General features: G+C 41.3%; 8 protein-coding genes and 1 long non-coding RNA gene across 10 annotated transcripts; 6 read left to right on the top strand and 3 right to left on the bottom strand.

The window, feature by feature from the left end:
* The first annotated feature begins 368 nt into the window (after window positions 1-368).
* On the top strand, window positions 369-45,417 carry notch2 (notch receptor 2). The gene is given in 36 exon segments (XM_063890434.1): window positions 369-697; window positions 12,062-12,143; window positions 25,596-25,870; window positions 26,644-26,851; window positions 26,969-27,102; window positions 27,671-27,733; window positions 27,736-27,792; window positions 28,564-28,797; window positions 29,840-29,995; window positions 30,084-30,269; window positions 30,414-30,527; window positions 30,643-30,756; window positions 30,933-31,166; window positions 32,573-32,683; window positions 33,452-33,644; window positions 34,074-34,219; window positions 34,334-34,447; window positions 34,549-34,668; window positions 34,801-34,953; window positions 35,363-35,591; window positions 35,716-35,917; window positions 36,115-36,268; window positions 36,498-36,682; window positions 37,135-37,267; window positions 37,396-37,647; window positions 37,787-37,899; window positions 38,531-39,063; window positions 39,268-39,603; window positions 39,805-39,947; window positions 40,046-40,250; window positions 40,483-40,570; window positions 40,852-41,005; window positions 41,090-41,409; window positions 41,507-41,654; window positions 41,789-41,886; window positions 41,990-45,417. Coding segments are annotated over 36 exon segments (7,500 nt in total). The 5' UTR covers window positions 369-624; the 3' UTR covers window positions 43,430-45,417.
* An 802-nt stretch (window positions 45,418-46,219) lies between these two features.
* On the top strand, window positions 46,220-54,464 carry slc35a3a (solute carrier family 35 member A3a). Its single transcript, XM_063890435.1, has 8 exons — window positions 46,220-46,627; window positions 46,754-46,963; window positions 47,692-47,846; window positions 48,012-48,134; window positions 50,443-50,617; window positions 52,465-52,583; window positions 52,744-52,877; window positions 53,185-54,464. The coding sequence occupies exons 2-8, from the start codon at window positions 46,774-46,776 to the stop codon at window positions 53,273-53,275; spliced, it is 987 nt and encodes a 328-aa protein (XP_063746505.1). The 5' UTR covers window positions 46,220-46,627; window positions 46,754-46,773; the 3' UTR covers window positions 53,276-54,464.
* A 3,370-nt stretch (window positions 54,465-57,834) lies between these two features.
* Window positions 57,835-62,115, bottom strand: fam78bb (family with sequence similarity 78 member Bb). The gene is made up of 2 exons (XM_063891735.1): window positions 60,964-62,115; window positions 57,835-58,875 (listed from the first exon to the last, which is right to left on the bottom strand). Exons 1-2 carry the CDS (start codon window positions 61,341-61,343, stop codon window positions 58,353-58,355), a joined length of 903 nt encoding a protein of 300 aa, XP_063747805.1. The 5' UTR covers window positions 61,344-62,115; the 3' UTR covers window positions 57,835-58,352.
* Window positions 62,116-63,054: 939 nt separating this feature from the next.
* LOC134869162 (required for excision 1-B domain-containing protein-like) lies at window positions 63,055-64,716 on the top strand. The gene is made up of 4 exons (XM_063890612.1): window positions 63,055-63,215; window positions 64,265-64,347; window positions 64,449-64,653; window positions 64,711-64,716. The coding sequence occupies exons 1-4, from the start codon at window positions 63,213-63,215 to the stop codon at window positions 64,714-64,716; spliced, it is 297 nt and encodes a 98-aa protein (XP_063746682.1). The 5' UTR covers window positions 63,055-63,212.
* A 668-nt stretch (window positions 64,717-65,384) lies between these two features.
* On the bottom strand, window positions 65,385-66,561 carry LOC134869161 (protein FAM78B-like). The gene has a single exon (XM_063890611.1). It carries the CDS (start codon window positions 65,787-65,789, stop codon window positions 65,385-65,387), a length of 405 nt encoding a protein of 134 aa, XP_063746681.1. The 5' UTR covers window positions 65,790-66,561.
* Window positions 66,562-67,501: 940 nt separating this feature from the next.
* Window positions 67,502-71,887, top strand: rex1bd (required for excision 1-B domain containing). The gene is made up of 5 exons (XM_063891992.1): window positions 67,502-67,661; window positions 68,705-68,787; window positions 68,890-69,094; window positions 70,347-70,435; window positions 71,509-71,887. Exons 1-5 carry the CDS (start codon window positions 67,659-67,661, stop codon window positions 71,579-71,581), a joined length of 453 nt encoding a protein of 150 aa, XP_063748062.1. The 5' UTR covers window positions 67,502-67,658; the 3' UTR covers window positions 71,582-71,887.
* A 6-nt stretch (window positions 71,888-71,893) lies between these two features.
* Window positions 71,894-83,822, bottom strand: crlf1b (cytokine receptor-like factor 1b). 2 transcript variants are annotated; one of them, XM_063891989.1, is made up of 8 exons: window positions 83,587-83,822; window positions 80,800-81,078; window positions 79,757-79,886; window positions 79,368-79,540; window positions 77,610-77,767; window positions 76,521-76,689; window positions 73,938-74,123; window positions 71,894-72,870 (listed from the first exon to the last, which is right to left on the bottom strand). In XM_063891989.1, the coding sequence occupies exons 1-8, from the start codon at window positions 83,642-83,644 to the stop codon at window positions 72,854-72,856; spliced, it is 1,170 nt and encodes a 389-aa protein (XP_063748059.1). In that variant the 5' UTR covers window positions 83,645-83,822; the 3' UTR covers window positions 71,894-72,853. The 2 variants fall into 2 exon arrangements, with proteins under 2 accessions (XP_063748059.1, XP_063748058.1); XM_063891988.1 differs by having other exon boundaries at window positions 73,942-74,123.
* Window positions 83,581-98,706, top strand: tmem59l (transmembrane protein 59-like). Its single transcript, XM_063891991.1, has 9 exons — window positions 83,581-83,780; window positions 84,850-85,022; window positions 86,281-86,386; window positions 87,417-87,511; window positions 87,771-87,923; window positions 94,859-94,964; window positions 95,227-95,341; window positions 96,561-96,678; window positions 97,123-98,706. The coding sequence occupies exons 1-9, from the start codon at window positions 83,747-83,749 to the stop codon at window positions 97,279-97,281; spliced, it is 1,059 nt and encodes a 352-aa protein (XP_063748061.1). The 5' UTR covers window positions 83,581-83,746; the 3' UTR covers window positions 97,282-98,706.
* Window positions 98,707-101,098: 2,392 nt separating this feature from the next.
* LOC134870033 (uncharacterized) lies at window positions 101,099-103,492 on the top strand. The gene is made up of 3 exons (XR_010166489.1): window positions 101,099-101,590; window positions 102,614-102,710; window positions 102,800-103,492. It is a non-coding gene; the product is annotated as an uncharacterized LOC134870033 (long non-coding RNA).
* The last annotated feature ends 18,404 nt before the right edge of the window (window positions 103,493-121,896 follow it).

Raw genomic sequence — 121,896 nt, 5'->3', positions numbered from 1 at the left:
TTCAAAGACATATCGGGGAAAAAGCGTGCAGTTCATGGGAGGAGAAAAAAAGACAATCATTGAACGGGTTAATTTTGAGTCATACCAGGCTCCGAGAAGTAGAAAAATGAGAAAAAAAATTCCTCCGCCGCGGCGACACAGAGAAAGAAAACGTTAATGTCTAGTGTGTTTTTCCTGTTGTGTCCGGTATACCCTTAAAGATTATATCGATTATTAAAAAACGTGTTAATCCGTATCAATCACTCCAATGAAGATATAACGTTTTTAAGTTGTCAACCATCTTTTCAAACAAAAAATAGATCCGCTTGACTTCAGCGGAAGGATACGTGTGTTTCTTCACTCTCAGTGACTTCAGTGATTGGCGAGCGTAGAGAGGTGGAAGACTTTTCGACTCCGTGTGTGACTTCCACGAGTTACATTTTGTATTTTAAACCGGTTTTAAACGTGACGACTCGCTGAACACATATAAAAAAATATACGGACATGTGTTAATTTAGCGCTACTGGCAGTTTTTCCCCCCGTAATTGCGTGTGAGTCATTTTTTAACGAGCGTTTTTGAGAACTAACGTCCCGGGAGACAGCTCAACTGTGGGCTGGCGACCTTATGTGGATTTTACAGAAAATATGGAGCAGCTTCCCGGTGTCTCCTCGGTGAAATCCCTAGTCGTGGTCTTCTGTTTCATTCACCTCTCTCTGGGTAAGTCTTTGATTTTGTAAAACCTGTAGAAAAATGTCTAATATCTCATAACTGGTCACGTTTTGTTGCCTCTGCATCTGCGATACACGGCGCAGACATACCATCACTACACTGTGACGTTACAGAGGTGGGAGAAGTACTCAGATTGTGTATTTAAGTTCTTAAAAAAAGAAAAAAGGAACTAAAAGTACAATTCCAGGATAGAGACATTTTGATGTACTTCAAAGCTGATAGTATGGATGCATATTTTGTTTATTTTCTGCTGTTAATTTTATTTTTAGGGACATTTCATATCCATAAAAAGATATGGGCTGACTGCAAACCCAATTAAACAAATATATACCAAGGACTAAAACCTTATATTAGTACTCTTAAAACATTATGACTTTTTATTAATTAATTTACTTTATTTGATTTTCTGTTGCTTGTTTGTCTGCCCCTGATGTGGACATTTTTGTATGCAGAGTTTGAGATGCTCATGTATGATCTTGAATAGATGAGAGAAAATACATCAAAAAAAATATATATATATCTTGTACTTGAGTAAAAGTAGAAGTACCAGACTGTAAGAATACTCTGTTACAAGTAAAAGTCCTGAAATCAAGTACAAAAGTATTAGCATCAAAATATACTTAAAGCACCAAAAGTAAAAGTACTAATTATGCAGATTGGCCCATTCAGAATACTATTTATCATATGTTTTGATCATAATCATTCATGCATTAAAGCTGGTAAAGGTGCAGCAAATTAATATCACTTTGTATACTGCAGGGTAACATGTGAATTTCCTCCAAAACATACATTTTTTACATTATTAATCGAAATCTGCTACTAAAGGTATACAATAAATGTAGTGGAGTAAAAGTACCTCACATTTGAACCATTGCTCATGTTTCTATAAAGGCACTTAACTGTTATACTCCCCTTTATTCTAAAACAAATATAACAACACCAAGTTACAAATAAAGATAAGGAAATGAAAGGTGTTTAAGGGGAAATCTGAGTGGAGTTTAAAGCTGGATGGGATGGGTGGGTGGATGGATGGGTGGGTGGGTGGGTGGGTGGATGGATGGTCATCTTTCTATAAAGGCACTTAACTGTTATACTCCCCTTTATTCTAAATGATCACTTCTATTAAATTGTGTCCTGGAGCTTTTTCACAGAGTTTAAAAACAACTATTATTAGTTAAACTTTTCCATACTTCGCCCTTTGTCTAATTTGAAAGGTTAAGGTCTGGTTAATATCGTCACTATGACCCATTACTACTAAGTGTTCAAAGTTGCACTGCTGCCCAGATGTTGAACAGCGAGAGCAAGAGAAAGAATTCAAAATGGACACTTTACCATGTTTAGACTGCCCTGCTGAATTAAGAGATCTGACAGTGATAGAGGAGAGGCAAAAATGTGGGTTTTACAAGGCAAATATTCCCCAATGTTTTTCCTTTTACAAGACTATGTTTAAAACTATGCCAGTTAAAAGTGTTTGGACCACCCTGCAGTGCAGCGTTTTGGGTCAGTTCTCTTCCTTTTACAATGTGAAAGCAATGTGTGGGAAAGTAAAGAAATATTTGTGATAATCTTTGAGATGTAATTACTCCTAATCCTTAAAATCCTGTTCATTTGTCATAGCATTGCTAGCAGTGTCTACGCACTCACAGCACATACTGGGATAACTGGTTTACTTTCTACTGCAGCATTAACTAAGTACTAACTTAGCATATGCAGGGCTACTGGTTTCCTTTCTAGTGCAGTCTTTTTGGTGAGTCCTAATTAGTGTCCACTAATTGGAGCCCAATAGCATATTTAAGATACTTAGGCCCACACTCGCTGTAGATCAGGATTAACTCTAATTATATTGAAAGTGTACATTATCTTAAACCCACAATTACAGTCGAGCTGTTCTGCAAATAAAAAAGTGCAAGGAAAATGTAAAGAAATTCTGAACAAGACAGCACTAACTTCTCAATTTATTGGGGACCAGTTTAATTCCCAATGATAGAGTAATGCTATTTCCCTTCCTATGTGTGTTCTGCTTTGGGAAATGCTCAATAGGAAAAGCCCCTTCTTGTTGCCTTTCCATGTGGTTGCAGGCAATGAAACTGATTTCATCTTAAATGTTTTTCTTTTTTTTTATCTTTATCTCAGAGCTGAAGCATGCATGCGGCCTTGCTCTTCTTTCTCACGTGTTTTTTCATGGACGCTAGGTGACTTGTGAACAGAGAAGTCACACAAAAGGGGAAAAGACAATGTAGACGTGCTGCAGGCAGTGCAAGGAGAGGCAGTGGAATGTTGTTGGTGTTTGACATACCTCTCTCCCTCCCTCTCTGTTCAGCCTGACACACACACACACACACACACACACACACACACACACACACACACACACACACACACACACATTTTGTTCACCATGATTTCCTCAACTATAATTTTCCCGCTAAAGCTTAACATCCATATAGTTTGCTCACTGAGCTATAACGTCCTTGAGATGGAAGGTGGTGGTTTTCCATATGACAGGATGACATGGTGTTTACCTGAAAGGGTTTGAGGCTAACCCATACTGCAATGCCCGCCTGCAGCTTGCAGCATTTTAGTTAACCAGTTGGGTTTACCGTTACTTGTCTTCTAAATGAGTCACCAACACAACAGATTAAAATTGTCTTTATCTTACTGCATAGACCAGTATTTATCAAACACTATAAGAAGTAGGGAGTCCTCTGCTAACAGCTGGGATGAATACAGCTGCAGCTTCTTCTCAATAAAAGCATGTCAGATGTTTGCCAGATGAAAACTTGCAATGTAGAGCAGCATTCGTAGCATCATACCCTCCAATAACAGCTCCAATATGGTGCATGATCTTCAATCTGCTAAACATTACACATTATAAATATGCTTTGTGCCTCCTCTCCCTCCTGATACGACACTTGTTAAGCCAATCAATTCATTACATCCCAGCTCTGTGGGGAATAACATTTGACCTGACTCCTGAGCAGGACCACAACAATGATCCCATGCTGTGAAGTGGTTCTGTGGAAATGCTTATTATAACCGCAACTTTGCACGAAACGGCAGCAGCTGAAACATGTTATTCTATCCTGAGACACAGTGGAAGTGGAGCTTTTATTGGCAGAAGTAAATGGCAGTGTTTGTATTTTCAGTTTTTGCTTTGTGTTACTCAGACTGCAAAACTCTGATATGTGACTCATTCCGGTCGCACTGACATTTGCAGATAAGTTCCTGTAGTTTACTTTACTTATTGCACAGAAAACATTCTTAAAAACGTAGTTGAAATGCTTTTTGACTTTTTAATGATAGGGCGTGTAAAGGACAATGAAACCCCTCTGGTGATGCTGGAGCTAATCTGATTCTCGAGGAAGCGTAGGAGCCGTCTTTGTGGCACACGACATAGTGTTACTTTGATGGTGTGGGCATGTGGATGGTTGCATATTTTTGCCTATTGCTAACCGCACACAGCTGACATGCGTGAGTGTATCTATTTGCGTGTGTTGCATCGAGGATACAAACTGACAAAGGCCAACTATTGTGCCGCCCATGGTTTACTTGCATCTGACCCAAGCTGGAGCCTGGTGTGAAATGTGATTTATCTGCACCATGCTTCGCCATGTGCTCTGAAGACAAAGCTATTTATTGAGATGCCCACAACACTGCATTATTTAATGACCCCCAGCCCTTCCCACATGGCTCTTTTTATTAATGTGGCTTAAAAAACATCTTCTCTGCAACACCCTCGAAACGTTCCCAGTGGTTCCTTCCTTATCTCTTCTGGTGATCTTCCTGAATTCTCAGTAAGGTCACTTTGTTAACCATTGCTTCTACGGGCTCATGTTTCAGGTTGTATTCAGTTCAGGCCCGCCCCACCCTTTTGATTAGTAGTGTAGTTAAAATGCCAGGCATCCATATATGTTTCGGTTCTGTACTTGTTGGTTGAAGTGGATGAGCGAGTAGTAAATAATGTGGGGAACTGTGTGAGTCAGTACTCAGCTCCAGAGGCATGTGTACAAGAGTGTAGGATTACTCTGTTACAATTCTGCAATCAATATGTTACTCAAGTAAAAGAAGAGAAGTTTGAGCATCAAAATCTACTTGAAGAACCAGAAGTAAAAGTACTCATTATGCAGAATGGCCAATTTCCGAATAATAGATGATCTGTTATCAGTGTTATCAAAGCTGGTAAAGGTGCAGCTAATTTGAATGAAGTGTTGATCATACTTTTGTATCATTAATCCATATTTGCAAAGTAACTAACGGTATTAAATAAAAGTAGTGTCGTAAAAGTACACCATTTATCTCTGAATTGTTGTGGGGTAAAAGTTCAAAGTAGTTAGAAAAGGAAAATACTCAAGTCCCTCAATGTTGTAGTAAATGTACTTTACACCACTGACCACTATGCACAAAAACATGCGTGTGCGTGTTCCTCTGTAGCCATGGTGTCCTAGAATAGATGGAAATGTAAAGACCTGCTTTGATCAAGATCTGTAGGTTAAAATGCAGATGACACAGAGTGGAAGTGATAGTAATGGGCCTGTTAGCATGTTCCTTTACAATGCCAACGCGGCCGCAGCGCATGCTCAACCACTTTGCTCTTTGATCCACATGCATGGAATAAATACCAGTCAAAATGTGAATGAAGCTCGGTGCATGCCCCACATGCACAGCTAGGAGGTGGTGGTCGTGGCTGTGAAGGTCGAGGGGATTACAGAGCGTTGTGTCTGCACTGTTGAACAGGTTAGCAAATTAACAGGGAATTACTGCGGCCTGCATTCCTCGGCCAACACAGCCCCGTAATCCTGGAGACAGGCAGGCAGGGCGCATGGAGGAGTGAACCGAGCAGAGCACTCCAGGTAGGAGGAGGAGGGAAACTACTTTGTAATGGGTCACATTATTAGTTTGGGCCTGTTTTACAACCAGGGGAAGGTTGTGGCATACAATCAGCATCATCTTAGTACTTGGATGTGGATATAAGAAATGTCTAGAGAGAGGTTTTCAAGTTGGAGTGAGTTGAAGTAAAAAAACGTTATATTACATTTTAAAAGAAGATTAGCTCAAAATAGCCAGTGGGTGATTTGGTTAGACACACAGTAATTATGGAGATTTATAGTGTTGTTCCCCCTCTTTAACAGTCGACGACTAATAAAAACCTTAGGACAAAACGTTTGTATGTATTTGGTGTCATGTAAAGTTATTTCAAACAATAATGTGAGATTACTTTAGTAAAGTAAAGGATTAAAAACATAATCCCAATCCAATAGGCATCCAGGAATGGAGGGAAACTAAGCAATTAAACTGAGGCGTGGAGAACCTTTGTCTGAAAGTTGTCTGACAGTCCTGATCTAGACCGGTTTATTTTGGAAGATATTATACATTTGAAAATAACTTTTCCTTTGCAGTGAGGCAAGCAGTGTTGCTGAATGAATTAGCATGGGAGAAGGGGTCTTGTGGTTAAAATGGAGTATAGCAATAAAAAACCTAGCAGTGCATGGAAAAAACATCGACTATGGTCTGGCAATGTTACTAAATCTTTGTGCTGATAAAGGCTGTTTATTTAACCTCAGCATCTAAAGAAAGAACAAGTAAGGGAGAGGAGAAAGAAAAGAGGTTTGTTTTGACTCAAAAGGATGAAAGGGAGTTTGGCTTTGCACCGTGATGTCCTGAATTCATAATATCAAAGCATATAAATACTGAGACTGACCTGTTTACTCTGCTGTGGTCCGTGATTAGAATATTCTGCAGACACGGTCTCATTACAAGAAGTGTTTGTCATTTAGAGGTGCATGAGCCACCTGTGTGTTGTTTCAGTATCAAGTGGCAGGTATAATATCAAAGCCGTACTTCTTTGTGACAGCATTTCAAGCTGGACATGTTGGCGCAGTAGTCCTCATGATTTAGTTTTTTTATCATAACAACTGAACAAAGTTAGGGTATGAATGAGCGAGGGAAAGTCCCTACAAGTGCCTTGTCTGGTCTGCTCCCCTACTTCTCTCTGTCTCTTTTTTTCTTTGTCCAACACACACACACACACACACACACACACACACACACACACACACACACACACACACACACACACACACACACACTGAGGCAGCAGCATTTTCAGATGAGACTCTCCCAAATTTTCCAAGTGATTACAACAGCATGGCGACCGTCTCACTTGGGAGGTTGGGAGGGTAATTACTGGGGCCGTCCCAGTGAAGAATTTTGTCCTCCATCTTAATTTGACTTTCATTAACCTCTATTATGCTAGTCTGTGGTTTACTCCTGAAGGCCTGTGTAAATAGCTTTTCCATCATGCGTGTTTGACAGCCGGTGTTCCCAGAGTGAAACGGGTTGCATTAAACAAAGGATCGGAAATGGATCAGGTTTAAAAACGCAGCTTATGTTGCGTTTAAAAAGGTCCCGATCCGCCCCGATAAAGATCCAGGAGATGAATTTGAGACATCCCTTTTTTAATCACACCCTTCTGCTGTTTCTGTTGGCACTGTCTCTGTTTCATATAATATGTCACAACCCTCTAAATTGAATCTGACCTGGGAGACTAAACCCTTAAAGCCTCGGCTCGGTGCGTCGGCTGTTTGTGTGGGCCTGCAAAGCTTCCCTCAGGGTAACAGTGTTTAGTTTGAGCCTCATCTCCCTCCTCGCATGCTGAGCTCAGGGTATTTTATTGCAAGTTACCATGACGACTATTTGGCCCTGCTGGATATAGAGGCTTGTACAGCAATTCCAGGAAATGGGGTTACTTCCTCACTCAGTGCGAACAACTTCCTGCCCTCCGCTGTATGGATGTGTGCCAGGACTCAGGGACACCCGTTCGTGTGTAGTCTTTGTCTGTAGGTTCGTAATTACTTCCACATCTCAATCCTCAGCTATTAGCTCCAAAGCCCGTCTATCTCCCTCCCTCACCCCTCCTCTTCTCTACCTCTTTTTTTATTCTCCTCTCATGACATGGCTGGATCCCTTTAGGGACCTGCAGTGGTGTCGGTGACAAAGCAGTGGCAAGTGCTGAGGGAGGAACCAGCGTGATGCCAGCTGACCACAACAACCTGACTCTTTCTTTTTTTTCTGTCTCGGCTATTAAGCGCTGTGTTTTTTTTCAATTTCGATTGGGTCACGCTAAAGGTTTTGAGTTTTTCTCAGAAAAAAAACCCCGTTGTAAAAAGAGAGGAATAGTAACTTATTTTTACCTGGAAATGACGTCACCAACTCCAAAAGTAGTTGTGGTTGCTGCTGTTCACCGCAGTTCACAATAACTAAGGGTTCCTCTTGCAACAGCGACATCTCAGTATATGCTTCTAGTAATAGAAAGGTATATCAAGGAAAATTAAAGGTTTTAGATTAAATAACAAGCACCTGTAGCACTACTTGGAAACAGTGCTACTTAAAATAAATAACAACTAATGTTTATAGGCTCACGTGATAATGCTGTTTAGTCCAAACATCATCAGGTTTGCATGTACTTTCTCATAAACTACAGTACTTAACAAACAGACATTTTGACCATGCATTAAGATGATTCTGCCTTGACTCATTACTCTTCAAACTACAAAGTGTTTCCTGTTTTGATCCCTGGGGCTGGGTTACTTTATGCCAGGTAAACGTTAGATTGCTTTACTGATAGGAAGCCAGGTTTTACATCATCATCAACCTTTGCTTAATTAACTCATCACTCTTTTTTGAGATAGAGTGCCAAGGAAAACAAGCCACTGTTGTCTTTTTGTTTCAAGTTTTTCAAGCGCTACACGGCTTATCGTTGCATTTGGTTTGTGCTTCTTAAATAAGCAGGCAACACTTTTTTTTTATTTGAGAAATCCCCCATGATCCTTTTAGTGCTACTGTCAAGTATGCTGATAGAGAGGGGACCGACATACAACAAGGGCCCCCGCCTGGAATCAAATGGGGCTTTGTGGTCACGTTCACCTTTCTGCTTTCGTTCAGCTTGCCTTTTTTAATTTACATAACACCAGGTGGATGGAAACATAGCTAAAGCGTGTGCAACCTCTCTGATTTTCCATGCGGAAACACAGTGAAGCACTTTTCTTTGACAAATCTACATACTGAAACTCACAGCAGATCTCTTTACGGTTTAGTATTCGCTGAAAAGAAACTTAAAAATAGAGTTTACATTATGTCTAAGAAAAGGGCTAGATGTTTCATAATGGCATTTTAACGGCTCCCATCAGCAGGGATCACACACAGATCTGCTCCCTGTCCCAACACACTGCAGACATTGGTAATCTCCTGCTTTTGTTTCCACTTAAACCTCCCCCCCTCCCCATTACCTTTACCCAGACACAAAGCTAGAAGATGCGGTGGTGGTGAGGGAAAAGCGGAATGTAGACTCATCAACAGGAAAGACATAGTAATCACTTGGTCACGTAACCATGTGCTCTTACTAAGCCGCCCCTATGGATCCATAAATTAACAAACAGTTAACATGATATGCGATTTAGTATGCCGTAGGGCTGGACGATATGGACCAAATCTGATATCCCGGTATTTTTTAGTCTGAATGGCGATATACGATATATATCGGGATTTTAAACAAACCGTTTTTTAGTGTTTAGTTTTAACTCATTGCCACAAGTAATCATCATAAACTTGTTTTATGTAGACTATCAAAGTCAAAACCTTCCAGGTTTTCTTTTTCTGCTCAAATAACAGATAGAAAACAGGTGGCTTGGTCACAGCAGCACGTAGTTTAATACTCCCTTCATACAGCAGTTGGTGGTTCTGCTTTTAGATGGTGGAAGATATTTGAGGTGCTTCCACCTTTTAGACGCGATCTGTTTTCGACATGATTTGCAAAACACGTCAAGTTGCTCGACATCTGCAATACGAAAGCCGAAATATCTTCAAATGACAGAGCCATTCTTTTTATTCTTGGGCACTAACTGTTTGCAGCTATCCACCTGCACCGTGTCCGCCATGTTTTCTTTTGAAAGTTTGTTGTGATGCGTCGTTGCGCGCGTGGGAGAAGGCTACGTAGCCTACTACACGTGCAAGGGGCGGGGTTGAGCAGCCGAGTGTGTTGCTGGCACAGAGGAGCAAACTGCATTACATCAAACCAACATCAAAACATATTAAATATCGGTATGGCGGTATTGTCTCAACTACATATCTCTTTCTAAAATATATTGGTATTTAACGACCCTGTCCGTCAAAAGGCCAGACAAAGAGAAAGTCTAACGAAACCCCTGGTTTCACTGTTGACTTTGTCGATTGGGTCTTATCAAGGCTCTCATTCCTGGGAAATGTTCCTGTCCGTGGTCCATTGATAATGAAGTGTGAGAACAGACATGTAGAGAGGATACAATGTCGGGGATATGTGTCTGCATCCCAGTCAGTCGGGTGTGTGTGAACATGTTGTTTGTTTTACTTTAGAGAGATTGCATAACCTTTTTTTTCGAACTTCTAGTCAGGGAATTTGTGACCTTTTTAAATCATGGGGTAATTGGCTTGTGTGTGTGCGTGTTTTTAAAATGGCGTAATAGCGGGCAGGCTGTCCCAAATCTGGTAAGATCATTGCGTCTGGCATGATGACAGCGTGCATGGGAAGCTCGTCAAACCAGTCGGGGAATGAGAGCAACTTGTTCCGGTGTGTGCTCTTGGTTCCATTTTTCACTCCCTCTGCCTCATGCATTAGTCTATCCAGCCGTTCCTCTTCCCCTCGGCATAACTCCTTTTTCTTTAGCTGTTTTTGAAATGTTTGGCTTGCTTCTAGATTAATCAAATCCTGTCATGCTCAAGAGTGCCAAAATGTTTCGTAATCACATTTTCTGTCCTCTATGATTTTTTTCAAAAGTCGGTTTTGCATGACATTTAGACTAAGATATGATCAAAAACAAAAGTGAAAGTGTCTCTGTGTCATGGGTCTAACGACATATGGAGTGTCTGCTGTCTGCATTTTGTTGTCATGTGCACATGATTTTCATATGTTGACTAGGGAGCGTGCATACCGTGTGTCTGCTCGCTACAGAAATAGTCCCAAAATAGCACAGTAACTTCTGTGGTGTCTTGCACTGCAGCAGAAGCCTAATATCAACTCGTACTTTATTACAGTGGATGTCTGTGCAGTGCACATAGACGCATGCGTTGTTGTGCGTGCTTGTAGGATTATGAATTTCACAGTGCTTTATGTATGGTATCCCCATGTCTAATGAGCTATGTCTGTCCGCCTGGCTCCAATAGTCTTCCCTCGCTCTCCCTCACACACACTGCACCCTGAAAAAGCTCCATAAAATCACATCAAGTAGGATTCATGATGGTTAAAGTGTCTTCACAGAGGCTCCTCAACTTGAGAGACTCTGTGATTAATCTAGGCGCAGGAAATAACACAATTTCTGAGCACACTTCCTGTAATGCAATGACTGTCTTGTGAAGACATTGTTGGTGTTTCTTGGAAATCAGCTGACCTGCCCTCATATATTTTCTACAAAGGGCTCTTTTTTGCTGAGTGGGCATTCATATATATGTGTGACTATGTATGGATGGAAATGTTAAAATAGCAACATTTAAACCATTGCTAATTATTAATAGAGGTTTTCCTTAATTAATCACACCCTTAACAGTCGCTCCTTTATCTGCCTACCATACCACATAGAGACCAAGAACACCAGGCACTTCATTGTTGGGTCTGGAATGGTGTGCGTGAAGATTTCTCCAGCCATGTGTCTCCAGCAGGCCGCACAATAGCGGGAGTGTCTGGCTGTGAGTGTTTCTTTGGCGGGGAGATAGATTGGCTTTGTTGTTGTCGTCTTGCTCATGTCTGACTGCCCATCCGGCCGCTCTGTGTCTACAGGCTGATCTCAGGCTGGTTGGTCAGATAGGTGGCGGGGCCTCTGCTTTATCTCTGTGAGGATGAGGTGATGGAGAAAAGAACTTGTAGACTATGTAGGAGGTTTCCCTCAGTTGGACTGGAAGTGTGTGTTTTTTTTTATTTAAAAAGGCAGTTTTTGATTAAACATCAGTCATTTTTTGGCCGATGCTTTTAGGCGTTCATCCTCATCATGATCTCTCTGTGTCTATACAACCTAACACCCAATATCAAGACATAAAGTAACCTGCAAACTGTTAAGCCATGCACAGCAGACAGCTGACAGTGTATAAATCACTGCAGCAAGCAGAATTTTCTAGTACTACTCCAACTTCTTCTGTTTAATGGTGGCAATATAGTCACGACATATGTGAAGGCAGATATTTCTATGAACGTGACATGACGTCACCATGTCTCTTTATTTACCTGCAGTCAAATTGTCACACTAAAGTATTTTCCAATGTTTTAATTGTTAAGCTGATAAATGCCTCTCTGATTGTCCACTCTCTAACTCGTCTCTTGTCTTCTTACAGCGCTGCAGTGTTTGAACGATAAGGAACCTTGTGTGAACAACGCTACATGTCTGACCTTCAGAAATGGAACCGAATACTGCAGGTAAGATCCACTATCTAGGTCACGAAGGCTCTTTAGTTTAATACATGCTGGGATCCCAACACAAAGGTGATCACTGGAATAGAATCCCCGCATACAGAGATAGTTGGATGTGAAAGCCAGAACAAAAAAAGGGTTTTCAGATCGACCCTGGCCTGTCCATGGGACCTTGAGGTTTTGCTCAGACACGAAAGAGGCAATAAAAGACTGCTCTGTCTGACAAAGTACAGCAGGACTGGGAACAATACCAACACACACATTTCCACCTCCAAGATGTTATGTAGGACAGATCCGGGGTTTTGTAACTTGCCTTCTTGGGTTACAAACACATTTTACTGCCCACTGATTTGTTATAGCTTAGGGAGATGAGATGACTTCATGAGAGAATAACCTCAGTATCATTTATAAGAAAAACAATCCAAAATGTGGTTGGGTGATTCAAAATGACAAGCAGCCTAATCATGTCGGTGTGTTGGCACACAGCATGATGTTGTGGAAACTTGAAATTACCTGCAAGGAAGGCAAATCTACTACCGGTGGTGCAATCAGGTCATGAAGGGAGAAGTGTGGTAGTGTAAAGGAGAGCAGTGGCCTGTTTGATCTGTGCCTTCCACTTTCTGACAGCTTAGCCTAGTTAGTAATTAAGATGGAGCTATCTTTATAATTGCATTGCCACTCCCAAGCCAAATTCCCTACGAAAACACACCATAGCTGGTTCATGAACCTGCTCATATTTCATTAAAAGTGCTGTGAATCGCACCGTGTGTCTGTTCCCAGAGCTTTTGGAATTTCAACACTGCTGTTTCTGTAAAAAAAAAAAAAGTGATGGAGAATGCACATTCCTTAATCAGTTGTGTGACATCCCCCTGTTTAATTGAAGGTCGGGTTGCCCTGCAGGTGCAAAGCAGGCTATTGTCTCTGCATGTGTGTGAGAGAACGTAGACTCATTACGTCAACTTCATCCTGCTGCATTTGGACTAGTGTGTGTGCAGGTTAATGAGTAAGTGATGAAACACAGGCTAGGAGGACATGTTAAAGGACGGCTCACTTTAGCCTGTCTTAATGTTGGAAATGTTTAGGAAGGATGAAAAATAATTAGATTTTCTAGGATAAATTACTTTCAAATAACAGGTCTTCATAAAAAAACGAGACTTAAATCCACAGATGTGTTCCTACCACGGGGAGACAGACCTACAGTATCGTAGAGATTTGGCTTCATGCCTGCTAGCATGCGTCTCTGAAACAACATTCAAATCATTTTATGATCAAGCTTTTATCACATCCTCTAAGGTTTCATTTGTGTGCTGTTTGTTCTACTTTTACCTCTGTTTGATTGCAAATTTAAATAAAAAAATGACGCATTTGTTTTTTTGTGCTAGGTAAATGAGTCATTTTTCATTTTGAGGAAGTGTGAGACTACCGGCTGTGTTTACTCATATTTGTGCCCAGCCAAACTGTCTCCATTCCTGAAGTCAGTGGGTGTGTTTCCTCAATGTATTAAATGATGATATTGAAGATAAAACAAACACAGCAGAGTCCTGAAGACACACAAAGAAGAGTCTCTCAGTTTGGAAGAATCAGCTGACAGAGCGCAGGCCTACTGTTAGACCAATTAAGGCGTCAGTCTTTTTTTTTTCTCCTCACATGCAAACATGTACAACTACACAAACGCACGCACTTGCCTCTGTCTGCTCCCATCTGCAGCGTGCTGCTGGTCAAAAGGCTCATTGTGTAAAAATCAAATTATGTGTTTATTCGTCTGCTCGGTTTATTAAATGCGGCCGATTGTAAGTAAACAGTCGCTCTGGCCTTTTGGCCCTGACCAGCCTAATAGAGTACACATGGGGTCGGACTGCAGGGAACTGTGTAATGAAACATTTAATATGGGGACGGTTACATCTGTTTATAAGGCTTTGCTAATGAACAATTAGCCAGACTGTTTATAATGCTGAGACACATTTAACCGTTTGACTTTTTTTCAGTTGATCTAAAAACAGTACAAAAAATAACGTCTGTTCAACAGTTGTTGTTTTTGATGTTCGAAATGAAACCGCTGCACACACTGGAGAAGAGGCCCTGTTTTGGTTGGCAACAGGATGAGCTTCCGTGCAAATTGGCTCCCCTGCCTTTTCTGAGTTCCCATACATCTTGGAAACTCTGGAAAATAGAACATTATTCTAGTGCGGGCGTGTCCAAACTTACAGGGCCACATACAGAAAACCATACGAAGGACTGTGCCCGTCACTAGAGGTGAGGTATGTTGCCTCATAAGTTAAGTTTTAAGTTGATAAAATCAATCAAATGTAGGCAAATTATGCTTTATACTTGAACATGCTTTAAGCAGCTTTCATCACAGCTCTCCATAGGGGTTCATTTACCCTAAAGTGTGTTCACAGGACCCCTGCTCTAGTGTGTAGGTCTCTGTTTTACATCTTTGAATTCATTTTAGAGACTTTTTCTATTTTAGGCTTTGAAACTTTTTTCATTTAAGAAAACATTTTTAAGATGTGTGCATACAAATCAGTATCATGGACTCAGGCAATGACACATATTTAAAAAGTGTGTGTTTGCACAGGAAGCTCAGGTGTCTCTTTTTGACATGAAACATGTGGGTGACTTTAAAGTGCATGGGAGAGGTCGACTAGCTGACTAGCAGGGCAGGGTGGAGGAAAAGCTGTCTAACCGGTGACACAGCAAGCCATCAGCTCCTGTGAGTGTGAGAGTGTGTTTCTGTGGGAAGTTCTGCCTGTTTCAAGTTTGCCAAATATGTGTGTTTGTTACTCAATACTAAAAAGCCTTCTGAATCATTTCTAATGAAGTCTTGGCTCTGATAATAGAAACAGTGCTCTTGTTTTTGAGCCACGGAGGATTACTGACACTAACATGAAGTCTGAGTCACTGACTGAATACCTGAGCAGTCAGAGCTACAGTGAAGCTGTGCACATGGCGTTCTCCAAACCCTATTTATCTCCAGAACAAGATCTCTTTGTCTGCTTTTGGGCCATGGTGCAAACTGATTAACTCCCTTCCTCTCGATGCCTTTTTTCCCCCTCCCTACCTTTTTCTCTTGCAGTCCCTGTCATGCCTTTTTACATTTGTTGAAAAAAAAAGAAGGTTTTCTTGAGAATAAAGGGAAGAGAGTCCCTGTGTTGTGTGGACATGCTGTCTGTTTGATCTGACAGATAGAATTTGCCTGCAGGGTAGACAGAGGAAGAGAAAGGGCCAAAAGAAAAGAGGATGTCTCTTTTCAGGTAACTCGAGAAGGAATGCCTCGGAGCACAACTCCTTACTAATGATGAGAGAGCAGCCAGGGGGGGGTCGACGAGGGAGAAGCAGAGCAGAAAGAGGATTGTAATTTCCGTCTTGCTACGCCTCCTTCATCAATCTGTCACTCATCCATCCATGCCTCTGTCCCTCCCTGTGCTTCAGAGATTTAGAAGCCTATGGACAACTCACCAGGCCTCTTAATCCATCTCCCACAACCCCATTATTGTCAAGATCCTTTCTTTAAAAACATTTTTATAGTCGTACCTGATCCATCTCTCATTCATCTGTGTGTTTGCAGAGCTTTGTCTAACAGTCCAAGTCCCCTTTTCGTCACCTTGTGCCTCAGAGAAAACATACTCTTATTTCCAGAGGGGGAAGAAGTACTTGTAGTAGATCTTGTACCTAAGTAAAGTAAAGTACCACAGTGTAGGAATACTCTGTTACACTATAAAGTTCAGTATTTCAAATGTTACTCAAGTAAAAAGTATTGGCATCTAAACATACTTAAAGTCCAATCGTATTTATGATATGTTTTGATTGTAGTTATTGATGCGTTTATCTAGCTAGGAATTGATTTTAGATATGTTATCATGTTGTCAATTTAATCGAGGTGTATCTAAAGTGTTGATACATTTTTTGTATTTTTACTATTATTAATCTCTATCGCTAAAGTAACTGAAGGTATTTCATGAATTGTAGTGGAGTAGAAGTACAAAGTAACTTAAAATGGGACCTCAAAATCAAACTTAAGTAATGTACTTAGCTACTCAACACCACTGGTAATTTAACGTCCACATACTCACAGTGGTGGGATGACACACCATGAAAGAAGGATGGGAGAAAGTTATTCAAACCAGCCTCTCCTCTCCGCTCCACACCTCCTTTTTCTTAAATGGGTTAGGCACAAGATCCGAACTAAAGTGAACAACCACCTGAGTGGGAGATTTGTAGCACCGGCAGTGATTTCCCACTCTAACTCTCCGAACACTTATCTCCTTCCCACAGCCTGGCTAACAGCCCTGTACGTGTGGTTTGGACAGGAACCACAGTGATAAGAGATCCTGTGTGTGTGTGTGTGTGTGTGTGTGTGTGTGTGTGTGTGTGTGTGTGTGTGTGTGTGTGTGTGTGTGTGTGTGTGTGTGTGTGTGTGTGTGTGTGTGTGTGTGTGTGTGTGTGTGTGTGTGTGTGTGTGTGTGTGTGTGTGTGTGTGTGTGTGTGTGTGTGTGTGTGTGTGTGTGTGTGTGTGTGTGTGTGTGTGTGTGTGTGTGTGTGTGTGTGTGTGTGTGTGTCAGAGGCACCTTGAGCTCTGGGCGAGTTCACATGCTGGCACAGAGAGGTCTGAAGTTCAGAGATGTCGTGTCATGTACAGTTTAAATACGGTGGTCATGGAAAAGTCACATGTGTCTCTCGAGTGTGTGTCTAAGGGCCCAGATGATAAGACCCCAGGGCTTTCCCTTTATATATTTAAAAAAGTGAACGTGCAACACCAGAGCTCTTCTAGGCACCACCTGAGGGTCAATGTGTAGAGCATCAAAAAGAACCAATTGGCTTTTTCTAGATCGCATGGTTTTTTGTTAGTTTGGGGGGCAAAGTTCTTAAGCAAAGTTTCTGATGTGTTTTTTATTTGTAGTCTGCCGTAGCTTTCAACTATTTCGTACAGAGCTATAGTTATAATAATAATAATGGTACAAAATGATTTAAAATCACATGTCTAAATGTACAGCGTTATGGGAGGACTGCTTTTCAGTGCCAACCACGCCTGCAAATACGTTGATTCTTCACGGATCATTAAATAAATCTTTAGATGAATCAGTTGTTGTTTTAAAAAATGGTGATCCGAGTTCCTCAGACCCTGGGGATTTTTGAGTTTGTCCAACAGACTAAACACAAAGACATTTAATTTCCAGTTTTTAAATAAACAAACTAGAAAATCTGCGAGTCCAGTCATGCCCTGACATGTTAGAAGCTCTTACTAGCTTCTTTGTTTTGATGACTTACCTAAAAACAATAAACTAATTAATCAAGTACCTCCATAATTATCATTTAATTACCTGTCATTTCATTAATGGACTGATCCTTTCAGCACCAGTAATAACAGGGTTCGCTGTCAAGGGTCGCTGGTTTTTGACCCTCTCTTTTGAGGATCAACGCAACAAAAGACGGGGTCAGATCAACAAACAAAAGGTTAAAACAAACAAACATGCAGATGCACATCAGGCTGCTTGGAGAGTCAAACCCATTCTCTGAAAGAGGAAGCCTGACAAAAGGGTGTGGAATGTGGCAACCAGACCATAAACCCACATACAGTAGGGTGACAAGTGGCTACCTGTCACACACTGACGATGACACCATGGGGGCAAAAGCACATCAGGTCTGTCACCAGGTCACGTGTTCTCCATACATCCACCCTCGTGTCCGAGCAGTGTGAGGTTTTATCCTCAGTCAGATCAGGCAACAGCGTAAAGCAACTGTTACCACTTGTGTTTAATCAGGTTCGAGTTGAGGTTTTATCAGTCATAAAAGACACTCCTGTCATTTCCCGTGGGGTCATGTGCGAGTGGGAAGTTCCTTTATTGAACATTTTTGGTCTCGAATAAACATGCTCAATCTTTTATGCTATACAGTTCTATAAAAAAAGAAGTAGCTGACAGAGCATCTGTTGGAGATTCCACATTAAACGACCGAAAAAGCGGATAATGACAGAACAAGATAGCGAGGCAGGCAGATGGAGTGCTCGGAGAGAAAATGGGTCCTCTGCTGCGCACCACAGCCGCTGTGATGAGTCTTTTTGATCATGTTTCTAAACACAGCCTGAGATTTTACCACATGTCCCTCATTTGGACTCCACCCTGCCCTGCATGCCTTTTATTCTGCCTACACTGATGCTTTTCACTCACTCACTCTATCATTACTTTTCTGTTTTTTTGCATGCCACCTTCCTTTTTCCTTTCAGTTTGACTGTTGTTTTGACTTTATTTCTTTACATTTTCAGTCTCACACTTCCTTCTGCACGCTTCCTCTCTGAAGTGATTCCTGATGCCTCTGCTTTACTGCTAAAGAAGAAGAAAAAAACTATGCTGGGGAGACTGTGCCACAAGCCTCCTTCCACCTAAAACGGCAATGACTTTTTAAGTAACACATTCATAATCTGGCGTCCACCATAGTTTGACTTCTATGTTTAGGTGTATTTCAATTTTCTCTACTGCGGCACTATAGCTGATGTATGGGTCTCTCTGGTTCCCCCGCTGCCAGAACACCATTCACAGAGCTAACGACACACTACTCTGCGACAGTAGAGAGGGATTTCTTTGTGTGATATCTGTTTTTCTTGTGCTCTTCCTGGATGTAGTGCTTCGGTTAAGGCAGTAGCATTTTTGAGGAGCCTATTTTGCATTTCGGTCAGGCTTTTGCATATATTCCTCTTAGGTTGGCCACTTATGACTGTTAATGTTTAAAAATGGCAATGGAGAGAGTAATTGAGATTGAAAGGAGATTCACATAATCCCACACATGTGGCGCTCTTGATCTCGTTATGTCCTCTGCCTTACTTTATGCTTCAGGTCAAATTTCAATACTTTCAGCATCAATGCCTCTGTAAATCACCTGGCTAGTCATCACTGTTAGCTTAAGCCTATGGTATTTTACACTGCATGAAAGCCTAGCGGTGAGCAGACTTTTCTTTACTCACAGCTCTTCTACTCTCACTTTGCGTCTCCAGCCTGGATGAATGTTTTTCCAGCCTTACATTGGCAAAACAGCAACTTCTCTTAGTAGCGAGATCAACCAGTGCTGTGTATTTGAGTGCCTCCTCTCTGCTCTGTCCATAGCCCGCCCTCAGTGAAACACAAGAGAGGAGATCATTTGACAGTAAAAGAAAACACACAAGCACACACACATTTCAGCTTTATTTTAGGGGTAGAGAGTCGAGGTAGAACAGATACCGGCACATGCTGGTGTAACTTGCTATCCAGATAAACTGTAGAACACTCACACTATTATTGTAAGCTCCTTCGTTCAAGTTTGAGGTAAAAAAACTCCAACTCCTGTCTGTGCTACTTCTGGTTCTGATATGACGGTAAACATTCATCTCCACCAGCCATGTCATACAACGTCTGAAGAAAGGTTTTGATCTTGAGTTTCACATCATTATGACTTGCTTTGAAGATCAGATTGATTATTTAGTTTGTGATTATGTATAGATTTATTGTACCGTGGGATCATATCAATATTTTAGGAAGATGTGAAATTGATTTCAAGCATATCGCCCAGCCCTGAACTGTTGTTTCAAAACAAAACCCATGTGTGTTTTTGATTATAATTTCTGGCTCTGATGGAGTGCTAGGGACTGTCTTCATGGCAGGTCTCCTGAAGTTATCTACCAGACATCGAGCAGCTACAATGTCTCTGGGAAGCAAAGGATTTCTTAGTCAGTAACGTGTTTTGCACTTGACTTGTGACGCCCACGCACGCACACACAGGACTCCAGTACAGTGAATAGGCCACCTATGCTCTTGCCAAGCCGGGGAATGATCCAGGGATTGAAATGTGAGCTGGTTCATGCTCTCCCACAACTCTCACACTGTGTCTGTGCGATGGCCGCAGGGGGAGAGCATGATGAAGTTATTAAGCGCTGCCGAGACTAGAATAGTTGGAGGAGGAGGAGGAGGCGGCGGTAGCGGCGGCAGGGTTGTTTTTGAGGAGAGGAAGGTGAAGAGGTAGGAGGCGAGAACTGGCACAAAAGAAAAGGGGAATTGGGGATTTGGAATGGGAGGAGAAAGTATGGAAGGTCCGGACATAATAATTAGGAATGAAGGAAGGGAGGGGAGACATTACACGAGTGAGTAAAAACCAACACACCCCTCTCTGCTCATTGAAGCCCCCACAACCAGCCAGGACAGGCAGAGGTCAGCATGAGGTAGAGGAGGAGGACGAAGGAGAGAAGTGGTGCAGAGAGAGGGAGAGAGAGCGAGTGAGGGAGGGGTGTGCGTGAGATGGGGGCGCTAATGTGAACCAGCTGTAGAAACCTGACACCTCCAGAGTTGGTTAGAAATGAGAGGTGGAGGAGTGAGAAAGAGAGGGAAAGAAGGGCTCCAGGAAATTGCACAGAGTAAGAGAAGGATGGGGTTCGGGGGGGTGGTAGAGGAGGGAAAAAGAACTCATGGAGCAAAACAAAGAATCCCATAGATGACTTTGGCTGCAGAAACCCTCTGCTGAGTTGCTCTTGAAAGTAGAGCTGTGTGTGTGTGTGTGTGTGTGTGTGTGTGTGTGTGTGTGTGTGTGTGTGTGTGTGTGTGTGTGTGTGTGTGTGTGTGTGTGTGTGTGTGTGTGTGTGTGTGTGTGTGTGTGTGTGTGTGTGTGTGTGTGTGTGTGTGTGTGTGTGTGTGTGTGTGTGTCAGACTATGTGTTGCGTTCAGTGACAGACTGGTGTTTCAGTGTGTTGGGTTATGGCTTCCTCAGTGAGACACTCCCTGACAGTAATGTGGATCATGCACAGCCTTGTCTGTCTGCCTCGGGCTCTATTGATACAGCCCGGGGCCGATAAAGAGCTCTCTATCTGCCAGTGAAACCTGAAGGACAGGGAGGTATCGCTTCCTGACGCCATGGCATTTGGTTTTGTCAACACCGGTTGGGTGGCAGCGATTTCATAAAGCTTACCTATGCATCTTCCCTGTCAGCACTTTGGGATTTGCGCAATGACGTCAAAGTTCGGAAACTGAAAAACAACTCCTTCATTTGTGCATTTAGTAACCTCCTAAAATAAGATTTACTTTATTAATCCCAAATAGGGAAAACAAATTCGTCACAGCAGCATGTTAAAACAAGGCATAGCAATGTGAAAATAAAGAGTGAATAATAAACAAACAAAATATATACATTTTGACCGTGAAAGATACAAATCTTTAGACATTTAAATAAAAAAATAATAATGTGAATGGCATTTATTTAAAGCTCAAAACACCTGTAATCAAGCTGAGCACAAAACTAACCCCAAGTTTCAGATGTCCTTTCTCGCTCTGAAAATGCCTCTCATGTTCCCCATATTTTTAACAGTGAAAATGTGTGAAATATTCCCAGTGAAACGCAAACCGTGTGTTAACCTGGACACGGAGTTCTTTGTGTGACAGTCCGCTAATGTGATGTATGTCGCGGGGCAGAGGGCCATGTCATTACTCTTTCAGACAGGGGGGGGGGGGGGCGGGGAGGATCTCCAGGAGGAGAAAGCTCTCCTAATTCCCACGACGGCCGTCTTGTTGTGATATCATGACCAAGCTGTGTTTGTGTTCCGAGTGGGGAGGGACATCTTTGTGTTTGTGTATTTATGTGAGTGTGGTGTGTATGTGTGTATGTTTGTGTAAAGGCATGTGTTGAGGGGTGTGTAGGGGGTTGCACTGCAGACATGCTGATACAGGGACGGAGACAGGGAAGAGGGAGGGTGGCCATGTCTAATCTGACAGAGTTAAGGTGAAGAGGCATAAGGTCTGTTTTTCTTTGAAGATCATACGTCACTAATCTGCCAACTTGTTTATCTGTTTACCAGCACCACGAGTGTCTGCAAATAGCGGATTTTTAGAGAACGTGTTAAGAAAATAAACTTTAAAAATGTTGTTTTAAAAAAAAGTTGGTTCTTGTTTTTTGCAAATGTCCAAAAAAATCCCAAGAAAAAAATCCCAACCAACAAAGTGCTAGTCTGTCTTTTAGGACTTTCCAACGAGTCTTTCCTGTCTCTTCCTCTCAGCCACTATTTCCTTCTTAAGCCGCACATGTTGAAAAACAAGTCAGCAGATGTATAGTTTCATATTAGAACAACAATAATGAAGCAACTTTTACTCAACTGGAGCAAATTGTGCACTTCATCAGTGGCATGGTATGTTGGGCTGTATTTCTGGCAGGCAAGCAGTGTATGTGGATTCAATTTAAAATAAACTGAAGAGCCTGTGGTGATCGTGTTATGTAACTCAATAATTAGTGTGTTTTTATTGTTTACTTTTGTACACTAATGTAGCTCTATGGAACAAGATCAGGCTTGGGCTACACTGACATCATAGTACATGATACAGTTATATTTGAACTGTACTATTTTATTGACTTGTACTTAATATGTTTAAATGTGTAAACGGACTTGCTCCTCAGTCTCTCTGCAAATACATCCAGAGATTACAGAGCTGCGGCAGATCCACCAGAGCAGCTTCTAGTGGCAACTGTAAGGTTCCATTCTGCAAATACAACTTTTGCTCAGACAGCTTTTTCTATGAAAGGAACAAAGTCCTGGAACTTGCTACCTGATCACTTGAAATCTGCTGCTAACTTAACCACTTTTAAGAGAGCTACCAAATCCTGGTTAATCCAACAACAAACATGTACCCATGTCTAGTTTTAACGTTTTGAATGTATGCATTATTCTATCTTGCTGTATTCTGTTTAACTCTATTTTACCTCACTGTTGTAATTTTCTAGTTCCATAAAAGCCCTTCTATGGACGAGTGTTGCAAACTAGCATTCGCTACAAACACTATGATACTTGCATTGGATAGCTGTTTTCAGTCTGTCAATGTAATTGTATCTGTCTCTACCAAATAAACGATAAATAAATAAAGTAATATTGTTTGTGTGATAGAGAGTATGAAATGTTTTAGTGTTTGTTATGTACCTGCCTAAGGAGTGCAGATGGATGTGTGCATGGTCCTTGTACAAAATAAATACATAAAATAAAAATCAACTATTTAGTTCACAATTAGTAAAGATAAAATATTGGTAAACTGAAAGGGGAATATGGTAAAGCCGTGTCTAATCAAATATAAAAACACACATTATTCCTTTAGATCCTCACCAGTGTTGCTTCTATGTTGAGTTTCTTGCTGTTTTGCATCAGATTAAGGGTAGATTTGTGCACCAAACATAAGGTTTGTGTGGGAATACGCTGTCACGTGTTGTTCATCGTACTTGAAGATTGGAGGACATTGTGTGACTCACTCGTCAGGCAGAAGTTTCACAGCCGTGATTGATCTGTTAGACTTCTGCCTGGCATGATTAAAGTGTTACTTTCCCATGCGCTCATAATATCTTAAAGCTGCTTTGGGGTGGGTTGAGCATTAATAATAATAAAAGCAAATAAGTGTGAGAGTAAATTTCACATAATTCCCCCTCCTCTGTTCTCTCTCTGTGGCTCATAACGCCGAGCTCAGATTCTCCTCTTTATGTTCTTACATGCCCGAAGTCTGCTTGTTTGTGAAAAAGGCATCTTTTTTTCATTTGGAATGGTTATTAAAGGAAGTATTCATCTGCTGTGTGTGTGTGTGTGTGTGTGTGTTTTAGTTACTGTGTTGTGTTTCTCTCCTATTATGTTACCTGAGCCCCTCGAGGGAGGCAGGTTTAGAGGCAGCAGGCTGCTCTGTCGCCCACAGTCCCCAAACAGCGTGTCTGACATGTGCCACACACACACACACACACACACAAACACACAGGCTCACGGTAGAACAGACAAAGTAGCATTCACGGGAAGTTACCTGATGCATAGCATATTCTGTGTAACTTAATAACACCTATCTGTCACACAAAGAGAAGTGGTGAGTGAAAGTGTGAGGGACCGAGGGAAACAGAGGAATAGAAAGTGACGAAGGGATCATCGCCTCTGACGAGATCTCCTAGTGAACATGTTGTGTAATATTGTAATTTCCTCCCCTCCACATGTCATGTGGCTGAATCACTTTAGTGAAAAAGTTTGAATAAGAGAAATGAAACAAAATGGCTGCTGAATAAGCCGAGGAAATAGGATTTGTTCACCAAACTTGATCGTATCTCAAAGGAAGAGTTGCCTTTTCTTTTATTCATAAACTCTACAGCTGTTGGTCAATAAATGCTCCTTAACTTTCGCTTTGGATCTATTAACGTTATATAGCGTCTTGATCTGTGGCATTGCTCAATGCAAATTCTTAGTTTCTACCAGGCTCTCAGTCAACTACTTCCAGATAACCCTACCTCACATCCTTCTACTTTTTAACTTCCTCTTTCTACCACTAACCCCATCTTAACCCTTTCAACAAGCTCAGCTTCCCCCTTTTCTCTTATAGGGTTTATGGGGCAAGAGAAGCGCTCAAAGAAAAAAAAGTACTTTTGTCACAACAGTGAAAAGTAGAGAAAAGCATCTGGGGAAACAGATAAGGTGCTGAGGAAACACATCATCAGAAATGAAATCATTACATTTATGCGTCATTTTTTCACGTGAGCCTACACACAAAATCAATGGTTAATTGACGCACATGATGGTGAGAAACACCTACGATCACAGAAATGCTGAGGTGGCTGGGACTCACTTGTTGTGGTTAAAAGCAAGGGAGCCCCCTGAGGAAAGCCACAGTGATGGCTAGAGTCGTGATGTCAGGGCAGGAAACAACTAGACAGACCAGTGAGTCAGTGAAGGGAGGCCGGTGGACTTGCATGGATAATAATAGTAAGTTGTAATAAAGAACTTTAATTTAAGACATTGGTTCGGTCTGGGACAGTTTCATGTAGAATGCGGGATTTTTATGTGACACTGAGGATAAAAGTTCATTTTGAGCCTTGGGCAACAGCTCAGAGCAGCTTCCTCAGTAATCCTAGTGCTTCACATCTTAAATGTAAAAAAGACACTTTTCTGGAACCAATATTTGTGTCAGTGCTTCAGTGTGTGTGACTCTTTTAGTACTGTAAACGGATTCATATCTGTCTTAAAGGCTTAAAATAAAAAGAGCCCGTTATCCATTCAATAGTAATGGAACTAGTTTCTCTTCGTGAAACACAAACACCTTGCTAATACTCCAACATATGGAAGTGGTTCCCCACACACTGTTGTTTAGATCACTGGTGACAATAGTGTGTGTGTTTACTTGCACTGGGTCTCGTGTGTCTTTGATCTGTATGTACTACAGACGTTACGCTTCACTATCAGTGCTGCTGTCTGATGTGGTGCGTCCCCTGCACCTGACCGAAACTCACTCCTTTGTTTTGTTTGTTTGCTTCACTTTCATTCACACACACACAGACACACACACACACACACACACACACACAGACACACACACACACACACACACACACACACACACACACAGACACACACACACCTCTTTGTTTACCTCACAATTATTGTCTGCATTTAGGGGTGAGTGTGTCTCTGAATTCTCTGTAATTATGTTCTATATGTGTGTGTAGGTGTGCAGCAGGGTATCTGGGGGAGTACTGCCATCATAAGGACCCCTGTCAACCTGGCTCCTGCCTGAATGGAGGGAACTGCTCTGTGTCCATGTCAGCCGGTGTTCCTGTCCCAAACAGCGCTACCTGCTCCTGCCCTCTCGGCTACACCGGATCACACTGCCAAACTCCCCAAAACTCCACATGTTACCCCAAAAACCCCTGTGCCAACAAGGGGGTCTGCACCCTGCTGTCCCTCGACAAATACAAGTGCGAGTGTGCCAGAGGATGGACAGGTGAGACTCTGCTTAATCACCTCTCAGTGTTTGCCATGAGGGCAGAAATATCTGACTTTTGTTTATCACCAGAACACACATTTAGATCCTTAATGCAACTTCTCTTACAGATTAATGTCAAATGGTATAAAATATTATGACTATTATCCAGATTTCTTTTTGCCAAACTGTTTCAAAGCAGCTCGTTTTAAAGAAATAGTTTGAAGATAAGGTAATTGTCACCTGAGCCTGTTATAAGCTCCACCAAGGGTTTCATTTTGGCCCTACTTGTTTGTCTGCCAGCAGGATATCTCAAAACATATACTGGATGTTAAAACATGCATTAATTTTAAACATGGCCTAATGTTGCATAATATCCTTAACATATTTAAGCAATGTTCTCTTGATTTATTCCCCTCACTGAAAAAAACAAATCTGGTGCATGGATCCCCTGATTGTTTACCAGTATTGGTATTTCATACGTAAATGGGTCCAATTTAAAACTGTCATAAATCATTTAAATAACAAATTAAGAGGTTTGTGCAACTGTGAGTGCAGTATGTTATAACTGCAAAACATTTTAATGGAGGCTTAACAGCCAGTTTGAATATTATTTGTACTAAAAACATCATAGGATAAAACATGAGTGATCATCAGGTGTTTTATCCGATCCGATCCGTCATAGCATACAGCTTTCTTTCCAGTATCCAAGCCAATCCTTCTCTTCGGTCACACACACTGATAAACAGCACATAGGATATCTAAGCACTCTTCTCCTTCCTCTTCCCTCCCAGGAGCGCAGTGCGAGCATGAGGACAGCTGTCTCTCCAGTCCCTGTGCCAACGGTGGACTGTGTAGCTCTCCGTCTGCTGGGAGCTACGCATGCTCCTGTCCTCCTGGCTACTCCGGTCCCCGCTGCCTCAACGACACAAACGAATGTGCAGCCACACCCTCTATATGCCAGAACGAAGGAGTATGCTTCAACATCCCTGGCTCCTACAAGTGAGAATCCAGTTTTACAACAAAAAAAAACTAGGTGTAGAGTAAAAGTCATTATCTGGAAGAGACGACTATAAAATAAAACGGCCTTGAGTGAAATGAACTCTTTCATTTTTACAGGTGTACCTGCACACCAGGGTTTACAGGCAGACACTGTGAGAGCTCCTACATCCCCTGCTCCCCCTCACCATGCCTGAATGGAGGCACCTGCCACCAGAACTCTGACATCAGCTACTCCTGCCACTGCCTTCCAGGTAAGAGGAGTCAAATACTGAAATGCCCATTGTTTTTTCAAAAGAGGATGACACTTATTGGAAATGGAAGTTAAGAGAGGAACATGTAATGTAGGAAGAGAGAAAGAGGAGCAGAGTTACTGGTGTTTATCTATACATAAATGTAGCGTCATACTGTTTGAAGTGAAAACAGTCTGATCCTGTTGGTGTTGTGTAACACACTTTACTGTCAGTCTGCTACAGTTACCATGTAGGTACAACAAACACACACACTTCAGAACATGCAATAATAAAACCAAAGGTGTTTTTGTCAATAGCATATACAAAGAACATTCACAAAAGGTCAAATTAATTAAAACTGAATATGCAAAAAGTACTATTGAGGGTCTACCACACCAGATTAGCTGAAGACACACAAACAAAACTCATTTAAATTAAACTAAACTGAGTTAAATAAAAAAAAGCTTCAAAGCATAAAGTCATTATCTTTTAAACAAAGTCTCATATCGATAAGAAAAGTAATATTATCATTATATCTTACTAGATTTTATGTATTTAAGTACACGTCTTCCCCAATCCTTTGTGGCAGGTTTCAACGGGACTAACTGTGAGAACAACATCGACGACTGCCCCGGTCATCAGTGTGCCAACGGAGGAACTGTATGGACGGGGTCAACACCTACAACTGCCAGTGCCCTCCAGAGTGGACCGGTCAGTGATTCCTGTTTATTTATTAGTTTAGTTAGTCATTAAACATGCATTTTTGGTGTGCTGTTAGCAGGCTTACAGGCTGAGAATAGCCCTGTGTTTATACAGCGGTAGACGGTAGAAATCAGCTGTTCACTTTTCAAAGTATTCTCCCAGGAATGTCCTCTTGCTCATATTTGATTGGTGTTTTTTGTTTTGTTTCCCCATGGGTCAGTGGCCTAGAACATGAGAATATTAAAAAGTCCTTAATACTACTTGAAATGCCCAAAAGAAAAAGCTATTGGATAAATATATTTTGCAGGGAATTCTACCCTATATTTTCTGGAAAGAATGAAAATCAACAGCACATTGTTTGTGTGTGTCCTTGTTTAAATTCTTAGCCATTATACCTATATTTTTCGACTTTTAGCTCTTTTCTTTGAGCAGTGAGACAGAATCAATGTTTGTGCAGTGAACCCTGATAATTCCCTCCTTTCATGCTGTGTGTTTTGATATTATACTTCCTACAGTCCTTCTGTACTCCCTCCACATCCTAAAAAGGCGCGTCCTTCACACAAGGCGTGTCTGTGCTAACACACTTGCTCAGGATAGACAAGCGCTCTATTTACAAAGCAAACATGCGTACACCAGCTTCCTTAAGCATATCTGAGTTTACATAGCACTAATCCAACCAGGAGGTTGTTGTTATGTTATAGCATCAAGTATTGACAAAGTATTGTTCATTTCTTTACATCTCCTCCTCTTCTTCATCTCCCCATCCCTGACTCAACACAGGTCAGCACTGCACAGAAGATGTGGATGAGTGTTGTCTGCAGCCAAACACTTGCCAGAACGGAGGAACCTGCAGCAACCTGTTTGGCAGCTACGTGTGTGTGTGTGTAAACGGCTGGAGTGGACCCGACTGCTCGGAAAACATCGACGACTGCGCTACAGCTTCGTGCACCCCGGGCTCCACGTGCATCGACCGCGTGGCGTCTTTCATCTGTCTCTGCCCCTACGGAAAGACAGGTGGGCCAGGAGTGAAACATTTTAGACCAAACGCCACAGGTCTTGGTCATAGTTTTATATTTCACATTAGATTTAGTTGTGTTTGAGTAAAGTAATGGACCTAACACTCAATCAGAATCAGAAATACTTAAATAATCCCAGTTAGATTAGAGTTTTTTCTTGACTGTTGTTCCATTTTAGAATGAATTACATAGAGAGAAATCAAACAATGTGCAATAAAAAGATAAAATAAGAGGTATAAACATAAGGAATGCAAGTAATATGTCCAATAAAGATAAATTAAATAATACCAATATGATATTTTATAATCGGAAGACGTCAAGTGGAAGTTTATTGACTTTACTGACTCTCTGAGGGAAACTGTATATTTCCTGTGGTTTTGATTAATAACTGTATAAAGTTTATTGAATTTTGGCATCCTGTGGAACACATTTGAACAGAACTGTTGTTTACCTTAGCCGAGTATTTATTATTATTTATTTAAATTAAAGGCTTTTACTTTGAGGAAAATGAATGTGATCCATATCAAACATGTACACACTAATTTAACCGCAGTATTTTAGTATTTAATTTAATGGGTAATCACACTGAAATCAGGATCCACTTTAAAAGATACTTGTGTACCAAAAAAAAGACACACATTTAACAGACACATTACTACTATCCCACAAGTGTGAATACAAATACACAAGTACGACTTTTAACATGTGAAAGTGAGATAACAGGATGCAGAACAGATTTGCATCTCCAGCCTGCTGGTTTGTAACGCATTCTGAATTTGTATTAAGCCTTAAAAAAAGAATTAATCGCCACTAGCAAATTTGAGTTTACTTTGTTTAACTCTGAACTGCAAGTGATGCAGTTACACTATTTATAAGTTGAGTTGCTTCCTATTGGCTGTTTTCAGTCCTCAAACTGCTGGAACATGCAGAAAAATGGGACGGATTAAGTTCCTCAAGTCTCTGACAATTCCAGCAAGGCTGTATTAGTGTACATGTCAGGGATGTTTACTAATTTCTTGCTGACATGGTGTTCTTTTCAGGTCTGCTTTGCCACAGAGATGACGCCTGCATCAGTAACCCGTGCCGAGAGGGATCTCAGTGTGACACCAACCCCATCAGTGGCATGTTCAACTGCAACTGTCCACCAGGATACGTTGGCAACACCTGCAACAGCGACCGTGACGAATGCAGCATCGGTGAGAAAGAGAAGCTCTAACCACAGAAACCCTGCACGTCTGCCAGCCTGTTCTCACCTAACCTTGTCTCCTTCTTGATCAACATCAGGCACCAACCCTTGTGAGCACGGTGGTCAATGTGTGAACACAGACGGCTCCTTCACATGTAATTGTGTTAGAGGCTACGCCGGGCCACGCTGTGAGCAAGATGTCAATGAGTGTGCTTCAAACCCCTGCCAGAACGACGGCACGTGTCTGGATCGAATTGGGGACTACTGCTGCATCTGCATGCCCGGTACATTTCTTGAGAAATTATAAATAACCTTAGTCATTCTTATTCAGATCATTTTTCAAAGATTAGCCAGTCAGTCAAATCCTTTGCTTCTGTAGCTCTTGAGAAAACTTGGAATCATGAACTTTTTTTGCCTAATTTTCACAGGATTTGAGGGGATCCACTGTGAGATTGAGGTGGATGAGTGCCTCAGCTCACCCTGTCTGAACCAGGGGAAATGTCTGGACCAGGTCAGCCGCTTCGTCTGCGAGTGCCCAGCAGGTTGGTTCCCATGTTGCTTTGTACACGTCATTTCAGATATCCATCCCCTCAAAGTGAAAATGAATGAATCTTGTTATGGGATTGTTAAAATTGTTAATCCTGTTCTTTATTTCAGGCTTCAGCGGTGAAATGTGCCAGATAGACATAGATGAGTGTTCCAGCACACCCTGTTTAAACGGAGCCAAGTGTATCGACAGACCCAACGGATATGATTGTGAATGTGCTGAAGGTAAAAGGGAATCACAATAGGAGAAGTTGCATTATTATTCTAACGTGGAGGCCCTGCTCTGCTATCACGCTAAACACTGAAATGGTTGACTGCATCACATTATAACCAATATCCTTTTGATCCGGCAAAATAATGTGCATTGGTCACTTGTTCTAAGAGTAAATGTCCTTCCTCAGGCTTCATGGGTCTACTGTGTGAGGAGAACATCAATGACTGCGTACCAGAGCCGTGCCACCATGGTGTGTGTAAAGACGGCATTGCCACCTTCTCCTGTGAGTGCGATCCCGGATACGTGGGCTCCATCTGTAACATCCAGGTCCAGGAGTGCCACAGCAACCCATGTCAGAACCGAGGGCGCTGCGTTGACCTGGTCAATGCGTACCAGTGTAACTGCTCACCGGGAACCACAGGTAGGGAGGACTCTTCGTATGTATATAAAGGAGATGTGGTACAGTAATGATGTAGTTGTGAAACTGGGATGAGATGTTTGGGGACGGCATTAATCAATGGGGAAAAAAACGTTTCACTGAACACGCCTCCATTGGACTCCTTTGTTTACTTCCGTAACACAATGACATCACTATGTAACACTTGTACTTCTATTGGCTAGCGCTCCAACACATTGTCTGTGATAGGCTAAGGGACAGGACATCTCTTAAGTGGTTGACCAATCACAGCAGCTAATCAGAGCAGACTGGGTTCTGGTTTCATACAGAGGGTGAAAAGAGGTGCTGCAGCACAGGCAGTATGAGAAGAATAAAGAGCTTTTTGAACATTAAAGCCTTGAGACATGTCACAGTAGAGACACGAGATACAAATATGGAACCAGGAAATGATCATAATAGGGCCGCTTTAATGTACAGACAAATATTATCATCATTGTATCTTCCATGGTGTGTGACGACTTCAATACAATTATTCCCTCAAATCGTGTGTGCAGCCACTTCTCTTTCAGGGTTTACTAAAAGCTTGATACGCCCAAAGTGACATATGGTTGTTATAATAGCTATACAGACTGAAATATGACCTCAAAACTTGTATGAGTTCTGCTTCCTCCAACACTTTTTCTGCTGAAGGGAAAGTTAGCAATAACAACTCATTTTTGAAAGAGCTTGAGCCTGGTAATATAAAGATGCTCCTTTGGGTTTTTTGTTATTAACTCTTGTGGAGCTGGTTTAAGGTAACAGCTTAATTTGAATGTAAAACCCCATCCCCCACGTCAAGGACTTCCTGAATAACTTTCGATGTATATGTAGAGCTCTATGTGTGAGTAGCAGCCACAAGTCTGTTCTGAGTGGTGCTACCCCCAGTGCTTTGGGGATTAATAGGCTCAGTTCAGGACGCTGTACCAGCCTGACGCCTGGTACTAAACTCTGGTTTCATGCCTTCACTTCCCCTCTGATGTGCCTTTTCTCTCTCTGTGTCGTGTTTTATTTTTATATGTCTCTCCCTCTTTCACTTTCTAATCCTTTTCAGTTGTCAAGATTCAGCCCAGCGTAATGAAAGTCTCAGGGCGGCTCCGATAATACAACATACATTATACTCTATAAAGGAGAAATAACTTAGTTTAAGACGAATCAGAACATGTTTGTTAATGGTGTACTACTCCCCCTGGTGGTGAATGAGTTAACTGTCACATTTTTTAACAACCACTTGTTGCTTTACCTGTTATGTAATGCCTTACTCGACACTACCAAAAGTGAGTGTTTTTCCTCTGCTACTTTCATATGTATTCAAAGATACGGTCAGATTAACTGATGAAGCATATCACTCTTGTTACCCCATATGAATGTGTGTTTGTATTTCTTCCACTCAGGGGTGAACTGTGAGATCAATGAGGACGACTGTGCCAGCAACCCCTGTAAGTCTGGAGTGTGCCACGATGGAATCAACGAGTACAAGTGTGTGTGCCCCTCCGGATACACAGGTAAGTTTAGTTAAATACCCAGTACAGTCACTCTGAAAACTAGGGCTGAACGATTAATTGCATTTGCGATAATATCGCGATATGACAAAACGAGATTTTCCAACCGCAAAGGCTGCGATTTGACTGGTCACGTGATCTGGTCGCGTGACTTGCGCGTCAGCCGAGCGGAGCCGAGCGAAGCCGAGCAGGCAGGGAAAGACGTCAACGCTGCGCTTGCACCTGTTGCACAATGGCCTCAGGCTCGTCAGAAGAGTGCACGGCTGGAAGTTTGGTACCAAAGAGGGGCGGCACGTCAGTTGTGTGGAATTATTTTGGTTTTAAAAAGGAAGATGCTGCGCAACGTCAGGTATTGTGCAGAACGTGCCTCGCTACTGTTGCTGCCTCACGAGGTTCACGATTGTAATCACGATTGATGTATTGCTTGTGTTTGTTGAAAAATACATGAGAAGAGGACCTTGAAAAAATAATCGCATATTAAATCGCAATTGCAATATTGAGGGAAAAAATCGCAATTCCATTATTTTCCAAAATCGTTCAGCCTTCGCTGCATTGCTTAAAAAATACCAAAAAAGGTATTTGAGTATTTAACCACCTTGTGATGCCTGGTTTTCAGTTTCACATCAGTGTGTTTTTATTTAAATTGTAAGTATAGTATATGTTGTTCTTAAAGTTTGCCTTTTTTATTGAATTTAAACAATTGTCTGTATATTAAAATTGTGAGTTTTTGCCTCTATCTGAACTATTTCCCTCTGCCCTGCTTTCTAATAGGACATAAATGTGACCTGGAGATCAACGAGTGTAACTCAAACCCGTGTATGAGTGGGGGGACATGCGTGGACAAGGTCAACGGGTTCCACTGCGTGTGCCCCCCCAATACCCACAGCCCCTTGTGCCTCTCTGGGACCGACCATTGTGCTCCTCAGCCCTGTGCGCACGGAGAGTGTGTTGAACAGCAACACGGGTACGATAACCTTTCTGAGATCCATCTGTCCGTATCTTATCTAACGCTTGAATACGATTAAGAGATCAGCGTAGTTTGTTGTCATTTTAATGCCTCGCAAGACAACATTATGAGGAAATGTTGATGGCAGTCGCTGATAAAACGTTATAAAACACTTATGAGGAGTTGTAAAAGAAGGTCAAGTTGGAGCAGTGCTTAAAGTGTTTTCAGATGTGCAAATAAAAATAAACAATAGCAGCATCAAGCCGAGCGAAATGTATATTTTAATAGTATTTCCCTTTACTCTATTTAGTCGTTGAGACGCCACGCTGTTTGAACACTTTCTTTAAAATGTCCCCCTGCAAAAAGTTGAATATGCATTATCAGCACAGCAATGTGATGAGCTTCTGTTGATGTCTTATTTTAAACTTGCCACTGTCTTATTTAAAGATACCATTGTGAGTGTGAAGCTGGCTGGGTGGGAGAACACTGTGAGCAGGAAAAGGACGAGTGCCAGCCAAATCCGTGCCATAACGACGGCACCTGTGTGGACGGACACAAGGGATTCACGTGCATGTGCCACCCTGGATTCGGAGGTGATCATTCATGACAATACATTTCTTTCTTTTTTTTGAACTTGGCAATGAAGAGAGGAAACAGCATTGAATTCGCAAATAAAAAAATGAAAACCCCCACTCCTCTCTCACAAGGTGCAAACTGTGAGAAGAACATCGATGAATGTGCATCCGGGCCCTGTAAGAACCAAGGCATTTGTATCGATGGAGTCAACAGTTATGCCTGCCAGTGTAGTCCGGCATACACAGGTTAGTGACATCACTTTCCCAACATATCAGCATCCAATAGCGTTCTTTGCAAGATTCCCATCCTTTTATCCATCCTAACAACGTGTGCTCTGTCAAACCAGGCAAACACTGTGAGATGGAACAGGCTCCCTGCGACCCTAATCCATGTGAGAGGGGAGGGGTGTGCCATCCATCTGCAGACTACACCTCTTACACCTGCCGATGCCCTGCTGGCTGGGAAGGTGTGTGTGCATTGCGAAATACTGTGTGTTTATTTGTCTGCCTAGTTGACTTGTATGGACGTGAGATAGTGTAATTCTAGGTCTGATATTATGTATTACAGCCGTACTAATATTGTGCTCCCGATTGTGTAGGTACACGCTGCAAGGACGATGTGAATGAATGCAAAATGAACCCGTGCAAAAATGGCGGTAACTGCGTGAACAACCAGGGCAGCTACACGTGTAAATGTCTTCCGGGATACAGCGGACACAACTGTCAGATAGACATTGACGACTGTTCACCAAGTGAGTTTTACGTTACCTTCTAGTGTCTGTACACCCCTATGCGTTTATTATGATGCCTATGTTATGTTCTTTATGTACTGAAGACTGCAAATACCCTAATCCCTAGGATAGTGAGTTACACACGCTTGTTAGCGCAATGCCGGATTTCAAAATATCTCAGATAAACAAGCTTTTTTTGTACAGATCTTTAAGCCAGACTCTTGCTATACAACATATATAATATACATAATAAGTTAGAATATGCTTTAAAAGACCACCCTGCACTAAAATCAATATAACCAAATGTGCAAAGGAGTGATTGTTTTTCAGACTGGAGTCTGGTCTAAAAAAGAAAGAATGAAGCAATGGCTACTAAAAATAAAATGTTGCTCATTGAAACGCCTCTGCTCCCTCCTTCTTCCCTCTGTAGACCCGTGCCTGAATGGAGGCTCTTGTGTGGACGATGTCGGGAGTTTCTCTTGTGACTGCCGCCCGGGCTTTGAAGGGGAGCGGTGTGAGACGGAGGTGGACGAGTGTGCCAGCCAGCCCTGCAGGAACGGTGCCATCTGCCGGGACTATGTCAACAGTTTTGTGTGCGAGTGCCGACCGGGCTTTGATGGAATCTTGTGTGAACACAACATCCTTGAATGTACTGAGAGGTGAGCCATTAATTCAAACAGCATCTCCTGCAATGAGCAGATAGATGAACAATAAAATCAAATGTCCAAATTAAACATCTCTCAGCACAAATCACTAGTCACTCTTTTCCCTCCTTCCCACCAGTTCCTGTCTGAATAATGGGACTTGCATAGATGACATCAACCACTTCTCCTGCCGATGCCGCCCTGGCTTTTACGGGACGTTCTGTGAGTTCGAGCAGAATGAGTGCGACTCTCAGCCGTGTAAGAATGGAGGCACCTGCACTGATGGCCTTGGAACGTACCGCTGCACCTGTCCCGTGGGATACAATGGGCAGAACTGCCAGGTAAAGAGTCCCTGCTAGTGACTGGATAAGCAGGTGACATTTAATGGAAACAAAATACCTAGGGTGTATACTGAACAGATTCTAGAGCTCATGTTTGACACATTTGTGATAAGTCTATCTTAACAAATCTTAACTTCTTTCGTCTGTGTAACATCTACAATCAACTGTAACGCTGTCCTCTTGTTTGTGGTTTGCAGACCATGGTGAACCTTTGCAGCCAGGTGCGCTGTCACAACAGCGGCACCTGCTCACAGACATCCAAGACCTGGACCTGCCACTGTCAGATGGGGTGGAGTGGACTCTACTGCGATGTCCCCAACATGTCCTGCCAGGACTTTGCTGCCAGGAATGGTGAGGAACTCATTCTGATTTACTAACACCTTTTTAAATCATTAGGATAGGAGCAGATATCATCCCTAATCCAGTGTTGATGTGAGATTTAGACATCTGTAACTGTACAGCAACTATCAGAATCAGAAATACTTTATTTATCCCAAATTGGGGGAAAGAAAATCCCAATTCTTTCCGATTTTTACATTCTGTGCTCACTGTATGCCACTCCTTTCCCAAATTTCTATAGATCTTGAAGTTGAAAATGTGTGCAAGAACGCCGGGCGGTGCGAGAATGTGGGTAATGCTCACCGGTGTCAGTGCCAGCCAGGATACACGGGCAGCTACTGTGCTGAGATGGTCGATGAGTGCCAGTCAAACCCTTGTCGGAACGGAGCTACATGCAAGGACTACCAGGGCACATATGAGTGTATAGTAAGTGCTCTCTGAATGCTCTGAGAATACATTTTTGTTTCAATGGGCGTTCACATCATTATACATATTATATTATATATATTATATTGCTATAACACCCATGTAGCACCATTATTACACCTGTATGAGACCCATATTACACCAATGTAACAGCAATATTACTCCGTTACTACTCTGTTATTACACCGTAATTGCACTCTTAATAAACCAATGTTAAACCATGATACACACATGATAAACTGTTATTAAGTCCGTATTGCACTGTTATTAAACCAGTATTAAACCCTTGTAACAACAGTATTTCACTGCCTGTCAAACGACTGTCCCCCAGGATACAGAAAGCATTAATGGGTTAAACCTGTATGGTTTAAGTTGTGTGTAAATATCAAATTCGCAGCAGTTTTCCCCAAGCACACCATGAGCTTTTCTCTCTCTCTTGTTTCCCGCTCCAGTGTAAACCCGGCTACCAGGGCGTGAACTGTGAATATGATGTTGATGAATGCCACTCTCGTCCCTGCCTGCACGGAGGGACATGTATCAACCTCATCAATCGCTTCACCTGCGCCTGCCCACCTGGAACGCATGGTAAGTCTGCCCAGATGAATGTATACACACACACACAGTCACAGAATGATTAATTCTGTCCTTTAAACCTTCATAAAGCAGCTTTTCTTGCTACGCTCAGTCATATCCGTCTGTTCTCTGATCTGTAGGGATCGTGTGCGAGGTGAACGTGGACGACTGCGCCCCCAAGCCTGGCTCCTTTGAACCTCGCTGTCTGAATCGAGGACAGTGTGTGGACGGTGTGGGCCGCTACACATGCTCCTGCCCTCCAGGATTCGTTGGAGAGCACTGCGAGGGGGATCTCAATGAATGCCTGTCCGCGCCCTGCCACGCCCCCGGCAGCCTGGACTGTGTGGAGCTGGTCAATGACTACCAGTGTCGCTGTCGCCTTGGATACACAGGTACGTTAGCAGCTCAAAGAGACCTAAGGGTAACTTCTTTTGTAATGTGTATACAAGACAAACCAGCAAGGCATCAGTGTGTCAGGGTTTTAGTAACTAGTATTTTCAATTGACTTATTAATTATTCTTTCTTTTCTAGGTCGTCATTGTGAGTCCATGGTGGATCTTTGTCTGTCCAAGCCGTGCCACAACGGCGGCTTCTGCTCTATGAACATGAGCTCAGTACATGGCTACACCTGCTCCTGTGTTTCCGTAAGTTTCTTTAATGTCTCTCTTTTTCTGGCATCAGAACAGGACACATTTTTCCATCCTTTCTCCTCTTTTATGCTCGCTTCTATTCATTTCTCAGTTAGTTTGAACTGCATGCCATGTGAATGTAGAAATGCTTACACTGTAAACGGCCTTGATGTGAGAAAAATAAACATATACTTTGGCGGCAAAAACCATCAAAACCAGGGACATTCTTCCAATTTGTAGATATATTTCCGTTAGTCTTTTGGCTGAGGCACGGCCCTCCAGTGGATGTCGACTCATAATGAAGTTATTAATCTGTATATAGAGTGATTCCAGAAGATAATAAAAGTACACCGGTGGCTGACATTACTACCTCAATGTTTTCCTCTCTTTTGTTCTTATGCTAAAATCTTTTTGCACAATTTTCTTGTTTTTCTCTCCACTAACTTCTTGCTCCCTTTCTTACTCTCACGCTTGCTTCAGAGGGCCACACCATGGCTCAGGTATAGTAGACAAACAGCAGATTCATAGGAGAACATAGACCTATAGAATAGTAATTATAATCGTTTTTATATTAAATGAAACAGTTGCATTGGCCCTTTGCAAATGTGTAGCCGAGCACTCCTGAATAACATGTTGTGTTTTTTAGGGCTTCACTGGGTTCAACTGTGGCGAAATGGAGGGCTACAGCTGTACAAAGCTACGTTGCCAGAACGGTGGGAGTTGTTTGGAGTCACCCAGGGGCCACCTGTACTGCCAGTGCCAGGACGGCTTCAGCGGACCCCACTGTGAGAACGAACAGAGGTGTCCATGGACCTGCCAGCACGGAGGAACCTGCATCAAAGACCCGGCCAACTCATTCCACTACAAATGCCAGTGTCCAATGTACGTCACTGGACGATACTGCGAGAACAAACCCAGCGTGCTAGGCACACCGATCTGCCCCTATGTGCAGTGTGCACACAAACGAGGGGATAGCGTGTGTGACGGCCATTGTAACAACCATGAATGTCAGTGGGACGGAGGCGACTGCTCGCTCAAGTGGCCGCAGCCTTGGGAAAACTGCACCGCCAGTATTCCCTGCTGGGATCTCTTCAAGAATGGAAAATGTGACAAGGCGTGCAACAACGCTGGGTGCCTCTTTGACGGCTTTGATTGCATGAAAACCACACCTACCTGCAAGTACGTCACCCTATTTATCACAGATTATATATCATTTACACAAGTTTAAAATGTATCGTTTATCCCGTGCAATATAGCACGTTTGCCTCCTAGTATGTTAAATATTCCATGGCTGAAAGGTCCAAGATGTTTTTATTTGGTAATTTGCTGTTGCTTAAAAAAACCAGGCCAAGTCACCCAACGTCCTTATTCTGGTAATTTCAGGTATGACAAGTACTGCGCAGATCACTTTGGGAACGGTGTCTGTGACAAGAGCTGCCACACAGAGGCTTGCGGCTTTGACGGCCTCGACTGCTCGGCTGACGTTCCCCCTAAAGATGTGGTTGGAACGCTGGTCGTCGTGGTCCGGCTGCAGCCTAAGGAGCTGCTCGGAGACCTGAAGGGTTTCCTGCGGTCCCTGGGATCCGTGCTGCACACCAACCTGCGAGTGAAGCTGGATGACAATAGGCAGCTGATGGTGTACTCTTACTATGGAGATGTGCACGGACAACTTAAACAGCTGGAGAGGAGAAAGCGGGAGCTGGAGAGGGAGGTTATTGGGTAAGGATGTTTCATGGTGCTGTAATCACATACTTACTCAGCTTTCTTTTCTTTGTTTTGTAAATATCTTGATGGATTTTCTCAGTTTTTTTTCCAAACGAAAGCAAGTGATACAAGGCTTGTTCATTCAGTTCAAGTTCACAAAGTAATGATATATACAGGACCTGCTGACAAATCAAAATCTCCTCTTCTGATCCGCAGATCTGTGGTGCACCTGGAGCTCGATAACCGTGAATGTGTGCAGACCTCCAACAACTGTTTCTCCGACACCAACGAGACCGCCAGGTTCCTTGCAGCGTCTCAAATCAAGTCTGATTTCCCTTACCCCCTGGTGTCTGTTGACAGTAAGTAGGCCTCTCATTTAGAAGAAAGTGGAGTTCAACTGGTTCGTTTTAACTATTAGAAATGAAGACAACCTAACTAGTATTTGATTTATGTCCAGGTAAACCGTCAGATCCACCACGGCCACCGATTGAGTGGATCCTGGTCGGAGTGGCAGTGGTTATTATCCTGCTCATCCTGGTGCTGGGGATGCTGGCCGCCAAGAGGAAGCACAAACACGGTCACCTGTGGCTGCCCGATGGCTTCTCGGCCAATAAGAACGATAAAAGGAGAGAGCCTGTCGGTCAGGATGACCTTGACATGAAGTGAGTAAATAAACAGACCTGTGATAGAGATAATTTAAATGAAGATTGATGATAATAACTAGTGACATGTACGGTCCATCGCTCACACAGAAGAGCTTAAATGCATTGCTTTCAAACTGTTTGTTAACAATAATGCTTGTGTGATTGTGAAAAACAGCATAGCTCGAACATAGGACGCATGCTGGGTCATAAGAAATGTTATTGTCCTCTAAACTTTTTTATCTCATTTCAGGAATTTCAAGACCCCAGATGGAGCCATGATTGATGGAGGTCAGAGTCAGGGATGGCTGGAAGATGAGGTCCCATCCAAGAAACAAAGAGTAAGTGAATTGAAAAAGGAAATAAAGCTGAGGGATTGGAGTAGTTTGACCTCTTATACTTCCTGAAATGAGGGCTGTTGTCTTTACTTTCTTTTAGAGGCAGAGCAAACCAGATAACTTAAAGCATAGATACCAAACATTTCGTTGTAGCTTCTCATGAAGGAGGTTAAACAATCCCTCTTAAAGAGACAAAAATGGCTCTACGGTAGAGATTGGGGGAGTTTAATTACATAGGACAAGGAAGATCTTCTGAATGTTTCAATTTCTGTTGCGTTTTATAGACTGAAGACAAACCCCTGCTGCCCATTGCTATGGATGGAGGTGTTGACCGCAGGGAGTGGACCCTGCAGCATCGCAAGGCTGCGGACATCTCCCTCACCCCCCCACAGGCCGACCTGGATGCTGACTGTCTGGATGTTAATGTCAAAGGACCTGGTGAGGGAAAAAAGTTCCTCTAAACTTCCAGACCTGAGTAATGTCCAGAACTACTCTGATAATGAACTCCTCCTTTTCCCTCAGACGGCTTTACACCTCTGATGTTGGCCTCGCTGCGTAACGGCGGAGGCCCTGACTGCAGCCTGCATGGAGAAGAGGAGGAAGAGAGTGGAGGAGATGAACCAGGACCCAGTGTGATTTCAGACCTCATCTCTCAGGGTGCGTCTTTGATGGCACAGACCGATCGCACAGGAGAAACGGCTCTCCACCTGGCTGCCCGCTACGCCCGCGCTGATGCTGCTAAGAGACTGCTGGACGCTGGAGCCGATCCCAATGCGCACGACAACATGGGCCGAACGCCACTGCACGCTGCTGTGGCGGCTGATGCCCAGGGAGTCTTTCAGGTGAGCCCGCATGATCAGTTATAATTTTGATTCTGCATCACTGTCGTCTGTCGTGTGTTTCTCGTCTGATCTCATGTGTCTCGGTCTTCTCTCTCAGATTTTGATTCGTAACCGTGCAACAGAACTAGATTCCCGGATGAATGACGGCACTACTCCCCTGGTGCTGGCAGCAAGGCTGGCTGTGGAGGGCATGGTGGAAGAGCTGATCCACTGCCACGCTGACATCAATGCTGTGGATGACCACGGTCAGTGAACCTGATATATTCACTCTATCAGTTTGCAGTTACATCTTGAAATGAAGTAAAGGTTTCCTTAGAAATAAATGAATCGCATAAATTCAGCTTAATTTCTGTCCTTTTTACTCGTCTTAACATTTTAGGCAAATCCGCTCTGCACTGGGCAGCTGCAGTTAATAATGTGGAGGCCACTCTGGTGCTTTTGAAGAATGGAGCCAACCGTGACATGCAAGACAATAAGGTCTGTTGTGTTTTCATCTTCTATTTTTCTATTATTACATTTCTAAATTTAATTTTACTCTGAGAGTCTTCTCTAAACTTGCTGCTTGCTATGTTTTATTCAGGAGGAGACGCCACTCTTTCTGGCAGCCAGAGAGGGCAGCTTTGAGGCGGCTCAGGTTCTCCTCGACCATTACTCCAACCGGGACATCACCGACCACCTGGACAGGCTGCCCCGCGACACAGCTCAAGAGCGCATGCATCACGACATCGTGCGTCTGCTGGACCAGTACAACCTGGTTCACAGCCCACACAACGGCCCTAACCACATGGGCGGAGGAAACTCCTCGGTGATGTGCGGGGCCAACGGAGCCGGCTATATCGGCATGCGCCCCGGGCCGCAGGGGAAGAAGAACAGGAGGGGTGGAGGTGGAGCAAAGGTGGGGGGTGCAGCTGGCAATGCTAAGGAGCTAAAAGACATGAAAGCAAAGAGAAGAAAGAAGCCGGCCGGAGGAGAGGCGCCAGCTGCAGGGGCTGGAGCGGGGGGAGGAACAGCGGGAGGAACAGCGGGAGGGAATGCAAACGGCGTTAAGGCAGCAGGACTTCCAGAGAGCTCCGTCACCATGTCACCCGTCGACTCCCTGGAATCACCGCACTCATACACGGGAGACGTATCCGGCGCCGTCTCCACCACAGCCAACTCCCCACCCCTCCTGAGCAGCCCCACCTCCAGACCCATGCTGCCCCCCGTCAGCCACATGCTGGGCCAGCAGCAGAGCTGGGTGCCCATGACCAAGCACGGCTACAGCGGCCACATGTTCGGCCTGGTGCCGCACCAGATGGGGGGGTCACACTCCGGCCTGGGCCAACACCACGGCCAGGGCGCCATGCTGACTCCCATGAATGTCACCATGAGCAGGGAGCAGCTGCCGCCCATCGTCACGTTCCAGATGATGGCGCCCGGGGGAGGCCAGGCCATGCTGAAGCAGCCTCAGCAGGGGCCGGTCCCTCAGTCCCAGGGGCCGAACCAGAGCCAGGCTCACTCCCAGCAGGGGCCAGGCCAGATGCGGTGCTCCCAGGGCCTCATGTACCAGATGCCCGAGCAGATGAGCATGGGCCACGGGATGTCCCACGCCATGCAGCACCCCCACACCGTTGGCCATGGGGGCCACGGGGGGATTGAGGGCCAGTCACGGCAGCTGCCCTCCTATCCACCCATGCAGAGCCCTGTGGATAAATACCCCACTCCCCCCTCCCAGCACAGTTTCACCACCACCGGCTCGGAGGGCACCACCCCCGGCCACTCCGCCCACCCGCCCAGCGAGCACCCGTATCTCACGCCGTCGCCCGAGTCCCCAGACCCCTGGTCGTCCTCTTCGCCGCACTCCAACTCGGACTGGTCTGATGTCACCACCAGCCCCACCCCTCTGGGGAACCCCCACCACGCACTGCCGTCTTCACACCGCACACACATTCCAGAGCAGGCGCAGCTGCAGCCGCAGTCGCAGCAGATGCAGCCGGCCGGCCAGCAGCCGCAGCACGGCAACATGCAGGTGTTTGCGTAGGCCGGTCGGAGGGAAGCATAGACAGACTGACTTTGGGGGGGGGGGGGTTCTGTGTATCTCGTACGATGCTTTTCTTACGTCTCGTTAATTCTGTTTTTCATTATAATAATCTCCCCCTTTATGTTTTCTTCTCCTCTTTGCACTTAAGAAAACTGTTGTATAGTTTCTAAATTGAGTATTATCAGCTAGATGTCACAAGTTCTCAATACCAAAAAGCATGCCGTTAGCTGTCTCTACTTCCTGTGATCCCAGCCGAGCATCCTCTGCTCTCTGCTGGCCAAGTCAAGACTTTTCTTTTGGGCTTTTCGCACCCAAACACAAACTGTTTATCGAGGGATCAACGAGGAAGTGCCGACCAGATGGCGACCGGCTTTTATTGCTTCAGAGAAACAGACTGTTGAGATGACACTGAGACGTGGCAGAGGACAGTCTGAACTGAAACTGTCTGCTTTGGAGGTCATTTTCTTTCCGCTGTACGCTATCCTAATGTGTTGTTTAATGTGATAAGCCTGTCAATACTAACTCATCGTCGCAACCCTTGACACATACGATGACTCAGTTGATGCTTTAACTCAGCAAAACTACCTAGTTGTTGCTTCTTCTTTTTGTTAGATCATGCATTGTTTAAATGTGCTAAAGGGGGAATTTTATAAATGTTGCATTACTAAAAAGACAAACATCACATAAATTACAGATTATGTATAAATGCACACGGATGCATCTTGTTACTAAATGGCTCTACACGCTAACGACTTACATGTTTTTTTACTCCATTGATGATAGAAGTGTTTTCCATCAAATGTCTAAACACACAGAAGGTTTAATAAATGCAGACCAGTGTATGTTGTAAAGGTAGTTACTGTTACAGAAATGCAAAAGAGTTGATTTGAAAACCAAATCAGAGTCGATGTGGATGCAGTTATATCATGTCTTGCTACAGATGGTGCCACTATATCTCATGTGTTGTTGAGGGATTAATTAAGCTTGACAAACTTTATGCAAAAACATACAGTAGTTGTAGTATGTTATGTGATGAAATGTACATAGACTTACAGCACATTCTGCTTGTTATTACTGAGTTCGGTTTTGCAAAGACATGTTGTTAAAATGTTTTTTTATATGAAATCTGTTCGCACTTCTCGAATGATTCTGAATGTTACAGAGGTGCACGTTTTTATCTTTAAACCGCCTCCTTGCTAAATGTTTTTCTCTCTTCCCAAATCATTTAACCAGTTTTGCCTTTTTGCTTAACTACAATCAGTGTATCTCTGCACCTTTTTAATTGTAATGATTCATAAACCAAGTCAGGAGGGGAGTAAGGTGTGTTAAAGTATTTTTGTTTTTGTCTTCCTTCTTAACGTTGATCATGGTGTGACTGCTCTGTAAACGCAGACAATCATTCACTGTTTTTTTTTTTTTTTAAACCTTAAAAAAAAAGGAACATCAGTGTCTTTTAAGACCAAGTTATTCTTATTTTTTTTACAAATAAATGTCCAAATTTGTATTAGTAGTTGCCTTTGTTTCGGCTATTTTTGTGATTTGTAAAAGACAATAGTTAGACGAGTAGCATTCACATCCATTACCAAGAAATTATGTTTTAATTACTACTGCAAGTGTCTGTGTAAGCAAACCAAAATGTCCATCATATACCCACTAACTCACATGCAAATCAGGGTCTTTTAATCTGTCCCTGAAGTTTCACAAAACACATGTACTGTACATTCAAGTGTCATCCAGCATTTTTATACGAATTGAGCATCTCAGTTCCCGTTCATATGCAAACCCATGCCTCTATTTTCTGTATATAAAATGTTCTTTTTTTATTGTACTTTCCTCTGTTAACCAAATAGCCTATAATATACATGCCATATGAAGTAGTTGTTTGTTTAAGGTAGAAGAACTAATGAAAAAACAAGTTGTCCTTTTGTCAAAGAAACCAAATGATCAACCAAATATGCTTACTGAAATAAAGCCCAGATCTTCATAGACTTCTGCTCCTATGTCTCTTTTTTTCACAAACAATGCTGCTGTTTGGAATTGTTTTACATAGAAAATAATTAAGTAAAAAATGCAAACCGATTATAAAGGTGTAGACAGCAGCTATTTTACCGTGTCTCTTCAGGTTACACAATACGGGTTTATACATAGACAAAAATACATATGAACACAATCATCTGAGACAATCTTTCCAATTATAGAAACACTTCAATGGCTTTTAATAGTGCATGTTATTCTGCAGTTAGTATTGTAAAGACATTTTCTTCAAGCAGAGGTGCATAAAGTACTCTCTGTAAGCTTCACTTATATAGAAATACCATGGTGTAAAAAGAATGTTATAGGTAGAAGCAGTGATTTGTACATTTTACTTAACTAGATGTAACAAAAGTAAACACATTCATGCAAAGAGCTGTTTTTACTGTACATTTAAGCATTTAATGTGGTAATCCTCCAATATTGCTTGGATTTGACATACTTTGTTAAAGTCATGGTATATTAGCATCATATATTACAAGATTATCATGTGTTTTTATGTCAAAAAGTACCTGCAAGTGTCAAATTAATTTAGGGGAGTCCTTCGCTCAGAGGTTTAATGGAGTATAAGTATGCCTACAAATCAGCATAGAATAAAAAAAACCTGAAATTATTATTTTAAATTGTATTTAAGTACAGTACTTTAAATACTGATTCATTTCCACTACTACCTAAACATCTCAAGTACATTGCCAGTCCTGCAGGAGGCAATGGTTCGCGCAAAAAGCTTTAGACAAACACACGAAGGAGAAACCTGTACACGGAAGTCATCCAGGATCTTTTTTTTTATATGCATGATATTTGCTATCACTTTCTAGAGAGACTCTGCATACTATACTCTTCCCTCAGCCGCTAAATAATACCGTAATGACGGTAAAAGATGCAGCCGGCGGTGCGGAAACGCTGATAAGATAACGCGCAGTTATTAGCAGCAGATAGCGGACATCAGTGCGGGTCAATGGACTTGAAATGCTGCTGTTTTGACAGCTGGGTTCAGCCTCCAGTACCTGGTCTGTGAGCCACCTGCTGAGGACAGACACGACCCGACGATTCAACCCTAAAGACGGGGTTACTTTATGTAGAGACGCATATCTAAGTGTGTGAAGTTGCTATTAAAGCGCCATTGAAGAATAACCAGAGACTTGTCTTCTCAGTATTGTTTGCTCAGTGAGTATAACCCAATTTTTTTCCTTCTAAATATCCTCCACTCCTCACTTTGGTTCTGCATTTAGCTAACATAAAATTGTAATTACTTGGACTATATCTTTATTTGAACCTTTTTTCTGTGTCCAGCCTAACACCGACCTGTGGTCATGGCTTCTGCCCGGCTGAAGTACCTCTCTCTGGGCGTGCTGGTGTTCCAGACCACCTCTCTGGTGCTCACCATGCGGTACTCGCGCACCCTGCAGGCCGAGGGCCCGCGGTACCTGGCCTCCTCCGCAGTGGTGGTGGCCGAGGTCATGAAGATCTTCACCTGTGTGCTGCTCGTCTTCAAAGAGCACAGTGAGAAATCAACTCCTCCAATATGGAGAAAATCAAGTTTCACAATATTTCTGACCAAACATGATATTGAAGGGCTGACTTTTGGTGCTTTTGCAAAAATATCAACCCAATTAAGTGTTTGATATAAAGATAGATGTAATATTATGACTCAGTGGGTGAATGCAAATAATAAAACCGCTGGAAAAAGTTTCTTTCTGTATTTCTAAATACATAAAAAACTATCTATCAGAAATCTAAGACGGGGGATTTCCTTATCTTTGAACTAGGCTACACCTTTCCTCCTGGCTGTTGCAAAAAGCAATTTACTGAATAATGTTAAACCTGGAAGCCCCTCAGATCTGAAACGTAAACTGGTATTTGGGGTTATTAAATAAGTATCGTAAACATGGAACATTGAACTACTCTCACTTCAGAAATGTACATTATATAATGTTCTGTAATACAAAACATTTCTCCTACACGCATATCAGACACAACTAAGTAAAGACTTTACTTACAGTACACTTCTGTCATCTTCGATTAAGTATGAAAATTCTGACATGTTAAGATTTTATACAGGTGAATTCGTACAAGATATATGGAACTTTGTTTTCCATTCAAGAACATTTTGTATTGCTTTGATTAAATGAATTCATTTCCATTTAAAATTCATGTTGTTTTTTTTAAGATTACGTTCCTGTGAGACACCATATTTCCCTTTTGGGTGTCAATTGTTTTTCTCTCTTTAGATTATAGCTGGCGAGCTCTGAACAGCATTCTTCGTCAGGAAATTGCCCACAAACCCATAGAGACGCTGAAGCTGGCGATTCCCTCTGGGATCTACACGCTGCAGAACAACCTGCTGTACGTCGCCTTGTCCAACCTGGACGCAGCCACCTACCAGGTACAGCCGGGGCAGCCTGGGTCTGAGGAGAAAGCGTATAAAAATATAAATAACTCACAGCATGACTCAGTGTATCACACACTCAGAAGCTGATGTGCCTCTCTGAGACATTTAGCAATTAGCACATCCCTGTCGGTGACTGTATTCCCCTGTTGTCTCCATCAGGTGACGTACCAGCTGAAGATCCTCACCACGGCTCTGTTCTCCGTGTCCATGCTGGGCCGCAGGCTCGGCGTCTACCAGTGGCTCTCGCTGCTTATTCTTATGGCTGGAGTGGTTTTTGTGCAGGTCTGGTACTGCTTCTTCTTCTTCTTCTTCTTCTTCTTTGACACCTTCTAGAGATGGAAATCGCAATATTTCACCGTCATCTTGAAATAGGCTACAGAAAGTCCTCTCTGGTTTCTCTTAATGCTCAAATAACTGTAAGAAGATACTTAGAACTGATCATTTAAATCTAGGTAAATGTATTTGTGTGATCTAGGGCCAGAGTAATGATGGAGACAGGGTTAGTAGTTGAAAGCAGACTAATAAAGCTCGACTGAGGACGAAATTAAAACGTGTTTGATTTTCCTCTTAAAGAGCTACAAATCTGGATTCAGTGTAATCCTTTCCACTTAAATCCAAGGTTACCTAAATGTGAGAATGCGTTGGTTTTTGTTTGATTGTAAACTCAATATCTTTGCGATTTGCGCTGTTAGCCGAATAAAGTATGACGTTTTAAGGTGTATGCTTGAGATCTGGATAATGGCTATTATCTCTTTTTGCAGACTCCCTTTTTCAAACTTTGGAAGGCTACTTGTTTTTTTGTATTTATTCTTTTGTTTTTATTGACCAAGGACCATGCCTACCTCGGCTTAAAATAAGTTTAGTTTAATCTGACCAGATGTAGATTTCATAAGGCATCATTCCTCTACCTCTGAAAGCTTTAGAAAGACCATGTCATAAATACCCTTTAAATCTTCAGAAGAAAGACATATAGCCAATTCTGTACTTTGTTTAATTAAGCATTAACTCAGCTCTGATTTGGAAGTTTGCCTAGTTTGTGTTTTAATTAATTACAGCAAGCTCTTATTTATTCCAGTGGCCAGATATAGAGATACATCTCAGTGGGAGTTGTGTGGTTATATAAAGGTTAGGAAAATAAAACAAAAATAAAGAGGCCTGGACTGGATCTCTGAATAAATATTGGCCACTACTCTCTACGAGGAACGTGCTGGTGAATGTCTCAGTGAAGGAGGAACTGCTGTGATATCACCTCCGCCTCCTTAGGATAACAAAGACAGTCAGTTAGAATTACACGGGATGCAGTCTTATGGCTGACGTGGCAGAAAAAGTAGTGGAGGAGGAAATGAAGATACGGCCTCATAAACATAAAGGAACTGGTTTATTTACCACACCTTCTGAAGGCTCAATAACAGATCACTCACAAAATACCAGCACACCTACAAAACAATCAACAAGCTTTAGGGATGGCATAGTGAGAAATAGTTGGCCTACTGGGATTTACAACTTCTCGTTATCACTTCATTTTCAAGGTTTATGCTGGTACTTCTCACTCAGCAGGGTTTGTTTTTGCGTCTGGAGGGGGTATAGAGGTGGCAGGCAAACAGCATCTTGTTACAATAGTTGTTAACATACTGAAAATATCTATTGTTTTGAAGAATGGCTCCGACTTGTGCGGCTATTTTGTGGTTTCATCCAAAGAAAAAGTGCAGGAGCTACTTTATTTTTCTTACTACGCACAACAATAATTTTTTGTGCCCCAATTTTCCTGCTTACTGCAGCACATAACGCTCTGAGGCACTTTTACAACTCGGCAAAGCTGTGAAGATTCATTTGTATGAAATTGAGTTACCCAGCAGTCCGGCTTCTAAGAGAGCATTTTATTATTAACCATTACAGAGGGGGCAGACCTTACTAAGAACATGCGTGTGGACATTTCATTGGAAAAAACACAACAGTCTGAGATAGAAACTGCCTTTTTTTGTTAGAAATATTCATTGCTCATCCACATTCTTGGCTAGACAAAAGGAGAGCATTGATACCTCACAACTTTTTTGAGGATAAAGCTAGTTAGTAGAAGCCATATTTGTATGAAAACGGGAAGAAGGGGAAACCGTTAGCATGTCAATCAGTGTATTTCTCTATTCCCACTTTGTATGATCATTTGTATTCTTTTATTAACTTCCCATCACTCCTAGCCCTGTATGTTTACCATACATTTACATTTTTTACTTTTAGAGTCAGAACGAATAACAGTTGTCGAGTGCAGTTCATAAACACATTACATAAAACTCAAAAACATCCCAAACCCGGCTAAATTACAGGCAGAGGTCACGTGAAATCATTGTTGTTTGTGAGACTATAGCTTACATAATCATTTGAGTTAAATCCTACACATTCTGCCTATTCAAGTCAACTTTCTTACTGTCTTTCTAAATGGATTTTTATTTCTAATATGTCTTGGCGATCCCATTTGCAAAGAAAAATCTACTAAATGTACCTTTTGTTATTTCTAACTACTCTTTCTAAGGTCATACGTGAACGCTCAGGCTTAAGGTTTATTACAACCTGAGTGATCCTCTTGTGTTTGCAGTGGCCCTCTGACTCTACAGCGGACCCCGAGAAAGAGGCCCTCTCTGCGGGCTCCCAGTTTGTCGGTGTGGCGGCCGTTCTGGTGGCCTGCTGCTCCAGTGGCTTCGCTGGTGTCTACTTTGAGAAGATTCTGAAGGAGAGCAAGCAGAGCGTCTGGGTGCGCAACATCCAGCTAGGTCAGTGTGCATCGATCAGTCTGCTCAATAATCCAGCTGCTCTTACATAGGGAATGTGAGTTGAAGACATTTAATCAATGCATGTCCATCGACGGAGGAAGTAGTGACGTGATGGACATGAGTGATGTGGTTGAAAATACCTCCGTGTTTCTGACGAGAGCTCTTGTGTGTTTCACTTCTTCGCTGCGCAGAGAGCCGGCTGGGCTTTTTACCTCCGATGTGTTTCTGTTAAGATGAATGTTCCTGTCTAGTTTATTTTTACCCTGGAGCGCGTGAGGCATGTGTTAAGTCTCCTGCGATTCCTGGTGTGAGCTTGGAGCTTTTTCACCTGCAATGAGTGTTGGAGCCTAGATCTGCAACGAGAGCAGGGACGAAAATGCTGTGTGGCTTGTTGTTGTTTTTGTTATTGTTAGTAGTGGTTCAAGGGATAACAAATGCTTAAGGACATAGGGAGTTAGTGCTGAAGCTCTTGGTTTAATCATGTTTAGAATAATATTGTTACAGTCGAATTGTTAGTCATTTGACAACCAGAAAAAAACAGCAATTTCTCTATTTTAACTGATTGTTTGTGGATAGTAGATATCTTTGGACTGATGTACAGAAATTAGGAAATTTAAAGTCACCCTTGCTAGAGCCAGGAGACGGTTAAACCTTCTTTAGCGTGAAGACTTGTTTGGTTTCGTTAATCATTACAACACCAAGGAAGGAAATGAAAATGTGTGTTTTGTTTTGGGTTATGTACGGAATATTTCTTGGCCAGGCGCAAGAACTAAAACTTTAACAAATGTTAATTTGCTTGAAGGCTTAACTTGCATGCATGCAAACCTGCGTGCTGTTGAAACACACAACAATGTCGGTACGGTTTGGATTTCCTTCTTCTTTCTTTCTTCAAATATATCTTTGATCATATTTGCAGGAACTCTCTCTGAATGTTCCTGGGAATAGTGCATGAAAACAGATCATTTGGTTTGTAAAAATCCAGTGCACCAAAAGGATCAGCATCAGAGCCAGGAGTCATTAAGGGCAGGTGAAACTCTCAAACCAGGCGGCGGTGATCCAATATGGATCTAGATTTGAGTGTGTGATAATTTTGCGTTAAAAAAAGCCCTAAATTTACATCCTTTTTTTCAACTTTTGGTTGTTTTATTCTGATGACTTTGATCTTTAGACAGATCTTTAGCTCACTTAATTATGTTTGCGTGTTGTTTTTTTTAGGGATGTTTGGCCTGGTATTCGGCCTCTTTGGGATGATGGCGTCCTTAGGATAACAAAGACAGTCAGTTAGAATTACACGGGATGCAGTCTTATGGCTGACGTGGCAGAAAAAGTAGTGGAGGAGGAAATGAAGATACGGCCTCATAAACATAAAGGAACTGGTTTATTTACCACACCTCCTGAAGGCATAATAACAGATCACTCACAAAATACCAGCACACCTACAAAACAATCAACAAGCTTTAGGGATGGCATAGTGAGAAATAGTTGGCCTATTGTGATTTACAACTTCTCGTTATCACTTCATTTTCAAGGTTTATGCTGGTACTTCTCACTCAGCAGGGTTTGTTTTTGCGTCTGGAGGGGGTATAGAGGTGGCAGGCAAACAGCATCTTGTTACAATAGTTGTTAACATACTGAAAATATCTATTGTTTTGAAGAATGGCTCCGACTTGTGCGGCTATTTTGTGGTTTCATCCAAAGAAAAAGTGCAGGAGCTACTTTATTTTTCTATATTTTCTGGCTAAATTTACATCCTTTTTTTTCAACTTCTGGTTGTTTTATTCTGATGACTTTGATCTTTAGACAGATCTTTAGCTCACTTAATTATGTTTGCGTGTTGTTTTTTTTAGGGATGTTTGGCCTGGTGTTCGGCCTCTTTGGGATGATGGCGTATGACGGAGAAAGGGTGAGGGAGTCGGGGATGTTCCAGGGATACAACACCGTCACCTGGACGGTTGTAGCACTTCAGGTAACGCTCACGATATGTTACGATATGTTTTCCCTCACATAACTGTCAGGTGTAACATCCAGCCTCTGGGGTAACAGACTCTTTATCTCATGGATCAGAGTCGCTCTCCGCCCGCTCATGCTTTTGTCCATCTGCGTCCGTGTGTTTGTTTTTCCTCCAGGCGCTGGGTGGTCTGGTCATAGCAGCGGTCATCAAGTATGCAGACAATATCCTCAAGGGCTTCGCAACATCGCTCTCCATCATCCTGTCAACGCTTATATCCTACTTCTGGCTACAGGATTTTGAGCCCACTGGGTAAAGGAAGCACCCACTTGTTTATTTTTCTTTCTAATAAAATGTCTACTCTGTATAACGGATCACCTCTGGCTGGCAGAGAACTCACAGCTCCATAGTTTCTTATGTTGCTTTGATAACCGGACACTTTAACATTCAAAATCATAATTCTTTCACATTCAATGTTAATAATATCATACTTTTAAATGAATTTGGTTGTAATTGGCCCTTCATAGTGTACATTTGACAGCTAGTATTCACTAAAGTACACCTTATTTTAATAATCACAATTTCTCAAGCTGACGGTGTTGTCTTCTGTCGTCCACAGCGTGTTCTTCCTGGGGGCCATGTTGGTCATCACGGCCACTTTCCTCTACGGCTACGAAGGAAAGCCATCCCCCAACCCCAGCAGGGCCTGAGGACCCTCCCGGCTGACACTACAGCAAGCAGCATGAGGTCCTGTTGAAGCGACAAGACGTGGAGTTGAAAGGAGGTCAGAGAGCTGGAGGAAAAAGGAGGGCAAAGGTCTTTATCATATAGTGTGATCACAAAAAGGAGGATGTAATATATTCGGAAACGGGACAAAAAAAAGGCTAAAAATAAAGAGGAAGCACAACGCATAAATGGGTCTCACACACCGAAAGTGCCTCAGCTGAGACGAAACTGGGGAAACACGATTGCATTATTTTCTTTCTGCTGTAGAGACAATCCTGGCTGCCACACCTCCAGGTCTGGAGAGTTTTTCTTAGCAGGACCGACTGATTGTCTTGATAAAGAGCTACCTGTCACTGTTACTGCCACATCAGAAAGAACTATACAAAACAGGTTTTCAGAGGGAGCCGTGCAGATGTTTCGCTTCAAAACCAACTTTTTTTTCGACTTAGTGCAACTTTAGCCAACATTGTCGGCTTGTTCCCCTCACAGTCGCGGTATGTATTGCCCTGAAAGCATATTTTAGTCGCCCTGAAATGAACTTCCACATCCATTGTTCATTTTAAACCTTTTCCCATTAACGCTCAACACACCGAGAGCCTTTAGTCGATGGTAATGTCAGTGACCATAACTAGTATTGTTTCCTAAATCGTGGCTGCCCTGGTTCAGCTATTTTTGGAATCAGTTTTTGCAGCCAGGGAACATATAGTCTTCAGGACGTCTTTGATATCATGTACGGTGACAGAGTAACTGTATGACTTGCTGTCTGCTGTGGTGCAGCTTACTCTATTACAGTCATCTGGGTGTATGACAGATTTGGATTAATTGTATGTACAACTTGAATTTATGTTAATTGGGGTTATTAATCAGCATTTTAAATTGTAATCTAAGTGAATTGAAAAATGTGGTTCTTACCTGACATTTCAAAGCCGCTGATTATAAAACATACAGCTCTTTATGTCATCCTGTAACAATACATGTATATTGTTAATTATTTTTGTTGCAAAGTAATCAAAACTGACATCAGACATGAGGCATTATGTACATTGAAATGTAAAATCTGAATGATGTTTTCCTTTACTTGATAAAGCGGGTATAATTAATAAGTTAATTATTTTTAGTTACTATTATTTGAATCTTTTATAAAATAAAAATAAAAAACGTTTCTGACTGTTATTGCGTTGAAGTCACTGTGTATCGACACTGAAACATACAGTGGGGGCAAACGCATTACAGCCCAAAACATTTCCATTAGGAGAAACACGCTTTAAAAACAATGAGAAGAAAAAATCTAAACGAAGAAACGTCTTGACCCACTTGACAACACATGTGCAACATTTTAGAAAACACTCAACAAACTGGCCTAAACACACGCAGCATTTACTAAAAACGCTGCAAACACAAATCGCTGCAAGAAGTCAAAACACAACGGAACCGGGGACACTAAAAAGAGATGCACACAGCCGGGACCGGAGTGCCTATTGATGTTCAGGGATTATAAAGTCTGCCAATTGTCACTCTCACTTAAATAAGAACAACATTCCATTTGTTCACTTGCTTTAATGGACGATTGCAGTGAAATGACAATATTCGAACATGTCATGAGCAGCTGAAAGTGCTGGTATGTTTGCATCTAAACAGAGGTCTTCCGCTTCCTGTTTCACTACGTGCAACAGCATAAATGACCGTAGTGCAATATTCCCTATCACTGAGTTAGCGTCTTTCATTGCTTGAAACGATTTGTCTGTATATTTTAAAAGTCTGTTAAGATGACTAGCTAGCTCACAGCAGATCTTCAATAATATCGGAAGGCGTCATGTGATCACATTTTCAAAATAAGCCAATAAGACGTACACTAGGTAGGCCTACGTTTCCGCGGTGACAGTTGGCTAACTTTATAATTTGTGCTTGCAGTGTTTCGTTTATGCCTTTCTGCGTATAAAATGCATGACATGTTCCGTCAAGTTGGTTTCTTCATTTGCATGTGTTTTGGCACATTTGTGTTTTTTTATTGGCATTGTTTTTGAAAGCGCGTTTGCACCTTTCGGCCACCGTAGCACCGATCTCTTCAACAGATCAATCGAAAGTCTTCCGAACTTGCTTTAAATTCTGCGATGCACTTCAGTAACACAAAATTCCTTATATTCAATTTATCACAGAGCCTTTTAGCATACTTATCCCCCTGATTGCAAATCATTTTCCTCACACAATCACAGTCTACCTTGTCTAATTTAATACTTGGCACGTCGCCGCAGAACTGCGAACGACATGACATGAATAAATTCACACTTTTGATATTTTTGGCATTTGTTTTAATGAGTCTTAAAAACACAGCATGCAAAAGCCAGACAGTCTGAGAGAAAGGACTGTAACACGGCAGAGTTTCACGTCCTTCTTATTAAAACGCTGTAAAACACCATTACCCAGCCATTTTACACCAATACCTTCATTAGACTCCAGTCAATATGCAGATCAAACACCGCTCAGTCCTCAGGCACATCTGTTAAAAGACACTCGAGGCCCTGAGACACACAGACAGCACACTGTGTGGCCTCGTGGTCAAGTATAAATGAGTTTGCACTAACATTTTATTCTAATTGGGGCAACATGTGAGTAACGGTTCCACTTTATTTCCCCCTATAAAAGCCTCAATCCTCTTTTGATTCTCCAGTTAAAGGTGCTGCCTAGATGTTTCCCTTGATTGTCTACATGGGCTCACTAACTGCTCCTGTGTCGTGGCTACAATAGGCATGTTGTTAAAGTATGTGTGTGAAGGCTCGTTCGGTTTGCAGCAGGAGAAAACAACGGCAGCAGCAGCATGGATAGAATGTTATGGTTACATCCTCCTTCTCTTCATCTCTGTCTAATCGGGACCAGCTCAGCACTTCAGCTTGACCTGATTCACCGGCTTGCTGAGTGTGTACAAACTCAAATACAAAGTAAAGACCCACATGGAAAATAAACAGCTTCAGAACATTTTCAGATACAACATGATAGTGAAATGTTCTGTAGGCTTCATTAAAACACTTTTTCTTTTTTCTTTTTTAGAAACGATCATAATGGCACGAGAAAATGTATATCAAACCAAACACTGCACCTTTAAAGGGTCACTTCACCCAAATGGCGAAGAAACAACACATCTCTTACTCCTGTCAGTATCTAACCAAGTAGAATGTTACATTTTTTCAGATTTTTAGATATCTGTCACAGGGATTTCCGCCTTTACTCAATCCAATGGAGATGTTGTGTCACTTGTGTCCAAGCCTTAGACAAATTCCATGAAAAAATCAATATCAATATGTGTCTGCTAAAACAGTTTCCCTTGAAAATTATGGTTTAAGAGTTAATAGTTCCCATGAAAGCTGTTACTAACAAAGTATGTGGATTATCGTGCCAAAAGATTAAAGGTAGTTCATTGTATGGCCTTAAAACGGGGTACAAAAAACACGTTTGGTCTCCATAGCTAATTCTGTGACTGTAGAGGGTTGCAAAAATCTCTGACAGAAATTTAAAAACTAGGAAAAAACAAAAGAATCTCTAAAATTTGCATGACTTTTGTTTGCTTCAGCCACTCATTTTTACTACTTGGAAACAAAGAAACCTAGCTTCTGCACCTTGAATCTGATTTAGACGGGAGATAGATGGGAAAGACGATGTTTTACCGCAGAAGGTGTCATCAACACAGGCATCACTGGCTTTCAAAAGGCAGGGAGGGGGAAGCTCTGCAGCTTGGATGAACTGGCCATTTGTGATTGAAAATCATAAAATCCTGCTGCAGGGCTTCATTGAAGATTCCTCTCAATGCTCATATTGTGTGCACGTCATCGAAATCCAAAAGCTGCGATTTCTCGATTTTCTGTGATATGTGAAAAGAAAGGTAGCTCTGAGGATGAGTGTTGACAATCTTTAGTATTTTTAAGTCATCTTGAAAAATGGCCCTACCTGTAGCATTATCACAAATGAGGCTCCTCGTGTGTATGTGTGTGTATGTATGTGTGTGTGCTTGGGCTCCAATTAACTTGGTTATTTTCATTGGCAATTCATCTGCCAATTAACCATTTGGTGTATAAAATGTCTGAAAATAGTGGAAAATGTCTATTTAAGGATCTCATATTAAAATGTCTGGTTTTGTCAGCCCAGAACACAAATATACTTAGTTTAATACGATGTACATTTAAATAATTAGTAAATCTCCATATTTGATGGGCTGAGAACCACATTTTCTATAATTGTTTCATGACGTTTAAAAAAAAAGATTGATCTATTATCCAAATCACTTTACTGTTGATGGTGTGTGTGTGTGTGTGTGTGTGTGTGTGTGTGTGTGTGTGTGTGTGTGTGTGTGTGTGTGTGTGTGTGTGTGTGTGTGTGTGTGTGTGTGTGTGTGTGTGTGTGTGTGTGTGTGTGTGTGTGTGTGTGTGAGAGAGTGAGGCAGTCTGGTGTGACAAAGCAGCAAGCCTGGACCCAACCCTGGGTCTCCATTATAGAAAACACACAACCACAAACACACACGCCTGCACATCCACACTCACACCATCTCTGAAAGCACATCATCCAGTTACATTTCAGGTGATATTATAGTTTTTTTCTCTGTCCGTAATGAATACACCCGGCAGCAGTGTCGTATCACCGCTGTCACATTCCCTTACACAGCACTTCACTGTACAGAACAGAGCAGGCCCGCATTACGCCATCATTAAGATGCACCTTTTTATAACAGGGTCTGAGTTTCTGTCTGGGCCTGAGTAGCTACAGGACAGGTTTGTGTTACATCCCAGAATTAATGGCGGATTTTGAAAGTTAGCTTTGCTCAGTTGTGCTGGGCTCGGTTACCCCAACAGCACCAGAAGTGGAGACCAAATACTTTCTGGATCGTCAAAGGCAGCGGTGGGGAATTAAGGCAGTTGTCCCCTCGATATATTACACGCGGAAAAAAAAATGCAAATTCAAAGTTTCAGCCTTCTTATAGATCTTCATTTTATCTTTTTATCTGATTATCCTGTTAGCCGTTTTACTCCCCTATGATCTGATGTAACAAACAGCCAATCAGACGCCCTCCAGGATTTACTTGGACGGTATAACAACAAGCGGAGGCCCTCTCCTCGGCCTCCACATCAGAACCTGGGCATCGTTGGCGTTGGGCCTCCCCATGGCGTTCGGAGGGATGGGCTCCATGCGTGTCAGCACCCTCGGCTGGTCCTGGTGCACCCGGCCCATGAGCCTGGCCCTGGAGCCCAGAGGCAGGCAGGGGTCCACCGCGATGTCCACCCTCATCCTCCACTTGATGCTGTGGAGCAGGATCTTCTCTCTGGACGTGGTGTTCAGCGCCACCAACCATGTGGTGAAGCTCTGGTCTCTTTTGATGTTAGTCAGTAAGGGAGTGTTGGATTCACTGACTGGCACAGCCCAGGTGACACTGGGGTAAAAATTGTCATTCATGCTAACGATGAAGCGGGATGGCTTGGAAGTCGGGCCCACTATGGTGACCGTCTCCGTTGTGTTTCCGTACCAGGGGTAGCTCACGCCGTCCGAATCGCTGATGGCCCTCACCAGACCCTCTCGCAGCTGAGGCAGCTCCCAGCTCGACCTGAGAGGAAAAAGACAGAGAGGCTTCTGGGTAACTGTTTATGGGCAATTGATTCTACTATATAATAATTGTCTGTGTTGCTTAAATCTGACATAGTTTACAACACAGTAGAGCTCGTCAGACAAAACTGCAGGTACATGGGAGTCCAATGGAGGCTTTTAAGGCAGGGGTGGGAGTGTGTTGGAGAAGAAACTCCCTCTGGAGTGAACATTGGGATTTGCCGACCATTTACATGTACGAAAAACATAACACACTACAGGAAAAAAGCATATTAGGGTCTCCTTTAAATTCAACAGAAGTCAATAAACACAGAACCAAATAAGTAGTGTCTTATCTCACACTCCACTGTCAGTTGTGTCTGGTATTCTATTATTTCATTTGAGCCTTTTTATTAGTGTTCTCTTACCTTTAAATTCCCTGTTTTAAATGTTATTTTATCATGTGTGTCTTTTGCACGATGTCTTAATGCTTCTAATGTTTTTTGTAAAGCTTTTAATTTCCTTGTTATATTAGAAGTGTTATAGACTCGCCTTTCGTGGCCTTGCATCACTGCAGCAAGATTAAACTACTGCATTAACTGCTATAATATTAATTATTTGGTATTATCCAGCTAAAACACCAAGGTTCCAGCATCTTTATGTATGGATATGCTGCATTTCTCGGTATTTTACGGTAAATGTAAAAGTTCTTTGGGTTAAGGGCTCTTGTATTAACAAACCAAGTTATTTTTACCAATATTTGACGGTACTTTGACTAAATCATTTATTGAAAAACTAGATGAATAAAATAATCATTGGTGTGACAGCAGGAAACATGAACAAGCCAATCTGGAAGCGATAGCAGCAACACTACGTTGAACGTCGGTAATGAGGTTGCTCTTCTTCACATGAGCACAAGTATTTCTGGTATGTGTCTGAGGTGTGAAAAGTTGTACGTTTTTATATGCAAGGGAAATAACAGAAGTAACACAATGATTTCAGAAAGGTTTCCAGACACAGGCTTGCAGTAGCCTCCTGTAAATGCTATCTAGTGGTTCAGTGTGTCAGTGGATTACCATCAGCTCTTTGTTGTGCCAAACTATATCTGTCATCTGGTGCCCCCCTTTCATGACCAATCCTGAAACCACCCTAAAGCTCAATCTCTCACCCCTAAACCCACCAACACAGCAGGATTAAACACCCCCTCACATATGCCCTCCAGATAATGTGAGTGTGTGTGTGTGTCGCTGGGGTGTGGGGGAGGACATGTCTCCATGGGCACAATTTGAGTGTGTGAGCATCAACTGTTGTTTAGCTTCTCTAATAGCAGCTTTTATATTTAGGTGCCAGAGTCACAGGAACAGAATCTGTCGGTGGGCGTTTGAATGAAGGAGGCTGACAAGCAGAGTTAACCTGCTGGGTGCACAAATGCTCGGTGGTGTAAAGTAACTAAGTAGATTTACTCAAATAATTACCTACAATTTTGAGGGACTTGTACCTTACTTGAGTATTTCAATGTTTTGCTACTCGGTACTCTAACCCCACTACAACTCAGAGGTAAATGGCTTTGCTCCTCTACTTTTATGTAGTAAATTTAGTTGCTTTGCAGATTTGTAATGTGTCATATAATAAACACTTAAAATACTTTAGTTAAACCTATATAGAGGAACATTCATAAGCTACCCTGCAGTAAACAAAGCGATAAAGAACATGCTCCACCTTTACCAGCTTTGATACCACATTAATGCATGAATAATTATGATCAAAACATATAATATATATTATTCGGAAGTGGGCAAATCTGGATAAAGAGTACTTTTACTTTTGGTACTTTAGGTACATTTTGATGCTGATACTTTAGCACTTTTTCTTGAGTAACATTTTCATTGCAGGACTTTTACCTGTAGCAAAGTATTCCTACACTCAGGTACTTTTACTTTTACTTAAGTACAAGATCTGAGTACTTCCTCCACCTCTGCAAATGCTCCGCTAATGCAGCTCAGCGTGTAATGATACACAGTGTACACAGTGTACAACCATGCATACCAAACTCTGGAAACACGTCAGAAGGATGCAATTGGCACATTGGTTATACAAAGTGCAAACTCACATGCCCACGTCTCCATAGGTGTTGTAAAACTCCATCTGTGTGCACGCCTGGATCCAGCCCACCACCCATGTCTCATTTCGCGGAATGGGGGGCATCACTATTCTTGCCGAGGCTTTGAAATAGGGCGTCTTGTACCGGAGCACTATAGGCGAGTTCTCCTCGATGACAGTCGGGCAGTGGTCTATGGTGGCGGACAGATCGTACACCACGATGTTCTCCCGTTTGATGCGAGACTTGTTACAGGCGATGCTCTGGATGCAGCCCATGGCGGTGCAGGTGAAGGTGAGGGTCAGGAGCAGCCAGGTGAGCCGGCCGGGCCTGATGGGGAACCGCGCTGCAGACTGGGAATCGACCAGTATCAACACTATGAGGCCGTGCATCAGATGAAACTGTAAGGCAAAGGTGGGTGCTACTACCACACTGTAGGCCCGAATCAGAAAGGTTTCAGGGAGATGGGTTCACTGCCCCTGTGCCTTGCTGATGTATGGGCACATCAACGGGCTCCAGGGGCGCTGCTCCGTGTCTAAACCCCGTCTTCTGACCCCTCTGGAGCCGCAAGAGAAACACCGTAATGGAGTAGATTTTGACACATGTATGATTGTATCTCCTCCTTTTAAACTGTCTGCTTCTGCTCTCCTCAAGGATCTAACCCGTCTTCGCTCCTGCTTGAACCCCTGCCAATAACCTTTGATCCTCTTCTTTCTGCCCCGAGCTGTCATGTCACAACAGGCGTCGGGGGACCGGCGGACACCGGGGCGCCGGCAGGGGGACCCGGTGGTGGGGTTGTTGATGCGGCACTGTGCATGAGATGCTGCTGCTGCTGCCTATAACATGAGCAGCGGCGTTACTGTCCGTCATGCCTGTACACTCGACGGGAGGAAAACCCGGTGAAACAAACAAGATCTACGACTCCGAGCATCTGTGAGGTGGAAAAACAGCTTCCTCTTGCAGAGTTAGACGACACAGGCGGGTCGTTCCCGAGCAAAACGGGAGGGACAATGAGGTGCAAATTAACCGGTTGTCAAAACATTGTTACAGATGGATGAAACAATGACATTATGCCTAAACTATATATCCGATAAACAGTGTCATAGTAACCGTATATGCCTCTCTTTCGGCATCCTTGTTCGGTGGAAGCTGCATGGCTATGTCTCGCTGTCCAGCCTGCGTGGTGCTGAAGATGCTGAATAGACCAATCAGCGCAGAGGGAAACTGAAGGCGTAGGAGTGTCTGCACAGTAGTAGCTCTCCGACCCCTTTCCTCCACACTAATAATGCTTTCTAATCGCATAAACACACAGTAGACAAAGCCCGGATAAGCTTACAATGGATGGGCTGTGATTCTGTTTAATGGGGATGCAGGGTAAGGAGCAACAGGTAATGTTTAGTTCATTAAATACATGATTGTTGTTATCTTTAGACCTTTTGGTGTGCTTATAAACGTATTGTTGTAAAAACATCTCTTATTGTTCATGCATTTTGATGATAAACCCTAGAAAGAGATTGGGTTTCTGATTGTGTGGAGAAACATTTGATTGGTTAATGGCAGTCAGCTGCAAGAGGCTTTTTGACCCCTTTCAAAATAAAACCGTCACTCTGGCCAAAAAGTACACTTACAGAGGACTAATAGTTCTTTCTGTCATAAGGGAGAGAGTGAGTGAGGAAAACACAATAAAATTAAACCCTCAAAACATCTAGCTTAGACCCATACACCAGTCATTTGTTATGCATGAGTTGCTGCAACAAAATATGTTTAACGAGATGCACACTTATCATTTGAAAGAGCAACCTAATGCATTTTGGGGAAAAAAGACAATTAAAAATGATCTTTAAATCTATTTATAAAGAAGTCTTGTTCAAACGTTTTCTAAAATACCCTGAAGTATTTATGCATGATGAATAGGCTACTGTTCTTTTTGTGACTAGGTTAATTAAGGGGAAACTGTCACAGCTACAGGAACAGCAAAAGGTTCAACATCATATCAAATTAAAGCTGAAATATCAAGTGACAAGGTAAATGAATCAGACTTTCTCTTGTCAACCAAGTCTACATAAGTGGCTTCAAATCCATTGTCGTACGAGAACTTTTATTTTGAAAACAGACCGCGCAGTGTCGTCATATCCGGGAGGCAGTACATACTGGCTGCTGATTCACTTCAGAAATAAACATCGTCCTGTTTTTATGAAATATAAACATGTCAGTATAATAAACTGTGGAAACTCAGCGATAATACTTTCCGACAGCTTACCATGGTCAGTATTTAATATTTTATTCAACAGATAATTGTTTGAGGGCCTCAAAAGTAACACACATGTGCTAAGCTAACCAACGCTAATGGTAACTTGGCCAGTGTAGCTGAAGCAGATGAGACATCATTTAACAAAAACTGAATTTCCTTTTAAAACACATTAATGACAACCCCCCCGTATAGAACATTGGACTGTTGTTCCAAATAATATCCCAAATGTAACGTAAGATCTACGATTTAAGTCAATATGTAGGAAAGAAATCACATCTCTTGAGAGCTTTGACTGTTTAAAGGACGACTCGTAGTTAAGTTTATTATTATTCCCCCTGTCCTTATCATTATACTTAAATCATTTACTGTTAAATTATTATTATTTGTATCAATTATAGTTAATAGTATTAGGAGGGTCTATGGTGAAAAGTAGCATATAGGAAGTACAGTATTAGTATTGCTTGAATGTTCATACTATTATTTAGTTTTTTCATGGCCTTACCTGAAAACCAGTGGCTTCTATTAATGTCTTTTTAAACCCCACTGTTATCTCTGATTGTTTTCTTAGATAGTAGGATTTATTGTAACATCTTATTTGTTTTTACAACTTGTGCATTTTTTAACTTCAGTAGTGTTTTATTACAAAACAGTGTTTTGAAATAAGCTGTACAAATGAAGTTTATTATTATTATTATTATTATTATTATTATTATTATTATTATTATTATGCTCTCATTAAGTTCTCACTCGCCCACCCTTTAAGTCTCATTGATGAATTGTTCCCTAACACATTTCACAGTCTTTGGCATCTTTCTTTTTCTGCTAATGATTGTCTTTTTTCTTGCAATAAAAAAACTACTTTTTAATAAAACTAAATTGCACAATAATATTGATTCAAATAGTTGCAAAACTTAATAGCTTAATTATCTTGTATAACTTCAAATTGATTTAAGTAATGACTCCATAATGATAACAGTTATTTGGCTTTAATGTATTCATATTCTGGGTATTCTGTCTTTATGTTCTATTTGAACTCTCTTAATTATGATTTCCTCCCTGTAGGTCCCTACAGACTTTAAAGCCCTGATCCAGAGGTTTTACCAGCTTCAGTCGGAGCGGGTGGAGACGTATCAGCTCTTTGAAGAGTAAGTTCGAATCTGACCCACAATTATTATCTAAATTGTAAGCTTCCTCCATCTTTGCGTGCGTTTTTATTCATTTGTGTTTTTTATTTCCTGCTTTCCAGAGGACACGAGGCCTACTTGAGGACGGGGCCCCATTATGACTTCGACCACTACAAGCAGCTGGTGCATGAGATCACTCTGGCCTTTAATGGCATCTCCAAAGAAGTCCTGGAGATTAAGGAGAAGCTGCATCACGAATTCGACCGACCTGCCCTCTCTGAGCACATGGAGAAGCTGCAGTGCAAAGAGAAGCAGAAACTTGAACTGGTATGTGAACTCAATATCTACCTCTTTATTATTATAATTATATTTTGTACATTATAGAAATGACGATGGCACAGGTTGGTGCATTCCAAGTGAATTTCTGTTTTAAATTGAGTTCAGAGAACAGCATTGTAGTCAAAGAAAATGCAAATAATAATGTAATGAAAATGAAAAGAAAAAGAAAATCATTTTAAAAAAAGTATCTGTAACAAGAAAAGTGAAATAGTCAAGATTAAAATAAATGAACAGGACTGTAATAATAATTGCACAAATGGCCCCGGCCGTGGCGTAACTGGCTGGGGCACCTGCACCGTGCACTGTACGCCGGCGGCCCGGGTTCGATTCCCGACCCCTGGTCCTTTCCGGATCCCACCCCGACTCTCTCTCCCACTTTCCTGTCACTCTCCTATCCGATTAAAGGCAAAAAGACTCCAAAAATAACTTTAAAAAATAAAATAATAATTGCACAAATAATAATCAGTTTGCGATTTAATTAAATGTTGTTTCAATTTATTTGGATAACAGAGGATTCATTTATTCATTTTTAATTGTTTTTATTAAATACAAGTATTGCTGTATAACTTTACATTTAAAACCCTCTCTTTCAAAATTCCCTGTTTTAAAACTACACTTAACCTGCGCCAACTTAAGGGATTTCAAACTTCAAAAGATAGCTATCATGAAATTCCGGGGCCTTTTATTATAAGCCCTTACTTTTGTGTAATGAAACTGCCTCACCACAGGGAGGCAGAGTTGCCCACGCCCACGTCTCCATAGGTGTTGTAAAACTCCATCTGTGTGCACGCCTGGATCCAGCCCACCACCCATGTCTCATTTCGCGGAATGGGGGGCATCACTATTCTTGCCGAGGCTTTGAAATAGGGCGTCTTGTACCGGAGCACTATAGGCGAGTTCTCCTCGATGACAGTCGGGCAGTGGTCTATGGTGGCGGACAGATCGTACACCACGATGTTCTCCCGTTTGATGCGAGACTTGTTACAGGCGATGCTCTGGATGCAGCCCATGGCGGTGCAGGTGAAGGTGAGGGTCAGGAGCAGCCAGGTGAGCCGGCCGGGCCTGATGGGGAACCGCGCTGCAGACTGGGAATCGACCAGTATCAACACTATGAGGCCGTGCATCAGATGAAACTGTAAGGCAAAGGTGGGTGCTACTACCACACTGTAGGCCCGAATCAGAAAGGTTTCAGGGAGATGGGTTCACTGCCCCTGTGCCTTGCTGATGTATGGGCACATCAACGGGCTCCAGGGGCGCTGCTCCGTGTCTAAACCCCGTCTTCTGACCCCTCTGGAGCCGCAAGAGAAACACCGTAATGGAGTAGATTTTGACACATGTATGATTGTATCTCCTCCTTTTAAACTGTCTGCTTCTGCTCTCCTCAAGGATCTAACCCGTCTTCGCTCCTGCTTGAACCCCTGCCAATAACCTTTGATCCTCTTCTTTCTGCCCCGAGCTGTCATGTCACAACAGGCGTCGGGGGACCGGCGGACACCGGGGCGCCGGCAGGGGGACCCGGTGGTGGGGTTGTTGATGCGGCACTGTGCATGAGATGCTGCTGCTGCTGCCTATAACATGAGCAGCGGCGTTACTGTCCGTCATGCCTGTACACTCGACGGGAGGAAAACCCGGTGAAACAAACAAGATCTACGACTCCGAGCATCTGTGAGGTGGAAAAACAGCTTCCTCTTGCAGAGTTAGACGACACAGGCGGGTCGTTCCCGAGCAAAACGGGAGGGACAATGAGGTGCAAATTAACCGGTTGTCAAAACATTGTTACAGATGGATGAAACAATGACATTATGCCTAAACTATATATCCGATAAACAGTGTCATAGTAACCGTATATGCCTCTCTTTCGGCATCCTTGTTCGGTGGAAGCTGCATGGCTATGTCTCGCTGTCCAGCCTGCGTGGTGCTGAAGATGCTGAATAGACCAATCAGCGCAGAGGGAAACTGAAGGCGTAGGAGTGTCTGCACAGTAGTAGCTCTCCGACCCCTTTCCTCCACACTAATAATGCTTTCTAATCGCATAAACACACAGTAGACAAAGCCCGGATAAGCTTACAATGGATGGGCTGTGATTCTGTTTAATGGGGATGCAGGGTAAGGAGCAACAGGTAATGTTTAGTTCATTAAATACATGATTGTTGTTATCTTTAGACCTTTTGGTGTGCTTATAAACGTATTGTTGTAAAAACATCTCTTATTGTTCATGCATTTTGATGATAAACCCTAGAAAGAGATTGGGTTTCTGATTGTGTGGAGAAACATTTGATTGGTTAATGGCAGTCAGCTGCAAGAGGCTTTTTGACCCCTTTCAAAATAAAACCGTCACTCTGGCCAAAAAGTACACTTACAGAGGACTAATAGTTCTTTCTGTCATAAGGGAGAGAGTGAGTGAGGAAAACACAATAAAATTAAACCCTCAAAACATCTAGCTTAGACCCATACACCAGTCATTTGTTATGCATGAGTTGCTGCAACAAAATATGTTTAACGAGATGCACACTTATCATTTGAAAGAGCAACCTAATGCATTTTGGGGAAAAAAGACAATTAAAAATGATCTTTAAATCTATTTATAAAGAAGTCTTGTTCAAACGTTTTCTAAAATACCCTGAAGTATTTATGCATGATGAATAGGCTACTGTTCTTTTTGTGACTAGGTTAATTAAGGGGAAACTGTCACAGCTACAGGAACAGCAAAAGGTTCAACATCATATCAAATTAAAGCTGAAATATCAAGTGACAAGGTAAATGAATCAGACTTTCTCTTGTCAACCAAGTCTACATAAGTGGCTTCAAATCCATTGTCGTACGAGAACTTTTATTTTGAAAACAGACCGCGCAGTGTCGTCATATCCGGGAGGCAGTACATACTGGCTGCTGATTCACTTCAGAAATAAACATCGTCCTGTTTTTATGAAATATAAACATGTCAGTATAATAAACTGTGGAAACTCAGCGATAATACTTTCCGACAGCTTACCATGGTCAGTATTTAATATTTTATTCAACAGATAATTGTTTGAGGGCCTCAAAAGTAACACACATGTGCTAAGCTAACCAACGCTAATGGTAACTTGGCCAGTGTAGCTGAAGCAGATGAGACATCATTTAACAAAAACTGAATTTCCTTTTAAAACACATTAATGACAACCCCCCCGTATAGAACATTGGACTGTTGTTCCAAATAATATCCCAAATGTAACGTAAGATCTACGATTTAAGTCAATATGTAGGAAAGAAATCACATCTCTTGAGAGCTTTGACTGTTTAAAGGACGACTCGTAGTTAAGTTTATTATTATTCCCCCTGTCCTTATCATTATACTTAAATCATTTACTGTTAAATTATTATTATTTGTATCAATTATAGTTAATAGTATTAGGAGGGTCTATGGTGAAAAGTAGCATATAGGAAGTACAGTATTAGTATTGCTTGAATGTTCATACTATTATTTAGTTTTTTCATGGCCTTACCTGAAAACCAGTGGCTTCTATTAATGTCTTTTTAAACCCCACTGTTATCTCTGATTGTTTTCTTAGATAGTAGGATTTATTGTAACATCTTATTTGTTTTTACAACTTGTGCATTTTTTAACTTCAGTAGTGTTTTATTACAAAACAGTGTTTTGAAATAAGCTGTACAAATGAAGTTTATTATTATTATTATTATTATTATTATTATTATTATTATTATGCTCTCATTAAGTTCTCACTCGCCCACCCTTTAAGTCTCATTGATGAATTGTTCCCTAACACATTTCACAGTCTTTGGCATCTTTCTTTTTCTGCTAATGATTGTCTTTTTTCTTGCAATAAAAAAACTACTTTTTAATAAAACTAAATTGCACAATAATATTGATTCAAATAGTTGCAAAACTTAATAGCTTAATTATCTTGTATAACTTCAAATTGATTTAAGTAATGACTCCATAATGATAACAGTTATTTGGCTTTAATGTATTCATATTCTGGGTATTCTGTCTTTATGTTCTATTTGAACTCTCTTAATTATGATTTCCTCCCTGTAGGTCCCTACAGACTTTAAAGCCCTGATCCAGAGGTTTTACCAGCTTCAGTCGGAGCGGGTGGAGACGTATCAGCTCTTTGAAGAGTAAGTTCGAATCTGACCCACAATTATTATCTAAATTGTAAGCTTCCTCCATCTTTGCGTGCGTTTTTATTCATTTGTGGTTTTTTATTTCCTGCTTTCCAGAGGACACGAGGCCTACTTGAGGACGGGGCCCCATTATGACTTCGACCACTACAAGCAGCTGGTGCATGAGATCACTCTGGCCTTTAATGGCATCTCCAAAGAAGTCCTGGAGATTAAGGAGAAGCTGCATCACGAATTCGACCGACCTGCCCTCTCTGAGCACATGGAGAAGCTGCAGTGCAAAGAGAAGCAGAAACTTGAACTGGTATGTGAACTCAATATCTACCTCTTTATTATTATAATTATATTTTGTACATTATAGAAATGACGATGGCACAGGTTGGTGCATTCCAAGTGAATTTCTGTTTTAAATTGAGTTCAGAGAACAGCATTGTAGTCAAAGAAAATGCAATAATAATGTAATGAAAATGAAAAGAAAAAGAAAATCATTTTAAAAAAGTATCTGTAACAAGAAAAGTGAAATAGTCAAGATTAAAATAAATGAACAGGACTGTAATAATAATTGCACAAATGGCCCCGGCCGTGGCGTAACTGGCTGGGGCACCTGCACCGTGCACTGTACGCCGGCGACCCGGGTTCGATTCCCGACCCCATGTCCTTTCCGGATCCCACCCCGACTCTCTCTCCCACTTTCCTGTCACTCTCCTATCCGATTAAAGGCAAAAAGACTCCAAAAATAACTTTAAAAAATAAAATGATAATTGCACAAATAATAATCAGTTTGCAATTTAATTAATTTGTTATGTTTCAATTTATTTGGATAACAGGATTCATTTATTCATTTTTAATTGTTTTTATTAAATACAAGTATTGCTGTATAACTTTACATTTAAAACCCTCTCTTTCAAAATTCCCTGTTTTAAAACTACACTTAACCTGCGCCAACTTAAGGGATTTCAAACTTCAAAAGATAGCTATCATGAAATTCCGGGGCCTTTTATTATAAGCCCTTACTTTTGTGTAATGAAACTGCCTCACCACAGGGAGGCAGAGTTCTTATAGAAGACATTTCATAATCTTTTTTCCCTTTCTTAAATCATGTTGTGTTTGGGATTTAGCTGTTTATGTTTAAATTATAAAGCACTTACAAAGGAAACTAAATTAACTTCTGAATAGGTTTGGGTATCTGGGTTCCCTTTCAAGTCAGTGTGTGTGTGTGTGTGTGTGTGTGTGTGTGTGTGTGTGTGTGTGTGTGTGTGTGTGTGTGTGTGTGTGTGTGTGTGTGTCTCTGTCTCTTCATGACCATACAGAGAGGTGTTAAAATGTTACGCCCCGATGCATCCTACATTGTTGAGCAGTTCACATCTGGTAGTTCAGAGGTGATGTGTAGCACTTTTGTAAGAAGTTTTACACTCCTTCTATAATATTAACTCAACTTCCTTTCTGCCAGTAATGTCATAAAGCTCCTATTATCCCACAGTTCCTCCCCTGCCTCCCCTCCGTCCTCCGCTGATGAATGGTTTGCATAGATCTTATCTGATGTGCCTTCTCTACAGACAGCCAAGCTGCAGCTGGCCAGGCAGCGGGCCCAGGATCACCCCGAGGACGAGGACTGTCAAGAACAGATTCAGGAGATCAAGCACGAGTAAGAGCAGCCATTACCGCCCTCCGTTTACTGCGACAGTCTCTGCTGAGCCAGCCTCTCGCTCACGATCAACCTCCGGTCGGCTGCACAGCTTCCTCCTGATTTATCAGACAAGCCTTTGGTTGTAAACATGGCTGTCACAATTCTTTTTCAGATTAAAAAATAATGCACACAATACACATTGCTCTTCAATGTCGCAAACCCAATTCAGAAGCCGTTTGTAATGTTCACAGTGAGAGAATTTAACACTTACAGTATTTGTTATATTTAGAGTTAGCTTTGGTCCCACACACTCCCCCTGTCCATTGGACTGCTTTGTTTACTTCTGTAACATATTGACATCACTATGCAACAATTGCACTTCTATTAGCTAGCGCTCCAAAACATTGTACGTAATAGGCTAAGGGGCGGAACATTTCTAAGCTGTTGACCAATCACAACCAAGCCCGACAGCTAACCAATCAGAGCAGACTGGGCTCTGGTTTCAGACAGAGGGTGAAAAGAGGTGCAGCAGCACAGGCAGTAGCAGAAAAATAAAGAGCTTTTTGAACATTAAAGCCTGGAGACAAGTCACGGTAGAGGAACAAAATACAAATATGAAACTGATAATGAGCCGAACTGGGCCCCCTTTCTAAATTTTTTATCAGCACATGCACATTTTCAGGGCAATTTGAGAATGATTAAGCTGATTAAGACTGGTGCAGTTCTTGTGCCTCACTGCTGCAAAGCAAGAGCAATGTTTGCTCTTCTATTTTCTACTCCAAGATTACTAAGATTAAATGTGTCACGTCTAAATTGCACCACTCGGGTCCCCAGAGTTACACCCACAATGTTGAAACAGACAAACTGTTCTCAAAATTGTTCTCTTGTGCAAATAATCCCTTTCTCAATGTGTTTCTATTCATCACGTTTCTTTCCGAATGCTTTACAACATTTTTCACAAATTAAAACGTGGTAGGGACATAATCGACCATTTCAAAATGTGGTGTGAGCATGTTCCCAGCGTAAATGAGACCTACTGTGTGGTTGTAAAACAAACGCAAATGACTCTAACACAAATACTTATTTTCCAGGATCATCAAGAACAAAGAGGCTCTGAGTGAGATCCTGCAGGACTTTAAGTATGACTCTGAGGAGTGTGATTGACAGGCAGCTCCCAGGAGGCCTGCAGGCGGAGCGACTGACGGATGCAACTTCCCTCCTCAGCTGCATGTATCGATCCTCTGACTCCGCCCTGCTGGCTGCTGCATTCTTCCTCCACCCAGGGGACGTTTCTCATTCAGGCTCTGTGTGTTTCTATCTGTGGTCATGTGTTTGTGTTAATGCACGCTTCAGCAGAAAATAAATGAAATTTGTAAATACTCTGAGGTTAAATAATTCCTGGAGGTTCATCCCATCCCCCCATCTTTGTTTACTTAATGCATTGTTTTTAAATAAAAAAGAGAAGATTGACTTTTTCATGTTTTATTACACAGAGTATTTTCAGAGGCACTACTGGTGCAGTACAAGAATATAACTTAGATGAAAAAACAATGCAGTTATGAAAATATAAACAGTATGAAAATGTCTTCAAACAAATGGTGTACTACACAGGAGCATACACATTTTACACACAGTGATCCTTAATTCCCAGGGATACAATTACTGAAACACTTGCTGCTGTTTAGAAAGGTCTAAATTCAACTGCAAGTGGTTTCAAATCAGATGTCTGATCCCTAGAAATTGCACGCCAGATAATTGATATATCTGGTAAAGTCATATTTTTGCATAAAAATCCAAATATAACTGAGTTCCAGTTATATTAAATATCTTTTGACTTTGATCTGATTGTCGGACAAAACAAAACATTTGAACACGTCGTTAGGAAATAATGTTTTTCTAGATAAATTGATTTAAGAAACTAATCAGCAGATAAAATAGAATGTAAAATAATTGATTGATGGAGGCCTAAGCAAGGGTTGTTTTGTACATTTTGTTCCTTCATGTTACTGCCATTGCAATTCTGTTTTTCATATACATATACTTAAATAATGCTTTAGTATTAATTGACATCAAAGTATGATTACAAACGTAATAATCTTAACTTAAGTATTAAAAAACTGTGACGATAACTTTCTTTTACAATAAAAGTGCAGTTACTGAGGGCCGTAACATTTGTGTGTGTGCAGTCTGATCTAACGGACAGATTTGGTCAGCGGAAATGGCAGAAAAAGGGCAGCATTGTCTGACTTCGGTTATCCTCCACTCGGGCCCTTTAAACTGAAGTTAAGTCTGTCTGACAAACACTGCAGTATCACTCAGTCGGGGCCGATGACCCCTCACACAGCTAGGACCCTCGGGGCCGGTTATGTGTCAGTGTTTCTTGATGCTGTTCTTGAATCAAAACACCACAGTGGTGCTGAGCGGCGCTGCTATGAATTATCGTCTTGAAGAATCTGAAAAGACAAAAGCAGATGGTTCAAACTGTGATAATTCAACAGGAAAAACCATGTCATTTACAATCGTCACGATTATTACTGACTGGCTGCCACTTCTCTCCCCTCCCCTCTTTTTCACTTCTTTCTTTGCATCATCTCGTTCTTATTCTCGGCGTAGCGCCCCTTGCTACCTTTCTCTCAAGGTAATCAATGGGAAACTGTCACGGTTTGTGAACAAAGACATTATTCAGGTGGCAGCGTGTGTCCTGCAAAGCACAAAAACCTGCTGAGCTAATTGAGTCAGGTAGAGTGAGGTCTTCTGTGAGTTCAAGGACTGAAAGCAGAGGATTTGGCTGAAAGATCTGAGCTCCTCACAAAGTCACAGAAGATGCTGCGGTTCTGCGTGCCATTTGTCCCGAGTTGTTTTTGAGAAAGGGCTTCTCACGCCAAGAGAAAACAAAAGGAACACATTACAGTCGGCCATTAAAAACATTAGCATGCTTGTGTCTCTTTGTTGTGGTCATCAGAAGAAGATCAGAAGTCTTCATCGTTAAAATGTGAACTAAAAACCAGAGTGCATCTACTTAAATCCTCCCATTCTGGGCCTGTAAAGATGAGACCGCACATTTCTTAGCTAATCTTTAAGTTTGAACTGAAGCTAAACAGAGACAGCAAGTTTAAGAGAAATCAGGGCTCTTTGTGGGTAAAAATGTTGATCATAATGCAGAAATCAGGGTCTGAAATTCCTTCAAGACTGATTTAGAGCTGGTGGCCCATGTTCCTCTCCATCTCCCCCGTCTAAATTCATTTCTAATAAAGTCTAAAGTGGCTAAAAAAATATCAGTAGCCTCTGCCAAGTATGAAGGTTCGAATCCCAAGCCTGCAGGAGTTTAAGACAATGTCATCCTCTCTGTCCCCCCTTTCAACACTGTATCTCAATAAGCACTCTCAAAAATATCTTTAAAGAAAAAATGTGTGTGTGTGTGTGTGTGTGTGTGTGTGTGTGTGTGTGTGTGTGTGTGTGTGTGTGTGTGTGTGTGTGTGTGTGTGTGTGTAGATAATGAAGATAGTGAGGTTTTGCTTACCTACCTGGTTGCGTGTTTTCTGTGTTTTCTGCAGCCACACCCTCCATTGGTCGTACAGTTTGATTGACATGCCGCTGCAGCCGGACGCATGCTTGCGGACCCAGCCGAAGAACTGCTTGAGTTCCCGCCGCAGGGTGGAGTTCTGCTCGCCGGGCTTTGGATCGCAGGAGCCGCTCTGCAGCCTCTCTGAGAGGAGGAGGAGGAGGAGGAGGGGAGAGATAGAAGAGAGAGTGTAAGTGATAAAAGGATGAGGTGAGAAAGAGGAGGGAGGATGAGGGAACAGCGTCAAGGTTATAGTTAGGATAAGTGTCAGTGCAAGGTGTATAGATTATACACCGACTGCTTAACACTTCATGCGTCAGCATTAATGTGAATGAGATGTTTATTTTGGCCCTTCAAAAAAAACGACGTCATGCTGTTAACATTTAATGGGCTAAAAACACCAAAGTAAAGCCCTAAACATAAAAATGAAAACCCATTAAAAAAGAATACATACCACAGAACAATCACCTTCACATTAAATATCTCAAGTGGAGCTGGAAGTAATGATCATTCTCCCTTTTAATGAACCCCACTTACCTTATTTATGTATGTTATGGTTCGAAAACTGTCCTTTAGTTTGTTATTTTACACATTTGCCCAGACTGTTCTGTAAAGCAGTGCGGAAACTGAGTAGATGAACCTAGAAAAATCAGTCACTTACGAATACAATTTGGTAACTTGATCCCATCTAGCACTACATTTCCATTTGTCAGACACTTTGGCATAGTAACTGAAAACTAATGAAGGCTTTACTTCATGTGTTGTGCTTGTTGTCAGTGTTAGCATGCTAACACCTAAGATGTTGAGTTTGAATCTTTAGGGTTTATAGCCCTTATTGTAAGTCGCTTTGGATAAAAGCGGGAGCTAAATGAAGTGTAATGTAATGATAAACATAACCTTGTTAGCATTGCCATTTGGAGCATGTTAGCATGCTGAGGTTAGCATTTAGCTTAAGCTACACTGTGCCTAAGTACCACCTTACAGGGATCTTAGCTGTAGACCTATATTATACAGTCTATACTGTAGACTCTGGTTTGTTTGTATGCTGTAGACACAGGTCTCTTGATGTCAATCCTATAAATGTTGAGCCTGTAAAATGTAAAACCAGCATCGATCTCAACTCACCAGAGGTCATAGTTTTTTAGTAGTCAGAAATTACACTTATGTAATATCAATCTCAAGCTACATGTTATTTAAACTGCCCGGCCAAAAAGAAGGTCACCAGCCTGTGGGGGCAGTGCTATGATCTGGGGTTGCTGCAGTTGGTCTGGTCTAGGTTCAGCAATGTGCCCAAAGAATGAGGTCAGCTGACTCCCTGAATATACTGAAGGACCAGGTTATTCCATCAATGAATTTCTTCTTCCCTGATGGCACGGGCATGTTCCGAGATGACAATGCCAGGATCCATCGGGCTCAAATTGTGAAAGAGTGGTTCAGGGAGCATGAGACATTATTTTCACACATGGATTGGCCCCCACAGAGTCCAGACCTGAACCCATTTGAGAATCTTTGGGATGTGCTGGAGAAGACTTTGCACAGTGGTCTGAATCTCCCGTCATCAATAGAAGATCTTGGCGAAAAATTAATGTAAGACAGAAATAAATGTTGTGACATTGCAGAAGCTTGTGGAAACGATGCCCCAGTGAATGCGTGGCGTAATCAAAGCTAGAGGCGGTCCAACGAATATTAGAGTGTGTGACCTTTTTTTGGGCCGGGCAGTGCATATAGCACTTCTCCTGGTGCTCAAAGTGCTTGTAATGCTCTGGCGTATTATTAAATAGAAATCCAATCAAGAAACCAAGCACGCCTCTCGTGTCTCTGCTTGCTTCTGGTAAAAACTGTTGATGAGTGAACATTTATGATGATGAATGCTGCTTAATTTTGCAAAACGAGATGAAAACAGTTTCCCATAAAAATGAATTATTCTCAGTTTGATGTTTTAAAATTAAAATCTGTGATATATCATACTTTTATTTCTTACTGACAGTCGTCTCCTACAATCAATTCTTAATGGCAAACAGCAGAGCTCGATAACGACTTCCTCCCTCTGGAGAGTAAATACTGCACAACCTATGCAACTCATTATCTGCATCCCAAACCTGCTTCCACTCAAGCTTTATGGGCCCTGTGTGTGCCGCAGACAGACAACCAGCTTTTTAACTTGATCAATCTTTGAAGCGGACGACAAAAATCTATCAAAATGTCCCCCTGGCTTTTTGCAGTTTCCTTCTAATCCTCTGCTGGGAGATCTCTATCAAGCCATCCAGCCCATTGATGTTTGCTTTCTCCTTCGTCACATGCGGTTTGGATCGGCTTGTTCCGGATGTTTGAAACAAGGATAATGACATTGTTTTTTTTGGCTTTAATTGGCAAAGAAAAGTTGAATATTAGAAAAGGAACAAATGGTCAAGTTTTGTCGACATCACAGAGGTTGGGGAGGAATATAAAAGCCATTTAAGACACGAGACAGATGATGAAAGGAAAGACATTTGGTGGGTTCTTGTATTGAATTTCTCATTTTTTTCGCTGAGATGTTCTCACCACTGATGGGAGTGGAAGCAGCGGCCGGATGGCTCCAGTCGCTCCAGATGCCGGGCTTCCTGGAGCCATAGATGCCCACAGGATTGCATCTCACCTGGACAAAATAAACGGTCCCGGGACGGAGGCCTGCCAGCCGACAAGACGTCTGGTTACCGACATCATCCACCACCTGTGAGCGGAGACAAAACGACAGAGAAGAATTGTTAGAAATGAGTAATATTACCCTCAACTCTTATTAAATTATAACCATCTTTCTTTCATGTGCAGATGAAAATATATTAAAATAATGTATGAGCTTTTTATTGATTTTTTTTACCCATAAATTGACAAAAGCATTAGCAAAGCAGTTGCGGGTGTCATGTTACAGCAGTACAATGTAAAACAGAACAGCAAAGCAACTTGGCCTTTTTTCACATTTGAAATAAAAACCTCAATGTTCCCAATAAAATAAAGAAAGTACAAAATAAATGTCATCTTATTTCAGGATTTATCTGGGACGAAAATTCTGTTTCCATAGCCAAGGAAAGCAACCCACATCTTTTTAAACTTGCTGGAAGAGCCTTTTATGAATTTTAAATGTAGTCAAAAGTATATGAAATACTTTTAAACGCCTATAATTCCCTTATTCTGAAGTGAATTCAGAGCTCAAAGAAGTACCTGCACAGACGAGACGAGAAGCTGTGGGCAGAGAACTTCAAATGAGATTTCTAAAGAATAAAAAGTTCTCCACTACTGCACTTTAGGATGAAAGCCAGCTTTCAAAATGTCCCTGCAAGACTCGAGCAGCAGTCAGGGTTTTGCACGCTCGTATTATTTGCTTTGAAATCAAAGCAGACACAGGAGACTGGAGATGCAGCAACTTTTATGCTCATCATTTAATGACTCAGTCAGTACTGCACCTCCAATATTTCCACAGCTGCCTCAGAGGTGTCGTAGCTACAGAGGAAGTGTGTGTAGGCTGCAGCTTTGTGTGTGTGTGTGTGTGTGTGCGTGTGCGTGTGCGTGTGCGTGTGTGTGTGTGTGTGTGTGTGTGTGTGTGTGTGTGTGTGTGTGTGTGTGTGTGTGTGTGTGTGTGTGTGTGTGGACCACCTTCCATTCAGAGCTGTCCTCCAGTCTGTATCGTATCTGGTATTTGGCCTGAAACAGGACGTCCTTGAGCTCGGGGGGGCTAGCCCAGCGGACCGTCAGCTGGTCCTCCAGGACGCCGACACGACTCACCTGCACGTTGGCAGGAGGGTCAGTGGTCACTGCAGGAACAAGGACAAGTGTTAAAAAGTTATTATGCAGCAGATGTACAGCAACCAGAGCAAGGATACAGTGCATGATATGGCACTTTAAACACTGAAGGCAGAAAACCTCCCACCTCATCACTCTTCGTGGTGAGGAGGATCCGTGCAGAGCCAGAAAAACTCTCATTTACAAACTGATACTAAAAGTATTAAGAAAAAAAGAGTGTGTTTCTCATATACCGTTTCATATTATTCCAATATAAATGTTTTTTTGTGATGAATTATGCCAACACTAATTAGGGTAATCTATTAAGGTAATATAAGCATGAATTTAAACGTGTCACAAAAAATCTGCATTACCAAGTGGGATATGGAGTTTTAAAAAAGTGGAAATCCAAGTCTGGTTTGCACTGCTGCTTCCATTTTGAGCAGTCAGTAAAATCTTTTTTATGGTCAAAGCAATATTTAATATCCTTCAATAAAAACTATTCCCCCATAAAATTCTCACACTTTGGGGAAAAAGTCCTAAAATACTCTAAATCGGTGTATACAAACATGCACGCTTTCAGTAAACACTTCCCAGGTGTGAAAGAAATACAAATAAATGAATCTGTTGGCAGAATGAACATGAGGGAATAATGAGCAACATTAAAACATTAAAAGCAACAGAAATAATCTTCACTTTTAGACATTCGTGTACCAAATGTATGGGTTTGTAGCTGGCCATTATATGTTAAATGTACTTTAACGTCTCCTCTTGTAGGGACTGGCTTTGGCTCAGATCAGTATGTACTTCCTGTGCAGAGCGTGTTGTACCTTCAGTCAGAATTAGACTAAACATTTTACTTCCTGCAATAAAAGGCTGCAAACAAATCAAGTGCTTTGAAGAAGAGAAAGAGAGAACAGATAAAGGGGAAAGCAGCAAGAGAGACAAAGAAAGGAACTTATTAAAGAAGTTGTAAAAGTTTTTGTAACCTGCTGCTTCAGACGTCCTTCACTGTTGCTGCATGGCACCGTTTTTTAGCTTTATTTGTTTTGTAGCCCTCAGCTCGAGGAAGAGAGGTAAACCAAGCCAGCACAAACAAACCCCCAGCTTATTATTTCTGTCATTGATGCAGTGCTATGCATTATACATCCATGTATGGCAGCACTCCTCCTTCTCAATAGCTCAGTATAGTTTACTGTCCTTCAGTGTGTAGTGAGGATGAATGGAGGGAGAGCATGCCCGGCCACAGATAATAAACACTGGTTTCAAAATATGCTTGAGGCTGCAGCATTACATAAGCGCTGCAGAATTTGTATACCTTTATAGATTATAACTTACATTTCTCGTGAGAACACTGTGAAGCTTTAGCTTGAGAGGCTTCAGATGTGCAGTTAACTTTTACAACACAACCGTTTACTTTTTCTGCAGCCTGAACCCATAATGCTGTTACAGAGGCGTGTTGGAGGGAGTGAACCATAAAAATAAATCCCCATCTCTCCCCTAAAGAGGTGGCTAGGAGAGCTGCAGACAAACAAATAAAAGAAAGGGACAGGAAACAAATCAAAGTACTGTAGGAGAAAAGAAAGGAAGTAGAAAGCTGTTTCAGCGACCTCAAAAAATGTGCATACCCACCTACATCGAGGATGTCTAGGGTTGTGATGTCGGAGGTGGCCGAGCCCAGCTGATTGGCTGCCTCAACCCAGATCTCGTACGGGGTGAAGAGGGCAAGGTTGCGGGGGATGTAGCAGGAGTATCGCTGCTTCCCTGTGCCGTACATTTCACACTCCTTCTCTCTGCCGTACCACCTGCACGGAAACAAACACAATGACCGAAATAAACTCTCATGTAGGTAGACGGACTATATTTAATACAAGCAAAACAACACACTGCAGCCTCTGAGCAAAGTGTGTGTGTGGCAGATGATAAACTGTACGCGGCACTAAAGCATTTATTGCTAGTCTACCTGAGTGCTGTGGGACGAGGTGATCACCTGAGAGCTGCAGCAGGTCTGGGGCGCTCACCTCAATTTGTACTTGAGGGTGTATTTGGTTCGGACGTGGGTCTCACCCTGCCCCCCCGGGCTCCACCTGCAGCTCAGGTCCTTCGTGTTGCGGGACCAACACGTTAGATTTACAGGCTTTTCTGGAGGCCCTGGTGGAAACAAAGCACAATGAACATTTTAGTTGAAAAAGCTTGAAGCAAAAAAGGGTTTCTTTTCTTCAGATGTTGAACTGAAGTTTACTGCAGAGAGTAAAGGCAAATAAAATACGAGCCTGGTGTTAATCTTATTTTATTCTGAAATTAACAAGAGGAAACAGCGTATGGCCAATTTGCTCTTCATGCATTTGTAGCATTTACTCCATCAAGCACAAACATTATAAAAGCTGACAAATTAATCAACTAACGTTAAAGCATTACAGAAAGCTATGAATAAAAATGGCTTTTATATAGAACTCAAACCAAACATTTGGAAACCAGCAACCACGGTTTTCATATCAAAATACACAATTCTGCCCACAAGAGGCTCCCTGTGTTAGTAATTTGCATATTGTATAGAATATAGAATAACATTTAGGTTAAGGTGGAGTGACACCAGTGAAGAGCGACACAATTTTTAAAGCAAATAACTATTTTAAAACATTCTCAAAAAAAAGGATCAATTTGTATGGCTCCAAATATAGATTTACAGGGTTTATTTGTCCTCGTATATTAACACAACTATGGGTAATGTGGTGGTGTTAAAAAAAGGGACACAACTAGCACGCTTCTTTGTTCAGATTAGGTTTTGAAGCACATGTATTTTAAGTGACTTAATTTCATTACATCATACACACTACCAGCTCCTAAAAGCAAAGAAAACAATGTAAGCGGAAGAACAACTTTGCTTCCGTCTTTGGATAATGTTTGTTTGCATATGTTTTAGAAATGGCATTTAATTTCATTACATAACATATACACTACCACAACCTACTACAGTACCACTAGCACTTTGCCAAGTCTCCTGACTGCATTTTAACGACCCATTTCCATAAAACTCTGCGCAGACAGAAAATCCTGCACTTACTGCCCACATAGAGACAGGAGCCGGCCAGGACATGCCCATCTGCTCTGTGACACACCAGGTTGTCTCCGGACTGCTGCTGGGAGCCGTTGAGGTTGTGCAGCGTGACGCTCAGGGTGTCGGGGCTCAGCAAGCTGTAGCTGCTGCTGCACACACTCATCCCGTTCAGGGTCCAGTACAGAGAGCTGGCCTGCAGGCCGAGCTCCGGGCTCAAGGTGCAGGTGGCCGTCAGGCTGGAGCCGATACGCAGGACGGGGTCCTGAGGGGAGATCACTGCCACATCTGAGGGGGAGGACACACACATGCATAGTATTAAAAACACCATTCTCTTATAATGCACCTTATGAACATCTCACTTTGCAATACCTTTTTACTTTCTTGCTTTATCTATTTCTGCTGGTCATTGAAATTCCCCAAACATAATTGAAATGTGTTACATCTTTAATCGCCATGCTTTCATTGAACTCCGTAAATTAAAAATGTACTTCACAAGTTTCCAGAGCCAATCTTTGAATTTCCAAAATCCAAAGATATTAATTTTACAATAATGTGTATACAACTCAGAAAAGTTGATAAAGTCAACACATTTCAGAGACTGAAATCCACAGATATATTGCATTCTTTCTTTGGTGAATGACTGAAAGGATCAATTATAAACAGAATTCTGTTGTCGTTTCTCTGATTTCACATATTTGTTGATGTTTTTGCAGCCTGTGTTACTATAGTACGAAAGCCAAATACTTCATGATGATTGATTCTGCTTTCCCCCCTTTCTGTTTTTGTAATTAACCAACTGTGAATAAGTTTAAATATATTTTTGAGGCTCAAATAATGTAAGGTCACCCAAAGGCTTAATAAACACTTCACTTTCTAATATTGTTTTTTCAACACAATGCATTTTCATTTTCATTTGGGTCCTTAAGCCCTCTCTCAACCTTTAATTTCCATTGCTTTTACACGTCTTAATAGCATGCACTGGATCCTGGGTAGCTATTAGTAAGTAAAGTTTGATTTGTTAAAGCGCTTAACTTACAGTGTGCCCAAATCTGTTGCCAGCAGTAAGAAACATTGTGTTTGTGTGAGGAGGGGGAGTGCGGCAGCAGCACTGCAGCACTACAGAGAGCAGGAGCTCAGCACATATTTATGACCCGGTAATGAAGTGGATTTATGGAGCCTCAGTGGGATCACTCAGAAAGGTCATCCTGTTGTCGTTTAAATCCTTGAATACTTTTCCATACCACGACCCTGCTTAGACTTTAAGTTTGCATTTATGATTGATGCCCCTGAGAAACCCTCTGCTCTCAATGTTACCAATGGGCTCCTTCTTCTCGGAGATATCAGGGGTTATGTGTATAATTTTATTAACCATGCTCCAGGTGGGCGGTGGACAAGCTTTCCAACATATGTGCCACTGCGCTGGATCCAGTAGCAGATAATATAAAGATAAATGTACAGATATGAAAACCTTCTGCATAAAGTAAGAGTGAGAACTGACCTTTTGGCCTCAGTGGGATTCAATATCAAACATAATGTAAGGCATTATACATGAAAAAGATGTAGAAGCTTTTTGCAGTTGTTTATCTCAGTCTTATGATTATAAATATCTGCATGATAATGACTCCTTCATGCAACAGCGCTAATGAACAATGTTGATTTCAATTAGTCTCCTCAGCTCCATCACCACCATGTCTAATACGTGTTGTTCTTAGTCTAATCCACAATTAGGCAGACAATCACTAGTCCTTACTCTCATATCCATGTGTTGTCACTGGATCTGGATTTCTTTTTAAAATAATAATTCTACAATTAAGCTTTAATTTGTGTTAACACTGTCATTGGTTGGTTACAATGCAATCTTTAAGACATGTTTGCTAATAAATAAGCAACATGGTTGATTGATTTGATGATCATGACACAATAAACACTTAGCAGCTTAAGAATGTAGCTTTGGTAGCTATCACTACAAATATTTCTGTATGTATTCAATCAAGAAATATCATTTTAAGAAAGCGCACTAATTTAAAAACAAATATTAGATTTGGTGTTGCACATATATTGGCATCTGCATGTATGTAAGCTGAAATCTCGATACAGATGTTTGCAGTGATCTCTAACATGTTTTTATGAAATAAATGATCCGCCAGAGAGCTCTGACAAGTTTATTTGAAACTGTAAAATGTTTGGCTATTATGCAGACAATAATAATACTCACATAATATTGGTATTGTATTTAACTGCCTTATACCAATAGAAGTAATGGTGTCAAAATGTCATCTGGTCAGAATATAATTTTAGCAATACTGTGTTGTGTTGTAAAAGCTTCTTCATTCGTTCTGAATTCATCACATTATACAAAAGCTGATTTTGTAATTTTAACAATTATCACTCTACTATTTTCCATGAACATTTACTAATTAAAAAAGATATCAATATCGCAAAATCAAATGACAAATTATAAGAGAATTGCCATCTAATAAGCATTGGTCATTTTTGAAAATCTGCCTTCTGTGGTTGACTATTATAATTATATTTGGTGGGTATTAATTGCATCTCTCCATGTTAAACTTGTGAAAAAAGTTACCCTTATTTGAGCTAGTTGTAATTAAGTTGAGTTAAATGTTGTTTTGTTGGTATTGAGCCTCCATACAGCAGCACGCTCTCGGAAACAGGGATTATTACTTTAGCTGTCTCTTGACACGGTTAACTTCCCATACCCTGAGGAGAACACCGACGGAAACGCGGTAATGTCCGGTAGCTTCTCTTGTCAGTTTACTAAAGTTTGGTACTTACGTGTCGAGGACAAGAGCACACGTGGAACAATCAGGAGCAGAAACATCAAGGACAACATGATTCTTTGAGGAACTTTTTCCTCCCTCTCGGTGTTTTGCGAGTTTCCGGGAGGTGCAGTGCAGACAGCAGGGTGAAGTTACAGCGGCTCCTCTCTGATCAAATGTCGGCTCTTCACTGGAAGTCTGGAGAGGACAGTGAGTACAGGCTGCAGGAGACACGAGGTTTGCCTCCTTTTAACTCCACAGTGACTCTGCTGCTGCTGCTGCTGCTGCTGTAACACTATGTTACTCCTCCCTTGTTTTCCCTCTCAGTCACACAAGTCATTACTGCTACACACACAAATACACACACCCAGGCTCTAAGCTATCAAAGCAGTGTCTAAACGTGTAAAATGTAATTATTAGGTCTAAACAAGGACCATGCATAAAAATACATTAATAAATGATATGTGCCATTTTTAGTTATTTGCTATTTTCGATAAAGTTAATAGGCAAGTAAAAACATAACATCTTCTTGTGCAATGTCTGATAACCTGCTGCTGTTGTTGTAATGTTCACACTATCAGGTTAAATTACTTTGTTGATCCCAAATTGGGAAATGGTTTTGTCAAAGCAGCAAGGGTGTTAGGTATGTTTTGGAGGTATTTGTATTGTATCATCTTATAACATAGTGGATGAATAGGATTAGAAGACAAAATCAATGACCTAATACAATATAGTTTGAACAGTTGTTTGCTAATCTACCCAAATTTGTTATGTGTTGCCACACTTCCAGCAGGTTATCTACACTAAACCTATAATTATCACATTGATTATGTATGAACTGTCGATACTCCAACAAACGCTCCATCTGTCAGCTCTGTGCGGGACATCTGCTCCTTTTCTACTATCTGACACATTTTATGAATGTCATCACTGCCACATTGTGCACTGCAGTGAAGGCAGCTCTGCAGGTTGTGTGTGTGTGTGTGTGTGTGTGTGTGTGTGTGTGTGTGTGTGTGTGTGTGTGTGTGTGTGTGTGTGTGTGTGTGTGTGTGTGTGTGTGTGTGTGTGTGTGTGTGTGTGTGTGTGTGTGTGTTTGGGGGGGCGTTGAGGGCGTGATGATGATGCGCGTGACGCCACGAGCAGAGGCAGATCCTTGGAGCAGACAAGGACCAGGCTGAGGCAGCAGTAGCATCCGCACCAGCAGCGCCACAAAGGGAGCTCAGAGCTGGTTGTTGTACCTTTTCTCTCCGGTCCTCCTTCTTCTCCTCGTCCTCTCCAGGGTTACAGATGCTCCGGCTAGACGGAAAGATGTGCGGCTTCTCCGCCCTGCTCTCGGTGCTTTTCGCCGGGATTGCTGCGGCGTCTTCTGATCTGTTTGACAACCAACTGGGCGACATCAATTACTGCAAAAAGCAATGCCAGCTCACCATCAAAAACAAAAGCCCTGCTAAAGTAAGTTATTCCTTCTTGCCTGTGTGCTGCTGTAGCGTATAGGCTGTCTCTGCAGGAAGCGCATTACCAGCAGCGAGAGAGATGCATCCTGCTGTCCCGACAATTCAGCGCCAGACATGCAGACGAATAGGGTACAATATTGAGCATCGAAAAAAACTATGTTTACATCTTAAAATATAAAATAAACGCGTGTATGTCTGTGCGTAACGACATGTTTGGGTTATTTCACTGCATCCTCTTGGACGCGACGGTGCACAATTAGGCCGAAAGATGGTTGCAGCTCATTTTCTTTCTGCACCTTACAGAGTCGTCCAAGAAGTGAACTGCACACAGTCAGCTGTACTCGCTTTAAACTGCGCCAATAACTGATCATTCCTGTATCCGCAATTAAGATCAAGCAGGGCATTTATACGGCAGGATGGAGGAGGATCAGTGAGACTGTTATGAACCATGAAATCCTCTATTGTCAGTATACACAGCATCTTACTGCTTAGAAGAGGCCATACTAGACCCCAGCTGGACGGTAGATAATGGCTGTGAATTTCCCCAGGAGTTACTGTGGTTTAGAGCCTTGCCTAGATTTCCAGGGTCGGATGTTTTTCCCCCCACCTCCTCCTCCTCCTCCTCTTCCTCCTTCTCCTCCTTTACTGCCTTCAGGTGTGGTTCAGGCATCCTGCAGGGCAGAGCTGCAAGGCAGATCAGAGTGTATTGCTTTGAAGATTGTGATTGAAGAAGCATATTTCGAGTAAAAAACCTACATGCTGGGCAGAGGCTAAACAAAGGTTGAATATGCAGTTGCATCCAAACAATAAGGCACCGTTTTATGGTTTGAGATAAACACCCCTCTGTGAATACACAGGGACACGCTGTGATGAAGATGACAAGCACAAGGCTGTAATAAATCCTTCGTGGTCGCCGTCAGGGAATCTCTTTGTCTCGCCTGTCCCCAGAGAGGTCACCAGAGGGCGCTGTTTCCTAATCAAAAACTAATTAATGCATTGTAAAAATAAAAAAGTACAATAATGTGCATTTTCCTTTCCAAGCACCTCATTTTCCTGCACTTGTTTCTTGCAACAGGCACATTGTGACTGGTTTTATCAACTGTTTGTGACAAGCTGTAATTTAAGAGCTGCAACGTGTCATTAAGAGATGCCATAACCCATCATGTTTTCTAGCAAGCCTATCTTGAGTTTATCCAAGAGTGCAGGAGACATCTCTAATTTTGTCTCTCCCTCTCTGCTTTCTGTCCGGCTGGTAGGACTCCATAATGAACGCCTGTCACCGCGGTTGTCGCCTCTACTCCATCTGCCAGTTTGTCAATGGTAACGCCGGCTTCAACACCAGCAGGGAGGAGTGTCAGGGAGGTGAGTCAGTGTGGGTCTGTCTGCCTGTCAGTCTGTCTGTCTTACTGTCTGTCTCCATGAAATGCTCAGCAGGCCGGGGACAAAAGTTTAAGCTGCTGAGGTCTCAATACTTAAATGTAAAAATGAATGGCAGCGGACTGAATCCACCTAAAATGAAATCTAACTCTAATGTTTAACCAAATACCTCAACATTGATACTGCAACAGCATTGTAGGGTTGACTATTCAGGCTTTCATTAAATAAAACATCTTCATTAATGTGGATATAATGACTTAGTTGTAAAGATAAATAAAACATTTGAAAATCACTTCACTTGACTTCACTACTGTATTTCAGCCTTTGAACCATGAAGAAGACAACACGTATGACATGTTATGATATCCAAAATCTATTCTTGTATCACAATATTGATATAATATCCATATATTGATTATATGTAGCCATGTGTTTTATTTAAACATAGGTTTGTTTAGTGCAACACACCGTAATGGGAAGGTTAAACAGCATATCCGTGCTTTTTCTACTGAAATTGTTTCTTAAAAAACCTTGAACGCGTGAGTCCTTTTGACAACAAAGGACTCTTTACCTAAACATGAAAATGTTAACACAATATCTCTGCTAAATGTCGCACTGTTTCCTAAAAGCTGGCAGAGTCACTGGGTGTTTTCTGGGTGTGTGAGGCTCCTTCGCTCTGTTTGAACCTCTCTATTGGAAATCAATGATGTGATTTGCCGTCCAGACAGCCAATGCCCCATTGCCCCCTGTTTCAATCACCAACGTGGAGTGAATCATCTCCGCAGAGGCCAACAGATAAATCTCCTTTGCATCTTTATCTTTCTTCCCACATAATAAGCCTGTACCTGTTTTTATTTTCCTCTCATCTTCTACCAAACTTACTGTAGTGCTCTGTGCCAACTCTCCTTTGTGCTTTTTGTTTTGCATGTTTGCATTCTCTCTTCTTCTCCATCATTCTTCTTCTTTTAACATTTCACAACAATCTCTTAACCTCCCTGATTTTCTCTATCTCCAGCCTGCCAGGAAGCGTATGTTAAGCAGCTGGAGCAGGAAGCTTGCTGCACCGGCTGTGCCAGCCAACCCTCTGAACCTGAGCTGAAGAGGAGGAAGGTGAGAAACGCTGAACACACTCACACTGCAAACGAGCAATGAGTGCCAAAGTGACAGGATATCTGAGTGGTAAAATCACTAAGAACCCCCCCTCCACACACACACACACACACACACACACACACACACACACACACACACACACACACACACACACACACACACACACACACACACACACACACACACACACACACACACACACACACACACAGTCAACACTGCTTGTAAAAAGTGTGTTGCTCTCTCTTATCTGCAGCTCAGGGCCATGACTCTCCGCCCTAAGTCACCCTCTGTGATGGAGGCCGTGTCAGGTTGGTGCAACGACATCGTCAGCTCCGCCCAGAGCTTCATCTCCTCCACCTGGACTTTCTACCTGCAGGCTGATGACGGCAAGGTTGTGGTTTTCCAGGTAAGAGTAAACTAAGTAGACAGGAAGCCATTGTATTTTGGGCTGTAATTGATCTTTCTTCTGCTTCACAAATAGAATTCCTTCAACAGCATTCTGTCCATTCATATCAATAGGTAATAAGTGAGAATCTGCCAAATGATCATTTAGGGAACATATTCTGCACTATATAGCCTTTTTTACAATCGATACCTGATGGTGAACGTTTTCAAATGTTCTACCCCTCCCCGTTCATCATTGAAAACATAAAACACATGTAGTGTTATTGAGCAATAATGGTTCCTGTGGCTGAGCTAGAATGAAAGAAAACCTCTGCCTGCATCGACCCACACTTTACTCCTTAATATAAAAAGAATATCAAAATTAAAATGCTACCCACAACTTTATCAAATCTTATCAGAGAGCAATTACAATAAACGCACACACAATGCATAAGGTAACAATGTAATGCAATCACCATGTGGTTTTGTTTTCTCAGTAGTTGTTTATGTTTCGTAAATCAGAATTCATTTAAGAATCGTAGCAAATACCCAATGTTTTTTATTCTATTCTATCTGTACTAAGTGAGTATTGTTTCTTGCTTCCTCTGAAGATATATGCCGAGAACAGAGATGGATTTTAAAGTGCTTTGCTTTACCAGACCCAGACAAATAAACACTCAAAACTCCATGAATCCACTGAGTCATGATGGCGGAAAATTAAAAGATTGATAACCAGAAGGCTTTTCATGCCGTGTGTTTTTGACCGGAGGTTAAAAGCATGCAAGTAAACCTTTTATAGATTATAAGATGAGCTGCTTCATGTTAAGATAGTAAAATACATCCTCTAACTGTACGATGCTGCAGAGCTTGGGTCACTGCCAGAACGACTCACAGCACACGGTGCATCTGTGAAGGTTGAATGGGCAAGGGCAGACAGCGGGGTGGGGACAAGGTGGTGGGATTTCGAGAGCTGCAAACAGTTTTTCAGCGCTTTAATTGTTTATAAATGTCCTTTTAAATTACGTCACTCCCCTTAGCCCCATGCATATTTGATAACCGGCACGGCTTACTGTGGTGAACCTGCCTCGGGACAGAAGCACACTGCAAAATTTAGAAGAGTGGACCGCACTTAAGGATAATGGTTATTCCAAATAAATATTCAGACTTTTTATGAGGGATTTTAAAAGGTGAAGTTGACAGATTCAATTCTCAAGATTAACCCCACCAAAGAGGTTCTTTTTGTTGCAATGTTGGCAAGACCTTCAGTCAAATAACTCAAAAACTGAGTGTTAGAAAGTAGGGATTATTGCAGATCAAGGATTTTAACAGGATTTGAGTTAATGTTAAGCACTTTCATGTAGATCTGGATCCAGATGTAGACAAGAAAAATCGTATTATTAGAAATAGCAAACTTAGGGGTTTGTGCAGCCGTGGCTGATTGAACATATTGCTAAGATCAATGTCATAAAGCACCTATACATTAAAGCTATAACAGGATTTGGTCTGTTCAACCACCAAACTACTAAACCATATCCTCCAAAAACGGGTCAGAAACCTGCTTCTCTGTCAGGGGTTTTCCCTGTTTGTGACTTTGATCACATTTTTAGCTACATAATTAAAGGGCTGAAAGGGAAATGAGATTATTTATGCACCGTAACCAATACAGAAGGGCTACTGTGTAACAGGGGAGTCTTTTTATATGCGTATATTCACTATTAGGCATAAGAAACTGTGGGCTCCACCTCACATAGAGATGCAGCAGCCACACAAATTCTCCAACATTTCTTTTGGACGTGGTGATGGATGTTTGCTCTTTGTGGAAGTGACATGCCGGCTGAAGCGGAGAGGGGAAGCCGGGCTCCACGGGGCTGTGGGAAGAATACCAGGCCTGTGTTTAGTGGTCAGCTGGCAACCTGCCACAGAGTTGACAGATTGACTCTCTTGAGTGTTGAAACAACAGAAAAAGTCCAGCTAAATTGAGGGATAGCAAGGGGGGGGGGAAGCTACCCAACGCTGTCTGTCGTATAAATGATGTGTATGTCCGTAAAGCGCTGACTGTCTTTCTAGATTCGTCTGTGCACTCGTGTGTGTGTGTGTGTGTTTGTGTGACCTCAAGTTATGAGAATGACTGGTTGTGTGCACCATAAACACACATTAGTGGCAGCAGTGTGTTCAGATGGTGAGGGTGGAATAAGTTGCTTTTAGGTCACAGCTGGGGTTGAAAAAGTAAACTTGTAATTTTGATGAAGTATTGGTAAGCACAGCCCTTTCCCTCATTCAGTCATTCCCTTCTCCCCACCCTGGTGTTATTTTGGACAAATCAGACCTTGATAGTGCGACAAAAGTGAGTTAATTAAAGACTTCCTCCGACTGAGCTGCTGTTCTGTCGCCGGCAGAACAAAGTGAACTCTGGGTGAGGCTGGAAACGTGACTTTGAGTAATGATGCTACACTTTAAAGGAAGTCCGTTTACTTTCTCAGCTTACTTTACACTAATGCTGACTGAGCTTTACGTATACAGTATGTAAAACACATTCATGATTTATGGTATTGCGGTTAATGTTTCACCAAACTAGTTTCTGGTTTTCTCAGACATAAGACCATGATTTCAAAGGGGCAACATCCTGGTTTATAGTCTCAGTCACTAGTTTCAAGTATTCTTCAGTACAGCATGATGTTTATTTTGTAAATTATGGTTTGATTTTGAGTCAAATAAACCAAAAAAGCAGTGTATGCTTCAGGGCAGGGCTACCGTGTGATTGACAAGTCGCTGCCACAGCATTGTTCAGTGTTTGCTTCTAATAATAGATCTTGTCCACATTTAGTCACTTCTGGCTAACAAAACCCCACATGGAAACAGCCGAAATAACAACAGTAGTCCAAAACCTGTGTTACATCACAGTCACGGCCCCTTTTATAGAGTATATGGTTCCTGCTGAAGACATGCATGTTTAAAATTGGTTGACATGAATCATTTCTTTGAATTTTAAATGGGGCAAAACCAGCTGAGCATTATAGCTTTTAATAAACATCAGTCAAAAAGAGTTTATAGTGCATTTTAACAGTGGATAATAGCAATGACTTTATTTACATTTGCTGAACTACTGTGCATTTATGGCGGCAGGTTAGTATACAGTTTTTTAGGATTTGCCCATGATAAGCTAGAGAGACGATTGTTTTCTAAATGAACCAAGATCAGGATTTTGATTCTCAATTCCTGTTATAAAGATCAATATATTTTTCGGTTGTTTCCGTCTTTTCACGAGATGAGTTGACATTAAGAAAAATACAGAACATAGCGGGACCTTTCATCTCTCTGAAACCTTCATAAGTGTTGTTTTTCTATCATTTAAACATACAGTATTTTCCTGTCTCTTATTCAACCTTCCACACCTCAAGAAATATAAAAAGTGGACTTAATTGTCGACATGGGAACGCTGTAATCAAAGTTCGTTTAAGGTCTTCCAATTAAGGGCCATCATTTTGACACCTTTAGTCCAACTTGAAGTCCAATTAAATTCATATATTTCCCCAAGGTTTCTTTATTTGATGATTAATTTGCTTAATGCACAGCTCGATGGGGCCTCTGAGAGACAGGGTTTGTAATTGTGATTAAGAGTCAGTCAAAGTTGTATTGCGTTACGCGTTGGTATTCACTTCACAGTCGGACAAACAGATTGAAAGTTAACAAAATAAGAGAAGGGAGATTTAGTGTTAATGTATCTGCAACTCCTGTGTTGTTATGGTGTAGGATTGTCTCCTTGTCAGTCCTTCCTTCCTTCCTTCCTTCCTTCCTTCCTTCCTTCCTTCCTTCCTTCCTTCCTTCCTTCCTTCCTTCCTTCCTTCCTTCCTTCCTTCCTTCCTTCCTTCCTTCCTTCCTTCCTTCCTTCCTTCCTTCCTTCCTTCCCTCCTACTGTCGTTCCTTTCTTTCTTTTACTTTCTTTATTCTTCAAATATGTCTTTTCCTTGTAATCCTTCTTTCTTTCTTTTCTTTCTTCCTTATTTTGTTTTTCCTTTATTTATTTCTTTCCTTCTTTTCCTCTTTTCTTCTCCTTCTTTCTTTGTTCCATTCTTTCTTTCGTTTTGTCATAGCTTTCTTTCTCTCTTTTCCTTTCTTTTTTCTCTTCTTTCTTTCTTTCTTTCTTTTCTTTCTTTTCTTTCTTTCTTTCTTTCTTTCTTTCTTTCTTTCTTTCTTTCTTTCTTTCTTTCTTTCTTTCTTTCTTTCTTTCTTTCTTTCTTTCTTTCTTTCTTTCTTTCTTTCTTTCTTTCTTTCCTTCTCTCTTTCTTTCTTTCTTTCTCTCTTTCTTTCTTTCTTTCTTTCTTTCTTTCTTTCTTTCTTTCTTCCTTTCTTTCTTTCTCTCTTTCTTTCTTTCTTTCTTTCTTTCTTTCTTTCTTTCCTTCTCTCTTCCTTTCTTTCTTTCTCTCTTTCTTTCTTTCTTTCTTTCTTTCTTTCTTTCTTTCTTTCTTTCTTTCATTCTTTCTTTCTTTCTTTCCTTCTCTCTTCCTTTCTTTCTTTCTCTCTTTCTTTCTTTCTTTCTTTCTTTCTTTCTTTCTTTCTTTCTTTCTTTCTTTCTTTCATTCTTTCTTTCTTTCTTTCCTTCTCTCTTCCTTTCTTTCTTTCTCTCTTTCTTTCTTTCATTCTTTCTTTCTTCTTTTCCTCTTTTCCTTCTCCTTCGTTCCTTTGTTCCATTCTTTCTTTCTTTATATCATGCTTTCTTTCCTTCTCTCTTCCTTTCTTCCTTTCTTCCTTTCTCTCTTTCTTTCTTTCTCTCTTTCTTTCTTCCATTCTTTCTTTCTTTATATCATGCTTTCTTTCTTTCTCTCTTTCTTTCTTTCTTTCTTTCTTTCTTTCTTTCTTTCTTTCTTCCTTTCTTTCTTTCTTTCTTTCTTTCTTTCTTTCTTTCTCTCTTTCTTTCTTTCTCTCTTTCTTTCTTTCTTTCTTCCTTTCTTCCTTTCTTTCTTTCTTTCTTTCTTTCTTTCTTTCTCTCTTTCTTTCTTTCTCTCTTTCTTTCATTCTTTCTTTCTGCTTTTCCTCTTTTCCTTCTCCTTCTTTCCTTTGTTCCATTCTTTCTTTCTTTATGTCATGCTTTCTTTCCTCTCTTTCTTTCCTCTCTTTCTTTCCTTCTCTCTTCCTTTCTTTCTTTCCTCTCTTTCTTTCTTTCTTCCTTTCTTTCTTTCCTCTCTTTCTTTCTTTCTTTCTTGCTTTCAGCCGGCGCACCTTTTACATTCCCCTCTCGTAATGCATGACAGATGCAGATCAGGCTGATGGTTAGATCCCTTCAGTCTGCAGCCAATGAGAATCAGCCACTCAAACCCTTCACACTGCTGCTTCATCTGGTTTCAATGCACTCTGTCAAAAAAAAAATGTTGTTTGCTTGGGGTAATAAACCTGGTTGTGAAACAGAGGAGATTTAAAGGATTGAAAGTGTTTTGGGAAGCAACTCTACCAGCCATGTCTCCATCACCGACTACAGTGTGCTGTTTTGTTATTCTGAACCAGTGACTACAATCGTTCAGAAGAAAGCAGATCAATGATATCCTAAGTAACGTAATGAAAATGTAGATGAATTTTTGTTTTGTTTCACATAATAGCGTAAGACACAGCAAGAGGTTTTGAAGTTCATTGATCCACTTAGCGTCAGAATCGATGAATCCTGGGAGGTTGATGCTACTGCAGTGGGATTTACTGTACTTCTCTAAAGGTGTGTGTGTGTGTGTGTGTGTGTGTGTGTGTGTGTGTGTGTGTGTGTGTGTGTGTGTGTGTGTGTGTGTGTGTGTGTGTGTGTGTGTGTGTGTGTGTGTGTGTGTGTGTGTGTGTGTGTGTGTGTGTGTGTGTGTGTGTGTGTGTGTGTGTGTGTGTTGCTGAGGCTAGCAATAGTGTTGTTAGAGCCGACTACAGCTGCTGCTGTAGTGGAGGAAGGGTCAGCAGTGGGGAACCAAAATCCTTTTTTAATGAGTTCTCCTGGGGGAACCAGAAACCCTGCGCACATATTGAAACTCACAACAGAGCAAATACTGTCAGCAGGCCCGGCGTTTCGGTTAAGCAGTTGTTTTTAAAGCCATTTTTCAGACTCCTTTCCCAGTTCAAGGGTTGCTCAACAAAAGAGAAAATTCAGATGCCAACAAAGTTTGTAGAAAGACGGCACATTTTCAAACTACATCAGCCTGACACATCCTATTGTGTATACTTTAGATCCTCTCCTGTGAATGGGTATTTGTTGTACTGTGTGTAATCACAACTGAGTGAACAGTTGCTTCTTTTTTTATACCAAAAAAATCCTGTTTTAGCTGATGTTAGAATGTTTCAACCTAAATCAATTCCAATAACTTTGCTGCCTCACAATAATCCATAATGCTTCAAGATGAAAAACGTCTAACTTTGTTGGACCTAAATATCGAGTTCTGATGTGAATTATCCTCATGTAAAGTTAGGAGACTGTGAGCTTGGTGTTACATTTAAATCAATACCACTACTATATGTCAGACGTTTTTAACTGTCATCAATGTCAATCTTTCAGTAAGAAAATGCAGTTTTCCTTTTTAAATTAATGCTTTATTAAATAAATAGTTTAACATGATGGGAAATCAGGTTTGATACCGCTCGCAGGTCCAAAACGTAGCTCTAAAACTACCTTACAGACATTAGAGTTATATTAATACATGTTCCTAAATGTCAAACTACTCCTTTAATGCTTACTTCAGTTTGTAGTGCTACATTTGTTAGTGTAAGGGTTAGGTTAAATTGTGCCTCTCCTCTCGTCTTATAGTGAATTCCTCTTCCGAGTTGTCTCTCACTTTATTCCAGCTCTAGCAGCCATCTATTCTTAGTTTGGCTCCTCTTGTGGTCTGACCTCACAGTGTCAGACGGACCATTTCCTGTCAATTGTGCTGTTGACTTACTTTGGTATAATTGCTGCCGTGATTGCTGAGTGTCTATGTTTTTGTTTTTCCTCCTCAGAGCCAGCCAGATATGGAATACTCTCTGCCCGAGCTGCAGGCTCCTCGATCCAACGTGGCAGACAAACCCTGGCCTCAGGTCCACTCCCACACCCAGAGACCCCACGGTGAGGCTACAGGGTTGGGAGGGTACATTTAAAAATGTATTCGGTTCTAGTTACTAGTGACCTGTGAAATAAATCTACAAATGATGCTTTTTTTTAGTTTTTCAGTAACATTGTAATCCTCCAAGTAGATCAAATTTTTTAGAAATGTAATTACATGTAATCTGTTACTCCCCAAGCCTGCACACACACATATCCATCACACATCTTTCATATATACAGTAGCGGCACATGCATGATGTTTTTTTAATGAATTATTTTGCAGGTGTGAGGGGACATGGGGAGAGGGGAGCATCTAAAGCAGGAGGCAAAGTGAAGCACCCCGTGCAGCACACAGACGACCCCACAGCTGAGCACGACTTCCTCGGCTGCATGTCAAGGTGAGCTGGAGCGAGGGTTATCCTGCTGCGAAATAAAGAAAAGGAGGAGTGCTTTTTAAAAAATAAAATATACTTAATATGAGTGACAATCAGTTCCTTAAGAAACCCAAGTATTTCAGTCTGATTTCCAGTTTATTGTCAGCATGAAAATCCTCTTTCAGAGACATTATTTCTGATAGATTATCCATCACACATATTTGATGTTCGTTTTTCAAATGTATCACATTATTGTTCAATGTAATCTGTTCAAATCAATCTACAATTTCATTACCTTGCAGTGGTTTTGTAACCTTGACAAGAACAGATTTAGGCATGATGGATTGCAGTTTGGTATTGCAGATTATATAACTCAATGTTTCCAAACCGACATTTAAAGGTGTCATAGAATGGAAAACTTTACCTTGGCAAAGTTGAATAAGGAGAGTTCGGTACATTGAACTGACATACCGTGAACCTCAAACACCATTGTTTCCTCCTTCACGTGCAAATCATGAATATGCATATCACAGCGGTAAAAGAGTATTACAACAATCCCTGTGTGTTACGTCACACATGGTAGTCCAGCCCCAACATTTGCATACACCAGCTGCTGGAAACACTAACGCTAACACTCACCACACCGTAACGTTGCTCTCTGACCAACTGGCTGTTCTTCAAATTCATCGGTTTCCTCCTCCGATAAAGGCTCAAACATGTAAGGTTGGATGCCAATAGCCTCCATGGTTCATCGCTCACAGTTTCGCAAACTTCACTTACTTCTGTGGGCTCTGAGGCAGCCATGGGTTGCTCCTTGTAAACCAGCCAATCAGAGCAGAGCTCGTCATAATTATTTAAATGAGCCCCCAAATAAGGCCATTCAGCTTGTTTCATTCTAGGACCAAATCATAGGGTTGTAAATGGGCCTGTTAAACCGCATCTGGACATTTTTTATGGATCAACCAAAGGTATATACATTCTTTTTAGACATCAGAGCACAATTTAAAACACCAGATAGATGCTTTCTATAGTACCTTTAATGAAACTCACAGCTGCATGTACGTTAGGTTATACACAACAACAACAAAAACATTTATACCTGCATGGAAAAGGAATTTAAACAAGACTATTTACATTCAACCAGTTTTATTTGTTGATTTAGTTCTCTCTGTATTTCCGTCCATCTTCAATCTCATGCTCTAAATCTCGTCCCCTTTTCGTGTCCTACTCTTTTTCTTTGCAGACGTTCAGGCCTTCCACGGTGGATTTTGGCGGCCTGTCTCTTCCTGTCCATCATGGTCATGCTGTGGCTCAGCTGTGCCAGCCTCGTCACCGCACCGGAGCAGCACATCAAGACGCAGGTACACACAGAAAAGTAACAACTGAACATATATGTACTTCTGAGAGAGGCAATGACTTACCAATAAACACCTGCTTAGCATATTACCAAGAAGAAAAAATCCTGCATTTATTAATGGAAAGAGGCTCGCTTATGTTACTCTCAATCTGAAGAGGATTCCATTAATGTTTAAATCTGGTGTTTTCAAAAGCCTCATACATGAGAAGATGCACTGTCCCTTAAAGGGGCCATTGTAGGCAAATTTTCAGGTTCATATTTGTATTTTGTGCCTCTCTTACACGCTTTAATTTTCAATAAAGTGCTTTATTTTTATTTTGCAGTGCTTTGGTCACTCATAATAATCCTAATTTGCAATATAAAATGTAAAAACCCGGTGGTGTGAACTATTGAAGTTGACCTTGCTGCCTGTTTAAATAAACCACCTCTTTATTTGTTGTCTTTTCAGCTGAGTATCAACGGAGATAAAGAGTTTCTGGATAATGCCCAGAAAGTCAACCCGTACCACCTGAGTCCCATGATCGCTGTCACCTTGAAACAATCGGAGGAGAGTCAGGAGGCGGGGCCGCTGCCGGTGAAAGTCGACCTCAACAAAACCTGCGTTTAGAGAAGGACCAATGGGAGAGCTGCTGTCTTGTTTCTGAGGGTAACCATGTATAAAATCAGTCGTCCGTTGGTGCAAAAGTGTGAAACAAACACGTCACGGGACTCTTAAAAGTCACCAGAGTTTTTAAAAACATATTTGTAAGAGCATGGCACCCTTCCGTCGTATAAAATCATGATACTGAAACATCCTGCTCAGTCTTGTTGGTCTGATAACATTTTTACTTTTCTTGTACAGCCCAGATTATTCTCAATGATCAGCCTGCTCATTGCTTATTCATACATCAGAGCTCTTGTCTCAGAACAGTGAGGAATTATAACAGTTTTCAAATAATTGTTCATGTTTACAGTGGACAAGAGAAGACAAACACTGAGGTTTAATTTAGAGTTCATTTTGCCTCATTCTCGCAGAGAGTTTGGATTAGGTGATGAGTTTTCATCGAAATAGAAACTGAGAAAGAGAAAGGAAGATTGATAAAGCTCTGACCAAGTTCAGAGAAACAAAGGCATACCTACTACAAAAACTATCTTTTGTTAATCTATCCAAACACTAACACACAGAAGAATGTGTCTGGGTGTGTGTTTACATTTACAGCACACATACGAAGGATTTAAACCGGATTGAAAACTGGATGCTCCGTTTGAGAATGAGCAAAATAAACACTTTATTTATTTTCTACTCTATTTATTCAGAATCATCAACCTGAGTTTTCTGTTAAAAGTGTTTTTGAAGTGCCATGTACAGCTCATTATTCATAGAAATGTATCTGACATGTATGTAAAATACCTAGCTGGAGGAGGGGGATTGCACCCATTACTGTATTATTATTACTACCCTCCTCATATTATCGCTCTTATATCACTTGAAGAGTTCTTAGCTGTTATATGTGCTTTCTAATAGCTGACTATTTTGTATGTCCTAGGAGCACACACTGAAGGATAACCTCTGTAACAATGTGTACTGCAAAGCTTTTAACATAGACCGTTGTTATTGAACAGAGTCGCACAGTCTTAGAGAAGAGTTTCCCTCTCAGTGCTTTTGATGTCCTGTAACGCTTTCTTTTCATCCAAGCTATGGAGACAATAAACCGTGCATGCAAGTGACGCTTCGATAGTTTAGCTTAACCGCCCGCCATGCCAGTGTGGCACGACTCTACTGTAGATTTGTGATTTTATTGTGTTACTATTTACTGTAAACATTGATTAGAATGTGTAATTATGAATGACAATATCAAGATTTACAGGAAGGACTATTAAATAAAAAGCCATTTACTCGATTTCTGTGCTGGTTCAAACTGAGGTAGGATATATATCACGAGGAGTATGATATGAATCTCAAACTGTATTGTTTGCTTTTTACTGGTCTGTTTATTTTCAATGAAATGAAACCTACAACTTGATGAAATAAAGTGTTTTCATTGTAAATAAATTACGGGATTGAGTGGTTATTTTTTCCTGTACAGTCAATAGCTGAATAAATAAATATACCTACTAGGGTTAAAGGGTTAACCAGTACAACAATAAGTTGAAGGTTATTATACCATGTACATTTGTTTATCTAGGTTACTAAAAGAGAGGTTTGCATATCTACAGAATATGTATTATTGTTAATTATCAGAGAAGCTTATTTAAAAACTCTCAGCTGGTGTTGTTTTCATTTAGGAGTTTATGTATTGCTTTTAGCTATGAGCACGAATAGGTAATGCTAACATGTAAACTAACATGCTTTAGTTACAGTTAACATATTATATTAATACCCTTATCTTATCCTTTTAAATCAAGTTCATAATAATGTTTATTTAAATTGAGTGTTGTTCCTTTAAGGGTCAATTTAACTGATGATAAAAGTCATTATTAATGGTGCTATACCGTTAATCATGTAACCATTATATTTTTAACATGGTAGATGTTATGTGAAAATCTCATACCACTACAACCCTAGACGTGTGTGTGTGTGTGTGTGTGTGTGTGTGTGTGTGTGTGTGTGTGTGTGTGTGTGTGTGTGTGTGTTTAAACTGTGTTTATTAAAAGGGAGAAATGCCCTGAAAACCCAAGAATAATACACAATAAGTAAACAGTAAGTGTAGACAGTGTAACAGCAGAATGGGCTAACTACACTAATACTGAGAATTCAATAGACAATACATTTTAAAAAGAACGTTTGGAATTAGGTGTTGTTCAACCCCTAATTCCAAAACCAATACATTTCATACAACATTATTATTATTTGGGATAGCTTTTTAGTAAAGAAAATATCTAGATATCCAGATATGTTTTGGCTAGATACTGTAGACCGTTCAGTTTATTTGCAAATTCACATAGTGGCATTTAGCACTGGTGATTTATCCATGTTTTGTTTTGAAAACTGTCATTAAAATACCGCAAACCCCTCTTTAAAGTCACCCCACACTGACAGCATAATCTATGTGTAATAAGTGTTTCTGTCCACTTGGAGGCAGCAAAGTTTCAGATGATTTTAAACCATCAGGACAAACTTGTGCATGGTTTTGAGTTGAGGGATGCAATCAATGGTCAAACAGGTTTAAGCATCAAGGAGTGTGTGAGCATATATTTATAATATCATTTAATGGCAGATGTAGAAGATTAGATGGCTAGAGATGTTGGTCCCTTTGTTGTAACATAGCCTTTTCTTCTTACCACAGATCTGCTTTCACAAGAAGCTGAGGTTGGCATAATACTCCAGAGAAAATAATGGGTGACATTTACTCTACAAAATACATTTAGTTTGTTCCTGACTGGAAGACAAATGGTCACATCAGAAAACATAACAAATGAGAGCTGCAGTGTGAAGTGAAGAGAAGGAACGTTTAGGTGCTGGGACAACTGCTGAGAAAATAAATAAAGCACCTGCCTGCGTTTACCTGCGGGAGACAGAAACACGTAATAAAGTTCATCCACTTACAGAAATGTGTGATTCGTCTTAGAGATTATTGGATAAAATCATACCCTAAAGTTTGTCATTCATAAATGTTGACATTTGAACAACTGCACATTAAATATACACACTTTTGTATTTGTATTATATTTTCACAGTGACTATTTCTTTAAATACTTGAGTTTTCTCAGTTGTTTGCATGGCTGAACTCAATGAGGGGACTATATTTATTTCATTATTTCATTAAAATGATGCAATGCCCAGCAATTATAACAGACTACTATACTTAACATTGTTGGTTTATTGCTAGGCAGTTTTACACTTGCGAGGAATTTGCTTTGGTGTATAATGATGTATACATAAACACATTAAAATAATAAAGTTATACAATAGGAGTCAATATACAACTATTTTAAAAGCCATTAAAAAAAACGTATACATTAAAAAAATACATAAAGAAATAAAATAAAATAAAATAAATAAATGTTTACAATAAATATAAATATACTAAAAAATAAGTTAAAGAATATGATAATTAACTCCTAAAACTAAAACGTGTGCAGTATATCAGAATTTAAAGAGGCAGAGCTGTAAAGATTTACAATATTTAACATATGTGATTAAAGATTTCAGCTTAATTTAAGAAGCTTCTTCTAAAATAAAATTAACTAAAGAAAAAAAAGAAAGTACTTTTTTTTTTTACCTTGGCTCCTCATATACACACACCAGATACCACGAATACATAATGAAAGCCAAACCAGGAACATCACAACAGAGCTTCCAGTGCATGTGTCCAATTAGCATAACATGCTGACTGGCTGTGTGAACGACAGACAGACAGAAGGAAATATCAAAACAGGCCTCCTTGTTGTCAGCTGTGACACGTAACCAAAGGAGAGACGCTTCTCTACAAGAGGGTGTTACATTTCCCTCTGATGTTTTGGCAGGAGTTATTTTTTTTTTTTAGATGTGGTGCTGCTGGTCACCATAGACACTGCAGGTCTTTGAAGGCAGCACCGACACTCCTCATTAACACTGGAGTGGGTGTCAACAGGTGAAGGTAATTAGTACGAGGTTTTAGCGGAGTGAAAGGAATCAGGGGAAGTTGGGCCAACTATTTTTTTTTTAGCCTTTTTGTTTTCTTAGGTCAATCCCTCAAGCTGCTGTTTGGGCTGAGGGTGCACAGATGTGTCTTTGACTCTTTTTCAGACGGCACACAAGAGGTGGAGGCTGGATCAGAGCTCTGATTTTTCTGCCATACATTCAGACACTTTAGGTAAAGAGAGAAAAATTGCCCACTGTATACAGAGCCACTTCAGTAACTTGACCGGGCCTGGCCTTCGCTCTGTGTGCAGTGGATGAGTTTGGCAGCAAGTGGGCTCCCATTGATGATGAACTGGAGAGAGGGAGAGAAAAGGTAGGGGGTCTCTTTGTGTTTGTGTGTAACTGATATAGCTAAAAATAGATCCCATATGTGTGTGTGGTGTCATAGAAACAAAACAAAAGAAAATGAATGAGTAGGAACAGATTGCACTTTTCAAAATGACATGTTGACTCATTTAATGCAAATAGACCCCTGTTGTCTTTCGCTTTCTCTGTCTCCCACAATCAGTATTTCTCTGTTGACGCAGGGATAAACTGAGATTTTATGGTCGTGCAGCCTCAGGCTTTTGACAACACACACGTCACTTGCACTTTAAATGTAGTACTTGTGGACCACCATAAAGAAAATCTGTGTTTAATACTTTGCAGCCCCTTGTGCTGGCTGGAAGAAGTCTTTCTCACGAGGATGGTGTTTTGTACTTCCTGACACAAGACAGTGGCTCCAAATAGGGCTTTAACAAACATTTTTAAATGTGTTTGGCTAGCCTCCAACTCTTTGCAGGAATCAAATTATGTTGGAGAAAAAGTAAGGTGGCTGATAGGAGCTAACAACCCTATACACTTAGAGTTGGAAAAACAAGCAGCACTTTCAAAAACTATGCAAATATAGAAACACACATGTGTCCTAGAACGTCAGCAAGGGCTCCAGCTATGTGCATCACTTTTTAGTGTCCCCATTTCCGTTGTGTTTTGAGCTTCTTGCAGCGTCTCATTCATGCGGCGCTTTTAGTGGGTGAAGATGTTTTTTTGCATGTGTTTTTGCACTTTAGCTTTTTACATTTGCATCGATTTTTAAAGTGCCACGCGCTTCACTGTAAGGGTTTGGGTCATTGTAGCGCGTTTGCCCCTGTCGGCCACCGTAGTGTCCCGTAGCAGAGACACATTTAAATGCTGAGGAAAAAACATCACAGAGGATTTTTTTTTCTTTCATAATGATCTCTCCTTCACCTTACTCCCCGCTGCTCATCTTCATGCACAAACATTGCAAATAAAATAGTTGTTGAATATTGAATCTAATCAACCCCAAGTAATTGTACATTTAAAATGCCTCATTCAGCAGCAGGGGGCCTAAACACAGCACAGCCACCAACAAGGACCCCTGTCACTTGTGATGTCACTCCTCTAATCACCCACAGGGGGCGCTACGGAACCAGGTTTGAGCGCTGGTGGCCCCATTATTACAATTTAATGGTTTATGTGAGTGAAGAAGCAATGTTCCCCTCTTTCTCTCTCTCCCTCCCAGCAGAAAGCTGCGTGCTGCTCTTATCTGGCCAGACCTGCTGCAGGAGCCAACCTGCAGTGCATTAAACAAGCCACCACGACACACACACGCGCGTGCTCATATAAACAGATACACGCAGAGCAGCGTGTGTGTGACTTGCTGTGGAGATGAACAGAATAATGAGAAAGGAGCGACAGTCAGTGACAGTTAAAGGAAGGAGAGGGAGAGTTCATCAGGAGGATTGATTGGTCCATTGTAGTGTATATTTGTGAATAATTCATCTCTGAGATTACTTAGAAAATGTAATGCATATTTTCTCTCTATAACCTGTGCAAGAAAGTGACCTGGAGAGTGGGATTCAAAGAGTAATGGTCTTAATGGGATTGTGTACGTTTGCTTTCAACATGTTTAATAGTAAAGAGCCAGAGATTCAACACTATTTGAATATGTTGCTATTGGTTGTTTCCCTCATTTGGGAAATCTTGTAATTAAAATCGTCAATGCTGGAAATGCTAGTCGATCAGGGTTTTTTGTTTTTTTTCTACTTGTTTCTTTGTGCAAATGGACACATAAGAGAAGTAGCAGTGCATGAAACCTGTCAACTTTGCAGCCATCTGAGTCATGCCAACTGTGTGTGACAAGTGTCAAAATGAATGTGATTCTTTGTCAGTTTCCAAAGTAGAAAGTTTTTTGTGTTTTTGGCAGGAAGAATGCTCACACACACAACCACACATACACTGTGTGTGTGTGTGTGTGTGCATGTGTGTGTGCGCGCGCGCGTGTGCCAGCTTTAAATTCGCACATTCTCACAGACGCACAGAGGGACACATACACCACTAGATCGGAACATGGTTGGAGCACTAACTTTATTTCACCATGACATCTGTCATAAACCCCCGCTGCGTCTAAAACAAAGATTCAATCAGAGCTTTAACATGTCAAATCACAATTCCGAGCACATTTATTTTTGTCTCTCGGTCTTTGTACAAACGTTGCAGCCACGCACGTACACATGGGAAGACAGACATGTACATACAGCACGGATGCTACCCGGACTATTAAACTCCAAGCTGCCCGACACGCCACTCTCTCCAAACTAGGCGCACAGGCATGAGCGGAGGGTTTCAAGTTGCCCTCTCTGTGAATTGATTCTACTATGAGCCTACACGAATATATGCTCTCAGAGGCAGGGGTGTTCGGTACAAAATAGCGTGTCAAAAACGGCTCAAAAGCTCACTAAATGTCACACAAGAAGAATTAAGTACGTCGAAGTTTTAACGTGATTGTGTGTATGATTCCACAATAACAGGACAGCTTGTATCTCGAAGGAGTGGTTGTATCTTCTAGATTCTGCCACCCCCGTTCCGCAAAATGGAACAATCCACAATTTATTCCAGGGAAAGACTGACAGTTTTTTGGGTCATGAAGCAGCTGTTCAAGTCAGCGGCCTGCCCCCCCTCCGCTGGAATAAGAAATTAGTCCATTTTAAAGTAAATAACTAAAGCCTCTGGCCGATAAGAAGGAATTATAGAATGGTGTGCAGGCTCAATTTGACAGAGAGAGGGACCCCAAAACAGTTAAATCCAATAAATATGATTTTACCCCTCCTCCTCTGTCATATTATTAAACACCTAGAGTTAGACCAAGTTATTATCAACACCACAAGGGAAGATGGGAGGTTGTATACCATAAGCAACTTACTCACATTATTGAAGAATTACATTTGCATGGCTGTCCTACGTGGTGGAAAGCAGTATGTAAATGCATACATAAATGATATGAAACACATTTTTGGTGCTCGAATACATTTTGAGGCCTCTGAAGGTCATGCAGAACATCGTCTATGTGAGGTTTGATTACTAATTGTCAAATTGTCATTGTTGGTGGTGATTATAAAACAGTTTTTCTCATATTACTGTCATTGTGGGCTCCGTTTGTGTCAGTTACCTCTCCACTTAATTGTAGGTAGACAATAATTTGATATACGCACGTAAATAGTGCATAAACAGTGATATTTATTCCTAAGATGTTTTACGCTTAAAGACTCCTGTATTTTGAGCAATGCTTTGCAATCTCAGCTGTCAAACATATTCTAGGTCTGCTAATATGCTACCCATCTTGTCTAAAATTATTTAGTTTCTGTATTCTGACTTCTTTACATAGCACAAATATATTTGTTGAACAAAATCTATGTTTACCAGAGCTGAGTCACTGTTCTTTATGATCTTTTGTAGCAGTTGGTAGGAAATCATTTCTGTGTAATTAATTCATCTGGCTTTAAACAAATGCCATCTAACACCTTGAGTCTCTTAGCTAAAACTGTTAAAGGGCTGCATTAGTTAAGTAGGTGATTAGCTAAGTAGCATTCAGGTATTGGGCCAACATATAATTAAGCTTCATGAAGCATGGTAAATGCTGTATAATATAGGCAATTTGTATCCTTAGTTGTTTCCATTTCTGTATGTCATTTAATTTGTTACATCCTGCTAATGCTTTCAGCAGATTTGAACTAATTCATTCTGAATATGGTTCATAAGGCTTACTTTGAGACTTATGAAATAATAGACAATATATCTGGTGTACAGAAGGGGAATGGTTAGTCCGGAGAAACAGGGACATTCCCGATGGACTGTGTTGGTTGATGTGCAGAAAGGGCCGGGCTCACGTAGGCAATAACGTTCTTAAAGACTGCGAGGGAAGTACAAAAGTAAAACGTTTCAAGCTTCCTGCTGTAAGTATTGTTTTTTGCTCGAATAGTCAGCGAAGCTCACTCCCATTTTTTGCATCAAAAACTTGAAAGCTGGAAATATATATTCTCTATAAGCAATTTTGTTGGTATTTGCAAAATACAGCTTAAATGCGTTAAGCTAACATCATAAGAACTTGCATTTAACCCATCAACATGCTAGTTGCATTGCATGCTCATTTCAATAGCAAGCATCTGCGACAGTTCAAGCAGCCGGACAGTCCAGGATGGCTTATGTTAGGATGAACATTATCGCTTACTGTGATGTGATTACAGTGCATTACATTATCCAAGATACGAAAAAAGCACAATTGATTAAAAAGCAAAAATCATTGCATTAGTTTCAAATGGGCTTAAACCCTTGTAAGTGTATTACTATTGTTTTGGTGTGTGAGGTTTATTCGCCAAGATGTACGCGAACAGTGTAACAATTAAGCTAGCTTTACTTTAGGCCGAACATTGTCCCTTAGCTGCATATCACCACATACAATGACTGAAGTGAGCTTTTGCTTGAATATATATATATATTACTGAATTGGTAAGTAGGGTGTTCTATGAATAACAAGGTTAGAGACTAGTGCGCTATAGTGGACTTACATAGCCATAGTTATATATCTGTAGTATAATACGTTGGGAACTAAAGTGGTCTGGTTTGAGGCATTTTACTCCAGGGCTGAACATTATTCCGACTCTGGCCCTGCTGATTGTGTTTTATCAAATATAAAGACCTACAAAAGTCCTTATTTGACTGTAACTGAAGTAGATGCTGTGTTCACATTTTCATATTTCTTAACCTATTTATCACACAGCGAAAATAAAATGTTGGAATAGAGGGATATCACATAGGCTACATATACAAAGACAAGATATGCAAACTAAAAATAACACCATCAATAACAATGACTTAAATGTAATAAATGAACAGATGGTATATGATGTCCATGTGGTTCATCTGCATATCTAAAGAAAATATACATTGCCTCAGTAGCATCCACATCTGTTGTGTGTGATACATGTAAGACCTTGAAATCAAACCCAACCACAAGCAAAAAAAATCTGACTTTGTTTTTTTGCTTGCGTAACATCTTTGTAAGACCCAAAATGCTGTAAAGACATTTGTTTACAGAGCTGAATATGCAGGACCGGGCTGCAATAACTGGATTGGATTTATACCAAACCCCATTCACTTTTCTCACTTATTCCTCATCATCTTTCCATTTTTAATGTCATTCATTTTTTTCATTAATTCCTCCATTTCATCATCTCATCTTGTCTCATCCACCTGATCCCTCTTTCTCTCTATCTCCACACTTCTCCCTCCCTGAACCTCCTTCTCATCTGTTGGCCTTCCTCCATCTCTTCCTCTACCCCCTCCTCCTCTCCTGTCTGCCCAAAGTCACCAGTCATCCACCAGCACGCGCTCCTCCTCTGGTCATAATGGAGATCATATGTTGAAGCCAGCTCTGAAACCCAACACGGGACGTCCACATCAAATAAAACCTGCTGTCAGCAGCGGGGCCTGGCTCTGCCAAGGGGAGTGAAACCATATCTGTGTCGGCCTCACCAACACGCCGTAAAATGGAAACCCAAAAGACTGGGAGACAGACAGACCACACCTCTCTGGGAGACATTCCTTTCCCCCCATGCAAAACTACAGTTTTTGGTCACATATTAGTTTTGGGGTGTGCTCAAACCCCCAAAGTGAAGTTTTCAGAAACAAAGACTTGCAGCTGTCGATCATTCAGAAAAGAGTGAGATGCAAACCAGTCTGATTGGCGATTTGAGCAACTAAATGAAGATTCAACATAAAAATGTAAACACCATTATTGTAGTTCCGTCATCACTGTGGCATGCTCGTAGTCATCGGATACTCTTGTTTATTGCTTTACCTTTCTTGCCTGAATATATGGGTTTTCTGTACTGCACTCTAAGTATTGTTGCTGATCCTTGTGTGCTTAGTTGTCTTGTGGAACATACTCATCTTTTGCCAATGACCAAACGGCCCTGATTTGAAATTGGCAACACCAAACATGAATAACTCAAAGTTGGAGCATCGCTTGATTCTTAAACTGCAGGACACTGTGAAAAGAATGTGAATACAGGGGCTGATTTATAACCTTGACTTGGACATGATGATTGATTGATATATTCAAGTTCATGGAGACTCCACTGGTTTGCATAAAATGGTAGAATACTTCCCCCCGGACATAAACCATCAAGTACTTTGACTCTCTGAGCCTCAGAAAAGTCAGTGGTCACATCTAGATTTTATTTATTCAGAACTTGAAAACGAGTGGCCAGAATCCAAAGGGTTTAAGAACCGCAACCAGATTTGTGTGCCTGTATCCAAAAAGTGGTGGTTGATTGGTCATAAGCTTTAGAAAAACTAGCTAAACTGGAATTCAGGATCTGCACATTTATTCTATCAAGCAGCACTAGACCCAGTCAATACACACAGTGGCAGTTCCTAGCACAAAAGCTGTTCAACTTTTGTCGGGAATTCACCGATACGGTACATCACATGACTTTTGTGGGTCATTAATTATAGGCCTATTGCTAAAACTAGATTTAAGGTATATAAGGTTGACAATTCCATAGACTGTATACAGTAAAGCCAATGTGAATCTCAATGTTGCCATCTTGTGGGGGACAATTGCGCCAAACTCCTAGCTTATCCAAGGACAAGCAAAGAGGTGTAGTGTATCATCTCTATAGAATGACACCTTGTCTTTCCTGAGGATTTAACATGTCTGTTTAAAGTTGGGTATTGCGATTGACCCGTGTTTGGGGCCAGCCACAAACTCCTGTTTTCTCCACTCCCATATTGGCTTAACTTTCAGCATCTGATGTCACGGCTAGGGTGATACACAGGAATCTTTACTGTATCCTGTGTAATACTGTATATCACAAAGGCTTTGGGAATGTAACCAAAAATCAAAATAGCTTGAAAAAAATATGAATCATTTTAATCAACTTAACTACATCCATGTTAAACTGGTGAATATCAGATAATCAGGATTTCTATAGTAATCTGTTAAAGTCAGTACTTCTTCAACCCTCTTTCCACAGCAGTAGAAGTCCTCTTTCTGTGACTTCCTGTGTGGTGTTACACACATGTGGCCTATGGCCCCTCATCCACCATATAAGGCGGTGGCGGCGGCAGCATCACCATTTCTCAGCAGATATGACTGAATTGAATTGCCCTTCCAGTCCCCATGTCTGAGCAGTAGAGATAGAGATCCAGAGTAAGAGCTGGAAGATGGATGGAGCATTGGCGGTGATGGTACTGCTGCTGGGGGAAGGTGGAAGCCGGAGTGTCCTGTTGTTCGTCAAGTAGCTGAGAGATCAGATGCTATCGGGCCAGGAGGTGTCTGCTCGGCTCTGCAGCCCGAGCACTGCACACAGCAGTTAGTTTACGCAAAGGATAAACAGTGACCCGGGGGTTGTAATCCACTAGCAGGCCGGGCAGGAGCTGTGTGGATTACTGGAGGCTAACTGTAGCCTCTCCACTTGTTTTACACCTCAAGAGGATCCTAATTGAGCTAAATCTCATTATTTATGGCTGGCTATGGAGACGGTAATCAGAGTGGCTGGTGTGTCTTTAAACAGATCAGTCAGGAGCTGCGCCTGTTAATGCGACCATGTGCGCATGTGCCCAACACGCACTTACACACATTGGTTTGTTTTCCAGGTTGCTCTCATGAGAGGACTTAGCAGTGGGAGGGAAAATGTTCTTCGGTCATTAGAGGCTCCAGTTCACTCATCATTTACACATGTGAGACTGTGTGTTTGTGACTGCATTTAATAAAGACAGCAAGCTTTAAGAAATCATACGAAGGTATGTTTGCTTTACACAAAATATACAAGGAGAAATATCTGTAAATGAGACATAATTATTTTCATAAAACAACAAGATATTTTCCTCTCCTTTTAATGTCTTCAGATTTAATGAATCCAGCTGATGTAGATCCAGAAATTCTTTGCAAGCAGCTACCTAGAGCAGCAATTTCCCGTGTTATTAAAAGGCAGGGATGGTTGATATGAAGATATGCAGTTTCATTGCTGGAAGAAAATTATGAATGGCGACAGAGGGCAAAAACTGACCCTGTGTGGAGCCATGGCAATGAGGGGGTCCGCAGACTCACTGAGACAATAGGGAAGAGAAACTCCAAGAGAGGTTCATATTAATGTCGCGCTTTCTAGATGGCTAATAAAAAAAAAGAAAAAAGGCTCACAATAAAAGCTGTAGGAAGAGCAAAAGATAGAGAAATTAAGAAAGAAAGACAATTATGGCAATGTGTTAATATACCTCAGACAAAAGGGAAGAAACAGATATCAGACAAAATGGCGTTCGGGAGAAAGATTTTGAGATGGTTGGGTGAGGTGATGTGGAGCAGAGTGAAAGAGAGAGAAAGAAAAAGGAAGGAGAACGATGGTGGTTTGGGAGTTTAGAAACCTCTCAACCATATGGATTTCTATGTCTGCAATATACATGCAAATGGCGGCATGCATGAGCGATAGGAAAGCAAGGAGCTGAGATCGTTTTTTTTTTCAGAGCCACATTACCCTGAACGACGCCAAGCACCAGCCCACCTCCAACCATCAACACAAAACGCACAGAGCTGCAGACGATACTGGACATTTAACTCTAATCTTCCATTTTGCATATCCCATTTGGTATTCATGACTGTAAGTGAAGTCATATAATCTTTTCAAAGAGTTTTTCCTATTTTGTAACATACTAATCGTTTGGCAACAAACAATGGAAAAGGAAAAGGAGTAAAAGAAGAACTAACTTCAGATGCTGTGTCTCAAATTGCGTACTTCTGAAATTAGATCTTTCAAAACAAAACAGGTTGAGGCAGGACACTCAATGATCGCCATCTTGGCTACGTAACGTAAGTTATGCGACCAGCTTGGATTGATGTTGCTCTGATGAAAACAACACTATAAAAGTTAAGTTACTACCACAATAATGTTGTCAAAAAGAAGCCATTGTTTATTTAAAAGGGTTAGTTTAGCACTCTGTGATCAAAAACAATCCTTCGTAGATAGCTTAAAGCACCTAGCTAGCTAGTTTACAGCGGCAACCTTAACTTCCGATAAGGGCACCACTGCTGTGAGCGGCTGGAAAAGCTATGAGTAGCTAGTTAGCCAGTTCACAGCAGCAATTGTAACTTCAGCTGAGCTATTGAGACAATAGTACACGGCACAATAGTTCTAAGGAAAGTATCTAAATTGAGATACAGCAAGGAACAGACGGCAAAACAGAGCGACCAACAGGCAGATCCTGTTGCCGGCAGGAAGGGGAACCTGGCTTTGATTTTGGCAAACAGCTCGTACAGCTACAAAGGACCGCCAACATATATATGGAGAAACCAGGGAGACATAAAGCCCCTGAAAGAAGGAGCTCTGTTTTGGGTGCTGATCAGGCTGCTGAATGGAGGAAGAAGCTGTCTGGAGTACTTGTTTTATTGGGACACATGAATGCTCAACAGGACATTTTACTGTCCATTTTACATCAAAGAATTTGGCCAGCAATAGAAGAAATACAAGACGTCTCAGTGTGTGTGTGTGTGTGTGTGTGTGTGTGTGTGTGTGTGTGTGTGTGTGTGTGTGTTTGTTCGGTCTCTTTGGGGACCAATTTAAATGTTTAAACTGTATGAGTGAGGACATTTTTGGCACCAAGTCTTTTGGCAGCTCTCATTTCTTTAAATGACCTTTTTTCAGATTAAAACTTGATTTTCTGAAATATTAAAATAAGATTTAAGCTAAGGTTAGTGTGAAGGTTGGGGCCAGCTAATGCAATGTGTCATTAAGGGTTCCCACAAGTGTGGAGGTACAAACGTGTGTGTGTGCACCATGACACTTTTTACTTAGCCAGTACAGTGAACAGAAACTATTTGGTGATCACTGAGCCAATATTATGACACAGCATGATGAATGAAATGCATTAATCCTCACACACGTAATTTATCACATTCAGAGTGTGTGTTTCTGTTTTGTTATAGTGATATGCAGACACAGTAGCTGCGTGGCAATGATAAGCATTTCTTTTCTTCAGTTTCTGACCTCAAACAGCTCCCATACTACTGTTTGATGTGATATTTTCCATTCTATACCGCAGGGAAATGAGGATGTAAGTCTAATAACTTGTATATCTCAAATATTATCTGATGATGTGAATTTTAGCCCAACACGTGCACTGAGCATTTGTTGGCATGACAACATACAGCAGCACAACCTGTACTGTAAAGGTGTAGGCGCTTGTGTGGCGTTGTGTGACAGAGCTGGTACAGTATGTGCAGGGTCTGAGTGTTACACATGCGAGTGTGTGAGCGTGGCTCCATAAACACAGCAGTGTTGGGACAGGAGTTTAAGAGGGTGGAGAGGTGTGGAAGAAGGGGAGCCAGTGTAAATGTTTGTCCGAGAGTGGGGGCTGTAAAAGCATTAATGTGTGTCGCACTGTGTCCTTTAATATCGAAAGGTGCATAGACCTGTGTGTGTTCTTGTGTGTGTTTGTAGTCTGAAATAGTGTAGTGATTGTATCTCTGTGGGTGAGCGTCTAAAATGTTTTATAGGTACAACGTGCATGTAGAGAGAGATATGTTGTTTCTTTGTGTATGTTTGTGTGTGTGTGTTTTTTATGTGTGTGCAGGTCATTGTGAGAGGAGCTGGCAGCAGCCTCCTCTTCTCTGCAGTAATCAGTAAGAGTGGAGGCCTGGCCTCCTCTACCTCTCCCTGCCTGTGGTTTGTTCACATACCGTCCCAGCCGAGCGGGTAGGAATGTGTGTGTGTGTGTGTGTGTGTGTGTGTGTGTGTGTGTGTGTGTGTGTGTGTGTGTGTGTGTGTGTGTGTGTGTGTGTGTGTGTGTGTGTGTGTGTGTGTGTGTGTGTGTGTGTGTGTGTGTGTGTGTGTGTGTGTGTGTGTGTGTGTGTGTGTGTGTGTGACTGATTGTGTGTGCACATCCGCATGTCTGTGTGTGAACATTCCCGTGTTTGTGTGTGTGTGTGTCTGAAAAAGAGAGCGACAGAGAGAGAGAGATTTAATGCGTTTGTGTGTAAGAATAGAGGGTGGGGGTTGAAGAGGCCCTGTAAGGGAGAAGACAGAAAACCTGAAGGTAGTTAGTTGGCCTTTTCCCTGCAGGAAACAGCGCATGATACACATGAATTAAAACCAGCCCGTTGTGAAGTGTACTTACATCATATAAAACATTTAATCAAATTGTACTGAAGGTAGCTGGCTGAATGTCAACCTGGAGAAGGTTAATATTATAATTGGGGGGGGGAAAAATGAAAAAATTACAGATCTTTTCCATCAGGGTGCAGGCTTCCTGCTCAGTGCGTTGGTCTGTTGTATTCGAAGAAATACAGCTGGAGAAGTCTTGAGTGTATGGGCTTTGTTCACTAGAAAGTGAAGCAGACACAAAAGCATGTGAGCAGGGCTGTTTTCAGGTTTGCAGTTACATGCAGGCAGAAGAAGACAGAAGAAAGCATTAAAACACCACTGTTCCATGTCTGTGTACTTGGGGAGACACACAAACGCACACACTATCAAGTTCATTAATGAATTGCGGCTCCCGAACAAGGCACAACGCAGGGTTTATATTACATTGGCTTGGCATGATCCCTCAGCTGATATAATCAGAAAGTGATGAGAGGTTGTGATGACACACGAACAGGGAACATTTGGTGCCTCTCCAAAATATGTCACTGTTACGATAACCCACTTACCGCGATGTTATGATGACTTTGCAGTCATGGCAGAGATGCTTAGCATGTTTCACTAGCACCTAATTACATTTCTGTCATATAAACTAATTAAACTGTAACGTCATTCTCTGAAAATATTTGGTAATCTTGTTAGTTTAAGCTGTATGGGTTAAAGAGGACATATTGTGCTCATTTTCAGGTTAATATTTGTATTGTGTGCCTCTACTGTTAGATGTTTACATGCTTTAATGTTCCAAAAGGACTTTATTGTTTTCAGACTGCCTGTGCTTCAGCACCTCTTTTCACCCTCTGTGTGAAACCAGAGCCCAGTCTGCTCTGATTGGTTAGCTGGCTGGCTCTGTTTTGATTGGTCAACCGCTTAAAGATGTCCCGCCCCTTAGCCTTTCACATACAAAGTGTTAGAGCGCTAGCCAATAGAAGTGTGACCGTTACATTTTGATGTCAATCTGTTAGAAAAGAAAACAAAGGAGTCCAACGGAGACATTTCAGGCAAAGACTGATTTGCACACCATTTACATGCACACTTCCGGCAAGGGAAAATCCCCCAAAACATATACGACCTATTTAAACAGAACTTGAGTTTCTCTACTTTATTTTGAATCAGCTTAGAACTAAAAACAAGGCAGTCTATGCTGCAGTCTGTATCCAGATCTTACTGGTTTATCAGTGGTTTATCTTCCAAAACAGCTAATATGACATCCGTACAATTAGCTGGGCATGCATTGACCATTAGACAGCACAGAGTCAGAATCATCCACTCAGGTCATTCGATAAGACGTTCCTTGGCCAATGCTACACCCTTTCACCGTTTCATACAATCCTGCCAGTAGTTTTTGTTTGATCCTGCTGACAGACGGACACACATAACCTCATTAACACAGGCAGCTAATAATTAATCCAGTGCAAATACGGCAGTGTTGACAAATTGTACATTGGATTAGATAAAAATGGTATAGTGATAGTTTTGTTTGTGCCAAAGAGGATTCAAAGAAGACGTTTCTTTGTTGTTGTTTCTGACAGTTGGGGGTTTCTTATCTCAGCTGATCTCTGCGACCACAAATTCTCAGTCTGTCCCCGATGTGCACCAAGCACACACAATAGACTTAAGTATTTACCAGTAATTACAAACTGCTCTACATGCTGTCTCTGTAATGGGTTACATTTACAATGAATTTCACAGCCTGTCATTAAGTTGTCAGTGGAAAAACTCCTGAGCTCTTGATGTTATCGCGTGTGGATTTTTACATCACATTTTTGTAGCTTTAAGTAAAAGTTGTTCATACTCACATGGTAAGTTTGGATTCAAAGATTAGCATATTGAATGAGTAAAAGTGTCACACTGTCTGTGGTTTAGTTGAGAAGAAGAAGAAAGTCACTGACTCTCTTGCACAATCTATAGGCACGACAATGCAGCAGAGCAGCAGCACTTCTCAGTACCCAAGTGGGGTTGCAGCAGGTCAACAGGAATCTATAATTCAGAATGAAGCATGGCTGCAGTACCAGACGAGAGAAAACAAAGACAAAGACATACACACTACGCGAGGAAAATAATAATAAATGGGCTGAATAATCACACTTATGCATTAATTTCAAATTAAGTTAAGTTTATTCACAAAAATCACACATTTCCCTCTGAGGGCTGACACGTACTGTATGACAACCTCTGTATCAATTGGGCTTTCAGATTAAAAACAACCCTAACTGAGAAAGAAAATACTGTGTTAGTTTAGATGTGTTGTTGCTGATACTGGTAAGACAAAAAGTCCAGTTAGAATAACAGCTGAAGATGCAAAAACACTGCTAAGCCTTTTAAAAACGATTTATGTATTATTAAATGTAAAACCGGTGTAAATATTATTATCTTTCACTCAGAAAATGCTCATAATCTTGCCACACTATGTTGTATTTGGAAAAACTAGGGCAGGGTTTAATTTATCCTCCCACCTCCTCTGTATAAATGCATTGGTTCCCTAGAAATATAGGAGGCTCCATATTTTCATGCAGAAATGTAGATTATGGAAACTGTCTTTTGATCTATTTGATCTTTATTGATCCAGAAGTCCTTAAGTCTTCTAGAGGTCCGTTCTCTAGGGAAAATCAAGTAAAGGCATAAAGGTAAAGACTAACACCGCAATGAAGAGGATAGACTGGAAGGAAAAAAGCCGATAGTTTAATTAATCGACTGCATAGATATAACTGACCATATCAAAATTAGATTTCATAGTCTGAAATGGAAAAAGGTTTTCCTCTATGGCATCCCTTTCTGATCTGAGTACATGTAATGGAAACTTACCTGAGCACCTTTCGTTTGTTTGTACTGAGTTTAGTGGTTAATGATTACAGGACTTCAATGAGTCAGGCTCAGGTGCAGCTGGGTGCATATGAATACAACTGTTTGTGACCCAATCTGACCTCCTGACCTCTACCCGCGGCTACATGTTCACACAATAAAGATCTGTGTCTCCGCTGCCGCATTCCCCCGGCATGGTTAAATACACGGCATGGCTATTCGTAACTCTACTAGCTTTAAATTGGATTTCCATTGGCAAAAAATGATTAGTCAGATAGAGAATGTTTGCAAGCTGAACATAGGACATCCTAGAAAAACATTAAACTGTTTTACTACCTTTAATAATAACAACCAGATTTCCTTTATCAATGGTTCCAGATTTTTGTTTTATGACAGACTGTAAAAACGCATCCACTGAGTATCCTACACTGTGCAATTGATGAAGCACAGACGTACAAAGGATTTATGCAATAGAGCGGTGCAGGAATGAATCCTAACACCCGGAAAACACTTTTACCACAACCGGTTCCCTCGTCTAAAGGGCAATGGTTTTTTAAAAGTGTTTGTGGTTCCAAGACTGAAATAAGGTCTGTGGTAAACACAACATGAAGAGATTGCGCAGCCAGTGTTTTAGTTCTTTTGTAACATTAAGTTATCTTTTTAGTTCTTTCAATTGCGTTTACCCTTCAAAAATCCCCAAGAGGTGTTAATAGGAGGTGATTAACCCGCTGAACCGAACGTGTGTTGACCACAAAGCTTCTTTTCTGCAATATACCGAAGTTTGGAAATTTGATTGCCTTTTTCTCGTAGGAACCCTTGCAATGCTCACCTCCGGGTAGGCCCAGAAAAATATGTCATCACTGCCCCCCTCTATTGTGAATGCAGTGAGTTGTGTCGGGTCAAACCATGCAGTGGAAATGAAGCACAAGTAAAATGGACAGTACAATATGCTCCCATCTCGCTGCCTGTCTTTGAGCTCGTCCTAAAGCCACCGCCCAGTCTAATTCCAGCCTGCATCTCAGTGCCTGGAAAAAAAAAAGGAAAACACAGAGTCATAAACACGCCAGATTAGGTCAGAGTTGGTTTCATAACCACTCCATGACCTCTTTACTCTGCCCCTCTGTTTTTCTCTCTTCTGTTTGTCTCTCTTTTCATCATGATCCTGTCCTCTCTCTATCCTTCCTGCACCCTGTCCGTCTCATCTGCCTTCTCTTCTCTTTCTGCAGACCAATCTGTCCTCTATTTGGCTTCACGCTCTTTTCCAATCCTCCCTGTCCCCCGCTCTCTTTTTATGTGTTCTATCTTCACACTCTTTCGCCCACTTTATAAGATCCCGCTGTACCTCTAAACTTCACAAGTCCCTGATTTTCCCTTTTTCAGTCTTTTACTTTATTCTCACGCACATCATTTATATTCCATTTTCTCTGCTACGGCCGTTTTGGGCACCAACTCTCAGCAGCCTGGTGTCTAAACACGGCCAACAGACAATTTATAACGGCATCTATTGCCAAATTAATATATAGATCAAATCGGGCATACATAAAACAGACAGTAAGATTGATTAAAATAGATTAAAATAGCTTTGTCGTGCCGTATGAAAAACAATCTGCTGTGGTGCTCTAACAGTTGTGTGTTTACAGTCAATTCAACACATTACGTTAAATTTTGACTCAATTGTGAAGTATTCTTTTAGGGGAGCTCCCATTCATACCCTTTGTTTTGCATCATTCATTCGGGAAAAATATGGTTCTATAATAAAGACCTACATTAATGTAGATTTACACAATGTTTGCAATTAGATTTTCTGAATATGTTCACGTCACAAATTACGAATATGAACCTAAAAATAAGGACAACACCCCCGCTTTAACACAAAGTTTACAGTAACTTCTCCAACCTAATCCTACAAATGGATGAAAATGACCTTTCTATTCCCAGAACCAGTCTAACTAACCAAATCAACCCACTCTTATTCCTGCTGAGTTTCACAGTGAGGGAATGAGGGATGAAACCACTGGAATAAAACCGTACAGTGCAGCCTAAGCTTGGATAAGACAGGTCAACTAATCTACATCTGGGCCAAAGGACAGCATGTACAGTACTGTGTCAACACTCACACAACACTTAGAGAGAATCTTTGATATGTTCTACAAAGGTCACAACATCCAAATACTGTTCCACACTGGTATTTACACAATAAGTGATGGATATTACATCTTATTAAGAGCATATGTGGAATTTCACAATCCAGACCATCTGCACAAAATCAAATTGCATCATACATATTGACAACACTGGCACATAGTTTGTCAAATAATTTGGGGATTCCGCATGTGTCTTTTCTGTGAAGCACAAAATCTGCTTTAGGAAGAGATCCTGACAGATTTATGGGCCATGAAATCCATTGATCACAGCTTTTTACAAACATGTAATGAAACTCAGAGTTGAAAACTAACATCAGGGCTGCCGGGCAAATTTGTGGCCAAATACTCTGTAATCTGTTGTGGTAATTTAATTAGTCAAGAAAGAATGTGATTAATCAAATCAATTAGATTGCACTATGAAACATAAATCATGCTTCTCTAAGTGTCATTATCATCCTCAGGGTGGACATGTATGTGTATGTGTGCGCTTGCGTGCGTTGTGTGTGGATGCCTGAGAGTAGCAATGTGGGCAAGTGTGGCAATGAGAAAATGCTATCCTTCAGCAGCAACCATTTTATCTACCGTGTGTGTGTGTGTGTGTGTGTGCTGGCATGTGAAGCTTGTACACTAGAGAGTAGCTGGAGAGGAGAAAGAGAGGGATAAGCATTTGCAGGCTGCAATTATGGGTAATTTTCCAACGGCAGCAAAATGAAAGCCCCCAAAACAAAACAAAGAGGGCAAATTTACTCCCTGGACGAGTCTGTCACTGATACACATAACAGAGATACAGAGACAGACAGACAGACAGACAGAAAGACAAATCACTGTTATTCATACAAAGCTTCAGGCTGCATCTATTATACAAATATTGACAGTGATGTCCGTCATGTTGTTGAGTCAGTTTTGGTGACGCAGAGACTCGGGTGTGTTCTCATCTCTTTCCTTTGGGCCCTGATCAGGAGGAGCCATAGCCTACTTGGTTGCTATGGCATCATATTAGTCCAACCACACACACACACACACACACACACACACACACACACACACACACACACACACACACACACACACACACACACACACACACACACACACACACACACACACACACACACACACACACACGTCCTGTTTGGCATCATGGTTGTGTGTGCTTATTCAGATTGAACCTGTGTGCTCTTTTCTGGTTTTTATGCTAGCTGCTTTGTGTTTTTCTTAATAATCTTTTGTTGATATTGCCTTTTCTCTAGATTGCATTTCAGAGACAGCCAAGAAAAATATTTTGGGATGTAAAAAAGTAAAAATGCATTTAACCAAAAATCGTTTTATATTTGCAGTGTTTCGTTTATGCAGGGCTTTTTGCAAACGCTGCTCATGTTTCGTCAAGTTGGTGGATGTTTTTTGAAGGCTGTGCATGTGGTGTAAAGTTTGTGAAGATGTTTCTTCTTCTTGCATTTTTTTTTTGTTGGCACATTTGTATTTTTATATCTGCATCATTTTTAAGTGCAATTCGTTTCTCCTAGTGTAAGTGTTTTGAGCACGGGTCAGCCACCACACCGTCAACCCCTATGGTGCAAATAGCTGCTGTAAGGTTGCCAAAATATACTATAGGTAAGTATTTTCTAATAAATGATCCAGTCTCAAGTTCTCACAAGCCTGAAAACAGGAGTTATAAGAGAGTGAAGTCGGATGGGTGTGACTCACCAGAGCTGAAATTATAAACTACTATGCATATCAATGAGATCTGAGCTACCATGACAACTCCAAATGATCTCAATATTTTTCACTGCAAGCGTTGTGTTTTTACTTAGGTAGTTTTCACACCTTACAGGCGGGGAGTACATTCATATTTTTACCAAAGCTCCGGATATATAGAAGTGTGAAATGTAAGTCTTTTTAAAGCAGTGTTTTCAGTGAAACATCCCTTTTAATGCTCTGTGTGTCTCCAAGAGCGAGGTGATAGCAGAGAGCAGCCACAGTGCAGATTAGGGGTTAATTAGCTAAACCTCACAGTGTCACTGCACATCTCCTTTGCTCTCCTTTCCTTTCCTTTCTTTCCTGTCCTTTCCTCTCGTGCCCAGGGCCACTTCTATAGTTGATGTTGTTTCCAATGACACCAGAGCGACCATCATTAAAAGCCAGCCAGCATATAGCCTTCAGCACAGTAATCCCATCAAAAGGAAACAGGGTAACAACCTCTGTCTAATCCCTCATTAGCCTAGCTCCTCCCCTCACATCCAAACCCCCCACCCCCCGTGCACCAAAGCACCAGTAATTAGCTTAGCACTAACGAGTCGCCAGAGGTAGCAATAGTTCATCTCTGCTGCTACAACTCATGTTAGAGTTCAAAAATGCTGCTGGAACAATGGCATACATCTATGTCTATTACTCAGTATCACATGCTCTCCAACCATCCCCATTAATGAAAACTGTAACAGAGAGCCATTTCAACTCCAGAAATCATTTTAGCGATCAAAAAGAAAGTTGCTCTGTTATGAATCCATCTAAAAACTGTCTGAATAATTTAAAACTAGAAATATTTTATTGAAAAATGATAACGCAGTCTGATTTTAAGGAAGAGAAGAAGAGAGAGAAGGGTTCATTTGTTTGTATGATTTACTTACAGTCAAACAGGAGCCTACAAATTGTGGTTCTTTAAAATGTATTGGCTGATGCGCTATTCTTTCTAGTTTAACCTCTCACATTTATGATACACCTGCAAAACAATACATTCAGTCTCAGTTGTACTTTGCATTTGGTGCTAATTAGCAATTGTTGGCATGTTACTACCCAAAGTAACACTGGTTGAGGTAAATACTATACCTGCTATATATCTGCATTAGCTATTTGCGCAGAATACATTAACTAATGTTACGATAGTGTTTAGCTTAAATAACCATTTTTCAGCCTCACAGGGCTGTTAGCATAAATGTAAACTGTAAGTCTTCAATGGAAAAGCCCCAAAATGATATCTGGGTTTAAAGCTGATCCACAGTAAAGATCCTAACCTGTTGCATCGTTGCAGATTACCAGGAGGGAATACTTATTAAACATGAATAGTTGTATTCACTGTTTTGGGAATTTTAGTTGAAAGTCCACGCAGTCATTAACTACAAGCCTTGTCACTCACACACTCTATGAGAACACAGTGTTCAGTGTGTCCCTAAACAGTGGCGCAATAAAGAACAGGTTGGACTTGTAGCGTATCCTGAGTGTGACAAATTGTTGGTTTACTTCAGTGCACATCTGATGAGAGTTACATCAGTGCTATTCATGTAAAACCGACAGGCCTATATTTAAGCGTAAGTCACAAAGTATGTGTCTGTGTCGATATGTAGGCCATGAGCATGCATGAATAGAGAGGGGCAGATTGAGTGACACTTCATCAGAGTTGACAGTCATGAAAGTACAATAAAACAGTTCAAGCAAAGGTGAAAATAAGAAGGGGAGGTTTAAACGGTAGGCAATGGCAGATGTTCATGACACGGAATAATACTAACATTTCATGCACATGTATACTGTAGTCATGAGGTACCATACAGTATAACTGGGCCATCCCATTTAAAAACAATGCTGAATTGGTTTGTGCATATTTCCTAAATATTGTTGCAAAAATAGATTTGTGTTTAATGTAAATGAGCTGAGTTTTGAGTGAGAGAGAAACTCCCTCTGCTGTGAGCTTTGGGATTTAGCCGTGGCAGCCAAATTAGTCGCCCTATAAAAAACTACAGGTAATGGAAAATCCCCAAAAGGTTAAAGGGCTGTTTTAATACTATTTGGTTGAATCCCTTGTAACTTCTCATACACACCTATACTCTTAAGTAACGTGGTTTAAATGCATCCAAAGCTGAACTGAAAGTATAAGCATTGTAGCACAGTGTATATACATGTAGAGGTAATAACTTTATAACTGTTGCTTTGCCTGGGCCTTTAGAAAACATTTCAACTGGAAACATCAAGTAGCCACCGCACGCCTCTTATCTGATTATTTTTCTGCATTCAGTGTCCTGACAGATAAAATGTGAGCAGGGAAGAAAAAATGTCATCATAATTGGTGACACATTTGAGATGCAGGCCATCTGAAATGGATCAGGACACAATGTAGATAAACATCTGGATAAAAAACTATGCAGTCTGAACACATCCTTTGTATAGACTCAGCGGTTAGCACTGTTCATGCTAAACACACCTTTATAATGTTGTTG

The sequence above is a fragment of the Eleginops maclovinus genome, chromosome 9 (assembly GCF_036324505.1).
Source record: "Eleginops maclovinus isolate JMC-PN-2008 ecotype Puerto Natales chromosome 9, JC_Emac_rtc_rv5, whole genome shotgun sequence".
NCBI lineage: Eukaryota > Metazoa > Chordata > Actinopteri > Perciformes > Eleginopidae > Eleginops > Eleginops maclovinus.
The sequence above is the reverse complement of the archived record's forward strand: the minus strand, read 5'-3'. Positions and strand labels throughout refer to the sequence as shown.

Excerpts from the sequence above, each read along its gene's own strand:
- slc35a3a (XM_063890435.1), top strand. The coding sequence starts at position 46,774 with ATGGCTTCTGCCCGGCTGAAGTACCTCTCTCTGGGCGTGCTGGTGTTC. Across the intron at positions 47,847-48,011 it reads TGGACGCAGCCACCTACCAG|GTGACGTACCAGCTGAAGAT; the intron begins GTACAGCCGGGG and ends TGTCTCCATCAG. Across the intron at positions 50,618-52,464 it reads GGTGCGCAACATCCAGCTAG|GGATGTTTGGCCTGGTGTTC; the intron begins GTCAGTGTGCAT and ends TGTTTTTTTTAG.
- fam78bb (XM_063891735.1), bottom strand. The coding sequence starts at position 61,343 with ATGCACGGCCTCATAGTGTTGATACTGGTCGATTCCCAGTCTGCAGCG. Across the intron at positions 58,876-60,963 it reads ACCTATGGAGACGTGGGCAT|GTCGAGCTGGGAGCTGCCTC; the intron begins GTGAGTTTGCAC and ends TTTTCCTCTCAG.
- LOC134869162 (XM_063890612.1), top strand. Across the intron at positions 64,348-64,448 it reads ACGTATCAGCTCTTTGAAGA|AGGACACGAGGCCTACTTGA; the intron begins GTAAGTTCGAAT and ends CCTGCTTTCCAG.
- LOC134869161 (XM_063890611.1), bottom strand. The coding sequence starts at position 65,789 with ATGCACGGCCTCATAGTGTTGATACTGGTCGATTCCCAGTCTGCAGCG.
- rex1bd (XM_063891992.1), top strand. Across the intron at positions 69,095-70,346 it reads AGAAGCAGAAACTTGAACTG|ACAGCCAAGCTGCAGCTGGC; the intron begins GTATGTGAACTC and ends CCTTCTCTACAG. Across the intron at positions 70,436-71,508 it reads ATTCAGGAGATCAAGCACGA|GATCATCAAGAACAAAGAGG; the intron begins GTAAGAGCAGCC and ends CTTATTTTCCAG.
- crlf1b (XM_063891988.1), bottom strand. The coding sequence starts at position 83,644 with ATGTTGTCCTTGATGTTTCTGCTCCTGATTGTTCCACGTGTGCTCTTG. Across the intron at positions 79,541-79,756 it reads ACCCTCAAGTACAAATTGAG|GTGGTACGGCAGAGAGAAGG; the intron begins GTGAGCGCCCCA and ends GTTTCCGTGCAG. Across the intron at positions 76,690-77,609 it reads AGGACAGCTCTGAATGGAAG|GTGGTGGATGATGTCGGTAA; the intron begins GTGGTCCACACA and ends CTCCGCTCACAG.
- tmem59l (XM_063891991.1), top strand. The coding sequence starts at position 83,747 with ATGTCGGCTCTTCACTGGAAGTCTGGAGAGGACA. Across the intron at positions 83,781-84,849 it reads CTGGAAGTCTGGAGAGGACA|GGTTACAGATGCTCCGGCTA; the intron begins GTGAGTACAGGC and ends CGTCCTCTCCAG. Across the intron at positions 95,342-96,560 it reads TTCCTCGGCTGCATGTCAAG|ACGTTCAGGCCTTCCACGGT; the intron begins GTGAGCTGGAGC and ends TTTTCTTTGCAG.